This window comes from Anomalospiza imberbis, chromosome 8 (assembly GCF_031753505.1).
Source record: "Anomalospiza imberbis isolate Cuckoo-Finch-1a 21T00152 chromosome 8, ASM3175350v1, whole genome shotgun sequence".
NCBI classification, from domain to species: Eukaryota; Metazoa; Chordata; class Aves; order Passeriformes; family Viduidae; genus Anomalospiza; species Anomalospiza imberbis.
The window spans coordinates 18,687,560-18,807,328 of NC_089688.1; the positions used below are offsets into that span (position 1 = coordinate 18,687,560).

The 119,769-nt window shown below is 40.8% G+C and overlaps 5 protein-coding genes and 1 long non-coding RNA gene across 15 annotated transcripts; 2 read left to right on the forward strand and 4 right to left on the reverse strand.

Moving 5' to 3' along the window:
- Positions 1-7,326: 7,326 nt before the first annotated feature.
- On the reverse strand, positions 7,327-8,769 carry CH25H (cholesterol 25-hydroxylase). Its single transcript, XM_068197607.1, has one exon. It carries the CDS (start codon positions 8,714-8,716, stop codon positions 7,892-7,894), a length of 825 nt encoding a protein of 274 aa, XP_068053708.1. The 5' UTR covers positions 8,717-8,769; the 3' UTR covers positions 7,327-7,891.
- Positions 8,770-12,135: 3,366 nt separating this feature from the next.
- Positions 12,136-16,424, forward strand: LOC137478075 (uncharacterized). Its single transcript, XR_011001383.1, has 2 exons — positions 12,136-12,283; positions 13,388-16,424. It is a non-coding gene; the product is annotated as an uncharacterized lncRNA (long non-coding RNA).
- On the reverse strand, positions 15,147-26,600 carry LOC137478074 (putative lysosomal acid lipase/cholesteryl ester hydrolase). The gene is made up of 9 exons (XM_068197608.1): positions 26,439-26,600; positions 24,863-24,983; positions 21,702-21,900; positions 21,306-21,415; positions 20,536-20,672; positions 18,950-19,096; positions 18,575-18,646; positions 17,469-17,540; positions 15,147-16,710 (listed from the first exon to the last, which is right to left on the reverse strand). Exons 1-9 carry the CDS (start codon positions 26,541-26,543, stop codon positions 16,471-16,473), a joined length of 1,203 nt encoding a protein of 400 aa, XP_068053709.1. The 5' UTR covers positions 26,544-26,600; the 3' UTR covers positions 15,147-16,470.
- A 3,583-nt stretch (positions 26,601-30,183) lies between these two features.
- On the forward strand, positions 30,184-34,440 carry LOC137478076 (interferon-induced protein with tetratricopeptide repeats 5-like). Its single transcript, XM_068197610.1, is given in 3 exon segments — positions 30,184-30,272; positions 30,274-30,309; positions 32,409-34,440. Coding segments are annotated over 3 exon segments (1,533 nt in total). The 5' UTR covers positions 30,184-30,210; the 3' UTR covers positions 33,844-34,440.
- A 3,989-nt stretch (positions 34,441-38,429) lies between these two features.
- Positions 38,430-67,256, reverse strand: SLC16A12 (solute carrier family 16 member 12). 3 transcript variants are annotated; one of them, XM_068197611.1, is made up of 7 exons: positions 67,054-67,254; positions 49,158-49,364; positions 47,312-47,415; positions 45,907-46,050; positions 42,915-43,506; positions 41,531-41,790; positions 38,430-40,369 (listed from the first exon to the last, which is right to left on the reverse strand). In XM_068197611.1, the coding sequence occupies exons 2-7, from the start codon at positions 49,265-49,267 to the stop codon at positions 40,107-40,109; spliced, it is 1,473 nt and encodes a 490-aa protein (XP_068053712.1). In that variant the 5' UTR covers positions 49,268-49,364; positions 67,054-67,254; the 3' UTR covers positions 38,430-40,106. The 3 variants fall into 3 exon arrangements, with proteins under 3 accessions (XP_068053712.1, XP_068053713.1, XP_068053714.1); XM_068197612.1 differs by lacking the exon at positions 67,054-67,254 and adding an exon at positions 58,431-58,625; XM_068197613.1 differs by lacking the exon at positions 45,907-46,050 and having other exon boundaries at positions 67,054-67,256.
- Positions 67,257-78,459: 11,203 nt separating this feature from the next.
- On the reverse strand, positions 78,460-118,881 carry PANK1 (pantothenate kinase 1). 8 transcript variants are annotated; one of them, XM_068197626.1, is made up of 10 exons: positions 118,626-118,881; positions 112,562-112,648; positions 111,271-111,341; positions 107,430-107,542; positions 94,700-95,052; positions 85,857-86,110; positions 84,123-84,299; positions 83,595-83,718; positions 79,865-79,990; positions 78,460-79,247 (listed from the first exon to the last, which is right to left on the reverse strand). In XM_068197626.1, the coding sequence occupies exons 1-10, from the start codon at positions 118,716-118,718 to the stop codon at positions 79,188-79,190; spliced, it is 1,458 nt and encodes a 485-aa protein (XP_068053727.1). In that variant the 5' UTR covers positions 118,719-118,881; the 3' UTR covers positions 78,460-79,187. The 8 variants fall into 8 exon arrangements, with proteins under 8 accessions (XP_068053727.1, XP_068053723.1, XP_068053721.1 ...); XM_068197622.1 differs by lacking the exons at positions 112,562-112,648; positions 118,626-118,881 and having other exon boundaries at positions 111,271-111,763; XM_068197620.1 differs by lacking the exons at positions 107,430-107,542; positions 111,271-111,341; positions 112,562-112,648; positions 118,626-118,881 and adding an exon at positions 102,520-102,965.
- Between the last annotated feature and the right edge of the window lie 888 nt (positions 118,882-119,769).

A 119,769-nucleotide genomic window follows, 5' to 3' on the forward strand; every position in this document is an offset into this window, starting at 1 on the left:
GTGCTACAGCTACATTAAATAATCAAGATTTGTAATAACAGCACTAGGAAATTTAAAAAAAAAATTAAAAGCTCCATTGTTTTGTCTAAGTATTAGTGCTTTGTAGATAACAGACACACATCAGCTTTTCAGGTATCTGAAAGGATCAGTTACTGCCAAGTCAAACTTAAATGTCTGTAATGATAAAGTTTTTTATTAAATTCTTCTAGCAAAGAAGTAAATACAGCTTCCACAAAATTGTAGATTTTGTGGAAGCTGTATTTACTTCTTTGCTAGAAGAATTTCTTCAGTCTTGGTTTAGAACTTCACTCTAGCTACCAGGACTAAGTAACTTCTAAATGCAGAAGGCCAACACTATGACTTTAGCCTCTTGGGAGTGTTTTTTTCCTCTATTTATATAGCTCCTGGCACCTAGATTTTGGTCACAGTTTCAAAATAATATTATAAATAAATAACAGTAGTTGAATTAGTACTAACTGCAAATTAGAATCTAGTAGGATGGGTAACTTGTAGAAACAGGACTGATGCTAGTACATCAGCACTAATTTATCCCACTACCCTATGATTAAGAAGTCTAAAAGAAAAGCAGCCAAGCAGTAAGCTGAAGTTCAATAGACAAAGGAAATAAAACAGAGAATCAGCTTGTTGTGCTGCTATGGCTGAGTGCATGTGCCTTTCCACATTTTACATGCTCTGCTCTTTTGTTATCTGTCCATAGCTTTCAGAGTTTAACAGTGCTCTTCTGCAAGCTGTGCCAAGTGCAGAGGGAAATGACATTCCTTCTTCTGAAAAATGGTTCAGTTACTCAAGATACAAATCTGAGTCACAAAAAGAGGGAAAAAAAAAAAAAAAAGAAGAAAAGCATACAGCATATTGGCTAAACCATGCAATTAATCTCCAGAGAGAAAAGGATGCAGAGCAGCAGGCATGGAGCCCAGGTTTAACAGGGTGGGAAGAGGGGCTTAGGAGCACAGCATCAGGATTTGCAAGAAAGCAAATAAAATATTAAACTCTCAGTCATGGTACTTCCAAAACAGTGCTGCTACATAGACTTGTTACCCACCAGCCAGTTGCAAGGTCCAAGGTAGTGATTTTGCTTCAGCTTGCTGGTCTAAGAAAGAGGCTTGCCACATGATAGGAAGTGGAGATGTCATGAGCTGGAAAAACAGTTCTCCACAGGTGAGTCACAAGAAACATCAGACAAGCTCAATCAATGACAAGCCATGGCTATGGGAACAGAGAAAGGACACTGGAAACTATCAAACCCACAGAACAAGTAACTACATAACCATTTGCTTTGCTCACCACAGAAGTACCAAAGCTAATAAGTCATTATTCACTTCCCTGAGGCTCCAACTGTGGGTTACACCTGATCACACTGGAATTGTCGCGGACAAGAAAACCTAACACCCTCAAAGGCTCCATCCTGCAGCTCTAGGTCAGCATAGCCCTGCTGACCCAGCCATCCCAGCCCCTCCAGAGCCCCCTGCCCTCCCCCAGCCCCCGTGCCTGCTCAGCTTCCTCACCAAAGCACCTGGTCCTCCACTCACACCCAGCCACCAGCCCACGGGAGCGTTGGAGCTTCCCCAGCACCACGGTCCACATGAGCACAGGTCCCTTCAGTGAGCACAGGGAACCAAACCAAGACCTCCCTGGACTAGAGGACAGAAAAATCTTCTCCCCTACTCCTCTGAGCTGGGCTCAAATAGGCCCTAGAGGTGAGGAGGTAAGAGAGACCCCTCCTGCCCCCATGGGGAAAGACTTTGAGAGTGAACACCTGAAATGGAAGCCAGCCTGCCTGGAGCTGAAAAGAAGAAGAAAAGAGTCAGACCAAGAGCTTGGCCTCTCAGACATAGTTTTCAAGACAGGTTGTGAAGGATAAGGCTGCATCTGCAGCAGGACTTGTGCATGCAATGTGTTATGGATTCTCAAGGGATGCAGGCGCCTGGGAGTGATGACCTGACTGCCCAAGGGATAAAATATGGCAAACCTGGCAAAGCAACTGGCAGGACTCAGCCAGTTTCCTTAGAGGACAAGGGGAGGTTGTCAGCAGCTGCTCAGGAGAAGTATTTTGGCTTTACCAGGAAGGGAGAACACCTGTGGAGATTGCTAGGATAAAAACAGAGAGGAAGGCAGCTGGTGGGCATTTGCTTTTTCTGTAAGCTCAACTGAGAAGGACACTTCTGATCCTACAGGTTTTGTAAGTTGCAACTGTCAGGGGAGCTGCTTGTACAGTTTTAAATCATTCCATTTCCCAAGTTCATTTGTCTAGAGAGCTTGACAAATTCCCCTGTCTCAGCTATTTAGATTAGTTCTGGAAGTTTTGTAAATAAATCCCTTAAAGGACCTGTGAAATTACACATGTGTATTGTTTGTTAGGGGTGTAATTTTTCACAGCTGCTGTGAATGGCTAAAAAGGTGTGTAAACAGACACCAAAAAAATTATAGCACTGCTTTTTCATATCTTTTGATAAAGAGGGTGCATCTTGTTCACCTTAAAAACAGTTTTTACTGTAGCTCATCCTAGATTTTGGACTACTTAATCCCCTGAATCGTTTGCTGCATAGTTCTGAGGACAAAAAAAATATATGCCATCTAAATTCTCCCTGGAAGTACAGGTAGCCCATCCTTTCCCATCCCTTTAAATCACATACCTGCAGAATTGAAGCCTCTCTCAATAGATTGAAACCAAAGCAGTCATGTTTCTCCCTGCCTGGCCTACTAACCATCCCCTTTGGACTGTTGCCTTTTTTATTTTCCACAAGTAAAACCTGCTATCTCGAATCTGAGCATGGAAGAGGTACTCCAGTCCATGTGTCTGTAGACCTTTTTAACTTAGTCTTATGCTTGGTGACACAAAACCATATTTGCATTTATGCTGACTAAAGGTGGAGTTCCCTGTTGCAGGTCACTGTGTTTTGCTGCTGTGGGAATTTCCAGAAAGAAAGAGATAACAATAAGGAAAGGCTGAGTGTGGATGTGGAGTCTGAACCATTCCAGCAGCAAGAACCTGAGGGCTGAAACCATCTGTGCTCTGGTGGGAAGGATATATCAGTGCAACACTCCATCCACACCTGAGAGCACTGCACCTGCACCAAGGGACAGAAGCAAAAGCACTTCCCCACCCTCCTTTCTCTTCTCCCTCTGTGCACACCAATAGCCTTGATCACAGCAACCATTCCAGACTGGGAGACAAGGTGATTAGTAAGCTTTTAAAATCTTCTTTGAGAAGCAAACAGTTTGAAAAGAAGGATTAAAAACTCAGCATCGTTTTCCACAGCTGAAGGGCCCACTGCATTGGTTCCGTTCCCTTTAAAGCCTGGAATGCTTCTGCTGGTTAGTTTGGGGAAAGCATGGGACTTTATTCAGTAAACAACTTCAAATTTCCCTAAATTAGAAACACATTTAAGTTTTGGAAAACAATTGTTTGGCAGTTGCTTTTACAAGGGGACCATGCTGCAAACACAGCTCCAGACTGTGCTACAAAGACCTTTCAGGTTGGATTGCACTGAGCAATTCAGGAGCAGCATTGCTCAATATTTGAGCATGCAAATCCAGGACTTTGGCATGATTTACATGTAAATGTGATGCTCGGTTCACACTCCAGTCAGTCTCTCCCCCAAGGAAATCTGTGAATAATTCCAGTGGGGATTTGTACTTTCAGAGAGTCCAAGATAGATGATTTTTTCAGATACAGATCCATTACTAGTTCAGAAAGGGTTGCATGGATTTGGGCAGGTAATAGAGGAAGCTTAATACTTGTGCATGGAAGCAAGAATAAGTGAAACTGAAGTGACTGCTGAGGCCACTAAGATAAAGCCACATCAGAGTGATTCATTCCTTCCAATGATATTGAGAGGCAACAGATGACAATTAAGTGTTCTGTCATCACAAATAGCTTCAAAATTAATTTAGAGATATCATTACCCAAAGAGATGCTAGTTTTTCATTTAATCCAGGTAACACACTAGATTAACCAAGTCACTAAATCCATTCTTGATACAGATTATTTCTCATAATAATAAATCACAAAAAATCATAAGAAATCATAGTTATAGACCAGAACTGTGTAGGTTTTCTCCCGTGAAGTGCTTGCACTTGACCAACATGAGGGAGGATGAAGCCTTTTCCAGCACTGAACATTGACTTGGCAGGCTCTAAGCATCATATGCTCACTCCAAAGCACATGAGGAGCCCACTCTACAGCAGCACTGGAAACACACCCACCAAGTACAAGCCTGTCCCTTTGCAGTGTTGTACTCTTATCTCAAAATTGCCAAACTGGGTATCATTTGAAAGACTCAGACTAAATTTCAAGAGAAGTATAGGACTAAATTGCCAGTGAGAATTTGGGAACTCCTGCAATTCACAAGAACAGTAAAGAGTTCAGCATTTAATGTGTGCCTAAGACTTAAGACAGAGAAATGCATAAAATCTTCTTTCTCTGAGCTTTATTAAATTTTGAAGATATAAAGTGGACAATAGCAGCACCAAAACCATTCATTGTATAACTTCAAAGGTCTCTGCAATCATGTTCTTTACTCACAAATGACCACAGTTCAGCTTCCAGCAGATTAGATAGGAAGTCTGTGTGTAACACCATGTCACATTATAAAGAGGAAGGAAGCTAGGAGAATTTTGGAACAGAAGAGAGAAAGTTGGGTTTGGTTTTCTTACATAAGCCCTTACAAGTGAGTGTCATGCCCTTCCTTTTGTCTGGTAAAGATTTGTGGTAAAGACCATGGGGAAATGCAAATATAGGAAGTAACATCTATAAAATCCTGTTTTCAAATCTCACCACTATCAATACACAGAATTTACTGTTCTCTCACGCTCAGTGGCACAGTATATGCTGAGCTTTCAATGAAAACAGGAAAAAAAACAACCCTTATTTGCTTTATGTCCAGTACATGTTTTCATTGAATTGCAAAGGCCTGAAGTTATGTGTTTGTTTGGGTCTCCTTCTCATGAATTTTTCTCTAATGCACAACTAAACTTAAGACTAAAGTAAACTGCTACAGAAAGCACTTCCAAGTACACACAACACACAAATGGATTCAATCCCTCAGAGTTTAGAACCTAATTTACCTTCTAAAGCACTGGAGAAATAGGGAACATATATGCTAGGATTATTTCATCATGAGGATGAAATACAGATATTTCTAGTATGGGATTCAAAAAAGCCATTCCAGACATGTATTATTCAAATATTCATTTAACAACCTTTTTTTTTTTTTTTTTTTGTTTTGAGCATTCCAAGTTCTTGCAATAATGAGTCTTTAAACTGAGGTTCCAGGTCTGATTGGCTATAGATTAGGTACAGATACAATCTGGGGGAAATTCCACAGTTGAGGAAACACATTCTTGGTGTGTGTCAGAAGTGATGCAAATGTTGAGGATTGTCTCCTTCCTTTGCCAGTCTGATCGTCCTCAGTAGCTGTCAGGCTACATTGTCAGTGCCAAATCAGACAATCATCTCACTTGACTTAACAGCAAGCACAGTTTTGCCTGCAGCTGACTAGAATTCTCCAGTTCTAGTACTATATAAAGTACTATATCTACTCTTAAGCTTCATATGAAAAGCAGAATAATCCCCATGAGTTTACTTACAAACTTTCTTGTGGCTTTTGCTCACAGGTTTCCTACAGCAATATATGCAAGTACCAGTTAGCCTTACCCTTGCTTACTCAGAGAGCCAATAGTACATGACTGTTAAAGTGTACAGTTACAAAATATAGTGTAAGGTAAAACTCATTGAAACTACAAATTATCCTTGCCAGATGCTCAGAATTTGCCAAGCTGAATTAAGTGGGATTTCTAGAACAGAAAAGATAACTTTGGGACATCTCAAAATGGCTAAACAGCTCAAAGAAATCAGAAAATGTTTTTTTCCTCCTGCATTCAGCAGAAAAGAAGGAACACTTCCCTCTCTTTCTAGAACACACCAAAATACCTAAGATTACAACCATCAGAAAGACTGGGGACTCTTCCTCACAGTTAAATAGATGAATGACAGATTCCAGTATTATTTTAAGCCTCAATTTTTTGCTCTCAGTGTGCTTTGTGTTCTTAACAAGGAAGAGAAGGGTTGTTCTTCTGTGATATCCAGAGAGCAGAGAGAGTATTTGAGTACTCTCAGATTGCAGCATTTTGTATTGTTTATGAAGATGTTTATGAACATTTTATCAAAAAGATGCAGTGTCTCAAAGTGCTGCTCCCTTTATAAATTCACATTGCTGGAAATACTAAGGGTTCTCTTTTCTACTAGACAAACAGCCTCTGTAAGGTCACACAAGCCTCTAGACAACATCAGGACAAAGACATTTTTGGATGATGATGTTTAAGTGTTCTTTCCACACTTTCTACATTATTTGTGCTTTCTCTCTTTCCATCATCATCCTGGGAAGTTTATTAGTAATACAGGATGGGATGATAACAAGCATTAAAATGTTTTGTAGGAGACATTAGACACCCGTGCGGATCTCTGCTGAGTGAGACATCAAAGACTTGCTTATCTCTTCATGCCTAGTTTTTTCAGTGTGACTTCTATGAGATACATTTTGATCTTCTGTATATAGCTGTTCTAGCAAGGCATAGCCATTCTGTTCTGTCTCAGGATCCTGAAAGGTTCAATTCTATTCCCCTGAAATCTGCTTGAAAGAACTATTTACTTTGTAGAAACCCTGTTTATATTCCTTGACAGGATTTTGCATGCAAGTAAGAATTAATTGATATGATTCTGAAGGACCAATGCTCCCATTTAAAGGGCTGCTTAGTAAAATTTACTCAAGTGTCTCAGAAATATTATAATAAAATTTCACTTACTTTTTAAACTGCATTCTTTAATATCATGTTTCTACAAAATTGAAAACGCTTTTAAAATAACATATGACTCTGGAGTAAAAGTAAACTACTCACTTTTGAAATAATATTACAAAACTCTGCAACACTGAAATTAAAATGAATGTCAGTCTCTTTTCCCAGTTAACAAGTGAAAAGACAAGAGAAAATGGCCTCAAGTTGGGGCAGGGCAGGTTTAGATTGGATATTAAGAAAAAGTTCTTCACTGGGGGTTGTCAAGCACAGGATAAGGGAAGTGGCTGACTCACCATCCCTGGAGGTATTTAAAAGATGTGTAAATGTGGCACTCAGGGACAGGGTTTAGTGGTGGACTTGGCAGTGTTAGGGTAATGGTTGGACTCTTTCTTAGAGGTCTTTTCCAACCTAAACAGTCATATGATTTTATAATTCAAATAAATGACACCCATGCGCAAGGAACCATACCTGTTCCTATTATGAACAGAGGAATTAATAAAATGAAACATATTATGATTTTAAAAGAAAGAACATATTTATTCTCTATTAAAAAGAGACAGTACATTAAGGTAAAAAATATAAATATCAAAAATCATTTAACAGTTAGCCAACCACCCTGACTTGGCAGCAATATTTTGCAAAATCATTGCGCAACAATTTTTTCTGGCAGATTAAACTCCACAAAATCCATGATGTGTACCTTTTCTGTTTACATCATAAATCATCCTACAACAGTAAGATAATGTTCTGGCGTATGTCTAAAACATCATACAGTAACATGATACATGCTTTATGAAAGCTTGAAAGAAGGAAAGGAGAGAGAATGTCTCTTAATGCTTCCCTTAAACCTCAGACTCAAATTTAAGCAACAGATATTCACTTTTCCATTTGCAGTCACTTAACACAGGCAGTTCCAAGTACACACACAAATACACAAATATATTAAGAGGATTTGTTATAAATAGCTATTGCTTTTGTAGGCAGCTTCAAATATACAATCTTCTGTAGGTCTTTAAAAAAATAATGTTCCAGTTTAGTCTATAAAAAATAAGAGTTCATCTACAGGTAAATATTCTTAATTAGAATGTGACTCCGTGAATGTCCCAAAGAGTTTGTCCCAGTGTGTGAAGTAAGGAGCATAGTTTGATTTGAATTTCAGATGGTGGAGATCATGATGTGGTGCTCCTCCGTACAATCCAAAAGGCACAAGTCGGTGAGTTGACCATGGGAGGTCATATCCAGAATGGTCCTCCACTGACAAACCAATGTTTACAAGGAAGAAAATCATTTCTGTCAAAGGATGGCACCCCAGGAGCAGTGGGTTTATAGCAGCAAAAAATCCCAGTGAGAGCAACTCCCATATGCTGGAATACTGTGTAGTAAGGGCGAACGTCGACACGTGCTTGTGATGCACCTTGTGGAAGGTCTTGTAGAGCCAAGGCACCTTGTGATGAAGCAAATGCCACAGGAAGTACTCAAAATCAAATAGCAGCAGACAAACTGCTACTTGCAGAAGGACTTCAGGCAGCTCTGGAGCCATCACTGGTAGATGCATGGGTCTCCAGTACCAGTGTAGAAATGTCACCGGGAAGATGAAAACAACATGGTGATATACACTTTGAATAATGCAAGGCACCATCATTCCAAGACTTGGATAGTTCTGTGGCTGGATTTTGTATTTTCTCAAGTCTGGCAGTCTAATGCTTAAAAAGTCCAGTGCAATATATGGAAGACAGAAAGCCATGTATGCTGTAAAAGAAAACAGCACTGGAAAAAACGGTGACTTGATCAACGGCTCCTTTGCGGTGACGAAGTCCCAAAGAGACTGCAGGCACAACCTGTCCTGCTGTCCCTCCATCGGAGAGCTGAGCAGCACTCGGTGTGGCAGGCTGCAGTTCATGCTGATTGCAGTCTGACGCAGCTGGAAATCCTGCACGCTTTTATGCAGCCTGCTCAAGCAGTGACTCCACCCCCAGAAATTCATACATAGCAATATCGTTAAAGGGGAACTTCCCTTTCCTGTCATACAGAATGTGATATAATGCATTACAATCTCAGAACAGAATTAGCTGGCCAAGGTTATCAGCAGAGCTCTACAAGAGACTTGCACAGTAGGAAAAACAAGCAGAAGTGCAGAACTCTAATGCTGGAATTCAGAGAAAGAGCTGGAACATCTTCCACTACACTTAGTGCAGACACGTCAAAAGTTACTGTTTCTTTGTGTCATCCTCTGTTATCCTTTTGCCTTTACAGATAAGGCAATAAAAATTACCATTGGTTTTTTTTTTTTTTTTTTATGTGACTGCTACCTAAACTCCAGGTCTGACCTGTGGATATCTGGTGGGTAATGGCTGTGTGCAAACACACATTTCCTTAATGATCCCTTGGTTATAAAATAGCCTTAGTTAAAACCTTAAGGAGACCTACATACACTTCTAGTCTGGATGTGGTGGCTGTGACTTATTGCCCTCTAACATGACATTTGAGGTCATGTTCTCCTTTATGTACCTGTATCTACTTGACATGGAAAAATTCACCTGACATGACTAAATGCAAAATTGAGCCAACCACTTTTGAAGAACATAAGATCCCCCAGCTGCAGAGAAGAATACAAGGTTAAATCTCATTATGCTTCCAGACAGATGCTTAGTGACCAGTATTACCACATTATTACAATATTTACTCCATATCTCAACAGCTCTACTAGCAAGTTGATATGAGAATCCTCCTTTGCCCATGTATCAAATGAACATACGCACTTAAAAGATCCACGCATTAGTCCTATGTCCTTTAAAGGATCTTCCTCTGACCACAGGAAAGCACACAACAAGCAGAAGCCAGCAGGCTTGACTCCAACATTACTAATTTGCTAAAAACGTTTAGAGGTAAATGATGGAAGTTTTGATTTAACCACTAAGACATCACTTCTTTTGTGCTTTTAGAAAAATAAAGCTTTGAACATTTAGGGAAACAAAGCTTGCCATAAGCTTCCTATGAACTCACCTCTTTTGTCAGTAAAGCATTTATTCTAATATTGGAAATGAGGTCAATTTCCTGGATGACTTTATTAGCTTGTTCAGATGATTTTACTTCTTTGCTAATCAGAAAATAATTCTGATGGGGCAAATGTGAGACTGTATTTCCTTTCTTCTGAATAACTAAGAATGATTAATTAGCAGTGACCTTTTCTGAATATGCATGAATTTGTAACACTTAAGTTTGCTTTCAGTTTCAACTGTTTTCAATAGATTTTGTTCTCTCCTTAGGCTTCAAGAATTTTACTTAAGTGGTAACATTATCTGTGCTATTATTCAGGCAATCAGTAGGTCCTTGCTGGAGACCGGTTTTTACCTGTTCCACATATACTTTGGAATTCAGGTTCCTTACTGTTACAAGACTGTTTTGTTGAATTAATTTATTTAAATCATTTAAACTGTTGTGAATTAAAACCCAGCGCAAGACACTAATGTAACAGGTGAGGATTTATATCCAAGAGCTTTGTTTCAATCTTCTGATTCAATTTAACAATAAGGCATTTATAACGTGATCACCACCTGGGGCCAAGAATATTCATATGATTTCTGTTGATTTATACAGTCACAATCAGGAATTAAGTCTCCCAGATGGGATAAGCAATCCTCTCTTTTATTAGAATTATACAGGGAATTAATTTATTTTACAATGTATTCCAAATCTCACTAAAGGGAGATTGACAAAAATTGCTCAGCTGCCTTAAAGACACTCCTCTGACTAATCCCTACAGATACATGAAGTCTCAATAAGTTTTAGAGCCATTGCTGCCCACAAGCTATATTTTAAAGAATAGGCATTGAGTGCCTGCAGATTAGGTCATAGAAAAATATTCTTAAGTCCCTTAAGGAAAAATAACGGAATTCTGCAGTGCTATTTCTAGGATATCCTGCAACACAAAGCCCAAGCAAGGCGCAAGCGAGCAGCACTTACCTGGGAGGCTGGCGCCGCCCCGAGCCCGGCCCGGCGCCGCGGGAAGGGCTCCGCCGGCGGCACGGCTTCCCCACGGGAGCCCGCCGCGGGAGAATCAGTCCTCACGCATCACAGAGGACAGACCCCCATCCTCCAGCATCCGAGTCCAGGCTGTCTGGCTGAGCCACCAAATAGCATTTATCACGTACCTCTGCTCTGCTAACTTCAGTTTCCTTGACACAAAAAAGACAGAGTACACATAAACCCCTTCTGTACCTTACTCAGCAACGCAACCCTAGCTTTTTTCACTTAACTTACAATGCTGCCAAACATTCCCATGTGTTGCAAGAATCTCTCAAAAACTCACTCCGGCTACAGAGTTTAGGTTGAAGGGCACATAGTTTGGAATGAGGCCCCACAAAGGGTTTTAAATAGATTCCACATGAGCACAAGATGCAAGCACCTACCCCAGGCTGCACTGTTAGGTACGAGCTAGAACGTAAACAGCACAGTACTACAGTGGGGAGGAGGAAAACGAGGGAAAGTCAGCGGGAGAGAAAACTAGAATCAACATACTGAAACTAATGCAGCATTAGAGGAAAAAATTCTTTTTCCATCCTCCTCTTCTCCCCCTCTCTATGGGAGTATTATTGTTGCACCAGAGATAAAGCAACATCCCAGAACACGCTGAGCCCTCTGCCGGGAAAAGCGGGCTGGGGAAGAGGGCTGGACACTTGCTCAGGACCAGCACCAGGGAAGCAGGACAGGCACCAGGAGCAGCGGAAAGCACTGGCACTACCTGCTCTCCTTTTCAAGGAAGCTGTTACCATGCCGGCACAACGCGGTGCTCACGCCCGGACTCACCTGCCCGTCGAGCCGGTGCGGGGCCGCCCGCAGCCCCGCCCGGTCCCGCCCGCAGCCCCGCCCGGTCCCGCCCGCAGCCCCGCCCGCAGCCCCGCCCGGTCCCGCCCGCAGCCCCGCCCGGTCCCGCCCGCAGCCCCGCCCGGTCCCGCCCGGTCCCGCCCGCAGCCCCGCCCGGTCCCGCCCGGTCCCGCCCGCAGCCCCGCCCGGTCCCGCCCGCAGCCCCGCCCGGTCCCGCCCGGTCCCGCCCGCAGCCCCGCCCGGTCCCGCCCGGTCCCGCCCGCAGCCCCGCCCGGTCCCGCCCGCAGCCCCGCCCGGTCCCGCCCGGTCCCGCCCGCAGCCCCGCCCGGTCCCGCCCGCAGCCCCGCCCGGTCCCGCCCGCAGCCCCGCCCGGTCCCGCCCGGTCCCGCCCGCAGTCCCGCCCGCAGCCCCGCCCGGTCCCGCCCGGTCCCGCCCGCAGCCCCGCCCGGTCCCGCCCGCAGCCCCGCCCGGTCCCGCCGAACAGCCGCGGCCCCGCGCGGTCTCCCCGCGAGCGGCAGCGCCGCCCGGCGCCCACCTGCGGGCCCGCCGCCAGCTGGAGGATAACGGCACCGGGAAACGCTCCTCGGCTCAAAGCTGCAGGGATAACCAACTACACACTGCTTTGCAGCAGCACGGAAAGTTGGTAGGTACGGGTCTGTCACAGGCTTTATAGGTGTAATGGGTTTGGAGGGAAGGAGGGCGCTTGGACTCCATCTTAGATGTCTTTTCCAACCCTAAATGATTCTACGAATCTAACCTCCAGTCCCCTTCTGTTAATCTGCATATTCAAATGCAGGATCTGGATAAAAATAAGCGAGATAAAACTATCCTCCTCGCATCCCTGGTAAGCACCTTGAACCCTGAGGCCACAGGGATGCTGAGAATTTCAGGATGAAGAACACACATTCCTCTTCAGTTTTGATGAAAAACTTTAGCCTAAATGCAAAATACTTTTTTTCATAACAGAACCAACACATTTTCTTTATCAAATTTTTACTCTCCACCTCCCCAACCAAGCTTCATTGAAAACCTCTCCAGACAGTATCAGGCATAATCAAACGTCACTTTAATTAATTTCCAACAATAGCTTATGATGGAAAACTGCCAGTGAAGTAAATTGCTAATTCTCAAGCTTTACCTTAACACCATCAGTTTTCAAAACCACCAGGAAAATATCCTAAAATCCTTTCATTCAGAATTCATAACTCAGGAATGACAAATTGATTTGCATTCTCAGCAGCTTACAGGCATTATTTCTGGAAGAGTCAGAATGCAATGCAGACACTTCCACTCAGAAAATAAGAATTAGGCAATCATGTTACAGGTGTGGCTAGTGTCCATCCAACCTTCATAATTTTTTATTTCATTGACGATTTCAATTATTTTGGTCATATAAAGTTTATGAAAATAGGCTGACAGGAAGAAAGGCAAGCTCCTGATGAGCAGTGCTGCAGCATGAGTTTGTATTTTATAACACAGTAGAAGGAGAAGACATTATAAATGCTTTCATTACCAGAAAATCTTCCCCCAGGAGCCATTTTATTAGATATCCAAAAACCTATCCAGTCATCAAGGTTTCTCTCTCACATCTTACAGAGTAAAGCCATTTGTAACTTTTAATGATATTAAGGAACCTCCGTTTCATTTGGAGGGGCTTTGGGGGTTTTGTTTGTTTGTATGGCACATTCACTAGAAATAATTTCTAGAAAAATTTGTTCCCAAGCTGACAAAACTGTTTCTCTTGCAGGGCCCAAGTAGGAGGTCTGTTTTACCACCTCTTCCTATGCTGAGGCACTTCTATGCTGCTTGAGTTGATGTATAAACTTTTATCAGTGCAATCACTAGCCATGGAATCACTAACCAGTGTAAAAATGCTCTGTGTGGAGCTAGTGCATCATTCGGTACACTCCGCTAACAAACACCATCCTTAGGCCTTCTGCATGAAATGAACACTGTAAATATACTTGCAAATGACTGCAACAAAATCCTTGTCAAGTTCCAAGCACAACATGAGGACAAAAACAGGTCTTTGTGTTATCCCTGAAATACCCGATTGTTGTACATCTCTGTCAAAGCCCTGGACCATGCATTGTCTTCAGCTGCACACAGGTCTGTGAGTCTGATGATCCATCAGCTGAACAGGGACTACTTTCTTCTGCCTTTCTAGCAGTCACTAAATGCTGAGACCAAGCCAGTAGAAAGTGTCCCATGCCCTCTGTTAAGCCAGGGCACTTTTATACTGTCCAAAGCTGATGTTCAGCCAACCTAAAACAGCACATACATACATACCTGTAACACAGAGGTCCATAGTACAGGCACTCAGTATTTAAGATCTGCTTAGAAAAATGTACTACTCATCACTGAACTCTTAATTCCTCACAGGTGATTCTAAATAGACCAAGCTTCTCACTCATGTCCTCTATGTTTGGCGTGTCTTATTTTGCACAGTTCTTTCCACTGACACCTCTTCAAGTTTCTGTCACACAGGGCCTGCAACTCCAGTGAGACAGGGAGAACTGAAGTAGCTCACAATTTCCATAAATATCCTTATTTCAGTGAAGCAGAGAAGCTCCATAATGGCTTTTGTGTAAAGCTTCCAGTATTCTGGCTTTATTTCCAGGCACACAGGGTGTTCATCAGCTGACAAAGGTGGCAACACATAAGATTTAATACACTCTACTGCACAACTACAGTATTCAGAATGTACAGAAAGGTACAGCCTGAGCACATTTATTACTGAAGGTGACAAAGGTCAAAAGCTGGTTCATGTGTACTGTGGCAAAGACTAGCTCCCTGCCTTACTATGTGATTAAATGCCATTTATGAGATTACCAGAGTCTGTTAAGCAATCCAATTACCCAAGGATTAAGAACATGATACAAGAAGATTTCCACGTCAGTGGTTTAAAAGAAGCCTCACCTGAAGGCTTAGAAAATTACTCCATCTTGTGAGTAATTATTTACAATTATTACCTTACTTAAAAGTCTCAGAGAAGTCCACCTAAATAAGAATGGCCTTTTATGCTTGGGAAAAGCTTCTTTCAGAGAAAAAGTAAAATGGAAGTTCACTTAGCTATTTTACTTTTTTTCTGTACTTGTTCTATGGATTAGTAGTTGTGAAAAATAGACTTGGCTTTCTGAATTCTGTCACAAAGATTCCCATGCATTCATGAAACTGGAAGTGAAACACCATACCACTCCAAACTCTAAGCAAGTCTCATGTTTATTGAAATAGCTCAAGCTTAACAAACATGATGCACATGGCTCTTGCCATACCACATACCCTCACAACTGTTAAATTAGCCACCCTGGATTCCTACAGAAGCTTCCCTTCAGCACAGCAAAGTAAAGCACATCTGGCTGTGCTTTACAAAAGCCAAAAGTCTCAAGAACCAATGAACCACTTCATCCCTAAACACCACCCGAGAATTCCCTGAGTCTGAATTAGGAATTAAAAAAAATACCCAAAGAAACAAGTCCTAATGTACAACCTGTGTCTATTTCTGCAATTTTTTTTTAATAAAATAAGTTTGCCTCAATTTAAAATGCATTATTTCCTATGATGCCTAGAAAGGCTCTTTATCCTGTTGGGATTACTGAAGAAATCTGAGTTGAATCCAACTATGGCACAGAAATTATCATCTGGACTGAGGCAACTGACTCTGAAGATTGTTCATTTGGCACAGAACTTTGATGCACCTCAGAGAAACCAAAGTCCTCTGCACAGTCAATGGAAAGAGCTCCAAAGTCAGCCCCCTGAGGCAGATATGAATCCTCTTCCCCATTAAATGGGGTCTTAGCCCCAGTTTGAAGTAGACAAATTGAGCTGCTGTAATACTGTCAGGCTTCTCCAGGCTGTTATTTAGATCCTGAAAACAGTGGTGGGGAGCACCCTGTAAGTGGTTAAGAAGTAAACAGATCTTCAATGCAGCAGACGATTAAGGGGAAAAGTCCACAGAATTTAAATCACTCAAGCTGTAGAATTAATGCTTTGGCTCTTCTCTCACCAGCAGTAGACTGGGGGATCTTGTTTTCTAGTTAGTGGTCAGTGCAAAACAGAAGCATGTTACATCACTCTCCTTGAAAGCCACAACCTATTGACAAAGTTAACTGAAAATGGTTTTGTTTGAACATTACTCTTGTTCCAGGAATATGCCAGGGCGAATTCGAATTGCAACCTCTATCCACAGCTGGTATGTGAAACACTAAAGGTTTCAGGGATACCGTCAAAGCAAGAAAATTCAGCAATGAATCAGTCCCAAAATTGGAGATTTTAACTGACAGTGGTTTCTCTGGCTTCACTGCAGTTCTTCTGGGCAATATTGAAAAGGAAGTAATCTGATTTTATGTGATTGGCTAAAATAATACCACAGCAAAAAGTCACTAAGTGCTTCGTAAAGTGCCAGCACCAAAAAGGTCACTGCAGTACTAGAAGTACTTCTCAAAGGTACTTAGAAATGGCCACATACTGAGAAATGGCTGTGTTTTATGCACAGTGAAACACTTGCTCTAAGTGTCAAGCACCTGAGGTGCTGAATGGAATAACTTGTCTTATTTGTCTTTCAGACAGGTGACTAAATTTATGTGCACATGACATACTCTTTTTGTGCTAGATCCTACTGCTGTGTTTTGAGTACCATGCCACTGTGTGCAAAATAAGCAAAATACTGTGAAGAGAGAGAAAATACTGAGAAAAAACAACTAAATATTAATCCAATTTAGTAGTCATTGCTGGCATTTTAAAAATGCATCAGCCTAAGCAATGTAGCATTATTGCCAGAAAAGTGTATTTTCCAAAAATTGACAAATTCCTGGTGAACCAATACCCATGTCAGTTTAGAGATAACTTCCTAATCATGTTAATTATTTCATTATACATGCGGTAAGGTGCATCAAGGCCCCAGATGAAATCCAAATGTTCCCACTCTGGAATGTTTTTGTGGTAAACCAAATTGGTGATCTGAGTGAGCAGCATAGCAACATCCTTTGGGTCTGCCAGCCAGTCCTGTCCACCAGTCCACACCGCAGTTGGTACAGTCATCTCTTTTATTTTGTAGAAAGGGGGAGTAGACTGAGGAGAGGGAAAGTGAAAACAAAGCATTAGAAAAAAAAATCTTTAGTATGATCCTACAAAGCCAGTGTAACATACTAGCAACTGCAAGAATGTGTCAGATATTCATTCTCTCTCTTGGACAGCTAGAGATGGAGTCCTGGCTCAACCAAAAATTTAACTGCAAGAGTCCTGCAATATTATAGCACGTGAAGCAGTAAAGATGTAGTTTGAGGAGTTTACAAAGACAGCAGAGTAGCAGGACCTCAGAGAATGCATCTCATTCAAGGTATTTCAACTCTAATCTAAGGCCAGAAGTGACTGCTACTCTGAAAGTATGATACTGCAGTATTCTGCAGTCACTAAGAGGCAAGGGACAAAATATTTTTGGCATTGTATACAGCAATTTAGAAACAAAAATGCATGGAGACTAAACAGACTAAAGATAAACAGTAGACATGAACTGACAGCCTGTGCCTTATGATGAGAAGTGCAGGGGGATCTCATGATCTAGACTGGCAGGACTTCCCCTCAAGAAAGTGTGTGCCACTACAGCTTCATATCCAAATGTGAGCCCCACACTGACTTAGGACTACCTCTTGAGCTCTACAGTCCCAGCTGGTTTCTATTTTTGTTGTTTTGGAAAAAGCAGATCTCCAGTCTGGTTATTGGATAACACCAACAACTCTTTAGCATGCAGCATAAATACACCACCCAGAGAAGTGCCCAAGGACTATTTTCTGTGACACTCTAGAATTATAGATGTAAAAGATGTCTACCTGGTTATAGTGAGCCATATTTGCAGCTTTGCTTCCCCAGTCATAAGCTTTGAGTTCCCCAGACCTCACAGCCTAGAAATAAAAAACACACATACAAAGAACTGCAACACTACCAGAAGAACTAAAAAGTGTAGTCATCTGGAGAACTGGCAACCTAAACAAGAAACAGTTGAATGCCAAATATTAACAAGGACAAGCGTGACTGCTTTGCCCAGTGTCACAGGAATGGAAAACATTAACATTTAATACCTTTTGTCCCTTAAGATTTCAGACTTTCTCATAGCAATGGTAAAAAGATTATGGAAAACAGCTTAGTGTATCCAAAGCTAGGATGTGGAAGCTCCATGTTTACTTCTGAAATATTTACCTTGATATCTAAATTTGTATGAATAAAGCAGGGAGCTTTCTTAGCAAGCCTATTCTGCATAATTTACCATCTACTATTTTTTCAGAAACAGAAGTTTATGTAACAGGGATCTGGGAAAAAAAAATCTTCACACATTTGTTTCTGAGCCAACCCTTGAACAGCTGTGTACAGTAGAACACATTGCCTCTGATTAGGTTACCAAATCCAGCTACGAGATCACAAGTAGCACTGAACACTGATTCCATGGGAAATGTCTCACTTGTCAGCCTCCTGACCAAGCTTCAGGCACAACAGCATCACAGGCATGAAACTGCATTGAGACAAACATCAAAATACACTAACAAAATATAAAATGAAGCCAAACAGAATAGAACAGAAAATCTGCTGCTTTTCACAGGCTAAAAATACAACCTGTAATCAAAACAGAGTTTGCTGAAAGGGAAACAAATACTCCTTACAGCATCTCTCTGAGGGAAGGTATTCTGCCATATTTTTTGTTGGTTATGGTACTTCCAGTTACAATATTTTCAAATAAATAGTGAAGAGGGGTGAACCACCATAAATCCTTATCATGAAAGCAGCTGCAGTAAACAGCTGCCATTCTAACTTTTGGCAGTTCCAATTCACTTGGGCTAGGCTGTACATATATTTTGGCATTTTATTTCACTTAAATATCAGACACATCAATATTCTACAAACAAACCAGAGTCATGGGCTCTTTAGATTCTGGAAACCCTACCTGGCTCCAGTGGATCATGTTTTGTACAGATGTTCCTGCAGGGCAGTGTGTTGAATACACATCCACTCGGCTCTGCAACAAGATCATTAACATGGTTTACTCCTCCTCACAGGGTATCAGTTCTACCCATTGTTGCTTCCTGAACAACTAACAAACTATTCCATTCCACTTAAAACTGTTATAAACAAAAGTTAACTGAGTCATACATACAGATGAGATAAGAAGTTTGGGGGATTAATTGCATTGAACAACAGAACTCTCAAGCTGAATTTTAAACCTAATAATGGTATCCCTTAAGCATTTTTTATATATTCAGTCAATGCTGTGTTAGAGTTCGCAATAACTTAGCTATTAAAGAAAGTCACTAGAACACACCATATTCAAGTTTCTCTCATTAAAACCGCATAGAAGAAAGAATAGGTTGCCACAAAGGTCATCAAGTATTCTGTGGGTGCAAACATGGGTAGCAAGCCACTTCAGCAAGAAATTCTGAGGAAGGAATTGTTTCTTTCCAAACATGTCCTACAAAATAACAAACACAAAAGACAAGCATGTAATTGCATAGAATGACCTGTTTTCAGTTTTTATACTACAACACTCTTGAGGTAATTATTTGCATTTGCACTGGTGATGGTGTGTCATATGAAAATCATTGATCTCCTTATCAGCATTGTCATGGTTAGTGCTTGTGCTACAAATGGTGCAGTACATTAACCCCACAGAGTACATGGGAGCTAGGAAAATCTTGCAAGAATTTCAAACCTAACCTCAAAATCAAATAAATTTTAAATTCAATAATTTATAGTTATACTGTACAGCTTTTTGTCACCAGATTGTTTAAGGCTAAAGTATGTTAAACTTTGCCTGCTAATTTTAAATGGCTTTGTACTTGCAACTTCCTCTCTTCAAACCATGAGAGAAAAACAAGTGCATGAGATGTGGTGACCTCTTCCTCTTGACGGGTATTTTTAAATTGTTCAAGGATTTTAAAGTGTCCCACTAAAAACTTCCTTAAAATTGACACAGTTCTTTAAAGATATGACTGACCCATGGGTTTGTCACTGTCAGATTCTCCTTGCACTGCAGTTTTTTGCAAGTCACCATGAGAATCAAGTTCCTCAGCACATGAACATCTGCACAAGGCACTGATCACCTGCTAGTCTCATTAGACAAAGTCCATTATGCAAGGAATAGGAGATCACAATGATTAGTGTTGCTTTTATGTTAGCTGCCTTTAGAGCAAGGAACTAGTACTACAGACAGACTTTAAATCAGTACAAGCTAGATCAGAAGGGGGTTTATGTCACAGAACAAACAACTCTGTGTGGGAATCACCATGGGTGGTGGAAAGAAAAGTGACAGTTAAAAATGACACACAGCAGGGTGTTCACAATGTCTGACTTCAGGCACTTACTGCAGCCTGCCTCTTTCCCCTTGATGTTAATGGGGAAGAGGTAACTCCTCCAGAGGATGATTCACAGCATCTAAAAAAAGCTGTTGCCCTTAATCACCCTCTAAAGGATCCTCTTCCAATACTAAATGGTTGCTTGTGAAACAGATCTGTTAAAGTTCATGGACAATTCATGGACGGTATTCTGTATAAAGATAGTATACAACTCTTCTAAAACATAGTGGCTAGTTAATCATATGATTTTCCTAGCTTAAATTATAGAAACCTGTAAATGGAAAAACAATTTTATTCCACCTATTAAGCTGTAATTGTAAAATACTACTTTAAACTGATGCAAATTGTCTCAAAAGATGATAATAAAGCTACAGAAGACACTGTTGACTTCAAAAGCATCATTATTGAATAACTGACCCAGAATCCTTATCATATGTTACTCTCTAATCCACAGCTATTAACATTCCTTCCTATGCTATTTTCATAAGCATTTCCTATGCTATTTTCAAAGGGGTATACCTCATTTGGCTTGAAACATTTACACTCAAATACAAACCTTGAGCAGCATGTCAGGAAACAATCCCAATTTTACCAGAGGGCTAGTGGCAAACTTGACCGTAGCTACTGGTGCCAAGGCAAAGAACATTTTGATTTTCTTAGCCAGCTGTGGCAAAGTTGAAAAAGCAATAAAAGCTGTGAATAATATAAGAACAATTAACAAACCTCAGTGACACAAGTTAGAGAAGAATTCTATATGGTAGAAATTCTACAAAAATCTATGAGAAAGTGTGTAAAAGTATTTTTAGATTAATAGTTTAACTATATTGCAGTATCTAGGATCAGGTTAAATAATTTACATTAACCCAGTTAATACAAAGCCCAAATTAAACACAGTAATTCAGAGGACTTGCTTTCTTCCTGAAAGCAATTTGATGCTTACTAACCCAACATGCCTATCTCTTTCTAAAAGAAGGTCTAAAGCACATAAGGTAGGCCTTACATGCAAAATATTCTGGAAATGGGAATCTTTATTCTCTGTGTCTGATGAGTCTAATTTTATCATGTATAATTCATCAAATTTTTGATAGAATCTGTACTGCCAGCTACCTGTGACTTTGACTTATCAGTCCAACAGCTTTCTACTTTTAAATATACACTGAAAGATCATGTCTTTTCATTTTCATTCTGACTAATATTGCATAAAGCCACTAAAAACCAAAAGCAGTAGTTTTCAAGTGCCCTAGTTTTTAATCACTAAAACACCTATGTGGAACTTGATACTATTACAAACACAATATGTCCTAATATATGCATCTCTCCACATACCCATTGTGGTGCCCTGTGAATGGCCAATGTAAAATACTTGTTCCTGGCCAGTTTTCTTCAAAATAAAGTCCACTGAGGCTGGAATGTCATACTTAGCCATTTCATCAAAGCTACAAAGCAAAGACAGAAAGTCAGTTGTGTAAGAAATCAGTGAGGAACAGCTGACAGAGCTTTCCTGCACAAATCTGTTGTGTGGACATAAAGAAAAGCTTCTTTTGGATGAAACAGAACTCTGATGATTGAGTTTTCAGTTTTCTACTGACTACCTATGAGTTTCAGCACACCAAACCGACCTCAAAACTCCCCTTCACTGTCCCTACATGTGTGACAACACATGTAACCAGAAAAAATTATCCTGCCAGTTCACAATGTGACTGGATAGCAAAACAAGGATACCTGAAAACCCAGAATTCTTCCTGCTTCACTGTGAAGTGTGTGTTTTTCCTGGACCAGGTGTTCCCTCTGCTGTTTCCCAGCCACACATCATAGCCAGCATCTGCCAGCATAAAGCCAAGGCTGTTGTAATCCAAGTTTGTGATCCAGTTGCTGGCATCTGCAAGCAAACCATGCTGCAGAAACACTGCAGGTCTTGGACCTGAAAAAGAAAGTGTTTATGATATATTCCTGTTCGTTAGGCATTGCATACCTAAGAATAATTCAAGTGAACTATTGAAAGTCTGGTTTAGATTTGCACTTGAGTATTTAATCTACTTACTTTATCTACTAAGAACAGCAATTTGTATAATGGTCATAGTGCCATGAAATCACATGCTTTTTCACCAAAAGCTACTTTTTATCATTAAGAGTTTTAAACTAGCAACTTCTTAGCTTCATAACTTGAAGCTTAAAACAGACAAGTGTGTAATATATAAACATGAAAAAAACAGGAGCCACAAGAAAAATACAGGTAGCCCTTACAACTGTTTCAAGCTCACAGACTCAGAAAAGTGGCCCAAACACAGTGGCAGTTTTAATACTTATGAACTTTCCCCTGCTTCCACACGTGGGGAAGGCATTCCCACGTATGTGCTACTGAGGTCTTTGTTTTCCAGTCAAAGCAATGCCAAACTACTGTGCTGAGCTGTGGAAATCTCTGCAACTAGTATTGATATTATCTCTGTGCAACACCCTTCCATCATGAAAGCACGACCTGAAGAGCACTTCAGTAGCCAGTAAAGGAATTTGTGTTTCAGAGGACTTTCTCCCTTTAATTAACTAGTTGTAAGAACCACAGTTAAGATCCAGGGAGAATTTAAGAAGACTCTCTTGACTCCCCCATCCTGAAAAAGGAAATGGCATCTTTATGTGGGATACAGATTTAAAAATTGAAGGTTCCTGCTTCTACACAAAGAAAATCAATAAACATCTAATCCCTTAGGAGAAAAAAGGCCTTCAAAAACCACAAAGACCTATCTCTGGTTCTTAGTAGCACAGGTGTTTTGGCTTTTACTTCTGCTCTGAAAACTGAAAACAGGTAACATGACAACCAGCTCAGTGCCAGAGCTTACTCAGGAATTTACCTCCTCCAGTGACATATTACTCTGCCATGATACAGACTCACACAGTACTTCCTCCATTGATAACTCAGACTTGGATCTTTCAGCAGAAGCAGATAAATCATAACTTCCAGTCACCTCTATCGTCCATCAGAGGTCATGTCCATAAATGTTTGCTGCAAGTTTCATATTCCAAATTAACAATACTCCCCTTTTTTGGATATCTTTATACTTGTGGCAAGGAACCTCTTGACTGCCTTCTTTTCCCACTCTGTTAAAAAACCCACATGGCATACAGTCCAGGCAAGCAGAGCAAGTGTGCCCAACTGGCACTGGTGACAGTACAGTTCAACATAACTGTTTACTCTGCTGCACTAGTAATTTATTATCTTAGAAACAGGATTGTCAAGCCTTACATTGAATTTGTTTTCAGTAATATTCCACTTCCCATTGACATCTTCTTCTCTTTTACTAAACTCAGATCAACCAACTTCTGAAGTTTTGAAGAACAGGCTCTTTCAAGCTGCTATTGCTTGTTTCGTAACATTGCAAGGGGAAAACTGCTTAACTGCCTTAATGCTTTAATTTTGTTCTCATACTAACCTCCAATATCTGCCAGTTCCTTTTTCACTTTACCAAGCAGTCACCAGATCTCCATGTGAACTGCACAATCATATGACAAACTGACTTGGATAATAATGACTTTCTATCACCTATGATCATAAAACCCCAGAGGGGAAATAAGAAAGGTGAGTCCTTAAACTACCCTCTCTGCATAGAACATTTTGTTCTCTTTGCTACAGACCCAAGAAGCTGAAGACAGATTTCCTTCCACACCCTTCCTACCCATGCTATGCAGTTGTTTTAAGTTTTTTTACTAAAACAAAAAATCCTCGATGTTTTGCTTTCAGGTTCTCTGTACATTTCTCTTTTTTTTTTCCCCTGAAGAATGGTGGGGTTTGTTCCAAAACATCACATGGTACATAATTCCAAGGAATTCTATTCACATTATGCAGGTATTGCAAAAGAAAAATATGGCATATATATGCTAAGTCAGCAGTAACACATCATTGGTATCTGTCTGAGAAAAGATACCAAGTCTATAAAAACTTAAGATCAACATGAACTTTGAAATCTTCATTCTCCCAGAAGCTCATTCTTCCACAAATGTGCTCAGTAATCCTTGTTTTCTCAAATTAAATCACTCTGCAAAACATGAACTTGGGGTCGAGGGCGTGTCAAGGGGGTATGTGGAGAATTTCCAGAAGTCAGGAAACTTCTGTTTACTTATGTCATCAGTGAAGGATTCAACAAAATCAGCATGCACAAAGGCAGCCTTTTTCCTGTGGGCTTCTCTGAAATTAAATACAAAGACACCTGCCAGTTTTGATGGGGCTTGTCCATGCACTGATCTTTACACACTCCTTGTGAAAGACAACAGACAGTGCAAACATCCTAAGTCATACAAAACCAACAGATAAGCTCAGGAAGGCTGTTGGCCTTTGACAGGGGAGAGGGTTTTTCCACAGGTCTCGTTCACACCCAAGGCTATAGGACAATCATAAATTTCTTTTGGGAGCTTCATGTTTTTACTTGTAATCCTAGGATTTTTCCAGTCCAAAGTATTCTGAGGCATTCCTTAGAACAGGTAACTTCTATGCAAATGAGCTGCTGTTATAGGAATGTCTGTAGAACTTCTATAAGGGATGGTGGCAAGGCTGACAACAAATTCAGCCACTGCACTGACACTGTTAATTCCATAGGCAGTTTGTGAGGATAGCAAGTCAAAAGGTATGTGTCTCTCTTCTTCACATCTGTCTCATTTTTAAAGCATTCTATCATTCAGTCCTCACAAAAGCCTTTGCCCATATTGCTCCCTTGTAATTTTGAGCTTACATTATCACTATTCTCTCTGTCCCCCACCTCCTCACCTGCATCTCCTCCATGGTCTTAAACCACAGTAGTCCTTTATCTTCTTTTGGATTATTACAGGAACAGAAGTTATATAATGCAAAGACAGCATTTTCATTTTTTCTTTTTCCAAACAGACATAAATCTTACCTTCACTTCCTTCATGGCCTTTTCTTCCATAAGGTATTCTGTTAATGGAAAGAATATATCCATCTTCTGTTGTCACTTCATATTCCTCACTAGGGTATCCTCTGAAGGTAATAATTTCACTCTGAGGAGAGAAAATAAACCATCTTGGAACCAGACTGCCAGGCTCCTCAGTCCACTAACACATGCAAAGTACCCTGGGTTTCTTCTAAAGACTGGAATGTGGAATTAAAGGGTATGGTAGTAATATGCCATCTGCCTATCAGGCAAATTTTCTTAATAAGACATCCCAGAACAGACTCAGGAACGAGCCAGACTGAATCCTAGGAATCTGCAAGGATTCCCTAGACTGTCCCAGCCACATGGTGCTTACAGCGAGAAAGAAGATGAAGTGTTGAAAAGGAGATTATGGTAATAGGGCAAAACACCAAGAGCCAGATTTGTCAGACAAAAATTGAAACGGTCTGCTCTCAAGAAAACAAGTAACATACAAGTGAAGCCAGAAGAGAGTCACTGGCATCACTGCAGGAGAGAAGGATGTGCCATTTCTTACCTTTCTCCTCAAACCAGTGCAGAGCTTTTAAGTGACTTTACTGTCAAAGCAAACAGGAAAATAATAATAAAAAAACCTCACACCTGTTAAATGCTATGATTTCATTACTAGGTTTAATTTCTCATCTCTTATGTCTTGGGCTTTATGTTATTTTATTTGATGCAGCTCCACTAGGGCAGTGAACTTGCTATGTCATTGGTTTTATGCCACCAACCATGCCTTGAGAAAATATAAGAAATGCAAGACATGGTCAGAGTTCCTTCTCTTAGAATGCTGGGCAAGGAAGAGGAGAAGAATTTAATTAAGCATGCTATTTTTTTTAAATGTGTCAATATGTCTTTAATTATTCACAGTGACATTAACATTCCAAAATGATTTTAAGGCTAAGTGTTATTCCAATGCTATTAGCCTTAGACTAAATTATTATTTTCAGTCCTTTAAAATGTATTTACATGATCCAAGCACTTCTACTCTTATACACCTTAAGCATTTCTATCTTGAAGCATCTTCTCACACACATGTGAAAGACTGGCACAGTTTTGATAGGGCAGAGGAAAGAGCAACTCATACCAACAGGAAATATTTTAGCTACTGCAGCAGAAGGAGAACAAAGTTAAGAGAGTAAATCCAAATGGGGAGAAAAGCAGTCGTGGGTAAGAACATAGGAGCATGGTGCTCGGAACTTCACCGCGCTTCACGAACATTCGCTTTTATAGCGGCTCCGAAAGACCACGGCAAAGAGCCGCTAACAAAAATCCACGGGTCTGCGTCAGAAAGAATGTGAGAGAAAGAACAAATACAGGCAACAGCGGACCAAGAGGACCTGGAAGGAGAAGCAGACAAGGCGGACGTGTAAGCCTCGGGTGTGAGCGGCTGCAGCAGCGGGCTGGCCGCTGGCAGGTGGCTGAAGCCGCCGGGGCTCTCGGCGCGGCTGCCCAGCTCGCCCAGCCTCCCCTGCCCGGCTGCAGCCCGCGGCCGCGCCGCACACAAGGCTCGGGCACTCCTCCCCGCGGCCGCAGCACTCACGATGTTCATGTTCGTTTCGGGGTCCACATTCCTCCTCCCTGCGGCGAACGCGCCCGAGGCGGCGATGCTCTGCAGCAGGAAAGCAGCGAGCACCAGGCCCCGCATCCTCGCCCTAGGAGAAGGAGCCGGGACAGGGCGGCCAAGCAGAACCCGGCGCTACAAGGGCTGCGAGTCGAGGCTTTTGTGCCACCCCTGGTGACAGGGGCGGGAGCAGCGCGGGGCGGGGCCGGGCCGGGCCGGGCCGGGCCGGGCCGGGCGTGCCCCGCGGGCCGCAGCGCGGAGGGAGCGGCGGGGGCGGCGCTGCGGGGCCGGGCTCGGCCCACACGGCGCGGCCCTATCGGCGGTGCCGCCGCGGCGCGGCCTTGGACGCCGGGCTGGCGTGATTCAGCGTTTCCGCAGCAATACTGGGTGAACCCTCCCGCCCCCCGGGCTCCATTTCCAGAAGCCTTGCAGCCCACAGAACCGCGCCCGCGAATGTGCTTCCCTGCCCTCCTCGTATTCTGCATCTGCTCCGCCTCCGGAGCCCGCGCAGCGCCGCCCTGCCACGGGCCGCGTTGTGTTCCGCAGCGGGCTCCGTGCAGAAAGCGGCAGCGGCAGCAGCGAGGAGGGCGGCGGTGCCGCCTCGCCCGCCCGGCGCTCCCCGTGGCCGGAGCGAGCATCCCCGGCTGCCTCCGGTGCCGGACACCTGCGCCCCGGCACCGCCCGTCCTTCCAAAGCGCCCTACAGCGCCGACAGCAGCCGCTGCTGCTCTCACACACATCATCCATCCGTCGTCTCCGAGCACTGCCTAAACATATCCCACCGTATACAAGCAGGCTTCAGTTGCACGCAGGGTTACCATCACAGCTTCCTGCAAACCTGTGTCATTTTCACGCTCTGCGGTGACTGATTTGCAGGCACTGCATTGCACAGCTGAAATCTAGAGAAGCCTGTCTGTGGTCAGAGAATGTGTGACCGGGCTTGCAAAAACTTGGACCAAATTCGATCCTTTAAATAAATATTCTGTTACTCTGCCTATTACTATGGAGTAATATCCATAGAATAATACGGAAAACTGATACTAAATACGCAGTGCTAGAGCAAGAGGGTGTCAAGAACAGAAATGTTTCTGTTTATTTAGAAAGCATTAAGACTTTAATTGAAAAATCATAGAAGTTTTCATAGCATCCCCGTGTTTTGATATATGGATATGTCACTAGATACAGAGATACAATATGTTCCTTTGCATTCCTGGATGCTATTTCTTAAAACTGTTTGATTTTAAATAATTTGGGTGGGAGAATTATTGCTCAGTGATTCAGTTGAGATTTTTGTCAAATTAATTACAGGTTACTCTTCCCTGCCAAGGGAAGACCCAAATTATAAAATGCCACAATTGCTGCTGTCAAACATAGTAATTATATGTAATTAAATGGGAACCAGTATAAAATAGGCTATGTAAAGGGACCCTGTAATTTACTATGGTATAGTTAATTTACATTATTTTTAAAAAGGAAAACTGCATTTCAGGCAATTGTTTGGCTGACCTAATACTTCCAGGGGGAATTCTTTGTCAGCATGTATCCATTTCAGCTCCAAGGAGATATCCAGATTTGAATTTTCTCTCATAAAATGTGTAGATATGTTTGAAGACATTTCTTTTTCTTCTGGGTGTACATATCACTCCAGTAACCAAAGACTTTTTATTAAATATGAATGCATTTGTTGTTCCCAGCCCATTTCCGGACATGTTTTCCAAAGAGGTTCTGCATTTGCTGCTATGCAGTGCAGCTCTCCCTGAGAGCAGTCAGCCCAGCTACAGCTTGCTCTGAAGTGAAAGCAGCAGAGCTGTAGAAAGATTTCTGAATTTTCCTGTGCAGTGCCCAGCAAGTTACAGAGATGGCTGCAGAAAGGCTTTGCATAACTGTTCTCTTACTTGTTCTAATTTAAGCACTTTCCTGCATGTACTTTATTTAATAGGCATTTGTGTCAAACCATAGCATATAGATGCAATTAAATTAGTAAAAAATAAGGAAACTAGGGCAAATTTCTGCATTTCAGAAGGAAGATGCCTGCATTTTCCCACATGTACCAAGCAGTGTACATTTCAAGGAAATTGAAATTTAGAGGAAATTTACAGGAAAACATGCCTGGGACAGAAGCAGAGATAAGAAATGCATAGGTATTTAGTAGCATAGTAAATAATTTGTCTCCACATTTGGTTTTGGCACTGCAGTAACCTTTCAAACACTTTTTTTTTTCCTGTAACTACCTACAACCTTTATTTTCCATAAAATACAGCATTTGTGCATATTTGTGTAGCTACCCCAATCCTTTTCCTTCTCAATCCACTGCATCTTTTCATCACCTATCAAATATCTGGTTGCTAGAATCTTGAATGTTACTCAGAGTAGTAGCTGTACTAACCTTTATCTTGAGCTCTGAAACATCAGCTTCAACAGTCCTTAGACACACACACACACACACACACACAGACACACACACACACACAAGCAGACACTTAAATAAGACACAAGGGGGGGTGTTTGTGTCTTCCTGAGGCTCTCCAAATTCTTGTAGAAACCAGAAGTTCTAATATGTAAGACTGGTTTGTTGTTTCCTGTTTTTAAAGGAGGAAAAGGGTGGAAGAAGGAAAGGAGGGAAAAGAAGGGAAGAGGAAAAGAAGGGAAAAGAACAGTTACCAGGTACTTACATCTTTGCCATCATACTGAGGCTTGTGGTGTCTCCTTCCTCTCACCAGATCTAGTTTGAGTCATTTTTATAAGTTTGGTAAGACACTTATGTGTAGACCTTTCTTTTTCTTCCCTGGTCTGCAGCTTCAGGTTACATCTGAATTTCCTATATATAGTGCCATTTATTTATGTTACGATCTATTTCTTGGTTCTCTTTGTTACTCCCAAAGTCAAGTTTACAGAGCCAGGTCTGCATTTTTAATTTTTTTAAACTAAGCATCAATGAGTTGTGCACAGATGCTCCAGTCCCCAGGCCAATACCATCTCTGTTGCCATGTGTGTAGCCTGTAGCAGGCATTGCTCTTGCCAGCATCAGGCTGTAAGCTTTGCACTGGCTTTGCATGGCCTGGGGACTAAGGCTTGCCAGGTCTGCTCAGTTTGACCTTGTGCCAACATGTCTTCAGCTTTGTTTTGCTTGGCACACCTGTGACAGCAGTTTCTCAAACTGACTGCCTCTAATGTGATTTGTGAAAGGATAGTCATGGGTTTATGTAGAGAGCAGCAGCAAAATTTCCTGTAGATGGGATACTTAGTACTCTTAGACAATGGTGTAGGACAGAAAAACACAGGCCTGGTACAGCAGCAGAGACCTCCTGGTGTGGAGGCACAGGATGAAGGAGTGCAGAGAGGGGAGGTAAGGGTTGTTTGTGTGTGTGTGTTATGTGGGTGACACAACACCAGTAAAACGGGAGCCTACAGCATGGCACAGAATCGTGCAAAGATGCATCAGCAGAGGCACGAGGGGCAAATGACGCTTCCCTAGGCTGTGCATGATAACCAGGACAGACCCCACTAGCCTGAAATACTCTATTTATCATGGATGTCTCTGCCTTTGAATATAGTAAACGCTGGGAGCATTAGGAGCTGTTGCCACATTCTCCGCAACACAAAGTAATACATGGCACAGAGCCAGGCTGAAACAGAACAGCTTAGTGACTCAGTTTCAATTCCTCAGCTGCAGCCTGACTATTCTGCTTTGGCAAACCCAGAGAAAAGCGAAGTTTTAGTTTCTTTTTCTAAGTGATTACATCACAGGTCACATGAGGGCGGGACCAAATAAAATGAAAGCCATAACAGCAGTGGGCAGCACTGCTTTGGGGCTACCTGAAGACAAGTGAGCAGAGCAGGAAAACCATGAGGTAAGAAAGCAATCCGGTCTCTGAAAGATGTTTTTTTTTTCCTCTATGCCACAGGAAAAGAATGCTTACTATTTACATAAATGTAAGCAGTGAGGGACTCTGAGCATCTAAACAACAGAAAATATTTTACAGAATATTTAGAGAAGAATCAAAATAAAATAAGGATGCTCTTGAATGTTGTTGCCTCTCTAATGAGGTTCAGTCTCTGTGAGTAGGGCAGAAAGTCAGAAAAATTTTGTGCATACAGTGTGGGGATGAAATCCAGGCTGCAGCAGGTGTAGCCAAAGAGGTATAATCTGTCTCTCAGACCTGTGTTTGTGATTCCTCCTTGATTTGCTTCCTCATCATTTTGCAGTCTTTCCACTCAGTCCTTTTTTTACCCAAAAGATTTGATTGTGCACTTGAGCAGCATCACATGCTGTGTGCTACAGGCTGTTAGACCTGTTAGGAGTTACAGGAGGGACAGCAATGAAGTGTTTCTCAGAAAAGAAGATTTGACTGAGAAGCCTCAGTAATAGAATTGTGTGTCAATCCTTCGTTAATTAAGGGAAAGCACAGTGTGGACTAAAATGTAATCTCTGTGTTGTAAAAGTGTCCCCTTGATTGTGTGATAAAGGCCAATCTGTGCACCCACACAGGTGCAGCAGGTGAAACCCAAATAACACCCTGCCCTGGTGGCTCCCAGGCCCCATCTGGGAACAAAAAGCTGTTGAATGATGGAGAGGGATTGTCCTGATTTCATCTGTTATGGAGTTAATTTCTTCTCTGTAGCTGGTACAGTGTTTTGGTTTCCTTATGCCAATTATGTGTATAACACACTCACAATTTGTTTGTAGTTGTGTTTATCCTACTCAAGGACTTTTTTTTGTCTCATGCTTTGCCAGTGAGGAGGTGCAAAAAAAGCTGGAGGGGGCACACCTTGGGCAGGTGATCTGAACTGGCCAAAGGGATATTCCACACCAGAGAACATCATGCCCAGTATATAAAGTGAGGGAGTCACCTGGAAGGGGGCTGATTGGGGTGCAGGGACAGAGTCTGGCATCAGGCAACAGGTAGTGAGCAATTGTACTGTGCACCACTTGTTTTTCTTTGAGTTTTATTTTTTCCTTTTATCATAATTATTAATATTTACTATTACTATATTTTATTTTGTTTCAGTTATTAAAAATTATTAAATTCTGATCTTAACCTATAGTTTTTACTTTTGATTCTCCTCCCTGTTCCACCAGTGGGGGACAAGAGGAGATGAGTGAGCAGCAGCATCATGCTTAGCTGCGAGCTGGGCTTAAACCACACCAGGGTACAGGAGTATTAAGGACCAGTAGAATGTCACCAGGGTCTGGTTAATAAGGGTGTGTGAGTGTGTGTGTGTCTGGGGATGAGGCACTTGGGGAGAGAGAGAAGCTCCCTAATCAGCCACTAGACATCCAGAGCCAGCATCTGAGGAGCCACAGGGTTAGTGAGTGAGTGTGTGCTTTGCACCAGCAAGTGGAATGGGGTTGCATACTCATGGGCTGCACATCCAAGTGCCAGCAACTGGAGAGGCTGGTGAGATCTGGGACCCAATTCCTGCATATATTAACCATATCATCAGTATAACCATTGCATAAGAATGGTGCTATGATCGTACAAGGATTTTAAAATGCAGGAAATTCAAAATTAAATTCATAATACAAACCATAACATGTACAAAGGTTTAGGAAATGGACTAAATCACATTATTTATAGTTTAAGGGAATCTTATGTGATTACATCTTTTGGGTAGGCTTCAGCAATTGTTCCCAGCACAGGAAATATATTCCTGAGGCCCAAGGGTGTGCCACCTTTACTACAGAGACCAGCCTTCCATTTTAACATCCACAGCAACATCTGTTTCTGTGTAAGAGGTGCCATCATACACTGGCAAGAAGAATTACTAAAATCACTATTCAGCACTTTGGACCTAGGGCTCCCTACAGCTTTGGCTTGTTTGAAGTATTGTGGACTAAGGGCACCAAGTGAAGTATTGCCTGCCTTTAAAGTACATCGTGCATGGTTTAAAAACAAGATTAGCAAAAAGTAAATGGGGTATAAACAACTTTTTCTCTGATTTCTTCTAGTACCATTTCCAAGGATTCCTTGAAGATTTCCCTGTTGCAGTTAGAATGTCATTTTACATGGGCTTTGCTGAAGAAGCATGTAAGTCTTGAGGCTCTAGAGGAAACCATACTTGATCATATCAAGTTTTTGGTAGAATATGAGATTAGAGATTATAATATGCTTTCCTATGTAAATCACCTAAAGAATTCAAATGAGGAAGCCCTGGAAAACCTCAAAAAAGCTGAAGAAGCTATTAAAAAACGTCATCCAGATGAAATTGCCAGGAGAAGTCTTGTTACCTGGGGGAACTATGCCTGGATCTATTACCACATGCAGAGATATGAAGAAGCTCAAACTTACGTAAGCAAAGTGGAAAACAGCTGCAAAAAGCTTTCAACTACTGCTCATGGGAAGATTCAGCTTCCAGAGATCTACGCTGAGCAAGGATGGGCATTATTGCGTTTTGGGGGGAATTACTTCGAGAGGGCGAAGAATTGCTTTGAGAAAGCTATGGAGAGTAAGCCTGATAACCCAGATTTTAATGCTGGCTATGCTACAGCAATGTATCGCTTGGAAGGTAACGATCAGAAGTATGGTAGAGAGGTAAGGCCATGCCTCGAGGCCCTGAAGCGGGCAGTGGAACTGAATCCAAAGGACACTACTATAGCAGCATTATTTGCGTTAGAACTTCAGCGATTACATCGAGGTGATGAAGGGGAGAGGTACATTGAAGAAGGACTGCAGAAAACCCCTGACTTTCCTGTTTTCCTGCGACATGCTGCTAATTTTTACAGAAAGAAAGGAGAAGTGAACAAGGCAGTGGAGATTTTGAAGAAGGCCCTAGCACTGACACCAAAGTCTGTCGTTCTGCATCACCAACTAGGACTCTGCTACAAATTCAAGGCACTTCAATTGAAAAGGGAAAGACACTCACCTCAAGAGGAAATGGCAAATCTTACGCAGCTTGCCATTTTTCATTTTAAAACAGCGATTGACAAAAAGCCAGTATTTTTTTATGCCTATAGTGACCTAGCAAGCACATATGCAATAGGCAAGAGGTATGAAGAAGCAGAAGAGATATTTCAGAAAGTGCTTCAGAGAAATGATGTAGCCTGTCATGAAAAACAAGAAATCTACTTCAGTTATGCCCATTTTCAGCAGTTTCACATGAAGTCAGAATCAAAAGCCATTAAATATTACATAGAATGTCTGAAAATTGAAATAAATTCCTATGCAAGAGAAAGGTGCAGTGAAGCTGTGGAGACATTATTGAAACAGAAAATTGAGAGCGGTTTAGGAGATGCCACTGATATTGGTACACTTGGTCTCGTTCATAACCTAAATGGTAAGAAACAAGAAGCAATTGAATGCTATGAGAAAGCCATTGCTTTGGATCCCAACAATGAAGAATATCTGAATGCATTAGCTGAGCTACAACTTTCCATCTCAAGCTAAAGCTCACAAAAATCCTGTGTACCAAAAAATTGTCTACCCCAAACCAAGGAGGTTTTAACACTCTCAAAACTTTTTTTGTTGTTTGTTTTTCTTTTGAAGGTAGACATTATGACAAAACAGAATACAGATGGCATCATTTTCTACTTACAATATAGAAACTGCAGACAACGATTGTTGATTTGTTCATTCACTAACAGAGAGCATGCTTGGATACCTATATAATATATATTTATAACCAATCTAACTTAGTCTTCAGTGCTAACATGGGTATAAATGCTGTATTTAAGTGATGGTCTGTAGAACTTCTATGCTGAAATCAGATATTACCTTCTGCTTAGAAAAAGATAAGGTTATCATGTTGTTGTATTTTGTCTGTATACTTGAAGTGCATATTTATACACAAATAGAATTTTTTAAGCTTTTTTAAGTATTTCAAAAATATCTTTTGTAGAAGAAACTTCTGTTGAAGGCTTGTTCAGTTTACTATTTTGTATGTTGTTTAATTATGAAAAATAAACTCTGTTTAGCTAGTCCACTGGAAAGCTTACAAAATGTGTATTATTGTTGTGAGCTTTTAAAGTCTGTTGAATCTATAAACTGTTGCTTCTGGGTATCTCTCTGATGACCAGCCTTCATGTTAGTAGAATGGACAACAGCAAACATCTGGAGAGGAAGGAAGGACACTCTTTGAGATGCCCAAGAGATGGTTGTGGCCACGCTAGTCAAAAAAGCCAGGGACAGCAAACACACACAAGAAATGCCCTGAAATGGACATGGTGGGGAGAGCACAACCAGAGCACAGTTGGGTGAGCGCCACAGAGCAGGGCAGGGGAACATAAGGGGTGTGTGGAAAAAGGAGTGGGTGCCTGAAGCAGCACTTCAACAAGTCCCAGAAAGCAACCTGTGCTTTTGAGGACTGGAGCACACTTGCAAAAAAGCTAATGAAGAAAGGCAAATGATGGGTCTTTGTTTGGAGATCCAAAGGCTGTTTTTGGCTCCCAAGAAGGTCCACGGACAAAGACAGAACGGGGTGGAGGGCACAGGGTTAAATATGGGAAAAAAGGGGTGGATCTGAGGGCCAAGGACCAATGGGAACAGGGAAAAGTGGTGCAGGGGAGGGGCAGCAAACTCGGGGAACAGGGGCAGAACACTGCAGCAAACCAAGGCCTATAGGGATTGAGAAAGGGGAGAAGATTCTAGGGGATGTACATAAATGGTGAACAGGGGCTGAATGGGGGTGGAACTGGGAGAACCAGTGAAACTCAGAACATTAACATGTGCCTGCAGAGGCCCATGGGAGGGAGGCTTTTCTCACCCTAACCCTAGAGGGGTGTTTCTCCTACTTGTTTCTGCTCTTCCTAGGTTCACATACTATTGCTTTCGTGGTAGGATTTTGGGCCTCCACAGGTGCCCATAGGGTCTACGTGGTTGGAAGAAAGTGCTGAAATGCCAAAAGTCTGCAGCTGTCCAATTAAATTTCAATATTTTTTTGTAGTATTCTGTTCTAAATAGCAACAGCAAACTGGCGACAGAGCCCATCAAGAAGGATGTGCACTTTAGTTTCTAGCCATCCTGGAGCATTCCTGCACCCACAACAGCACCCCCATACAGACAGGATGACAAGCCATGGAGTGCAAAACACCAATGCCAGATCAAAGAAATAACAATAAACCTATTTCTTAGCTCTCCTTCAGAGAATCTTTCATAACACGAGCAAAAGCAATCAAGTGTACATAATTGCAAACAACCTCTTCCTAAGAACTAGCTGGAGTAAAATCCACCCTAGTTTCCCAGCCACCTGCCAGCTTCTCTCTTAGATACAAAGGCAACCCTACCTAGGAAAGGAGCGGTGGGGAGGGAGAACAGGAAGGACTGGGAACAGTTCTGACAGACCACTACTGAAAGCTGGTTGGAACAACAGTGGGGGCAAAGTCAGGAACTGGTGACACAACGCTGGTGTGCCCAGCTATGGGGACAAAATGTCTGTTAGATGACCTCACTGCCTTTGTAAATCTTGAGGGCTTCTAAGCTCAGCATCAGTGCTATCTAAACTCCACTAAGCACACAGAGGGTGGAGGGCAGGGAAGAATTTGAGGAAGAGGTGGTGCAAGCCACCTCTTGGTGGTGACACATCCATTCTCCCCTCTACACTGCCACCAGGACATCTCCTGAAAAAAGAACCTTGAAGAAATAAGGATAAGCTACAAATTATTTTGGAAAAAAAAATGTGAGCCTGAATTTTTATGAAGAGTCATAGCAGCTCGATATGCACAGTGAAGAAACTGTGAGGCACAGTAATGCAAAATGTGTATTTGTTGTGCCTCACCTTCTTTGCACTCTGCAGGACTGCTCTGGACCACAGGTGCCTGGGGATGCTCCCAGATATCCATCCTTCTGGATTTTGCATGTCTTATAAATGAGGAAAAACGTTATTTCCCACAGGGTGGTGCTGCTGCATTGCCTGCATGCTAACATGGGGAGCAGGTTGAGTTGGAACTTTGGGAGGTAGAGAAAATAAAACACACATTTTGGAGAAATATGTGGGTTTTTTGGGCAAAACTAGAACTACACAGAGGATGAACATACCTGTTAATTAATTCACACCCAAATATGAATACATCACTGAAGCTGATGCTAGCAGTGCAGGGAAAAAATGAGTGAAAACAACCCTTCAGGAAGTATTAATCTATGACTCACAAGCACCTTCCAAAGTATATGGAAAATTTTACTGAAATATACCAAAATAATCACTAAGAAGGTATTATTTATTGAGGCAAACTAAGCACTTTGCTATGCTGGCCATGAAGTTGTTAAACAAGCTCTTCCTTCTGACATAAATTTGTAACAAATTACAAAGCAATAATGTGTGGCAATGTAAAATACATTCACCATATAGTAACACAGCCTTTATCTTTCAGGAGATAAATTATTATCCAAGCTGACAGGAATGTTTCAGGAATACTTTCTCTGAAAAAAGAGTTATTTTTCAGCAGAAGGTACTTGACTTTTCCAATGCTGTTTTCACACAACTTTCCAAGGTACAATTTATTAAATTTTCCAGATTATCACTAGAATATAAATAATTTCAAAATAATTATTATTTCCCCATTTCAAACTTCATGGAATGGAGACACATGGGATAACTTCAGCAGCTATAAGCAATTTCACTTACTTACACTGAACTTCTATCCACTGCACAGAACACAGCATAATCCCAGGTAGGATCCATCTGAGGTAGAATCTGTGTTGGACAGATGTTACCCCAAGCCAAGTCCCACCACGCTGTCCTGGGAAGCTGGACAGGCTCAGCAGTGCAGTGCTCCAGCTGAGAGCCGAGCTCATATCCATCAATGTTTGTGTCCATCAGGGCTGGTGGGAACATAGAATTACAGGATCATTAAGGGTGGAAAAGACCCCTAAATCCTCAAACATGCAGTGTCCATCTGGCAAATGGTTCACAGCTAGCTCAGGTATCTTGATTTATTCTCATACTAGGCCATGCCAGGAAATGTCCTTTATGGAGGACAGCCTGAATATTATGATCTCTGAAAAAAAATATTGCCGATACCATAAATCATTCTTTAAAACTACTGTGAGCCAGAGAGTTCTATAACATGTTGCCTGAAATATTTCACGTGGCAGGATGAAGGTGATCTGTTTAGCCTGGGTTCTGTGGAGCAGGAGCTAGAAGTTTGGCCTGAGGCTTCACCAGCCTGGATTGTATTCCCATTTCTTCCACTTGCAGGTCATCTCCTGCTATGGTTCTTTCCTTCTGTTTCTTAGTGGGAGCATTCATTACAGGGCTGATATTTCACAGTGTGCTCTATACACAGAAGTCTTTATTGCAGTATATAAGCTTTTCTCCATGGACTTAAGGCAGAGCAGAAACAGTATTGGAAAGCCCTGAAAGAATTTTACCATTTTCTACAAAAGGTCTGTGGATAAAACCAGTTGAATGTTTGCTGCTAAATAAGATATTTAAAACAATAAGTACTGCTTAAAAACCATAAAGGGAAAAAGCCTATGAAAAAAAAGTTGAAATAATAAAAAAATGCTAATCATGTATTACACAGTATAATTTACTATGATAAAAATGCATATAGCATTATTCCAACAGGGTTTTACAATATGCAGTTCTGACATGAACAACAGGTAACATGTTGTGATGTGGTAAAAAAAGTAATTAAATTTTTGTAAATTTATTTACAGTGGTAATTTATAACTTGTTAAAAAATTATATTTTTGGTTGACCACACTATTCTCTACTTTTAAAAATATTATTGTATTAATATCTAAACCATTGTCTTCATCAGTACTAATTAATAAAACTAATTAAATTTTTTTCCAAATATGCATATCTTTCCTAACTCATTAAGAAACACCCATGGATAATTTTTGGCTTTTTTTCGAATATATGTTCAAAACTAAACTGGGGACGAAGACTCAATTTTCATGCATAGCTGGAGAAAAGTTGTGTCATTGGTTTTAAGAAGATTTTGCACTGCTCTTGCTTTTTCTATGGTCTGTGCACATAGATTATGCTACTGGCTCTGACTACATTCCTGAAGCAGGACAGCAAGAAAGGCTTCATTTAAACACAAACAATTTTAATATGTTATATTTGAAATACACTTGGAAAATAAAACTACTTGATACACATGCTATTCATATATATATGTGTGTGTGTATATATAAATACATTATACTCCTATGGCTGTACTCTTGGTCTAAATCAAACTGATGAACATCAGTCTATGTTGCTTTCACTTCCAAGGCACAGGGTGGAAAAGGACACCATGAGCAGCCACTGAACACACTGCAGACTAACGAAACTACTAGTTCAATGTAAGTGAAAATTGCTTGGACTCTGATCAATTTGTAAATGAACAGAATACAGCTTGATACAGTATTAAAACACTGAAACTATTTGTATTGTGGAATGTGAAGTTTTCCATTGCTGACAATGTTTTAACTCTGGAAATATAGAAAATCACAGTATTTATTAGACCATCACATCAGTAAGTTACTCCAAGAGCTACATTCACTCCCTAGCGCCTTTGAAGCAGCCAACTGGAACATATTCCTCACACAAGCAGTAGGAAGCTGTTAGCAAGTCACAGCTCTTGTGCTCTGGCCATCAAGGAAAAGTGACCTGACAGCTCTTCAGATGGTACAAGTGAGCAATTGGCACCACCTGAAGACGCAGCTTCTGGGTCTGAAAAGAGACGGACTTGCCACTGCAATACACAGAAACAATTCTGCCAACATCCTCTCCACAATCAGCCTGTGGGATGGGCAGTTTCTCAGCCATCTGGTTGCACAAACTCTAAAGTTCTCTAATAGGTGCTGATTTTACAGGAGGAAGAGGCTCTGTGTTTGAAAACACAGGCGCCTCACTGGTCTCTTGGGCTGCCTTTGGGCTTCTTCCAATGCATGCAGTTAAAGCACATTTGTCTATCAGCATGCCTGGTCCCATGGTACAAATTTACTCCTCTTCAGATATGTAGAGCCACCACAGCACATTTTCCACCCTCCAAGACAAGGATCAGCTGAAAGATCATACCCAGAATGTCAGTGTTTAGAAGTTCAAGTTTTAAAGGTATCCAGAAGAAAAAAGAAAAAAAGTAAAATTTGATATAGAGTGTGTGGGAAAGCAGATGTAAAACCATATTTGAAATGAAATTGCAATGTATGTACAAAGTTCAGGCACATTGTAAAAATTAAAGCTGCTCCAGAGATACTTTCAGCATAAATCAGTTTCCTGCCAGATTTTCTAAGGAAAAAAAAAAAAAAAAAAGCAAAATAAAACAAAAGCAAAAGAAACAGATGACTTTGGGATCTGAAACACTCATTTGCAAAGAGTTTCATGCAGACTGATAAATGCAGAGATTTTTTTCATGGTGTGTGTAATTAGTCCATTGAAACACACTAGACCACAAAATGAAAAAGCTTGTGTCATTAGCATTTTTAAATGTAAATCTTATTGTTCAGTTTTGGTGACTGATCCCTGTGAAGTCAGCATTGCATTTCAAATAAATCTGTGAACTCTTGTATCTACAAACTCTATTTTCAGTCTAGCTTTCTTCTACTACTGCATTAACTTGGCATTACTGTTGCTGTATGTAGATTTAAGCCAACTAAAACACAACAGAACAATCTAATTGAGAGAGGTCTTGTTTCACAGGGGAAGTATCTCCAACAGTGTAACACCACTGAGCCACGTCTGTCTCAGGCTGTGCCCTACTGAATCTCAACAGCCCCTGTCACCTGTTGCTGAAGCTGTTTGTATCCACAGCCAAAAATTCAACATCCCTTTGGTCTAATTCTGCTGTGACAGAATAAGCTATTGCTCCGTTTGTCCAGATGTGCTGTTTCAAGGCTGTGTTACCAGTGAGGGATGGCAAATGTGTTCTTTTGATTTTCTTTGCTAGTCTTGCAAAGCACAATAGTGCTGAACTAAATATCATAGAAAATCCACACAGGAGAAATGATGCAGTATAGCTGCCAGTTGTGTCCACAAGCCAACCTGTAGGGGAAAAAAATTTTTTTAGAGGTCCACCAGTATTCTCATGGATAATTTACAAATCCTGTTACCCAGTTATAAACTTCTGGAGTTATCACATATAAATACAATCAAAAAATACGGATTTACATCACCATCACGATACTTTTACATCCTGGGGCAGAGAGGGATTTATTCTCAGCAGGCAAATAATATCTTTATAGCCTTTTGTTTGGAGGTCAAATCCACAAGAAAAGGCAGAGCAGTCATCACCACACTACTAAATAAACATCATCCAACTGCCTGGATTTAACTGGCAGTCTTTAGAAGGCTTAGAGAGCTCTAAGATCTAATGCAGAAACATTTATTAAGCTATGGCCAAGTTCATGCTTCACTCAAAACAATTATATTTGTCAATAATTTTTGCTATGGAAAATTAAATTAAAAGCTTAATGAGCAGTGATTAATTGGGAATTGATGTAAACATCAGACAAAATATGCAAGATATATATACTTGGTTTTTGAAAAAGATCTCAGACCTTCCACAGTACTAAAAATTGTGTCAAGTGCTTTCTAAAGAATAATAAGGGTACAGCTCTCATCCTTACTTCACTATGAAGGTACGGATGGGAAAAATAATGGTTAGATATTACAGGGATGAGTTTATGACCAAACAGGAGTGGAGCTGACTCACCCACCTGTTCAAAGAAATGTAGAGACTAAACAAAAAAAGAACAAAAAAGATCAACAACAAAAAAAAACCCACCAAAAAAAACCCCAAAAAACCAACAAAAAAAAAACCAACCAAAAAGCCCAACTTGGAATTAAACTCTCTTTAGAGAGATTCAGATTTTACAAAATCATGTAATTTCACAGTGAAATCTTTTACTCCTTCTACTTGCACAGTTTCTAAACTACGTGAAGTGGTGATGTAGCAGCTCTTAGAAACCCATTTCATACCGGTTTGTTTTTTAAATTTCATCTCACTCTATATGTAGAAATTTTCCCACCAAGACCAGGATGGGAGATCTAGACTTATGAATGTCCAGGTGTGTTATTCCTTTACCCAGAGGCTGGCTTCACATTCACTGTGCATTTGCTATCCTTCCTCCCCTTTTACATCACAGAAATAGCTAAGTTTGAAGTACTGATAAGGTTGTAGGAAAGTCATTTGGCAAAACTGACCTGCCACAGGTGGGCTTACTAGATATGGTATGGCATGAAGAAAATACACAACACCCAGTGCTGATGATAACAAAGGAGTTCCCACTACATCTGCTGTCACAACAGGGATCAGCGTTACATAGGCTCCATCGAAGTAGCCAAAGGTAAATGAGAAAGGCACAAGCAAGGGGAAGCTTTGGAGAACTGGCAGGAAAAGACACGAGAGGCCATCCATTCCCACAGCAAAGAGGTAGCAAAAGTACCGATGTTTCTTCAGGCACCTGCAAATTCCAAAACAGAGAAGAAAAATATTATCATTGAAACCAGCATTTCATCTTCTAGGCCCTGGCATGCAGTGCTTCAGACTCTCTCTCTTTTCTATAGCTCAAATTTAAGTCAATTGCCATACACAAGCCTTCACTCGGCAGATGAGCCCAGGTCAGGAAAGTTGCCCACCTAGAGCTGCAGAAACATCAGGCCAGCAGCAACTGTGCTGCCTGCAGTGTTCTTCAGGATGTTCCTAGTGACAGAACGCTGCTGCCAGGATTTTGCAGTCCCCTGAAGTTTCAATGTTCAAAGCAGTATTTCATTGGGCTTTACATCCCAGCTCAGCAAGGTGCTCCCAGTATTATGCATAAAATATTGCAGTATACCTCTCTTACCTGTCACCTTTCCTGTCAGCCCTTAAATGTGAGTTAATGTCAGCTGAGATGGCAATTCCCTTCCTTCCTGCTCCACAAAAACAGTAATTGATTTTTCCCACAAACTAAATAAGTGCAAAGAATGCATCCAAATTAGAATGCATCCAAAGAATGCATCCAAATTAGAATGCAAAGAATGCATCCAAATTAGAATCCAAATCCTTGCTAATTTGGCCAGTATCTACTGATGCTACAGATTCTGTACACTGACATTTGGCGTGAGCTGAGTTCACAAAGCATGGTGAGTTCTTATATACTGGAAAATGTATAACAATTTTCAGTTAGTCCTTCCTAGCATTTGCCTAACAATATTGGGCCAGACCCTGGACCCTCTTTCATAACTTCTGTGCCTCCCCAGCAGCACAAAAGAGATGGAAAGGCAGAGGAAACAGGCTGAAATCCCCTCGGAAATAGATACGGAGAATCACGCTAAGGCAAGGGGCTACATTTCTGCAATCAAACATACAAACACCTCATTTTTTTCAGGAAAAAAGATATTAAACCAGCAGAATTGAACAAACTCAGAAGAGACAAAAAGATTAAACAGCAAGCATTCTTGAAAGTTAGAGTGTGTTGTTGGGGGGTTTTAAGTTACACATGCTACGGAAAGAATACATAATGTTGACTTTTATATGTGTTATACCTTGCTTGTATCCAGCCTCCCACCAGCTAAAGTTTACACTTGATCAGCCAGAAGCCCTTACCTTCTGTCTGTGAGCCATCCAAAGGTGATATTACCAATGATGTCTATGACACCAAGTATGGACATGAGGAAGGCAGCCTGGTGATGACTCACTCCAACACTCAAAGCATAAGGCACTAGGTAGACAAAAAGAGGGCTGCAGCCATATGCCATAAATAAAATTGACACCGCCAGCACCATGAAGCCTGGCATCAGCAAGAAGTCATATTCCTTCCATGAACAGTAGCACAAACATTCATGAGGCCATAATTTGATTAAAGGTGAACAGATGGACATTCGCTTTAAGTCTTGTTTCTCTGTTTCAGGGACATAATTCTGTTCAGGCAACTCAGAAGCAGTTTTACAATCCTCCTTAAGAGAAATAGGCCGCATCAAGGCACCACAGACACAGAGGTTTAAAACAAAACCTCCCAGGATGAGCAAAGCTCCTCGCCAGGAAAACTGCTCAATTAAGAGCTGGACCACAGGGGCCAGGATGAAGGTACCAATTCCACTTCCTGACATGGCTATTCCATACGCCAGTGCTTTCCTTTTGTTGAAGTATTTGCCCACCATCGCAATGGCTGGAGAATAACAAAGTGCAAATCCAAGTCCTAGAAGAGAAAGCAAAGTGCAGATGGCTTAACACTAAGCATGACATATGGAACACATTAAAGCAAACCACATAATGTATTTTCATTAGTACAAATGAATAGAAAGCTTTTTCTGATTCTGTATCACGCAGCCCAGTCTGAGTGTGATGAGAAACTAGGATGATGTATTTCTTCCACTAGCAGGGTCACTGACTTGACAAACCTTATGACCACTAATCCACAATAATAAGACTCAGACAGAAGTGATGGGGTTCACTTCATAACAAGAACAATGATGATCACTAAACATGACAGAACTGGTGTGCCAGCCTCTCTTGCATACAAGATGAGGTCTTCCCCTAGGGTCTGCACCAATGCTGGCACTGGACACCCTGTCCTGATGAGGCACCACTTTGTGTTTGGGTCTGTTGCAAACCTGAACATTAATTTTCAGGTCTCTGAAACACAGTACAAAGAGCTTGTCTCTGTTACTAATATTCTACAAAAAACCTCTCTTGGTCCACTAAACAAACTCCTTGCAACAGCTGCTTGGAGTCCTGACCATTTTAAATCCCTGTCTACAAGTAAAGAGGGGAGGAAAGCCTCACAAAGCCAGATCCGGTTGAGTAAACAAATAAGATTCATCTCTTGGATGGAGAAAAATATTGTGGTCTCTGCTGCAGAACCAGAGAGCAGGTTTTAATCATCAAGTGGTTGCCCTAACACTAAAATATGTATTTCTGAATCAGTAATAGAAATTAGTTCCTGACTAGGGTTTTGGAGCATGTCCCACATTGAGGGTAAAATAGTCCCCAGTGCCTTTGGCAGAACTTGCTGGTAGAGGATAAAACAGTCCCCAGTGCCGTAACCGGCTTGCCACATCCTCCTCAAAGGCCACACTGTGTGGGTCAGGCACTAAACCTGCCAGGATGGAATAAGAGGATTAGAGGGGCTCTGGGCAGCGGGTGCCCAGTCTGGCAGCTGTCAGGAGGCGAGGGGACAAGCAGGGCACAGAGCTGGGGTTGGACCTGTACAGGCAGCAGAGCCAGCAGAGCAGCCCTGAGCTAGACATCATCACTCAAGAGCTATGAAAATCATGCTTTATTAGGCATACACACCATTTATTTTTCAGTGAGTAGGCAAGGGGAAATAGGTCTCAAAAAAGCCAACAAATGTCCTGTGAAAAGTGGAAAGTTTAGGGCTGAAAACATTTTCATGCCTCTTAGAAGGAACTCTGCTACTTATTGACACTCCCCAATCTCACCTCTGCTTCACTCTTTGGTTTCAAGTCCTGCTGCTTCTATGGATTTAGACATTCACTTGTTGTGGTCCCATTTGAGTTGGGGGCACCACATCTAGCCTTTACCAACAGTTCACCTCTCTGTTAATCAGTCCCCACAGGCTAAAAGTTCACTGCTTGTAATGAACTTGGCTCTTTACTACTCCATGTACAAGTTATAACTGCCTTTCCACCTTGGTATTCACAGCAGCTCCCACTAAGGTAGCCTCAGAGGTGTTAGCATGGTTTGTAGCACAGACCCTCGAGTTACAAGAAGCCTTTTTATTTGTTATGAACACATTTTGTCAAAGATTAACATTGCAATACAGGAGCAGCATGCGCTAAAATAAGGATTTTTTTTTTTCTTAACAAATAAGCTGTTGGCAGCATGTGAACTGCAGTAATTCCACCAACTCGTTACTAAACTCCAGGGGACCAAGTACAAGGTCTTATATCACCGTGGCTACCAGGTCAGTATTAATGAGGAAGGAATGTCAGTGTGATCACGGGCCTCTCTCAAGTTCCTCTGTGCACAACAAACACAGGCAGATAGGACAGAGCAAAGATTTGTTTTCACCGTACCTGAGCAAAAATGGAGGAGCTGCTACAGCAAGACTACCAACCAGCATTTTTTTTGCTGTTCAACTGGAATGTAATGCAGACAAAAGTAAGGCATACAGCTGAGGTGCCTGGTATTCACCAAGAGCTCCTCTATCTCTTGCTTTCATTTATGTTTTGGTTTAAACTTTTTTCCCAAATATGCAAATATATTAGGGAAATTTAGAACTTCTGCCATAACAAACTCCTCCCAAATCCCAGACAAAACAGGGAAACCTTTTCATGTATACCAACTGCAACAGCAGTCCTTCCTGACCTCCCATAATTTCAGAACTTTATCGACAGTCCTCTCTCTAACAGAAGGTAAGAGTTGCTTTTGCAGGGTGCTGCTTTTGTGTGATACAAGATCAGTCAGTGCTGGAGCTCTCGCTGGCACAGAATCTTGTCTACAATCATGGGAACAGGTCTGAGTATCTCTATTTGATGAGTGCAGTGTCAATATGACAGGGAGGAGAGATCACCCATCATTTTTAGTGTTCCTGTCTTGTGTTCTGGCAGCAACAAAGGGGCTGAATGCATCCTACCTGTGAGGACTCCTAATGATAAGTAGAGATGTTCCAGACTGGTGGCGAATGAGCTCAAAATTAGTCCAGTAGATGCAAGCAGCCCTCCTAGCATGATACCAACTTGGCAGGATACACGATTACTGATTAAACTCCCAAGCGGGGCTTCGAAGAAACAAATAAAGCTGGTAGTTAATGGCAGGTCCTTACACACAGTTCACTGCAACAGTTATAAAAGAAAAGGAAGCAGGAGGAAGAAGGAGAAAATGGTATGTGCAGCTAAAGGGTGGTCTTCCAACATAACCCTGTCACAATGGCATGAGCACCAAATATAAAGAAAAAAACTTCTAAAAGTAATTCTCCTGAAAGTCAGCATAAACCTGACATTTACAGTAGCTTTCTCAGCAGCCATTTCTGTAGCTCAGAGTCATTATGGAACACAACTAATCTGCATTGTCAAGGGGTCAAGACAGGCCACAGGAACAGCCCACACTGTTCATTACTCCATGCTTACAACACTCAGACTTCTCCCCACCTGGAATTTGTACTTCAGCCCTCAGTAACTTTAGGTGTCCTTCCTCACAACTCCCTGGCCTTGTGGGCTCTGGGTTAGACCCAAACAGGAGAGGTCTCACATCTTTTGGACAATCTCTAGGGCTGCTGCCCTTCTCCTGCACTTCTCCCAACACTGATGTCTTCCAGATCACCCTGCTTCTACCATGGGATGTCATCACCAACCCCCTCCCCTTCTACTACCTTCAATGCCAGGGCAAGGTTACCCTTATTTCTCTCTTTTCCCCAAGATATAACTGGGCTGTCACAGGTGAGTTGTTGCATCTCATTCTAGCTGTGCCCCTCTGTCTTTCTAGCAATTCTTAAGGATTAACCTCTTCTACAGGACTAGGGCATGGATTTTCACCAAGCTGTACAGCTTTAAAGCAAACCCATGAGAAATTCACTACAACTGCTATGTTGATGCACATGATTTTTAATAATAGCAAATTTTCTTTTAAGAGAGAAGCCTATTTGTAAATATACACTTTTGATAAAAGGAGGATGGTTGTGACTTGATCTGGAGGCAAGATGTACATCCTGTGCTACATCTCAAATACAACTCCAATCAAAAGGCAAAAGAAACAATTGCTCAGTTAAACGCTCTCAAACATGAGGTGTCCCAATAGACCTCAACAAAAGTACATTTCTGAAAAATTAGATCACTTCACAAAACAAAGTTCTGCTTCTTTTCTTTAGTATGAAGACACTCCCTTGCACAACTGTGTTGGGGGAAGCAGCTTGGATATACCATACCCCAGAGATCCCACAGTATCACTCTTTCCCAGCGGACTCCACCAACTTGTAAGCATGCTAGAAACAGATGGAGCTGATGCAAAAGTAGCCACATTACTCTTAAAAGGGTAATACACACCACAAAGCATTGTAGCACAGTCAACAATGGAGTGGATCCAAGCCGTTCTGGCATAATCCTGCCTGAAGTATGCCTGAAACTCCACAAAAAAAATGGAGATGCACCTAGGACAGAAAACATAAACACCAGTCTGTTAAACATGGAATATTTGCCTCACTATTTGCCTCACGGAAAACACTGTTCTCACTCTTCAGGTATAAAAAGTATCCACTTGAAGGTCCTCTCCAGCTCCCGGGTAAATCAAAATTGTGGTCGTGAACATTATAATATCACATGTTTCTTGCTGGGATATCTGCTGCTAGAGTTTTTATGACTCACAGTATTTTGAACTAAAAGGAAATTTAAATGCTAATTCTCCCCAGCAACTTATAGTCAATATGATGATGTTGCTTCCCTGGCACACAAAGCCCTGGCTTCACAGTTCTTCACTGACCTTGTTGCTCACTATCCCACACCCACACAAACTGTGAGGGTAGGGTCAATATAATACCTACAGAGCAAACCCCACCTGCAGCTATGTGTTCATGAACGGACAAGTGCAAAGGAACTCCTCTCAAACAGAGAATCAAAACACAGCAGGAGCCTGTGGACCTTCCAGCAGTTTAATAAAGTGCTTCCAGGAGAGGTTACTTTGCTCAACTTGACAAGTGTTACTGTTCCCTGCAGAGGAACAGATTAAAAGGCTGCATAACTTATTTCTCTTTTCTGGATCAACCAGAGATGCGTTTCCCCCCTCTCTTTCCCAAATGAGTGAATGACCACTTTCTTCAGCTTTTTTTCTTGCACATACTTCACTCTTCTAAATAGTCTGATGTGTGCCAGCCATTAGATGATTTTCTGGATGTAACACATTGCACACACAAACAAGGAATTAAATCCACTAGGAAATATCTGCTATTCTTATGGAATTGGTACATTTGTATGTATTAACTAACACTGTATAAGTGTTTCTATCCCCTTCTGTGCTGTTGACTCCAAGACCTTAGATCCCTAAAGATCCCTAAATATCCCTAAATCTGGGAGCTTTATTTTAAAAGAAATAAGAACTTTAGGTAGGAAACACTGTATTTACATTATACTGACTATCCAACAAGACACTCAGTTTTCCTCACTTACCAGGGTGCATATCTCTCTGCTTAATATAGCTAAATTGTCCATGTTCACACATACCAGGCTCATCTTTCTCCAGTCGACATCAAAGTCACTGTGAAAGCAACCTCATCCCAGATTGCTTTATGTTTATATGAGGCAGCAGTCTAGTCCTGTTCTATTTTGAGAAAATATTTTCTGCATATTTTGGATACCAGAAGGGTGCAGAGAGGGGTCTCTTCTCTAGGGCTTGGACCTTCTCAGGCAGGACAGTACCTGAAATGCTTGCAGTAGGAGAAGGGGGTATTTACATGATTTTCATATTGACTCAGGAGTCACGCAAATTCACTGGGACTGACAAAAATGAGCATGGCTGTGGGGTCAGAGGGACACAGTGAACCCAAAGCGACCCTACGTGATTCCTCCCTCCCCAGCGAAACCACTACAGCCTGAAATAGCTCTACCTGCCGCAGGCCTTGGTTCTGTTAGAAATCAGGGAGCGGGTGCTGAAAGCTAGAGCAGCTGTCAGAGGAGGCGAGACTAAAGCCAGAGGGCTCGTAATCCCTTGGTTGCCCCCACAGCTTTAGGGGTTTCAGGAAGCCTTGGAAAATGTAGCAGGATAGAGTCTGTACCTAACCAGAACAGCCCTGTCAGCTGCAGGACATCAGGGGAGATAACAAACCTTCTTCCTAAGGCGGGGGGAAAAAAAAAGCTAATGCCACAAAGAGGCCAGCAAGAGAAGCAGCAGTGCTTTTACCTTGTCACGGCCCTGGTGCAGATAGTGACGAGGAAGCAGCCAGCAACAATCATCCATCCCCAGCCTCCGTCGGGAGGGCCGGCGCGCCGGGCCCGGCGGCATGAGGCCATGGCGATCGCTCCGCTCCTCGCCTCAGCGGCAGCGCCTGGCTCCGGCCCTCATGCCCGGCGCGGCCTGGGGCTGCTTGGCACATGGGGCTGCGGCCATCTGCGGAGAGAAACAGCCACAGTGAGGACACACCGCACACGCTGTAACCTGAACGGCTGGGCACGACGTCCTGCCTCAGCTCTCCCTACCACAGGAAAGGCAGCGCTTTCTTTCGCATGCAGTTCATGAAAATTTGTTGGAACCAAGAGGGCCATCAGAATTTGAGCCAGTGTCTGGTATCATGCTTTTCATGATAATTTGGGTGATTTGTCCAGCAGTTGCATCCTAGCACACAATAATCTCTTCCCCGCTGCGTGTCACTGCATACATGTGCACGTCACTTTACTGCTGCCCGTCACTCATTCACCTCCAGCAGGCTCCCCCACTCATGCCATCCCTGGCCTGAACTGTATTTTCAATTGCAATCTCTACTCAAACTAGCTACTCTTCCTTGTACACAATTTAGTGCAAAAGTTTTGTTTGAGAGAATACAGTTTTCACCTTTGTACAAGAAGGGAATGTTTACTCAACAACCAGAGCAGATCTGATGATAAAATGACCTCTGTATTCTCACAAGCTAAACCCCAGATGAAAGCTGTAATCAGCAGGACACAGCAACTTAATTTTGTGAGCGTGGATAGTTCACAGAAGGTCAGAGCTAGCCTGTCCCTGTCTCCTAACCACTTAAATCAAAACTGTGTCTGCATCCAGGCCATAAAATGGTCTCTAAACGCACACTGGGTGGTGCAGGATGCTGCAGGAGACCCGGTGACAGCCACTGGATGGACCCTAGGTGAATAACTGAGTCATGTGCTTTGCTAAGGGGACCGACAGCCCTCAGTCCTTTTGCATCAGTGACTGAATGGCAGGGCTCGACCGAGGGATGAGTGCCCCGATTTTCTCAGTGTAGGAACACGCTGTGCTGGCTGTCAGTGCTCAATTTCAGTCCATGCTTCTGCCATCACCAGCAAGCCCTTAGCCTCTGGATGGATCAGAGGCTTATAAGACATAGACAGAATATCTGGGATGTCTTTCAGTTTTGCTTGAAGAGAAAGCTCAAATACCTTCTATCTCACCTAGCTACAACAGATGCTAAGTATGCAAGATTCCCACTGACAAGAACCACAGGCTTTCCAGGAAGCCTGTTATGACAGGTCAGAGGGCTACAGAGCCACTAAAAATGGTAATTCAAAAAAGCAGCTCCATGGTTAATAGTGTGCATCCTTGGTCCTTGAAGCTGCTCAGACAGGTGATGCTCAAGGCTTGACTCTACAAAGCCCAGAGCTTCCTGACCCAAAACAGCAAGACACTGTAGAACTAGCCCTAAACACCACCACATCTGAACCTTTGAGAAGTGTTCATCAGTGACCTCCTTGAGATATCGAGAGTTGCAGCTCAAAACCAGAATTATTTTAAGAAAACATATACACACTGCCAAACTCAAAGGTGAGCAAAGCAGGAGAAAACAGGTAAGACAAACAAAAAACACAATACGATGAAAGCTTAGTTGAATTCCTACTAGACTGTAAATAATATCCTGTAACAACACTGTACAAGAGGATCAAAAGACTCTTTCAGAAAACAAAATCTTTGGTAGTGTTGGCACAAATAGATTATATCCTGATTTGTCAATGAAATCTACCATCAAATTATCCTGCCAAATTCACTTGAACAAGCAGAGCCAGTACCACTACTTTGCACCATGTGGCCACCACATTTTGCATCTAACACTAAGGGCCTTGGGGTAGATATACTGCATTACTGCAAGTTCAGTAAGTTATGTTCAAATACCTGGAAGATTGAATAGCCCATAAGAACCCATGACTTAACAGGGCACTTACAAAGTTCAAGGCATTTAGCTCAAAAGTTTCCTGGCAATCACAAGTAATATAGTTAGGTGGAGTTTGTATAAGCACATGATCCATCACAGAGGGATACTGAGCACTTCTGCAGAGTCTTGGCAAGGAGAAGGTTATTTTGGGTCTGAGCAGTATCTTTCATTGCCCATTCTACAGGAATGAAGGGGGGTTGTTTTGGTTCTGTGTTTTTTTGGGGGGATTTGTTTGTTTGTTTGTTTTTGGTGGGTTTTTGTTTGTTTGGTTGGTTGGTTTGTTCATTGGTTTGGTTTTCTTTTTCAAGTTTTGATTATTTAGGGTGGAGGAGGAACTTCCAGGAATGCCAGAATGGATAACAATAACCCTTCGATAAGCAGAAATATATACAAAAATTTTCAGAGGAGTCAATCTCCACATACAGAGCCCTAATTAAGTTTAATGCATTGACAGTGGTAGCTGGGTGGCATGGCCTCAGCCTAGATCTCTGGCCCAACTTCCCAGGCAAGCTTCAGCTCAGGGTTGAGTTCACATTTTTAGCTGTACATTAACGCACTTGGGAAAAATTTGACGACATATCAGGCTAAGTAAACATAGATTAGGTGTTTGGTTACATGGTTGCTTGCTGTTATTTTCCCAGAACCCTGCCAGCAAACATTTAATGAGGTTACAAGCAACTGAAAACAACCATATTATAAAAAATGCCTGGCCAACAGGAAAAGGCCACCCAGCCTCCCTATAGCAGATTAGTGCAAACCTCATCTCCTTGACTCCCCACTTGCTCCAAGGAGTGCTGTGCCTTTCACAGCCACTGAACTAATAGGCAAGTTAAATAATTACCTTTCTTGTTGCTGCACATGTCTAAAAGCACTTATTATGTCCACCTGACGATTTCATTCAGAGAGTAGGAAACTTCATTTACTTACACCCTGGTGCTGTTTTCTAATTATCTTTATGGTGGATATTACAGATTATAGACTCTGCAAATGAAGTTGAACAGCAAGAAAGCACACTTTATCTCAGCAATCATGTCCTCCCCCTTCCCAAACATCAGTTTGCTTTCATGTTGCATTTTTTCTCAACCTTTCTGGTATAGGATAAGACTATTTTTGAATATTTGATCCACTGTAAGGCCTGGCAGCATTGGCTGTTATTATAACATATCTCAGATGTACATGAAAGTTCCTGCTGCTTGAGACAGCTGAAGGAAAGCAGGGTTAAAATATAATCTCGCGAGACAGCTCTATACTTGGCTAGATAATTTTCACCCAAGCACTAAATAAATGTGCTTTGCTGTGAGTTCAAAGAAGATGCAAGTGAGGTGAAGATGGTACAAGTTCTGCTGATCCCTTGGAAAGCCTTAGTTACACAATATGCCCTGGCAGCTTACTAAACAGTGACTCTGTTCCCCCAAGTTAAAATATTAGGTTTAATTTGGCAGGATAAAAAACCTATCAGTTACTTCAGCAGCTGTTTTTAAGTAGCCTAGAAAGAAAGCAAGTGCTCCTGAGAGCACCTGCCTTACTCAGTCGCTCAGCAAGCAGAAAGGAGGGGGTGAGGTTACTAAAAAGGCACTACCATAACCTTGCACCTCATCACCAGGTCCCTTTTGCCAGGAAAAGGAGCACAAAAATCCACAGCAGCTTAGCAACCAGCCAGCAAAACAACAGGAGCCACTGACCTTTTAAACAGCTCACGGCCAGCTAAGTGCTCACTGCTCCCTCTGCTCACCTCTCCTGCCACCCTAAAGGTTTCCTTCTTTGAAGTAATTCGTTCAATAATGATATCACAACAATATGAAGATGCAAAGTATTCGTATGACAAAGGACAGAGGAGCAGCAGGTACAGTCACTGTGGCCTGCCTGGGGACCAGGGGTGGTGTTTTTCCTACCTTGCTCACCTGCTCCATTTACAGTGCTGGCAACTCCCCTGTCTCAAGAAATACCCCCTCCAATGCCTGACAGTTTGGATGCTTTTTGAAAATGCTCCATTTGCAGAGGGATACACCTTCAGCCAGAGGAACAGGCATAGGGTGATGTTTGTATCACAGCTGGTCCACAGCAGGAACACACAGACCATAGTGGGCATCCCACTTTACTACTTTCTTATTCTTCACCCTATCCTGATAACACAAAATCAAAATGGCTCTGTGTGTTTAAATGTCTTTGCAATTTATTTCAGAACTGCATGGAAGGATTCTGTGCAGTTTATCCCAACAGAGCTGGCCCGAATATCTATTACCAGCATAAATAAGCACAGAATCCAACACTTTTACCTGTTCCATAATGCAGAGAGGTACATGTCAGAAAAATGAGAGACTCATCTAGAATTTTCTTTGTGGACATACAGTTTATCTGTTTGGATGTGAGATACATCCGAATAGATAAACTGTATGTACCACTCGCTGCCTTTACCATGAAAATGGGGTGGGAGAGGCCTGAGAAACCTGTGATAGTCTCTGTGCCCAGAATGCCAGGACACGCTTCCAGAACAGGTTCATGCACACCAATGAATTTAAACTGTACTTCTCTGGTGAACAACAACACACACAGCTTTCAAAGTCACTTTAAGAACAATTGTGCAGATGAATTTTATGAACAACAAGTATAGAGCAGTTTAAGCACAGCTGGAGAAGATTCATTAATGCGTGAATGGTAACAGAATTGCATATATTTACTACATTTAACTTATGCACCTAGCTCTAGGGCAGTTTAATATCTTCTTGTATTTACCCTATTCACATAGCTCTAGGACAGATCTTTCTTGTTCTTCAGATTGTACCAAATACTATTTCTAGGCACTTGCTACATTCATGTTGACCTCTTGTTTTAATATTCTCTTGCTTTCTTTTCCCTTTGACTGCTGCATCTTCAATGAAATGAAAAATTAACAAACTAAAGAGCTATAAATAAAAGAAAAAAACAAAAAGGGTGTGGTGTGACTATCAAAGATAGAAGAGAGAAGAAGGAAAAAGCGAGCTAACAAAAATAGGTATGTTCTGTGGGACAGTGGAGCATAAGATTAAATATTTTACAGGTTTTGAAAGAGTTCATTTCTTTTACGTATCTTGAAGGATCAAGGATGACCACATCTGACCACAGACCAGAGTCCTTTCCAGAAGCTGGCTAGCTACCTTAATTTATACAGTAGAGCACATTTAAATGGGACATGGTATTTGATATGAGCACAGAAGATGCAGACAGCTGCAAACCTTCTATCGACTGGCCTAGTTAGGAGAAAAGGAGGTACTCTTTTTTGGGTTTTTTCCTGTTTGGAAGAAACAAGACACTTTTTCAGCCTCTTTTGCTTCTCCATATTTCCCCACTAGCAATTGCATATCATAGTAGGCACTACAGCCAGCATTCTGGCAGGCAGCTAAATTCTAAATTGTTCTTAAATACATGGAAGATACTTAAATTCTGTGCAGCTCTTGAGATGCAAACTCTATTTCTAATCTAATCTATTTTCTCCAGTCAACAGCTGTCCTATTCTGCACCCCGAGTTAGCTATTTAACTCAAAAAGAACAGCTTGTTTTGATTTCAGCAGTCTGTTTATCAAGAATTATATGATTATGACTTTGACTTGTTTAAAAACAACCCAAGAGGTTTTCTGCAACCCTATGTTCCTAAATAAAAATAACTCTATTGAGCATCTTAAGGCTGTTACTTTATATTGTCAGCTTTTTTCTGTTTAAATATGTGTCTGTCCAGTCTCTAGACAAAAACAAAGTTTATGTTTTTCTGAAAAGAATGGCTGATGAATCCATGGAAATATTCCTTGTGTGAGCAAGTAATCTTGCAGATTATGCACGTCTTTGTGAACAGGGTACACATTCTGCTTCTGTGACCTCCATAAAATCTATATCTCTCCAGCATTGTTAAAAATGGTTAAAAAAAGAACTGCTTACCCAAAATTTCATTTAGGGAATTGTACCAGATTCAAAGTAAACAAACGAATATCTAAAAAATTCCCAAAACAAAACCAAAATCCAACCTGACTTTTAATTGTTGCCATAATACTAAGACAAGAGGCACATTAAGACAGATTGTAGTAAGTGCTTCATACTTTTTCCAGTTTTTTATCCATATTATTCCTGAATAAATCCGGATGTTTTATTTTGATAATGTGTAACCACTTTTATACTTTTAAGGAGGGATTTCTCTATGATACCAAATAAAAGCATCATTAATAATCTATTTTTTTTTTTGCAGTAGTACTTTGGGGCTTCTAATCATAAATCAGTGTCACAGGGCTGGGCATCATAAAAACATCTGATAAGAGTTTAGAAGACTCTAATTTATCCAAAGAGTCAAAATACTAAGAGCTGAAACATGAAAAAATATGGGAAAAGGAAGGGCTGTAGAGTAGCACAGTGTTCGTTAGCTGCTCCTGTGCCAAGCAGTCACTGGGAAAGGAAGGGCCATGCTTGCCTCCCATAACAATCACTTTGCCACACTGGCTCCTTAATTTGTCAAAGCTGCCAGAAATTTCTAAATCAAATGGTGCAGCCGGAGCCACAGCAGGAGTAGTTACTGTCAGTAATGAGAAATGCAAGGTGAACATCCCTTGTCTCTTAAAACCTTTGTGTGGGGCTTACAGAAAACCAGCAGCCTGACAGAAGGGATCTACAGAAAAAGGTTAAGCAAATGATAATGGAACCCTCTTGACTCTTCTACATAGCTCCTGGCTAGGTTAGTCCTTAAATCATGCAGTTTAACTACAGAGGGTAAAAACCGCAAAGGAATATTTTTGTGGGAAAACATCTTTGCAGAGAAAGCTTGACTTTAACTTAACTCCACCTGAAAATGTGCATTTTTGATTGATACTCTTCAGGGTTTTTAAACAGGCACGGTTCTCACCATTTCATTTCTCACTGTGATGAAAAGAATAGAGAGCCAGACAATTTTCTTTGAGCACATGTCTGTTACTGAAATCTAAGCTGAGACTGTCAGTGAGCACACCCTTAGCAAGGCTGTGGTCACACATGTTCCATCTTATGATGTCAACATACATATGTGTCAGAAATCTCTGATGTTTGCTATTTTTCTAATATCTCTCAATTTTTCAATATTCCTACATTTTCGTAATGTAGAAACAGATGGTGGGTAGACAACAGTTTTTGGAAAGGTTTTTTATTTTTATTTTATTTATTTATTTATTTATAATTACATTACATTTATCTGTTAATTTTGAGTTTGATAATATATCATTAATGGTGATTAAACATGTCTTCAAACACTTATTTACTGTTAGGCTTAAATATGTGATAGTACAATAATTTTTCTGAGTAATTCCTATCTGTTCAAGGATCTGTGCACTTCTCTGGATCAGGAACTTATTAGTGTTTTCTTATACCCTTAAAAAATGTCAACATCTGACCATGATTGTTTGGAAATTCTGAAAAAGCTTCTTAATCAAAGTGGTCTTCAAGTGACAGTTTTCCCACATCTGGTATAGAAATTTTTCCATCTTAAGGACAATCTTGCCCTGAGAAAGAATGCCATTGCAAAGCTGCAATGGAACATGAGCGAATAGCACATATTTTTTCAGACCATTACATAGTCGGTCTGTGGAAATCACTACTCCCCCCTTTCTTCACTGATTCTGCACCCCAGATTCTACTTTGGTGATAAGGATCCAAAAATTAACCTCTCTTAGGTTAGCTGGAGATGACCTGGTGAATCATATAACAAGCAAATGCTGTTCCAATCCCTCCAGAGAAAATTAGGGTGCTCTCAGAAATGCCAGGAGTGCTCAGGCACCAACAGTGCAGCTGTGCCTGGGTAAAACTGAGGGGCTGACAACATGGAGACACATCTCCCTGAACATACCTGGAAGTGCCAAAGGCTACCCAAAAGCTGTGGTTGCTGCCAGCTTTTGTGTCTCATCTCTGAAAAGAAATGAGTGCTGACAAACACCAGCTCCAGCAAATATCCTCGGTAGGGAGTCCCAGCCTGGAGAAGCACTGACAACCCTTCTGCCGTGTCCTGGGAGAGGTGACACCCAGTCCAAGCTCCTGCTCAGCAGAGGAGATCCAGGAAAGCAGGAGGCAAGGCCAGGGGACACTTGTAAGCCCTCACCTAGAAGTCTCAGTGATATGCTTAGAGAACTTGTACCTGTACTTGGAGCTCTTTCACAGTTATCACCTTTTCAGCCTTTCTGTTTATGGAAAAACCTTGTTCAAGCCATGCAAAACTAATTTGGTTTATAATGTCCTTGATGTGCCTGGCTGGGTTTTAGTAAGATTCACTGAAACAAAGACATATTTCCCCCATATTCTTGAAGAGTTCAGAGCTGAAGTGGCACTGCTGGGTTTTTAACAATTCACACAGAAAAAATACTTTTCACAGTTAATTTTCAAGATGTGAATCCTACACAAGTGCTTTCTAAAAGGAAAGGAGATGATTGTTTTAGAAAACAAATTCTGTACCTACAAAACAAGTTATCCAGAAGGTTGTCTCTATTTCTCTGATGGTTTAGGGCTGCTGATAGCATCAATTCATAATCATCTTCATTGTGCAATATTTGCCAAAGCTAATCAGGCATGGAAAGGCAAGGCTGGTTATTTCCTTTTGTTCACACAAGCTTATGTTCTGAAACAAAGCTATTAGGATCCTTGATGCCATGCCTGCTCTTCTAATGGACAATATGTACCATATGATAGCAAACTGTCACTGTGACTATTATTTGTCTTAGGGGGTTTTCAGCTGAAATCTTAAACTCTGTAAAAAAGTCAGATAGCCCTACTATCATGTCAGAGCCACAAATTATTTTTCCTTTAATAATGCTATTGTCTATTCAATAGACAATGTCATTGTCTATTGTAATTGCGCATTAAGATAATCCCCAGCAGGAATGGTGGAAAAATCTCCAAATACTGGACAGACAACTGTTCAAGACAAAAAAACAGGATGTCTGTAATTTCCTGAAACAGACTTTCAAAAGCAACTACTGATGAATGTGGCTTTACAGGGTTAGGTACTTCTGAGAAGTCATTGCACAAATCACATTTACCTTATTAAAAAGGATAATATATTATAATAGATCCATAGGTACATTCCAATGAACACATCTCTGCACAACTAGGCTCACGTGTGTCCCTGCACAAACCCTTCAGAAAGCAACAAAAGGGAAGCTACTAAGTTGGGAAGGAAACATTAAACACTAAAATGAAAGACAAAAAAACAGACTGAAGTCAAGAGGAAAAACTCTTAGTAGGCCACACAAAATACACCTCTGACCAGGAAGAATGCATTTGACAGCATGCACACAGTGAAATATGCATCTACTCACAAGTAACTGTTTTGGTGAAATCACATGCTGGATGTTAACAAACAACTGAAGTGTCTTGGGCAGATCAACACATTCTTCATGCTCAGTCTTCCATTCAGCCTCACTGAGCCATCCATGTTTCAACTAGATCCTTGTTTAATACTGTATTTTAGTTTTCAGGAAAACTTTAAAGCCTTGAGAGAAGTGCCCCAGGTTCCCTTTGCTGAGTGAATACTGGTGCAGCTGCTCGATTACATCATTTTCAGAAATGATCAGCAGGAACTTTCCATGATACTTAAGGGTGTGCTCCTGCTAGTCAGCATTGCAGCCCAGAAATACAGTTTCCCAATGTTATGTTAAAGAACATTTCTCTTCATATAATGTTTTTGCTTTGATAAGTGAAACACAGAAAAAAAATCACCCTGTTATACCTTAAGTATGTTTTACCATTGCTCTCCAGATTTCTATTTTATTTTCTTTAAAAGTTAGTTTCTATTTTCATTTTCTTGGATGTTCCCATACATATCCTTAGCTTGTATCCTCTCAGCTCCACAGACACACAGAACTGTCAGCAAGCAGAATGTTACAGTAAGTGTTCAAACAAGCCTGGGATGGAGATGTGATTGGAAAGAATATTTAGAAAAATATCTGACCACAAGAAGCACGGGATTATCTTAACTCATAAAAAGCATGAGACCAAGGGATTTGCACCAAGGGACCCAAGGGTGCCTCTGGCAGGAAAACAAACCTGTAAGTAGTGAGGGCAGAAATTTTACAGAAGAGAAGTTTGAGTTACTCTAACAGTAAATGAGACACTATGTAGAAAAACAGGAAGCCACTTTCCCCAGACTGTATCACATTTGCCTTTTCTCTTCACCATCTACACTGTAAAGCCAGATAGCTATAAAAGAAGGAGGAAAAGAGCCCATCTGGAGGAGCAAGACATCAGGGAGTCATCTTGTTAAATGTTAGAATGCAATGATAAGACAGCCCATAAAAGGTGAAATTTTAAAGTACTTGAAAAGGGAAAGAAAGAAAGAGGCTGATGCTATCTAAGAAAAATAACCTAGAAATTTATGTAAGAACTGGTTATAAAAACATTGGTAAAAATCCTCTGCTTCTTCTTCCAATTAAACCCAGTCCTAATTACAGCAGCTGAATATTTACAACCCCAGAATGATCACAGCCTGTCAAATCTCCCATAAAACACCCAAAGGCTATGAGCAAACTCTCAAAGTGAAACACTTCAGAATCAAACTACACAGCCTCTGCTTTTTCATCTGATCCTACAGGCCAACTTGCTGGCCATTTATCATAGCTCTTGAACCACTGAATTGTAAAGTTTAGAAAAACAAAAACCTGGATAAAAAAATTAAATAATAGATTGTAGAACTAAATATAGGCTTTCAACCTGGTACCATGCTCCAGGATGTACTCCATACAAGTGATAAGAAAGTTAAAAAAAAAAAAAAAAAAAAAGCAGTCCTGGCTTTTTGCTCTCAGCTTCATCATTCACATTACTGTAAAGGAGCCATGGTGAAGAAATGCATTTGCTGCCTGTTTTCCAGTTTAGACTGGACAGACATATGAGGATCATTCGGTCAAAGTCTCACCACATGTCAGCTTGGGAACAAAAGAACAAGATTTAAAAGGACAACCCCACAGTTATCCTCTTATCCTGTTATTCCAGCCAACCTTGTAAATGTCTCTTACCTAGATCTCGTTATCAATAATCCTTTTAGTGGGATCAGTTTCACTTTAAACAGCTTATTACATGGATGAAAAAAGGAGCAAAAATAACTCAAGAATTATCAGAAAGCAAAAACCATTTCTAAAACCAATGTTCGTATATTGATACACAGAGGATGATAGTCCTTAAAATCTTCTCACTGTGAATTTTTTTCTCTAAAAATGAACACGTCCTAGTGATTTTTTTCAATAACATCTTCTATTTACAATGGAAATTCACCCCTTATAGGGAATAAACTGTAACTATCAAGAAGGTATTATTTGAATTGCATCTTCTGAATTACCTCAAAGAGTAATTTGGAGCATCCCAAAGAAGAGTTGTTGCAGGGAATTGTTGGTTTACCCATAAATTCATTGGCACCATAAGAACAAAGGGATAATCTTGACCTCACACTAAAACTGATAAACAAAAACAAGGGTCCAATTAAATTATTATCTTGCTTTTTAGCAACAAGATCTCTCACTGAGTTAAGTTTCCATTTCCAATTTACTACCACTGGTGTATCTTGGTACCCTGAAAAATATTGGAAAGATATTGGCAGCAACACCTGCCTATGAACCTACCTAAAAAAAGCTCTGTTGCACTCTCCAAATCCTTCATCATTAGATAATTTTTCTTCTTGAGTGGGCATTTCATCTTAGGGCAGGATGCATTTAATAACATTTAAATTGCAACAAAGTTCTAAATTCACCTGAAGCAAAAATAGAATCCCAACAAACTTTCAATGAGTCCACAAGCATCAGCAGATTTCCTTTTCCACCTCTACTGCCACCCTAAAACACCCTCCACTGGTTTCACACACTGTCCTGTCTGTCACCACCTTCACATCCTCTGTTTTTTTCCCCAGACAGATTTTAGTTGGTGCATTGGTGCCTTTCCTATCGGGAGGCACTGATACACTGACAACAGCATTTACAAGCTTGTTATGTTCTCTAGAAGCACTAAAACTAGGGGATTTATTTATTTTCTAGGAGTTGCTTAGTGTACCAAGTTTTCACAACTGTCACCCAAGATGTACTTTCTCATTTAGGTAAAAGTAAAAATTGCCTCCTAAAAGAGTACTCTGCAAAGTACCTCTGCCAATACACCCAAGGTGCCCATGCAAGACCTCTCATCTGAAATAATTTGTTAACCCACACTTTCTGGCAAACAAAGCTTGCAAACTGACAAGTGTCATTTTACCGTCAGTCACATGTGGGCTGATTTTATGTAGCTTGCACCACAAACCAAATGCAGAATTACATCATATGAGTTGCAATCCCTCAGAGATTACCCTCCACTCCATTAACTTCATTAGAAATAGACCAGACGTGTGGGATAATTCTATTTATTCTTTCCAACTTGCTATTCCATCAGGCTAAATTAAATGGGCACTGATAGAAAGAACTCTGACCACAAAGAAGTGATGAAACACTGGCTTCATGGAGAGCAGAGGATGGTGGAGCAGGCAGGGAATGAGTCACAGCTCATCCTAGATTTCCCATTCTCACTTGCACTGCTTTGCTCTACTGCCCTGCCTACTCTACATCTGGATCCCTAAGCTAACCAGAAGGGGAACTGTTCACAGTTTTGGATCTGTGCTGTGCCCCACAGAGCTAAACAGGGTACAGAAATAAGAGTGATTGCTTCTACAGGAAGCTGGCTCTGGCTGGGAATCACAGGGATGTCTCTGCTAACAAAGCGATTTTGCCTTGCCAATTTGCATCACGGCCACGTGCCAACCTTCAAAAATGAAAATTAAATTATACCAATTTAATTGTTCTCCAACTGCATCCTGTTTTGACTGCTTAGATTTTCACGTATTTAGGGTGGAAGCCAGGTCTTTCAATACATAATGACAGAAACTGCATATTTTTGCTGAGAGTTTCAGGGTCCTTGGTGATCAGCTGTGATGCCACAATCAACACATTGTTCATCCAATACTAATTTTTCTGCTGTCATCAAATTGTATTTTATGGCAGCTGCATTTCCCAAATTAAATATTTGGGCCACTTTCAAGGCAAAATACCAGATGCACAGAGAAATAGTCTGAACTGATTTAGATGAGGAAACAAAAAAATTGTTAATTCTATACTTAACACTGAAAACAGCTTTCATACAAAAAACTCCAGCTGCTATTGGAGCACAGTATTGATATTGGTCAAGTGGAGAAACTACCTGGTCTTTGTAGCCACTCAGTCCTTTCAAGAGGGAAAGTGCTGCTCCTGTCAGCTGCCTTTTCTTGCTCAGCTGATTTTCATTCCAGTATTCTCTCTGCCCACAGGAGAGAATTTTCTTCAGTCTCTTTAAAAATGCACTTTGGATTTCTGCTGGTGTTATCACACTATAGCTGCCCCAAGGACCATTCAGACTAAATAAAGAAAGAAAAATTACTACAAAAGTTTAGAAAGAGAGCAAAAGGGAGTCAACAGGCAGAGGACACCTTCCCAAATGGTCTTTAGTCAAAAAAAGTAGTGTTGGCTTGTTAGATGAGGCAGGTCAGATAGTGTATCTTTCAAGCTTTTATGTAAGAAAGTGTAATTTAAGGAGATGTTTGCATGGAAGCAGGGTTGCTGAGAGACAGTCAACAGAGAGAGAACTCTCCAGGAACGTATGGCAGCAAGGACATGATCATGGTCAACACTGATAAGCAGTGGTTTGTTATCCAAACTGACAGGATTGCATCTGGAAAGCTGCAATGTTTAAAAACAAACAAACAAACAAACAAACAAACAAAAAAGCTAACTACCAGAAATGTTTGTTTCTTTAAAAAACGGAAAAATAGCTGCCTATGAGAAGTGTAACAACATCTACATATTCAAATGGCAATAGCACATCAATTCTTCAAGGGCCAACTCAGAGCAGTTAGCCCATATGATGAAACGGGAAACCTTTATTCCCATCGAGTTCGGGGCAGTAACTAATTTTAAAACCAGCTGGGGATTTTTATTGAACACTGACACCGAGGCACACTGAGTGTGATGTCCCTGGCCCAGCAAATTTCAAGCTCAATAGCTGAGAGACTGGATTCAGCATTTCAGTGACAGAAAGCCCTTGAATGTGGAACCATTTTGGGTTTAACTCTCCTTATTTCAGGCCTTTCTTTTAGTGTTCTCTTAATGGCTTTTATGGGAAATAAAGGTGATGAGCTTGAAGGGCTGATAACAGCGGCTTCTGGAGAAGGGGGAATAAACACAAAGTCAAGAAATTACCAATCCAAATACTCTGGTACTTTTGGGAATGCATAGGAGTAAGATGAACATGGAACCCATACTCCCATTACAGTATCAGATAAAGAAGACAGAGCAGAGAAGAGCTGGGACAGTGACCCCAGAGTAGCAGCACAGCCCTGCACTGCTCCCTTCTCAACTGTGCCCCCACCACCACTGAAACAGCCCCCAAGACACTGTGGCCAGCAGGAAAACCATTTGAATCAGGAGAGATGTTAACTAGGTAATCCAACAGCACCACAGACTACAAGAAACCCCTAGAGAGGCAAGGGATAGATCCCACTTCCTACACTTGCATTTCACATCTGGGAAATGTGAATCATTACATCAACATTTAGAAAAATCCAGAAATAGCAGAAAGGAAGGAAGCTTTCCTTTAAAAAAAAAAAGTGAAAGACAGGAGACTGTTTTCATCTTGAACAAATGGAGAGAAAAATGTCAGCACTGTCCTGCTGAGGATAAGGAGCTGAATTCTCAACTCCAAAAATACTTCCAGGTCCTATTCAGAAAGGGGGATGCATGAATTTGGTGGTTGCTAGCTAAAACATCTCTGTTTTGATACTCAAAATCTACCTCTAGGAACTTCTGCAATAGCTGGGAAACAGCTTTCATGTTTTTAAATATCCAAAGAAAATGTTTTCTTCTTCTATTTGTTTTCTATCAGGCACTTTGCTTCTGACATTGCAATTGAGAACTGAAATTTCTTTTACCATATTTTCATCTGCACTTTCATCCAATGCTTTAAATGGATTTGAGAAAAGATTTCAATCATTAGGTATACAGTTACCCCAGAAGAAATGGAGTGTAAGTGGTGCATGTAGGCAAGTACACTGGCAGTATGTGACAAAAGTTGAGGAATCCCTGAAGTTTGATCACATTTCTTGGCAAGATATGGCAATAATTTTTATGGTATTCCAGTCACTCACAGATTGCACAAGAAACTTGGAGAGCTGGAAAGAAAAGGATGGCAAATGGGTTCTCTATAATTTACCTACAAGTAGGTTAAAAAAGCAAATATGTACATTATAAATAAATATCCACATATGGTCTAGGGCTTCCCATGATCATTATTTCTGGACAATTATGACAACCCTCTGGTAGCAACTAATGTATTTACCATTCAAAAAGCATTCAAGGACAGTATTACCCAGAAACTGAATAGATGCTACTGACAATGAGAACAGTTAAAGAAAATAATGTTTAATAGTAAAAGAATATTTCCCATGTCTTGTTTTTACATCAGTTTTTAATCCTATCCACTTAAATAGCATTACCCAACTTGCAAGTTGATGTAGAATGTAAGCCTGATTCCTGGTGCATATAGGCGTGGATGTACAGCCCTTACACAGACTAGACATAAAACACACATTTAAAAAATACAGTTGCTTCATTTTTCTCTTATTTGCATGATGCTCTGAGGCAGCATTCACACCAAAGCCCAGAAAATCATGTTACAATAAAATACCAAAAAAGGAAAAAGACCAACAGTTTTTCAGTGCAAACTGGTAATGTTGTTTAAAAGTAAACACTAAAGACTCTTCATTTACTGCTTTCTTGCTTCATTATCTCATCAAACAAAACAAGCAAAACCTAATAAATATGACACATAAACCAAATAAGAATAAAAAATTCTTTTACTTTTTTTTTTTTTTAAGTCAAATAAAAGCAGCAAGAATATCTTGGTTTGTGGATAACCTGTAGATGTCCAACAGTGAACTGCAGTTGAGAAACAACTATGCAGTAGCATTTGTATTGTGTGCAAAGTAACCGACAGAGTTTTACTAACTAATACCAAATTCATCCCAACTCACAAAATACATTGTTGCATGCCCTCAAGCCAGTTCTACAATTGCCAGCTGCTGCAGGCTCTGGGGAAGAAATCTGCCACAAATTGCTGGCTAATCTTACCAATGAAGAGCTCATCTTGCTGCTGAAGAGATTACCTGCTGACTCAGGGGCCTGCACAATTTAAACTGCTGCAGAGACAAAAGTGATGGATTTTGATCTTACAGTGTAAGGAAAGATAAGTGCCTCCTGGCTATACCTGTGTTGTGTGGGCTCCTCTCTACTGCCACAGTGTGCCAGACAAGTGTCATCTGAGCAGCACCCACTCTCCGGTGCTGAAAAATGCTTCTTCCAAAAACAGGAGGATAAGAGACCTGAACACCAAAGATTTCATACTTAGAAGATCCCAGCTTTCCCTGCATGCAGTTTTATCCAGCATCCTACAAGCTGCAGAGAGACAAGGAGCCAGTCCAGGAAAAGAGAGTCTCCACCTGGGCGTCTTCACCCAGAGCACCTGACCCACTGCCCCACTGCAACAGCTCTCCCACTTCCCAGCAAGTGCAGAACGCTTCTGCAGAGGAAAACAAAACTACCAGTTCAATAAGCTCCATAGGAAGCACCTTCATTTCCAGTGAAGAAAAACAGAGTGATTAGCTTGGACAGCTTCAGTTTTGGTTTTTAAAAATTTCACCTTTCCAAATGTCTCCATCCCACAGGATGGGAGCTGCAGGCAAGCTTAGCTTGCAGTTCTACTGCTCACAGTCACATCAATGTGTGCCAGTTACCGCAGGCAACAATATAGCTCATAAAATAGGTCTTTTGCTCTTGTAAGGCTGCTGTAAAGAAAACCCTCTTAGGAAAAAATATTAAAATTAAGATTTTTATTTCTTTTAATCTGCTTTTTTAAATCTACGTGAGACTCTACAAAGATAATCCAAACTGCAGCTGTAGTGGCCCACCACAGGATAGAAAAGGTAAGATATTTTTCATCAATGCCATGAAGTTTCTTGTTTCAGGTTAGAAAGAAAAGGTTATTTTTCTCTGTTGAATAAAGACACTAACAGCATGGAATTTCTTCCTCAAGTTCCACGAACAGGAACGTGTACCATCATCCTCTAAATATGCACTCCTGCTAAATGGACAATGTGCTGTGTTTTCTTACTGGTTACAACAGGATTATGACAGAGAAACAACGTATCTAAAGTAGGAATGAAAACAGGTCCTAAAACAATGCACAAAAGCATCAGTGCTTTCCAGACTAAAATAAATGGTAGCAGATTATGGAAAGTTTACATTAAACTGACTTCTTAGTCTCACCATATCAATTAAAACAGTGCTATTTGTCTAATTGCTTCTGACATTCATCATTTAACAACAGGTCTACACTACATTCAGAAGTATATTTAACAATTTATGTAAATGTAAAACAGAGTAAAGTGCATGCATGTAACAATTATGAACTCTAGGATTAGAGGCACCCTCTTAAGGGTGGTTTAATCTTCCCTTTCAGAATTTTAGGCATTCACCTATTCCAGCTAAATATAATCTGATTAATAAAATTCATACCCCTATCATACCCAGATCTATTTTCCAGAAAAGGGAGAATATACTCCAAGAGAGAATAGTATAGGGAACATATCCTTTAGTTGTACACATGGCTATAAATCATGAAAGTGAAATCATTAGATGAAAACTCAGAGTTACAACAGAAACAGAGAATCATATCTTTGTGTATACTGCTAACTAACAGCACGTGCACACAACTGCATTAAGATATCTGAGCGTTCAGCTACATTTTTCAGTCAACTGCCATAACCACATGTCATCATCCCCTCTGACCACAGCTTGATAAGCAATTACTTCTGTCAGCAGCAGTGATGCCGGCAGAAACAGCCCTTACCTCCTGCTCCCTGCCACGTGTTCCTTCCTTTCAGGCCACCTTCTCAGCCCTTAACAGCAGCCACACAGTCAGATAGATCAGGGTAAAAAGTTATGAGTAAAAAGGAAGAAAAGGTGCTTTTGAACCCAGTGCAGGCCCCCGATGCAGTTCCACAAGAGCCCCACAAATGGTTGTGCTAGTCCAGCTCAGAGGGTGGCAGGGGGCTGCTTACGCAAGCACGGTTCTCTCAGGAAACACACGCCAAATCTCTCCCTCAGGAAGCAATTGTGTTTGCACCAAAGCATCTGAAAAATCTTCCCCCCCTGTGCCCAGGCTGTTGGACCTTGGCCTGGGAATATGGATCCGGAAGGGATCCCTGGGGGTGTCCTCGTCCCTTCCTCACAGCTGCAGACAAGAACCAGCTCAGCAAATCCGATCAGTCCCGAGCCTGTGCTGCAGCAAGGCAGCTGTCAGGTGAACGGTGCACAGCTTGAAGCTGAAGTGAATGTGCAAGCTGGGGCAAAAAGAAAGTTCCTGAGGTTTCCCCTGTTTACATATCAGCTGAATCAATTCTGATAAAGCTTTGTAAAATCAAATTACACATTGGGCTATATTGTTTTTCATCATCACTTTCCACCTTCAGGTGAAGGTAAAAGTTAATGATTGAATTTTAAAGTCATTAATGTGGAAAGCCCTTAGGGAAGCCCAGAGAAACCTTCCATTAAAATACAGCTTCTGTTACACTGCTGCAAAAAATGGGAAAATAAACATTCAATACAATGCAACTGAAAAAAATATTAAACAAGAACAAATTATGAGCTATGTAGGACTAAAAATAAACAAAACCAAAAAGACAGTAACAGCTAATGATTTGAGGCGAGCAATAACATGGCCCTAAATGAGGCATAACAGAATCACTCTGAGGAAAATGCAATCCTGTTTCACTTCATTAAGTTTCATGTTATCCTCCAACTTCCCAGTACTAACAGAAACGTTTCCTCACTGCCATTGTAGGAGTGGACTTACAACAGACTCAGCTGTCCCAACCAGCTTGTTAACTTAATGAAATCAATTCAGAATGCTATCACAAAACCCCAAATTCATCCCAAATACCTAATTAACAACTTACCTGTAGACATATTAAACAGAACGGGTCGATACATGAGCGGCAAATTATCAGAGAGTTCAAAATAAGGATAATACTCACTGTATCTTTTGGCTTCTTTTTTTCCTTGAATAGATTCCCTGAATTTAGTCAGCTTGTGTGAACACACAATTTCCTACAAGACACGTACCACTTAGCCCGAGTCTATTACTGCACACATGGAAATACCCTGTGTTAATACCCCAGAAGAGAGACCCAGGCTGTTCAGGATCCGGATCGCTGTGATTAGCTGCTTCCACAGGTAACTGTCCCTGCGGAAGGCCAGAGGGCGGCTCTGCAGCCCGTCATGGAGCAGCCTGTGCCTCGGCTTTCGGGGCCCTTCGGGGAGCCGCTCACACACAAACACGCGAACACCAACACACAAAAACACACACACACATACACACAAACACATAAACACAAACAAACACACGAACACAAACACACAGAGCCGTGCGCGGGCATCCCGGTGACAGCCGCGGGTCCGCACGCACGGGGACGGCGACAAGGCGCAGCACTGCCTGTCACACCTGCCTCGGAACAGGTATGCTTGTTCTGCTTATGCAACAGAAAGAAAAGATACCTGAGCTTCCTCATTCCATCCAGCAGCTTGAACCGCTGTTTATCCTTAAACGCTGTTTACCTGACTAGCATCTTACCTAACCTACACCTTTATATATATATACACATATATATATGTGCACGTATATACAGTTCTGTCATTAAATACTGGCGTTTACATTCATTTTTATTGATTTTTCAATGTTTCCGCGGTTCTAAGGCTCCACGACACAGGCAGGGCAGGAAAGTGGCTCGGCTGCAGCCGCACCGCCGGGGAGCCGCGCTGCCCGCCCCGCCCCGCGCCCGGCCGCGCTGCCCGCGGGCCACCTCTCTGTCCCCCGCTCTGTCCCTCTCGCTGCTGCCGGGCCCCGCAGCCCCCACACCCTAGCTGCAGGCTGCAGCCCCCACCTGCAGGCTGCGGCCCGGGAGGAGCCCCCGGCCGCCCGTGCGCGCTGCCCCGCGGGGGCGGTGGCCGGTGCGCCCGCCCCGCCAGCGCGGCCGTGACCGCGGTCCCCGCACGGGAGGCAGGGAAGCGGCTCGGTTCCGGCTCAGCCCCCTCCCCCCCGGCGTTTGCCCGGCCGCCCTGGTCGCCCACCTGGCCGACTGGTTGCCCCTCCCCGCAGCGGGGCCCGGTGGGCTCGGCCGAGCGCTGCCCCTCGCCCGGCTCCGTTAAGCTCTTTTCGGAGGCAGCCGGAGTCCCTCCTTCGAGCTACCTTCACCAAGACGAAAAAGTGCGTCTCAGCAGTGCCACAGGAGCTTTCATCGCATTAAGAGGGATTTTTTTTTTCTTCCCATCGAGGCAAAGTCAGTACTGGGATTTGTGGATCAGTGCTTTCAGGCTTTTTGTAAGTTATTTTAAACGGTTCCAAAGTCAGGCAACATTCAAAAGTGGAAATAACACCAGAACTTGTGCATAAGGATGGTCCTCTGTCACACACACCAGCTCTTCCTGCCCATTAGGAGTCATGTTGCTGTTTGGCAGTTTTCAAATTTTCAAACGCAGTTCAAAACCCCAGACCAGGGGAAGGACTCACGCCGATTTGGACCCTAGACTCTTGGAACAAGTTTCAAATTCCAGCAGCCTTCTGTTTATCCAAGAAAGATAAACTAAGTGGCCTGCTGAATACTGCATGTGTTTTTGGGCAAGATCTGGAAAGCAGCAGGTCTTTGCTCAGAAAGGACACTAAACATCCTGTGACACTTTCCATGAGATAAAATGGGATTTTTCCTTACCCTTCTTGTTGCCAGACAATAGCTGCTTGGTCCTTGTCTTTCCCCAGGACCTTGCTGCCTTTCTGTGCTGCTATGAAGAGCAAGTGCAAAGCTGCCAGGAGTGTACAAGCAGAGCCCTTGGAGGGTGGCAGGGAGCTGTTTGCTCTGCTGGTCTTCAGGATAAGTTCAAGCATACATGATTTGGGTAAGCATGTCAGCTTCAGGGCAGATTATTAATTGGAAAAGACTTTGTCTTTTTTTTTTACTTTACACTCTTTTTTTTTTTACAACTTTTTTTACTTTACACTCTTTCACACATTGCAAACCACAAAAATAAAGTGCAATACTATAGAATTCAACAGGTAAAAGAAATGTTTTTGCAGTTTGGAGAATGGTTAGGTGCTATGAAACAGTGGATGAATGGCCTTCCTACACAAAGAATGTTCTTAATTTAAGCCTTTATATACAAATACCTGTTAGACACTGAAAACTGTACTACCCTCCTTCCACTGCCCTCCACTCCCATCTCCCTGGGAGATCAGCCCTGCACTTGCAGCCAGCCAACTCTACAGGACAGGCTGCAATGGCGTGCTCAGAGGAACATTTCCAGATCTGGTCACTAACATTTGGATCTACAACCTTTGGTATTCTATAGCCAAAGGAACCCAGCTTCCCTGGCATCTCTAAAAAATTAAGCCAAAGACTAGGGAAACTACAAGTCCCCGTGGTTCCTTCAGCCCCCTCTCTGTGTCTGTAGTCCAAATTTTGCCAACTCCAAGGCAAGAAGGTAAAGTACCCACCACTTGAGAGCTGAGGCTCCTTTCTGGAGGTGAAAGCAAGCTCTGTTTCTTACTGACACACAAGATTTTAGCAAGATATCAAAAGACACTGATGCATTCCTAAAAATATGTGGCTGTGTAATTCATATATGTAGTCTGGGATAGAAAAATGAGGGTATGTAATGTTCTCCTCACTTTTTCATGGACAATTCCTGGAACATAAGACCATCATTCGGCATCAGACCAAAAGATGCATTTAAAACCAGGCAGTTTTTAATGACAATCTAAACTAGATGAGGGTATGCCTTGCTACCTACAGTATGTATCATCTTCAGAATATTGAGAAATTTTGGCAGAAGCATCTTCTCTTTCTCAATATGAAATAAGTATAGGCAGATCAATACTTAATATTAGTTGAACAAGAGGATGATTCATCTCCTTTTACTGATTACAAACTTCCACATTTCAAATCTTTAATCCACGTCACAGAAGTCCTTGATCCAAGCACACACTGTAAGATTTCTGGACACATTTATATGCACGTATTTTAAAAGATCTGCATTCCAGCTAGCAAGTGCAATAATTTTTCACTGGAAAACACAGATTCATCACTAAAATGTCCTATGGAAACATAATTTAACAAAATTTGGCTCTAGAAATGCAGAAGCTTTAAAAAAAACTTGTATTTCAAATGACTTGCTTTTGGCAGCCTGCTAGGTTTCCTTGCTAGCAGGCTTTATTTTGGTGGAAAAAGTGAAATGAAATGAAATGTAGACATTTTGAAATTTCCCATCAGAAGAAAAACTTAATTAGACATTGGAATTTTTCACAGCATGGGAATAATAAATTTGAATTAGTTTTACTTGGAAGCAAGCCTTTGCACAGCTATTCCAGTTTTTCTTCCATACTCACCAGAAGCTTGGGCTATTTCAATCCATACAGGAATCTGACACCAAATACAGGCTGTAATGTCTCTCCAGTCTGAGGAGACCTAACCATTGTCATCGTTCTACCACTTTTCAGTGCATCATGTTTTTGTTCTTCTGGGTGACAAGTATGGCTTGCTGTGCTCTCAGAAGAAATGGTGTTGGCAGCTTGTCCTGCTCATCATCAACAGCCTTGCCTGTAGCAGCTCTCAGGGAAATGCACAAGCTAAAGAAGGGTGAAGTGGGGATCAAGGCCTGAAGGCAGTGCAGGTGGTCTTTATCCTGTTCACCAAATCAGCACACAAAACCAAGTAAAAGAAGATGGTGCACCACCAGCAATTCTTCACACCTCCACAGCACAGAAAACAAGTCCTTTGGCAAGAATTTTCTGCACCTCAGACAAAACTCTGGCTGGTAGTTGCTGCTGCTGGGGCTTTCAGAGAGAGTTCCTACCCAGCCTGGGATATACTGTGCCCCTGGACAGGTTTTTGCCCTAGCTCACCTGTAAAATACACGGCTTAACAACTAGGACTACTTTCAATTCAGTTCCTACTACCTAATTGTTGTATTTGTTGTGTTCACAGGCTGGGGGAGAAGCTTCTTTGGTTTAAACTTTAATTGATTACTTTGGATAAAATATTCCCATTGATTGTATCTACAGCAAACATTTACAGAGTTAACAAACACAGAAACTATTGTCATTCCACACAGAAAGTTACAAGCATCAAAGATTTCCGTTTTATTTGGAGAGGTACCAGATTAGTTCCAGAGGCACTTATGCAACACAGAATCCTACAGATAATTTTTTTCCACCTGTGCTTGGTACAACAATTTTTTCCCCCATTCATTTGCTTTTTTTCTCCGTGAGTTATGCATGTACAGACACAGGCCTAAACCAGAGCTAACTAAAAGAAACTATCTGCTCCGAGTAGCCCAATATTTTGGTAAATATTTCAACATTGATTACCCATGGCCTTGCATTTCAGTATCAGCCACGTGGCTGCAAGGCCGCTGCCATCCCGGCAGTGCCAGGGCTCGGCTCCCTCTCCCCGCAGGGCAGCAGCATTCCACACCTCAGTGCTCTCCAGCCAGCGCTGCTGACTTTGTAACTGGTGACACAAACTTCATCGACAGATTTCTGATTCAAGCCTGAATCATGTTTTAGTACAGTGTTTTCTTGTTTGTGTTTTAAAAAAGTTCTCTGCTGTTCTGCCTTTTTGGTGTGTGTCCCAAATTTCCCTTTACTGAGTTGCCAGTCATACACCACTGCTTTCTAGCACAGCAGGGGAAGTGGAATGGTCAGGGGCTGAAAGGGAACTGACTCTAAATTACCTTCTCTCCTCCAGTGGGTCTGTAAGGCAGTAGGCTAGAAAAGGAAGAGCCAGTTCTTACACTTTTGTGAATAAAGGTATTTTAATGGCATAACAATCTCCACACAGGACAGACTTCTGCGGTGTCTCACGCCTATAGTCAATGGACTCCAGAGGGGTGTCAGGAACAGCTCTTTTGCTCCTAGCCTGATCAAGGGGCTTATCATGCCAGACTTGGTGTCTTAGAACTTTATAGTAATGTACACAAAACAAAACAAAACTTTAAGCAAATTCCCATAATGCTGTGAACCAGATGTTCACAAAAACCTCACAAAGGCACTTTTATAATTGCCTTTCAGGTAGGAGAGGTGGAATAGAGAGAGATATGTTGCATGGCACCTTAAAAAAAAAATCAAGCTCCAAACTGAGGAGGAAAAGATTAGAAATTGAAAAAAGAAGTCTTCTTGACTAAAGTAAGCTGACCTCCACGGTTCGTCCAATGAATAAAAGGTGAATTTGTCTGCAGGGTTTGGTGCCTTTTCTGCTTACATTTTTTTTTTTATACAATTTCTTATATGATGAGAGCAAGGAGTGGAGAGGAAATATAGTTCCTGATTGTTTTCTGCCCTAGCTGTAAAAGAGCAGGTGTGAAATGTGTTACAGGTCAGCCTGCAGCCACCGTGAGGAAGAAGCTTTAGCTTTCCTTGCACTGCTTTTCTCTCTTCTAAGAGGCAAACCAATGATGCTTGGGGGCCACTACACTGCACAGGCAAACCTGCTGGAGAGAAGTCTACAAACCTTCTATAACTGAAGAGAAGAGAAAACTTAATTTCTAAGCTAAAACAGAAGTGACAAACACTGGGAATTTGGGAGTGTTTTTGGTTTATCTTGTAAATACTTCTGGATTTTTTGTGCACAGCATTTTGTAGCCAAGTGCAATATGCTGAAAGCTAGCTGGGTAACAGCATGCTCCATGCTTAGGACATAGGAACAGCATGTTTTTGTTTACTTATTCAAATAGCAGTAGGGGTGAGGTGCTCAAAAAACAAAACAATTCTACTAAAAGGAACTAAATTTTTTTAAAGTACACTCAGCATTTTGTGATTCATTTAGCCAGCCACCTGTGAAAATGCTAAATTCATTTGTTTAGAGGTTTTTCAATTAATATGCATTATTTCACAGGTAATTTTTAAAATATAAAAAAGAGCAATTTTCAAAAGAAGAGTGTGTTCTCACTGTTCAAATCAATACCAATAGTAAGGTTTTATCTCCAGGTGAAGCCTATCCAGTTTTTTCAGAGCAGCCTCTCATAGCTTCAGTTGCTTTGTCCACATTACACTACTGCATTTCACAAAACAGATGTTCACAGACCACCTTGGCTGGGCTGACTCCACTGCCTCCTGCTGACAGTCAGCATGTCAGTGGGGTAGTGCCAGTGGGCGGACAGAGGGGGCAGATGTAGGTAACACCACTATCCCAACTCAGTATTACAGCTACAGCTTGGTAATGGTTTACTGTCTTACATGAGAATATTTCCATTGCAGTCTCCTAACTGATGCAGCTGTTCTAAAAGCTTGTAGGAAAGCATTATGGTCAGCATCTTTCCTATGGGCTTGAGATACTGATCTCTTCATCCTTACTGAAACACAGGTATTTCCACTTTCACCCAACCTAGCATCTGCATTAGAAACGCCTACAAGCTGAAACCAGCTGTTTTGGTTTTGTGCAATTTGTTAACATATTAATGCAAAACAAATCCCCTGACCAAGTCACAGCACACCAGTGGCCACACACCTTGTTGCTTGAAGCACTGACCTCTGTTGTAACAAAATGCGTTATCAAACCAGTGCCTGCCCACGATGAGACTTGCTCTAAGCATTGTTCCCTGATGCTTTCGAGGCTGCAACAGAAAATCTGTACTCCCTTGCAAGGAAAAGTTCATCTCACAAAAGATTTTAAACCCAAAAAAGCATGCCATCTTGGAAAAAAAAATCCTAACATATTGTATGAGAAAGTGGTAACATGGTTAGCTGAGACCACATCTTCACAGATGGGTATAAATGGAAATCTCGGTAACAGGTAAACTCTACTCTGTATGTGCACTGCCAAGGCTGCTTTGGTACCTCAGCATTTGCTACAAGGCAAATTCTGCTTTGTATTAAATGCCCAGATTCGCACAAACTTTTAAGTTTGACAAGAAATGAATGGATCACCCACTCAAAAACCTGGAAAACTACAAAGTTGTCAACTTGGAAAGATGCTTCTGAAGGTGGAAGTGCCCTGATCATCACAACAAAATAAGCAAAACCACTTAAGAAAAGGGAATGACACATTGTTTTAAGTAAAACATGATGTCATTTCATGCTGTTTACCCACCTTCATTCCAGGTACCAAGACACAAAAGAGACCATGGTCTTTTTCACAGCCTGTGTTTAATTTAATTCCAAATTCAAAGATACCTTGTACTTTAAAAACAGAACCCAGTAGAACTCCTCATCCGACTGGAAACAATCATGTATGTTTATTTTGTCATCAGTTCAACCCCATATGGTTCTCCCATCTCTAAAGTTCTGCTGTGTCCTGCCAAAAATCACTTGCAAGTATCTTGTGACAGTCTAATGGGAACAGAAGTGCTGATAACAGTGAAACACCAGGACAGCTTTGCTGAGGTTGGAATGAACTGCAAGCACCCTACTTGTCCTAGAAGTCAGATTCTTGTACTGCCCCCATGCTAGCCTTCTCTATCAAATCTGATAAAGTAAATACTCTTAGTTGTTTCTCACTCTTCATCCAGCACTAGGGATTTTCCCCCAGTACTTTAGTCCAAAAATCTTACTTTAGAACACAGACCCTTTCTTCCTAGGGGATGTAATTAGACTTTTTGTCAAAACCATTTTAAACTGGGCTGTCTTGCTGGTGGTGGGGAGGGAATGAAGAGGATAGTATGTGATTCAAGAACAAATATTCAAGTGCAAAAGAAAAATAGGCCATGACAATTGAGAGTGATGATTCTGACTCATTCTGCTCCAACTTACCGGAATAATTACCATATTTCAGAAAGAGAAGCTAGATTAACAAAGCTTGGTCTCTTTAATTTATACCAGTATTTTCAACACATACTAAATCTGCAGACTCACTAATCTCCCTTAGGGAAATCTGCTTCTTCAACTTCACCGTTTCCAAAACAAGAAAAAATCCAACAAGAAAATCCAAGAATCTGGATATTTCTAGCTTCTCAGTAATACTCTTGGATAGTGCTGGAGTTGAACCTTGCTTGCACAATCTTCCAGTTTGTACCAGTTAGAGGTTTATCTGTGTAGTTGAGCAAGAATGTTTTCAGACTCTTTAGATACCTCTGGATGAAGTGGGGCACCATGGGGAACCCCTTCCAACAGGTGACTGCAGACAGCAACTGGATACCAAACACAAGCAGAAAAATTCAAGACAACACCAATGCTCTCAGAAATGCCCCAAAGTACTCCCCCTAAGGCAAAAATACTGTAACAGTGCCAGAAATCAACCACACTGTCATTTATCCAATACCTTAATTACAGAAGGGGGACATGAAGGAGGAAACCAAGAGCTGGGATTAGTGGAGGCAGGCAAAGTCTGAAGGTAAAGAAGCAAGTTACAGAACTAGCAAATTCATATGATGGTACTGATGGGGAAACAAGAAAAAGTAGTCAACTGTAGATTTCAAGGCAACAAAGAAATTAGGCTTTTCTCCCTCAGGAAGGGAAGAATTGAACATACACTGTTATTTTCCTTTATTTTTTCCTACTTTGTGACTTTCCACGGTTCTCTATCCTAGTTAAGGTCTGCTAATATTTTTCCCAATCAGGTGTACTCATTTATGTACAATTCAGAGTACTTTTTCTCATTCTTGAACTACAGAAATTCACCTATTAAACCCTTTAAATTTCAAATCAGCATTTTAAGGTAAATTTCTATTTTGTGTTTCTCTTAGAACCGTGATCAACTTACCTGACAGTCCCTGGAATCTCAGGGCTAACTTCAGGGCTACCACGATTGTGCTTTTCTTCTTCAACCACACAGCCTCAATTTGTGCATTTAAAGCCCTTATATAATTTTCTGAATGGCTTGCTAGGATTTTTTCAATGTGTGTGGATTTTTTTTTTTTTTTGAGAAGGAGAGGACTTTAATCTTAAAAGAACAGCAGGTTTTTCATATTTGTTTACTTATCATTATAGTCTTCCTTCCCAATTCCAAATGTGAAGAATGCAAGAACACCTAAGTGACAGACATTCCCAAGTCAAATTCCCTTCAGAAACAGACAATGGAGAGAAAGACAGGATTTTTCTCTGAAACACGTGGCTGAAGTCGTGCTTCCCTCTACTGGTTATCATAAGAAGCACAGCTACCTCTTAATAATCTGAAATTTTCCTTAAAAAACCAAAACAGTGTACAAATGAATCTTTATTCACAGGCAAAACTTAGCCAATAACCTTACTCAAAATTTTCTTTTCTTTATTAAAAAAAAAAAATAGAGGCACTGAGGAGAACCATCTGCACTTATCTCAAACTCAATATTACAAAAAATATCAACTTCAATGTGCTAATATTATCTCCTATTTTTGTTTACAGCCCTTTAAAGTCAACTTCAAGCAGGCAAAAGGCTTCAAAGAATAAAACTTTGTTATGAAGAGTAAAAACATGTCAAGAACCAAACCATTGTCATAGAAATAAACAGCCATGAATGTCACAAAAAAGTGCTATGTATGTCACAAAAAAAGTGCTACGTATGTCACATCATTACTTTCAAGAAATGAATTCCACAGATACATTAAAACTGTCAAAACAGTAGTGGTCTTTATTTCCATCACACAAGTTAACACTTCAGTTAATATTACCATCTTTCAACATTTGGGAGATCTGCAAGTTAATGACTTAAAAAAGTGAAATACACCCCCTTCCAAAAATATACTGAATTTTATACTGTCCCTCTGATGAGTCATTTACATTATATTGCAAGACAAAATAATTTATGAATTGTTTTTCAGCCTCTCATTTGTAAGCCCTCAAGGTGTCTGAGGAGACCAAGTTTATACATGCTCTGCAGCAACCCAAGTACATGAATTTCAAAGGGATCTCAATTCAACTTGGGAAAACAAACCTAGAGAGATTCACAAATCCTAAAAGGTAGGAAATACTGTCTTGGAATAAACACTCAAATTTTAGTGTCCTGGAGAGGAAGTTAACACTAGTTTAAAAGCAGAAAATACTTTAGCCAGTATTTTTCTAATTTTAGCAATTAGGCTTTTAATAATGCTGTTATCAGTTGTTTTCAATTAAGAACAAGTTAAAACTTGCAGACTACAGAAAAATAACTGAAGATAATCTCCCTTTCCCATCTAAAACCAAGTGTGAATAACATCTTTACTACAGAACTCTTCATGTTGATCAGAGGTTTTAATCAGAAACATATTTTCATTTTAGTTTCAAATGAATAATTAAAAATTTAGTTCACAGCTTCTTTAAAATTTTTTATTATTAAGAAGAATCAGCCCTGCAGAACCAGTAGGCAGTCTCTTCCTGTTGTAATTCATAACCACTGAAAAGTTAGAATCTTAAACCCCCTGCGATTATGAAGCTTCCTCACAGTCCTTTGATGAAATGCATTTAGCCACAGAATGATTTGCAAATTTTTTTTTTTTTTGGTGGGGGGTGTTCAGGCAGAGAGATGTTAAAGTATCTCATCTAATGAGGAAAGGAAAGGCAAGAAAATCAATGACTAGTTTTCACAGTAAAATGCATCAGCTTTGTAGTTTCATTTGAAACCAAGAACAAATCATGAAACGTCATGAAAATAAGATTAAAAAAATCTCCTAGAGTGATTACTAAATGAAGTTAAAATTACCACACGAATCAGTAAACCCCAGAAGAAAAGCAGATGCCTCATATCACAGGTCCTACATTAAACAGTATCCATTTTTTAAAATAAATCCATAAAATCTGTATGTTTGGCCACTTTGCACATTTTTCCCCTATAAAATACAGTGTACAGAAAAAAAATCTCGTAATTCCCAGTATGAATTCTGAAGTATAAGGTCAAAACCCAGAAATTAAAGATCAGCTAAAAGGATTTTAAATTATTTACAAATCCAGCAGGTAGAACTACCATAATGGCTTCATTTCCATCCTTGTAGTGGCTTTCACTCTTACCCAGCAGCATCTGCAGTAGGAATCTCTTCAGACAGTTTCATCATGGATCATCTGTCATTTTAAGCATTTCTAGAAGAGCCCCAACAGCTCCAAAATAACCCTTTGAACAAAGGCAAAAGAAAACCAAAACCAATTAAATTCCAAAATAAGACATAACACGAACACAAAGTTTTCAGTTCTGTTAAGGCAACTAAAAGAATGTCATCTCTGCCAAATATTTCCTCTATCTAAAAAATTATTTAGTAAAATCATCCTTCGGTAGAAGAAAGGACCTGATATTGGGAAAAGTCTTACATAGTTCTCCAAAATTATTAAAAAAAAAAAAAATTACAAAACCATAATACTGATGCTGTACTGAGGCAGGGCAATTTCCATTATGTCCATCTGGTAGTCACCTCAAAATTATGCTTAGAAAAATGAATTATACTTGAGGTTCTCTTATACCAGCCCACACAAATGAACACTGTTGCTATTAGGGTCAGAAAGCAAATACGAGAAATGGGCAATGTTTAACAACATGTATGACGAAATTAGTGATAAAACCAAGGAGTTAACAAGTAGTATTTTCAAATGAATTTGTAAACTAAATAACACTTATGCAGAACTTAACTTGTGCATTCAATTCAAAACAATGGCATTTCTCCCCTTTCAAGTTTACCAAAAAGAACTACAGGAATTTTGTACTTACAAATAGAAGTTCAACACATATTTCCTTACCTCATGTTCCAAAAACAGAGCTTTTAGCTGTCCCTTGGACCAATAATCCATAGCATATGCTAGCACCTTCATAGAAATCATATTAATTCTGAGAAAGTTGCCAACAAACACCACCTTATCGATATTCTGTAAAATTGAATTTGAAAAACATACCAGAAAAATTATATTCAGCTACATTATTTGCCTCATTTAGCATGTACCTCTGCCTCTACGGCAAAGTTAAATGGGAATTTTAGTTTACATTTAAATACTTTAAACTGAAAAGTAAAAAAATATTGCAGTTACGGACTGCTATGTAAAAGACATTGCAAGAGCAGGGTGGTGCAGAGTTTTATTTCAGAGAAAGTGAGTGGCTATTATCATAGATGATCAATATTTGTTTAATATATTGAATAAATGTCACAACCTGCCCAACATGACTCAGATTAGGAGCCTTCTGGTGGTGGTGTTTGGTATTTTTAATTGTATATGGCTGCACTGAAGACATCTTTCCACCCTTGCATGTTAAATGAAGCAACTTTCCAGAGATCACTATGATTATTAAATCCAGATGGAGAACCTCTGAAGGGTATCTGACAAGGATTACATTAGAGATGAGAAGGAGCATCTTTCATTATCCATTATCAGGACTGTGACTCCATTTTCAAAACACAAGTGAAATGAGGCTGACATAATAATACTTGATATGTATGGCATTCCTGTGTTTCAAAGCTCATTTGAACTCAGTTCTCACAGGAAATTAAGATTTTTTTGAACCATCAGCACTAGGCTGCCAATGAGAAAGCCACCACAGACCATCCTTACCTGTATGTACATCACTGCAGTAAGCAGTGGTTCTGTGTGGTGTCTAAACAATGCCCCTAACTATCTTACCAAGCCCAGTTCTGCCTGTTACGCACAAAATTGCACTTGCATTTTGCACTGGTGTACCAGATGATGTTCACCAGACACTAGAACTGGTCTAGAAGATTCAGTGGGAGGCCACATCCTGGAGGTAAAAGCTTTTACAGGAGTCCTGAAGAGCCCTAGTAATGTATCTTCAAGAGTCTTCTTGCAGACGTTTGCCAGAAAGGCTGCACAGGGGCTAGAATTAGCAAGGGTTATCCCTCTACTTTGAGCCAGCTCCATAAAGCCCATCACTTGGCTCTGCAGCAATTCCTGTGCTACGGCCACAGCCGTGCCGTGTCCAGGGCCGTGTCTGTGTCACAGCCCAGGGGACATCCTCGCTGGAGTAGCCAGTGCTGGAGAGAGCCCACCCCAGACACCAGAACTCATTCACCAGCCTGTGCTGACTGAGCGAGGGACAGCCCTGACTGCCCTCCAACAAACACAGCAACACAAACTTCACTGAAACCATTTCCCTTCAGCCAGCTATCTCCTCAGGCTCTGCACTCACATCAGCATGTGTTCATACTCAGGAATTTATGAATGAAAATAAGAACTTCTTAAATTTCAAAATGCTGCTATGGAACATGGCCAAGAGCACCCTGCATCCTTGGATAAGGCAGTTTTGTCTCTGAAGCAACTTCACACAAAGGAGGGACAAATATGCAACTAATTAATTTCCTGTAATGCCATAGCATAAAACTGTTTAGAATCTACATTTCAATTTCACATGCCTATGATTTTTTCTGAATATAAAAACAAAGCTACTGTTACCAGAATCAATACCTAACACAGAGTATAAAGATTACTGCAAATTTTGAATCTAAAAGTACTAGTCATATCTATTAGAATAACAATGTAGACCAGCATGCAAATTTCAATTTTGTTTCAAACATTCCTTGAGTTGACAAGGTGAAAAACTGTATTAATGGAAACTTTCCTAAACTTCGGATCTGAACTAAAAACAAGTTTAGCATTTTTCAGAAGCTGAAATGCTACTCTTAAGGGAGTCTTGTCAATTTACTTTTAAATTGTCCACTGCTGAAACTTTCAAAGCAGAAATCTTAAACTGCTGAAGAGATGGTGGTCACATACTTATTTAAGCTAATGAAATTACAGCATCCTGGAAAAGACATTCACTCTTTCACTCTGTGGGGTCTTGTTAAATTGTTCAACTACCCTGCAGCAGAAAGCTATAGTATAGCTTTAATATAGCATGTTCACAGTATTTACCAATATAATAGGGAAATCTATATCAATAACACAATAAAAAACCTGCACATATTTTTGCAAGGCAGCTTGTTCAGATGCAAACTTACATGTTCTGCAAGTAAGAAAAGTATAAACCAGGAGATCAGTCTCCTTTATGCAGTTCTGCTGGGCCTAGGACAGGCCATTTCAAAGGGTTTGTGGCCAAATGGTTCCAGACTATGGAGTTTTTCTACCCCACTGCCAACTTTATGCAAGCAAATTTGCTTTGAAGTTTTGCAGACAGAATATTTCATTTATTCCCCAGCCTCATTTTCCCCTACACATATGCAAGTGATTTTCAACACAATATTAAAGCTGCAATCATTGGGAAAGACTTATCAAAAGTCATGCTTTAGGGCATAAATTGATTCTGTCAACCTGAAAGTGAGCTTCACCATAACCCTAATCTAATACATACAAGCTCCACAAAAAAAATCCATATTCAATTATTTATTTAGCTCTTGAGGATTTGATTCATCAGGCTGGCTGTAAATCAGAGCAAAGGCAATTTAGGTGTCTAGATTGTTTAGCAGAGTGATAGCATTAGTTTGTTTTTTTTTTTTTCCCAAGAGCAAGCTATCTGAAGATTAGCTTACTTGAAATGACACCGCATGTTTTTCTTTTTAATACTATGTAAAGCAACTAAGTGAAGTTTTCATTCTCTAAAATTCCAAAATCATTTACTTCAGGTGTTGGAGAAATTCTGCTTTGACACTGTGAAATGAAGAATATTTAACACATCAATTCATATTCCTCCACCAAATTCTATGGATCACATCAGTTTTTAAGAGGCCTGCCCCCAGAACAAAGACGTTAAGAACTTTTTCAGAGTGACTCAGAAGCATTAGTTTGGTTAGCAGCCTGTCTCCTCCTCTGTGGTTCCCTGCTGCAACTCTCCATGCTTTGATAGCCCTGTACAATGCTGCTTGAACTCCATGCCACAAGGCAACACTGTAAAGAAGCTGAAAGCAAAGAGAACACTGAAAGAGAATCATCCTGACTGAAAGAGTCAAATTGCAAAAAAAAAAAAAAAAAGTCTGTAGCCACTTTTCACAATGAAGGAAGGTTGTTAGTGGCATTTGATAGGGAGGCATAGAGAGAGGAATCCTCTAGAGAGGAATATGGGCAAAAAACATAATAATGGCATACAAAGTCAAAAGAAAATAAAAAATGAACAGCATAGCAGTGCTGAAGAGACTTAGATCCCATGACTGAGGAAGAGATGGCAGATGAAGTTCAAATTTAAGAAGTGAAATGACACAACTGAAAGGGGGAAAGACAAAGACACTTGATTAGGCAGACACAATGATAGGCTCCAAATTAGCCACTTTTAAGATGATACCATGGAGGGACTGTTGATGATTTCTTAGAAATTAGTTCCATGTTCACAAAAATGAAATATTATGAACTGTTAGCAAAGGAGCTCTGAACACAAAACACATAACAAGCCACAAGAGCTATGACCCAGCATTAAATATATGAATATTTAACAAGGCCAGTGACACACCTACCATGCCAGCAATTTGCATTTTTGCATCCTGATAATCTCACTCTGTGGTTTCTAAGGGTTTTAAGCTCATGGTAAATAACTTACCTCATTCAATGCACACATGCGAGCAATAGAACCTATGTTGTTGGTGATGGTGACCAAAGTAGCTCTGGCCAAGTCCTCTTTACTGATGGAATCTCTCTTTTCTTTACTCATCATATGACCAAAGCTGCGTGAGGAAGATCATGTCTTTTAACATGAGATATTCAGGAGTGAGAAATGCCCTTAAAATTTCCTCATTTAGCAAGCTTTGCTTGGATTTGATAACCATTCATTTGTGACACATTTGAAATGTGAAAAGGGATCTCATTAGAAAGGCAGAACAAAAGGCAGAGTAGGGACACTTCCAAGATAACTGTAATTTAAATGGAAGCAAACTGTATCAGGCATTACTTACACCTGTTTAAAAAAAAAGGCAAGAAGTAGGTGAGAGATCTAAGGACAAACCCCATGACCCCATGGAGTGACATTTCCACATGGACACAGCGCATAGTCCAGGGATTATGCACTCAGTTTAGCATGCACAGGAAGTTTCTCAAGGGACTGCTTACAAACAGCTCAATTAACACGCACCTGGACGCTACAGCAGATCCTTGAAGGCCAAAGCGCTCGTAGTCTCCTCCATAAATATCCTTCACCAGCTTATCCACATTGGTGCTGTCTCCTTTCGCCGCCATTTCCAGCGCTTCTTCAAACGTCTCGCAGCCAGTGAGCAAACAGCACAGGCCCAGGAACGTTCCTCCTCCAAGGCTGCAAAAGCACAGTCCCTTCAGCCCAGCAGCTTGAACCAGCTTTTACCACAACCCTTCAGAGTGCCATTTACAACGTGCTCTACACAGGTGCCAACTGTATCTCCCACCTCCTCCCTCAGAGGAGCAAACACAGGCACTCTGCGCTGAGCTCCTATTTAACACAAGTGTGGTTTGAACCGAACTAGACTTGAGTCTTTAATCCCTGAATAGGAAAAATTATACTAAAGGGTAACCTAAGAATACGGTTCACTCCAACACTTCAGATACCACTTTGCTATTTGTAGCACTTGAACAAGTTTTCTGCACAAGAATAATTAACCAGCAGAGCATTCATATGAGTGAGGAAAGAATGAACAGTGAACAAAGGTAAATCTATAAGGGCTGGCAGCCAAGACATATCTTGTCCCCCCCAGCCAATGGCAGGAAGCAGTCTCGTTGGCTTCTTTACAAAGCAAGCCCAGCATCAGCCCTGAATGTTCTTTCCCTGCAAGAACTCTGAGCAAGGAGCACTCACTTGAATATTTTGTAAAGGCTCAAGTACAATATTTACCAACTACATAAATTTAGCAGGGAGTATTTAACTGTGCATAACATGTTGCTAACTCATTAAAGCTCTACTTTGAACTTTTCAGTCTTACAGACATGAACTTCAACTTACTAATCTCTACATCCTTCCTCATTCTTTCTTGGCCACTGACAAAGTTACCTTATTTGCAGTGACTGCAGTCACTGTGACTGGAGCCACTGAAAACAAGGGGCTCAGTGAGACACCACACTTGCACTTCCTGAAAAAAGCACAGGAGGTCACATAGGAACACTGTTTAGTCCATGTTCTTGGATTACTGGGTTTTTCAGAACACATCTCACAGAACTGTAGTATACTCAGTATTTGAACAGTAGAAAGCTCTGCATACCAGCCACAAGACAGTATTGATTTCATCACCTGTAACAAGTCAACAACACACTGCAGTCATGTTTTTCCTTCCATAGTGGAAAGGATTAGAAGCATGTCTACCAAAGATGCCAAAATCTCTGTGCTTGAAAAAGATCCACAACTGCAAGAAATCCAATGTCTCTCGCTGAACTTGTATCCATCTGTACTTCAGACAGAAAAATAGCTCATGGCTACCACTGTGGCAAAGGTATACCCTAAGTAAGGCAATAGAAGATACATAAGCACGTCATGTGCAGCATACAGGAAAAACTTTAATATGTATCATGCACCAAAAAACAGAATGCAGGGGAGAGGAGACTCATTTGCTGGGACAGTTTTAATTTGGTAATTCACAGCAAGAGATGGGAAATAGGTAAGAGACTATTATAATAAGACTAATAAGAAGAGACTAAGGCAGGTCTAAAGTTGAACAGATCAATGATTTCCCTGACATAGATTCTCTCTCTGAAGGTATCCTAGGATATTTTCAGCCTTGCTACTGGTAGGCTTTTAAAAGAAATGGGAATACATGCACAATTTGGAGCTGTAGCTACTGATCACATTCTCTATCTGTTCAGTTGTGAAGGAGAAAACAATTTAAAAAACCAAAAGTAAATTTACCTGGATCCTGTAACTCTTTTGTAATTGTCCTTAGAATACACAGCTAGTATGCTGACCCCTGAGCCTATGTTAACCAGCAGCATAGGATATGGATTATCAAGGCAGTAAGGCTTTTTCTGGCACTGTTCAGGATCTGTAGGATTTTCAAAATAATAGCACTCTGGTTGGCCATTGAAACCAACAGAATCAACATAAAGGAGGCCCTGGATCAAACAGTCCAATTCATCCAGTTTATAGAGCTGTAGATCAGCCATCTGTAAAAGAATAACAAGAAATTAAGACACACACATTTCCTAGCATAATACAACACTGAGAAGGACAAAAGGTTCCACTGAAGCACTTTGATCACTTTAATAGTAACACATCATGCTATTTAAGCAGTACAAAGATCTAAGCATGAAGTCTGAAATAAAAATTCACTATCTGCCTGACAACAGGTACCTCCCAAAACAATGATGTGCTGCTACACAGTAATGCCATCCAATTCCTTTGAGACATGCTGGGCTCTGCAAGCAGGAAGTATTTCTCCTCCTTTGTATTCTGAGGTAATAAACGTCTTCTCCCTCATTCCCAGCCCAAGAGGAGCTGTGTTCTGCAGCTTTTGAGCAGTATCAGACACATGCCTACACAGCAGCATTCCTCAGGATGCAAAGTACTTTAGCTCATCATCCAGCTACATTTCCCAGCAATTGAATGAAGTTTTCAATAGAAGAATTAAGATGTTCATGTTATGTAAATATGCATTAAATATACAGTGGGTTTTTTTGTACATATCATTAGTTATGCTGGTTAATTTTAAAATTACAATGAGCAGTTTAAAATGCCACATGAAAACGAGAGGCATAACCCCTATGTTTGGTGAAAAACCATATAAAAAATCCAAACAAAAAGATTGTCAGGCCCATGCCCCCAGCAGAATATAACTTCAAGAGAAGACAGATGACCAGTAACAAAAGCTGACAAAAGACATTTCCTCTGAGATCTCGCAGGTCACCATGACTGTATTTCAACAGACATGTCTACTTGCCATAGCATTCTATTCACTAGAATTAGAAATAACATCCCTTTCTCAACATAGGATACACTGACCAACTGTAGAAACTCTCCTTTCCATTGTTAGGTAGAGGGCAAAAAAAACCTGTGAAGTTGTCCATCCAAATCCTGAGGTCATTTTCATCCTCATGCATGTAAAGCAGGTCATGCCTAACTCTACTTTCCAGCAAAAAAAAAAAAAAAGCAAGAGTATATTGGAGTTATAGAGTTCACAGCTGGTTCTTCAGCATTTGCATACTGCAGGATGTTTTTATAATGGCTAACAGGGAATATATACATGGGTAACTATGTCCTATTTTTAATTCTGGAAGCTATATTAAGCCACTATAAAGAGGGAAGATATTTCTGTGGAACAGGCGTGGTCAATAGGTTACATTCTTTTAAGCTATTTAAATCTCTCCTGTTAAGACTTTGCTCTACTTGTACACAACTCTAGCTTGCCCTAAGTGAAAGCCATCCCACTCTTTGGGTCTGTCCTTTTGTTTTACTTGCCACTCCTCAAATCCTAACGAGGGAAAAGAAATGAGACCAAAAAGACCCCAAATCAGCATCTCAAAAGATCTCAATATAGATTCAGTTACTCATTGGACAAGCGAGAGAGATGGAAATCATTTCCTCTTGTTTCTGTCCTTCCTCCTGCAACTTCTGCAACCCCCTCTTTTTTTTTTTTTTTTTTTTGGTTACCACATTGCTACACTAATTAAAATTAGAGAAATGCAGCATAAAAGACTTGAACCATTTAGCTAGCAAATACAAAGAATCAGCATAATTTGTGAGAAAAAGTTTTTCAAGAAATATTAGAAAATACTTAAGGGTACTTTGCAAATATCTTGGATTTAATCAATTTCTAACTATTAGACCAAGAGGAAAAGCTCCAAGACAAGGTATGATACCAGATATCAACATAATAAACCCTTCATGCACTCTTTTATCATAATGAACATTGCATGGAGTCCCCTAAGTCATCACTCCTTACAGGATTTATTTAGTTCGACAAACATTGCACATACCTGGATGACACGAGGAAATATTCTGTAGTACCCATGATCTTTCCCTAGGTTGTGTGCTGTACAGTGTCAGTTTCCTCACCTTGGTATATAAATTGGATGTAGCATCCCCAAACATGATCTAACACATGCACAAATGTGCTGTGAACCAGGAGCTGTTGTACAGATGAGCCATTAGCAGGTTTATGGCCTCTACTGTCCAAACCTCTATTCTAATGTAACCCAAATACCAGCCCCAAGCTGCTCTTGTCTGATCCATGCTATACTTTTACACACAGGGAAGCACTAGCCAGAGACCTTGCAAGACACAAACAAGTAATACAAATCAGAGTAGAATACTTCTGACACCAGTACAAAACCACAGACAAAACTCATTGAGTCTACAAACTCTTCAGTCACCTCACCAACTCTGTAAGAACAGAACAAGAGAAACTAATCAGGTTCTTCCTCAAGCACTACACATAGAGGTTTTATTAGGTGCAGCCCTCCATGTATAAAAGACACACTAAAATTTGCTCTGCTTTTTATAGCTCTGTGCTATATTTAACAGTTGATACAGTGTAAGCAGAGAAGTCCTATTACTGCTTTCTTTTATGTATGACATTCATAGCAGACTCAAAAACTATTTTCCTGTGGCATTGCAACAGTCTGGTTTTGATTTTTGGAATAATCAATACAGGCATCAGTATTCTATGTCAAACCACCTTTCTTCAGAGAACCAAAAGCTCTGCAGCCACCAGACACCAGGCTCCAAGTAGCTTACTAAGCCACCAATGTTCTTATTTCTAAACAGAAATTAGGGCGAAGTTTCAAGGAATGTAGTAATCCAGTCTTGTACAAGAAGCCACAGTCATTCCCATTCCCATTCAGTCCCATTCCCTGCCTACACAACTGTGTATTTGCTCACAATGTCTCAAGGCATCAAAACTGCACTGCAGAATAGAGGCATCTGTAACCATTGTAACTAATTTACAAGTAGGCAAATATTTCTTCCTGCTGCCATAACCTGACCTACCACACTCTACTCACTCTCAACTTTCAGCTGTTCAAACCTCTTCTCTTTAGAGGTACCAAAGTTTATGTGCAAATATGCATAACAAAAATGGAAGCTGTGTCTAGAAGTACGTTTTAATTGGATGTTTTTCCTACAACGTTTACAAAATGCATTTGCAGGTATTTTCCAGCCCTTTACAATTCCTAACGTGAAGGCAGACAGCAAAATGGTCAACTTACCTACTCTGCACTCCTGTACCTATATTGAGCACAGTGCCTCTCTACAGGTTATGTCAGAAGGTTGTGCTATGAGAAGAACACCTGCAGAACAAAGTAGTATACAGGACCCTGCAGGAAACATTTGTGATGATTACAGAGAAACCAAATGTACATTTTTTTTTAAAGAATAATTTTTCTGCATTATAGCCAGACTGTAGCTATTCCTCCTTTTTTTAAGATTGCTTTTTAAATACCGGGAAAGGGAACAAAACACTTTAGACCTCAAGAAACTCTCCAGGACCATAAAAGGAGTGACTTAGGACTTCAACCATGCTTGCAAGCAGGTGCAACACACCAAGAGAAAATAGCCAAAATTTCCCCTTATGACCTTAGCACCAAACTCCTGAAACACAGCTGATTTCAAGGATACAAAAAGTCTGTTGCTACTGTGTACAGATGCTATTCCAAGAAAATGAAAGACCATCTCTGGTACTCTGGCAAGAAATGCTGGAAAATTATGTTACCTGCTAAAATTTAGATTTGGATTTCTTTGTTGTTTGCCTTGTTTGTTTTTTAAATAGTGTGCATAACATTTTTTAAAAATCTGTATTCAAGTACCAAGAGTATAAAAAGAAAAAACATGATACCAGCTTGTCTGTGCTTTCAAGTATGGAAGCAAGTAAGTCAAAGACTTGGGTCCCGTTTGTTTCTTATTAGGGGTGAGCAAATACATCCATTTCAGCAAGGTAAACACGAAACAGCCTCTACAAGTGAGGTGAGGGCAGCCATGACATACACGCTCTGGGGTTGAAGTCTAATGTAGCACCATTGGTGTGCAGACATATTTTCAATGAAGCTCCAGCTCATTAAACATTTCACCCACTTTTACTGTAGTCTGGTGAATACAGGAAAATCTGAACCTAGATGCAGTTGCAAGTTCATTTTTCGCTTAGACTTTCAATGAGAAATATGATTTTTCTTCTGTAAAAAAACCTGCTAGAAACATAACATCTTGTAAGTTTTTAATTATCAATTACAACAGCCTCATTTACTATACCACTCTGGCTTTTATGTCTGCTGGGCATTGCTCCAGTTTTTATTTCTTAGAATAGCTTACAATCTAGCTTTTCCTTCCATTTCCTCCACTTTCATAAAGACTTTGTTTTCTTTATATTTGATTATCTTCATTTCAAACCCCAACCATGCCACTATATGGAGCTGAAAATAAATACATTCAAACAAGACAAAGTCTAATACAAATAAACTGCAAGTTCAACATTCACTGAGGCAGAAGATTCACTCTCTATCAGCTTTGGGCAAAAAAAGCACTCATCAGGAATCCTGTGCAGAGCTCTGCCCCCTTGCACAGCAAGCCCTCAGGATCTCTCCTCTCTCTTGGCAGGGAAGAGATGCACATTGTTTCTCCACATACCCTCTGAAGAGGTTACTTTACCTATTCTCTGGATGCCTCTTTCAACTGCAGCCCAGCCCCTACAGCCTGAACAGCTGCCTCCAGCCTCCTCAGCAAGAAGATTTTTGAGTCTCTCACTAACTGCAAAAGAGTTACACAGCTTACTCATCCTACAACACAGGACAGTGAGTTTATTTGTTTTAAGATGAACACAGTCTACAAGTCATCCTCAGGCATTCAGCTCATACCACAAAGTCGAGCCTTAGAATTAGCTAATAACTGGCACAAGAAAATCACTATCCAACAGCCATGCTCACTTTCAAATCATTTTCCTTTACAGGAAGGTCAAGGCCTGATTTTGAGTCTGTGTTGGCAAGAGATTTCCTTCTTCCCCTGTCCCAAATGTTCTTGATTAAGTGATTGGGCGTTTTTAGCACAGATGCTGCTCCCACTGAAGACAGCAGTAAAATTTCTATTAAGATAAGTCAGGTTCTGCAGGTGTCTGTTCAGGAAAGGAATACAGAGATCCCACCTTTGAGCCACTGCAATCAACAGCAATTTTATAATAGAGCAGGTTTTAATCAAAAGTCTGAATAGTCCTTCCTTCCCTCATCCTGCCCATCCTTTACATTGAGTTGCTTTACAAAACCGAGTGGCAGCCTAAAAAATTTATTCCTCATTACACTAACAGCAAACTTCTGTCCAAGTAATGTGTCTGTGCAATCATGGAGGAGTCACAGAGCACAGAGAGATCCATCTCACAAGCAAGTAAGTCTAAGTACTCCTTGCTTTTACAGAAGCGGTTACTTAAGCATTTGCAGAATATGTGAAGTGGCAGTACGTAGCTGGGGAAAGGAGGAAGGATTACCAGAATTAGGCTACAGATTCATCCTTGCCTTAACACCACTGTTACCTGAAAATAAACACTGCCAGCTATAAAGACCATTCAGAGTCATTCAGAGAGGAAGTAAAAAACCCAAAAATGCAAGAAAAAAGCCCCTAGGCTGGAAACAGTACTTTTGGTGAATTACTTACTGATGCTCTCTTCAATGAACATTAAGTATAGCCATATGGTTGGTAAAATTATGTCTGTGGTCTAGTTTAATGAATAGAGTCAATTTTCCTACTTCTAGGGTAAGCACTCAGATCTTCAGAATGAGTCACATGATTTGCCAAGCTACTGACTGACAAAAGATCCAACATACTGCCAGCAATCAGCAAGCAAACCATGGAGACTTCTTCAGGTATCCACCTCTCCAACACTACAGATCATATGAGGGAGGTGAAATAGCTAAACCTAGGTAGCTTTGTAGATTTAGTTGCCTTTTTATAGAAAAATAAAGAATCCTAATGTAAACAGAATATGTCTCACCATTGTATGTTATTTTTTAATACACAAAAGCAAAAACTCATTTAGGGATTCAGAACCAGACAAAGGAACAGAGACAAGTAACAACATCTATTTTAAGGAGAATGCGTCTATAATCTTAGAAGGCTTTCTTCCTTGGGATTTGAAGGTTGTTTTGCAATGTATTGGTTCTTTTATCCTAAATCTACGCAATCTTACAGTCACATTGAGAAATACTGTGAAAAGACTTAAAAGCATATACAAAGGAAAATAAAGGGCCGGAATAAAAGCATGTTAGCTAGATCAAAAGAATTTACTACCATTTATCCAGATTTTTTAATGAAAATAACATTCACAAACGTACCTTCGTTTTTCCACACTGCTTCTAAGTAACAAACAGGAAGATTTAAAGACTCCTCCATATAAAGCATTTTACAAAATTAAATCCTGCAGTAGCAAGATTTAGACTTGGCACATATTCTCTACTTCTAGAGGTGAATTAGTGGCCAAATACTTGAAACAGATATTTCAGAGCTTTGACAGAGCAGTCCTGAAGCTGTTGTCCGGTGTCAGTTAATACACAGCAGAACACACTGATAGCCAGCTGCTACTACCATGGCTAATGAAGGGTGACAATTTAAGTGCCAGTACCCAGAACACGCTGCCCTTTGAGAGAGATTAAGCAAGCAAACTTCCATGTGTCGGATAATATTCTGCTTCTGTAATTCTCTGAGGATATTAAAGTTTGAGCCAAGAAACACTTGCTATAAAGGAAGCTATGGAACTGGATAGCTGTAAGAGGTGTCTAAAGCACTCACTTTAGTGGGAATGTACTTCACTGATAGCTTTATGCTAGAAAACTCCCCAGCCAGCCCTTATAGGGTTTGTCTTAAACTACCTACAAATGTTGTAGCACATAGGATGTTAACAACACTGCTGAGGTGTGGAATTTCATGCCTAAGTCAACCAGTCATTTGCTATGTGACCTCGTATTTGTGTTCAACAGCTGGCAAAACAGCCCCAACTCCTCCAGCCATGGCTTCCCCTGCTATATTGACTATATTGCAGCTGAGACAAGACTCATCCCTCACCATGGATTGCATATTTACAGCCTTTAAGGCCAAAGCCACAGAGAGAAATGTTCAGCATTGAGAGCCACCAGGTAACTTACAGTTCAGTTCTACTGCTGTGAGAGTGAGGGACATGAACTTCCTTACTAAGCAATGGTAGCTTTTACTAAATAATGCAGGAAGAATGAATTTGGAGAGACTGACCATTCCAAGGGGATAGTCAGCCTCTTCAGAAAGTCCTGAAGTGACCTCCCATTGTCAATAAAGAATATGGCCTGGATCATTCCCAGGACATAAGAAAAGATACTCAAAAACACCTCAACTGAAGCCACACTGACTAGAGCTAAAACTCACATCCTACTGTGGTGCCAACATCCTTTCACAATGCAAGGCAAACAAGTTTTTGAGGACTAAATCACCAGTAGACTCTAACTTGTAAGGGACTTGCAGTTAGCAAGTCAACACAAAATCTTGAACTAGTAGTGGACTACTACACCAGTTCAGAAACTTGATAGTCCTTCCTTGGACATGAAAACAGTCTAATATTCACTGAAAGTGACTGCCCAACAGCCTAACATTTGGAATTCATGTTGAGCTCTTACAGCATTATTTATCCCCCTTAGAATCCTGGTCATCTGGTATGTGAGGATATTGATGACAGAAGGATATTGACATAGAAAAAACCCTCTTGTACACCAGGAATGGATGCTTGGGAGTTAAAAATGAAGCACACAGAGCCAAGGACTGCAGTCAACAGCAGTCGGTGATTCAGTATGAGAGCTCCCTGGACTGAAGCAGAGACAGAAAAGCATCTGTAACCTGCCATACCCAGTAGCCATCCCTCTCCCTCAAGATCAGGTCAAAACTTAGGGACAGAAGTGCCAGACCCACCAGCCAAGTAAATAATTTACATTAGTCTTAGTGACACTGTTCTGGGACAATCAGATTAGTCTCTTTTTTCACAGAAAACAAATGAAGATATGTCCCAATGCAGATGGATACACAACAGACAACTACCTCCTGAATGCTTTTTCTTTTCAACACTGTTTGTACAACAGCTCTTCAATGCTTCTGCACCACAACCAATTTTTGAAGAGTACTTTAGTGCAAAACTTCACATTTACACCAGCTTCTGGAGTTCCCTGCAAAGGCTATTTTTACATCCTTTGGGATCTGAGACCTACTCATCTCATGAATTGCCTTTCTTTAAATGGCACGCTCACAGAATTGAAATCAAAAGCCCACTGATATTATGCTCCCACACACTGTCTCTCCCCCATGCTCCAAGACTCTTCCAGACTCTTCACGTCAGTCTGTTTGAAGGTTAATACAAAGGGAAGGGAACCTGAATGAAATCTCCAGCCTGTACGGTTTCATATCTGGTTTCCAACAGATAACCAGAGTACCTATAGTGTCGGACTTCTAGGTTGTCATAACATACCCTCAGTTGATTATGAAACATCTGATCATCGCAGCCATTGTCTAAAAAAATTTCCACGTTTACTGAAAACATCCTGCACAGCAATACTTCAATAGAATAGCTAAAAAGTAGAATACCTTTCCCTCCCTGCTCCATGTTCTCAGCAATGTCACCAATTAACAAATGTAAATTGATTCTGTTGCTCCTAATCAGTTAGGATGGACTAAAAGAAAGTTATTTTCCCAGCAAGTTTTAACAGACGGGCTCTCACGATGTTTTTCCGCAGTACCTCCCACTGAACCCATGTGAACTGTTCACGTACCGTTCTAAAGTCTTCCTCAAACTTGTAAGCTCCACCTCCCGTGGCACAGAGCGTAGTGTGCAAACTGGAGAAGTTCTTTTCACTACCCATCTGTATGAACCTGTGCATGGCACAGCTGGGAAAGCGGATGAAGTGCAGATTTCCTTTGCGTCCACACATAGTCAAATTTTTCAGTTCCAGGTGGACATCGCGAATGCCAGTTTTACCATAGGCTGTATTGGAGGTCAAGTATTTCCTAATGCTTTTCAGGTTTTCCACCTCCTCCTGCTCCTCCTCTGCAGTAATGTCCTTAGGTTCAAAGTAGACCAGTTTAACCAACGTTCCACCAATATCCATTCCAAACCATGGGAATGCTAAGAACAAGGGGTTTAGGGAGGAAAAAAGAGAATGTTACTATAAATACACAGGGTAGACAAATCACTTAAATCATTTGCTGAATGACAGTTCAGTGCAGTCACAGTACCAGTATCTATTCCTGAGAACTGCGGGTCACTTACGTCCAACTCATAGGCTTTAAACACATCTCTAAGTTAAGCCTTCATAAAGCCTCAGTGAAGAAAAAGCATAAGGAAAATTTCAAAATATTCTTGTCTGAAGAAGCAGGCTTTAATAAAATGAAAACACTTTTCCCCAGAAAGTAATTTTATTCTTCAGTCACCATATCTTGACAGAAATCATTTTACTCTTCAGTCACCACCTCTTGACAGAGCACATTTACTGCATTTCACCCAACTGGCACCAATGGATGAGAAACGAAATGAAATTGTATTTTACCCAATTGGCTCCAATTCTGCTAAGAATTAAGGGGACAAGGAGGAAGAAGAAACAACAAACAGAACAAGATTTCTCAAGTCATACTCCCACTGTGTAACATCTACAATTGCCTTTCCAAGCTCAGTCAGAATTTCCACCATCAGAAGGCTGTGTCTGAAGAGCAGCAATACAGAGCTCCATTATGCTGGAGGCCTCCAGACTCCAACCCACCAGAACCAGCAGCTCTGTTGGACTGCAACAGTTGTATATAGTAGCCAAAAGTGAGCTGGCTCATGTTCAGTGTTTACCACTGACAGACCTGTCCTTTGAGAGTAGACTCCCTTTGCTGGTACATGTGTTAGTCTATCACATAATTATATAAGAAATGCCACTATTTGCTTCTCAGCTTGCCACAGCTGGCCTCGGTCCTCCAAAATCTTTGTTTTGTTCATAGCAGGAGAAAATGACTATGGAGAACACCCAGCAGAAGACAGTAACTGAATCAAGCTGCTCTACCTGTTCCACTTATATATATAGATGCATACATTTTATATAGCAAGCCAGGTAACTTTATGAAACAGTAAGAACTGAGAATACAAAATCTATACACAGACACTGCAGATGGAGTGAGCTAGCAATGTTTCTTATAAAAATTAAATTAAAAATACTGAGTATATGATTAACATCTAAGACACACTTCTAAAATAGCAGTCACACAGTCACCTTCCTGCTTTTTAGGGAGAATCAGGCAGACTTGCTAGAAAAATGATTCTACCAACTAGGGCATGTCAGCTTAGTGTTGATACAAACTTGAATCCATAAATATCATATGCATAGCTGATTTTTCTGCCAGCGAACCTAAAAATAAACAACTTGGGGCAAACATTTTAATAAGCATAGGAGGTATTTATCACACTGTCCTTCCTCATGTGATCACAGATCACAATTAAGTTACTCATCTTCAGGCTGAAAGAGGCTTAGTCTTTTTTTCTTACCCTAAGTGTCTCAGCATCAGCTGGCTGAATAATTTGAAAGTCTAAATTCTCCAATTTTTAATATGCTTTCCCTGCCCAAACCAATCCTTAAATGTCAGACAGTTAAAACAGTTATTTCACTTCACTGCTGATGCCAAGTAATTGAATCATCAGTTTCTCCTCCCAGTTCCCCACGGACAAGGCAGGCATAATGCATAAACTCTAATGAAGTAGCTGTTATCTGCTGTATGGTCTAATTTTTTTCCCATGCTATGCAAGCTGCACAAAGACAGTGAAATTAAGTCTAATTTGAGGTTTGGAAAGATACACAAGAGTTCCCTGAAATGGGAAGAATTCAAAAGAACTGTGTTTAAAACAGGATTTATTTTAAAGAAGAAAAATATGTTACAGACTAACCTGCAACTCAAACACTTGGGAAGTACAAGGTATATATTTATGTGAAAGCTATCTCATCCACACTGCACAACATTGCAATGTAGTGGAGCTCAGGCTGCCAATCCCATTAGCGATTTACACAAATCTTTATTAAAGCTACTGAGAACTTTAATTACCTGTCCCGTTGGAACAGTAAGTCTCTTCCCCAGATGTATCTTAACTATGCAAGCAGGAAGCTTAATTTTAAAAGCAGCATGGTTGGACTATGCAATACAGAACCAGACTGTAGCTAAGTATAAGCCATTCTCCACTATTTTTCATTAAGGGCATAAAACCTCTTACACTCTACCTGCAGCAACATTTGTTTGAAAGCCATAGTGTAGATTTCATCTTTAAAAGAGGCAAGAAGCATTCCATCCTCCTATCAAACACAAACCCAGCAATAAAAGTGTTAAAGTAAGCACTAACAGCTGAGAGTTACTTATAAATGACTGCCAAGACATTTCATTTTACATCTTCACATTTTAAAAAGAGTTATAACCAAATAATTCACAAAGACTAAATACTGTAGAAAACAACCATGAAGTTTCTTCAACTCTGCATAATTCTTGGAATAGCTACACATAATGCTCGCATTTATAAAGTGAGCAGAAATACCAGGTCACTTTTTTTTTAGTTTATTCTCTCTGTGAATCTAAGTTCCTTTCATTTTGTTGTGAGCCAAATGGACTGCTGCAGAAAGAAAGGAACTTTGCTTTTAGAACACCAGCAGTTTTCTTCAGCACAAATAAAGAGCCCAAAATCAGAAAACAAAACCAGATATTTCAGTTATGCAGAAAAACAGCTTCGTTTTCTCCTCAAATTCTAACACCAGCTCTCTGTTGGAATTACTTGCAATAATTCAACAACCATCTTGACTGGTTGACCAATTAGGAAAAAAAATAAGTCTCAAAGTTTTTAACAAGTCACATTGAAATTCATATAACTTCTGCACAACTGGAGTGAGAGTAGAAACACTTCTGTATTCCAGTGATTATTTTAAAACACATCCATTGTATCTTTTGTTACTATCAGTATGTTCCAAATCAAAATGTACCACTGACTCACCATCAGTTCTTTTTTGTATCTATATATAATTCATCTCAGCTGGTACCTATACACTTCAGCCTTCCTGGTGCCACTGAATGTGGTGCTAATGGAAGTGTGCACACAGACTGAAGGTGCTCCTGGAGTTTGTTGTCTCTGCGAATACAGAGAGTAAGATGATTCAGAGGCCACCAAAATTAACAGTGGCTGCCCAGTACTACAACCAGGGGGTATGGAAGGAAAATGTTAGTGTAGATAAGTTTTCCACAGACTTGAGAGACAATGGGGAGAAAATTATGGAGGTTGTTCTTTTTTTGTTTGGTAGGATTTTTTTTGTTTGCAGGGGGAGTTTTGGTTGCAGGAGGAGTTTTGGTTGTTGGTTTTTGGGGTTTTTTGAGGTGGGGGGGAAGGAAGCAGTGTTTGAGGTTTTCTGTTGGTTTGCTTTAAACTGGAAGTTCAGCATTTCATTGATGCCCTGAAAAAGTGTCCCTGAATTACGAAAAGACAAGAAAACAAGGAGGGGAAAGTAAAATCCATCCCACCCATATCTCAGGCTGATCACAGTTAGTCAAAACTGTGTGATTTACTATGAGCAGTTAAGACACCAGATATGTTGCAAAAATGTTCTCACAATGTAAAATAAATGCTTCTTAATTAAAATGGTCTGATAAGGCTAATGAGATGATTTCTCTCTTTTCAGTAGGTATGCAACATACCTATTGGATCTGTTGAATCTATAACTGTGGCAAAACCAGAACTATTTGACTGCATTGCTACACAGAAATAAGTCAAAAATAACACTGTAAAATCTAGCTTTATGTCCCATAAAACCAATACAGAAAGCATCAAGACACATCACGTTCTTAAAAGTCTAACATAAATCAAAGACTCTACTTATCTATTTTAAAAATTATTTCTCTTTATGTTACTAAACTATGCCAACTACTTAGTGGTTTGTAATTGTGAGATAGAAATCTGTACTAATCCAAAATTTAGCTGCAGAAGCATGTGACAATGCAAACAGAAGGTACCTACAGCATTGCATAAGTAGGTAATCTGATGCACACCAACAGCTGTGTATCTGGGGCAAAGGTTCACTCACGAGAAATTCCATGATACATTTTACCTAGTTTCTGCATTAACTCTGGAGTATCAGGATATTCCTACAAGGCATTATTATATTCAGATTTCAACACCTTGTATTTTTAAAAATCTTCTGCTTAACACACAATATAACGAGGGCATGTGGAAAGTAAGTATCAAATCACAACATTCTTCTCACAGACAAGAGCTCAGGAGAAGTAAGAATGAGAGGGAACTCCTGGGTCGTCAAGTAACATTCACCCCCATTAAAAAAGATAACCAAGAGTAATCCATACATTTAAACATTTCCATACATTTAAACAACCACCACATAAGGTTAGCTGAATCTTTTTACTCCTCAACATTCAGAAAGAGATTGTGCTTGAATTCTGCTGGTTAGGACATTCTTCTCCCTGCCTGGGCCCCGGATTTACTCCTGACCAGTTTGCAGCAGTTTCTTCTTTTCCCAAAACTGTTTCAACTTACAAAACTCTTACAATACTTGTATTTCCTCAAAGACAGACACAGTACTTCAATTTTCTCATCAATATTTTGAATGGTGGTATCAATACTCTGATATCTTCGTCATAAGTATCTCAGATGAAATATCTCAGTTTCATCTGCTTTTCTTTCTGAACACACATATGTTGAAATCCCATTACCTCATTTACATTTCATTTGCATTGCTTGACACTTTGATTATCCAGGAACTTCCTGTGTTAATTGGGTCCAGAAGAGATGAGAGAGCCAAAAACAGTAACAGAGAAAAAAAATCAAAACAACACACATATAACATGGCATAGTATTCTTACAGCTTCTGAAAGTTGATTATTAATTAAAAAACCAAAGCTATAATAGCTTACACATATTTTTCAACTACTTCTTCCTAGACTATGTAGCTTAAAAAACGTATTATATCTGCTTAGTAATTAAAGTTTTCTCAAACCTTAAAAAGCTAGAGCTAAATCATGCACACATATCAGGTGAAGCCTTCCAGTTCATCTTCAGTAGCAGGGCCATATTGAATGTCTTCCTCCTCACCAGAAGAACAAACAGACAAAACCCAAAAGTTACAACCAACCCCACAAAGAGTTCAAACCCAAAAGCAGAGAGCTTTTTGTTAAAAAGGTGTGGCAATCCACACAAATGTTCTATTACCACAAACTGATTTGAAAAAGAAAACTGACACCAGCCTAATATCCCTGACAACCCATCTAGTTAAATAAAAGAAAAAAGGAAGCCAAGACAGGATTCCCAGCAGAGGCTGTACTGGGCCAGTCCTCTCTCACCGCAGGCTTATCAGCAAAGCACACTGATTTCATGGGGAACCTTCCCTTCTGAGAGGGGGGAAAGACTTGTGAACATAGAATTCTACCCCACTTTGTCAGAAAGTAAAAACAATCAAGAAAATAAGGATTTAAAGGAATAATTGCTGCAGAAAGATACGTTTCATTTGTTGAAATATTGGGAAATGCCAATTATCTCATTAACTTCACCACCACACAAAGCAAACCTTGCAATCAATACTGATCTCACGTGCAACTGCACTTCATTTTGCAATCTGTCCTTAAGAAAAGAACAAACATCTGCAATAGTCAGGATTAAAAGCACCAAACAAACCAGTAAAAATGGTACTGTGTAGTATTCACTAGAGGAGGATGCAGTGGAAAGGCATGCACTACCAGGACAATTTGAGTAATTACATAATGAATTTTTTAAGATGGTGACAATGTGCTATCATTACTTCCTGTATGACTAAAACTAAATTTCAAACTTTTTCTTGTACAAAATAAGCCATATATATTAAAAAGCATATCAGGAAGCATTCATGTATTTTAATCAGCAAATAAATTGCCCACAAAATAGTTCTACAAAGCACTTCCCTCAGCTGCTGTTTTCATTAAAGCCTCATTTCACTAAAACTCCACACCTGAAGATTCAGTTGTCATTCATCTTGGGCAATATAATCAGTCACCTATGCTTTTTACTTTGATGGGCTCTTTTTTCCCCTCAAGATGGGATGTAAATTCCAAAGTCCTCATTCTTTCTTAATCAAGTGATTTCATGAATCCCTAAAAGCTTTATTCTTTGCTTCAAAATAGTTTTTACTATTATGGAGAGTTTGATATGCAAGTGCTGACTCTTCTTAGTTGCGCCAAATCAAAATGTAAGCCAGTACAAGTTCTGCAGGTTTTGTTCATGAAGAAAACGTGAAGCAGGAGAAAGACTATAAAAACACTCTGACAAAGAACGACTTGGTCATTGATAGGTTAAATTTGATGGAGGACTAAACCAACTATCAAGAGGTACTGTAAGCTCTACATGATTAATCAGAGAACATTCTAAGGGAAAGTGGCATGAGTAGCTCACCAAAAGCATTGTAAAAGTCAAAAAAGGCACTGGCTAATACACAACCCTGTGAAAGGTGCAGCTCTTTAAGGCTGTTTCTGAATATTTTGTTCTGTTTAATCAGAAAGGTTTTTTAAAATATTCACTTCAAAACAAAGGAAAAAACCCAAAACCCAGAGTAGATGAAGGGACACTGCTTCCTACTGAGTAGAAACATCTTTAAATTTTGGCAGCAGGCAGCTGTGATCCTGACTATCGCTATTATCCTTTTGGAACATGCTGAACTTGCAACAAAGAACCAAACTTTTGTGGGTTTATGTGAAGGGCTAGCAAAGTAAGAGTGAAAAGAAACTTCTTCTCCTAGATTGCTTTACTTGGAGGGTTTACCATGGAATTATTCAATACCTCCAAGTAAACAAGACTACTAGTCAATAAACCACAGAGAATTAAGAAAATATAGAATTAACAAATAGGACGTTTGAATCTCAGCCTTAAAACCAAACCTGAAATAGATAACCAGTTCACGAACACTTCTTAAATGAGAAGCACCTTACAACTTTAAGCTGTTTAGAAATATTTTTCCCCGCCAGTCAGAATAACTTGCTCCGGGTTCCCAGGTTCACTTTTTCCTTCATTCTAACAACGTTTGGGAAAGGAGCACACACTAAGCCCGCGGAGCCTTCCCACGCTCCAGAGCGCCCCGGTGGTCCCCGGCAGCCCGGCGTTACTCACAGTGTTGCTTGGGCACTATGAGCTTCATGTGTGCGGCGGGGAGGCGGCGAGACGGGCAGGACCCTGGGCACCGCCCGACGCGCCGCTCGGCAAGGAGCGGCCGCCCGCCGCCCGCCCGCGTTTGTGCCGGGCCGCCGCTCCCCGCCCGCCGCCGCCCCATTGGCGCAGGGCGGGCCCGGCCCACGCGGGAGAGGGGCCGTGGCCGGGCGGCGCCGCCGCATTGGCCGGCACGGGGCCCTCGCTCCGCCCGCCGGCAGCCGGCGCTGGGGGGGCGGAACGCCCGCGGCGCGGAGCCGGGCGGCCGTCAGCCCGGGCCGGGCGGCGCTCCGCAGGGAGGGAGGAGGCGCGGGACCCGCGGCCGCCCGACACCCGGCCGGGCTGCGGCAGCGCCGCGCGGCGGGGGCCGGGCCGGCGCCGCTCCCCAGAGCCGCCGCGGTCATCACTTACGTGGCCTGTGCCGCCGGCCCGAGTCCACCCTCCGGCGCAGCCTGCATTTCTTGGCCGGGGAGCCGTGGCTGAGCGGCGGCAGCTCCGGGCGTAGCAGCAGCGGGTGCGGCGGCTCCCCGCAGCCGCCGTTGCTGAGCGGCGGGCCCGACGGGTGGAAGCCGTTCTGCAGCAGCCCGCCGAGCACCGAGCAGGAGGCGGCGGCGGGCGGCGGCGGCGGCCCCGCCGGGGCGGCGGGCTGGGCGCGGAGCTGCTCGCCCATGGCGGCAGCTTCTCCCCTTTGTCTCCCGGCTCAGGTCCGGCTGGGCGCGGCGAAGCCTCCGCTCATGCCGGCGCCCGCAGCTCCGAGCGCTGGGATGCGGCGCCCGCCCCCCCGCACGGCGCAGGCGTCCTGCCCGCAGCGCGCTGCAGAGGGGCGGCCGCCGCCCTCGCCGGGGACGCGGCGACCCCCCCGCCCGGGCAACGTGCGCGCTCCCGGCGTCGCGCCCCGCACCTGCGGGCCCCGCCAGCGGCCCCGGGAGCGCGCCGGGGCGGGCGGCGGGGCGCGGGCACCGCAAGCTGCCCCCGGTACAACTGCGGCGACCGCGACCCTGCTCGCTGGTGCACGCTGAGCAGGCTGCCCCTGGCACCGGCTGCGAGGTCATTTTCGCTTCGGCGTACCATGGCGCACACTCGTGTGACTCAGGTATCTGTGTCTCGGAGGCCTCGGTGCGTGTGCTCCCAGGTAACGCCTTGTACCTCACACAAAGTTACTTGTGCATCTGTAGGAGCGTTCAAGTTTTTTGTCTACGAACGTTCAACTTTTTGTCTACACTGTCACATGTCACTCAAAAGCTTAGAGGGACGAATGTGACCTTGAATGTGTTTGACCTCATGCTTTTTTAGTATCTTGGCTTGCCCTGCACAGCACTGATAATCTTGTGACTGTGATTTATTCTCTGACCGCTGAGATATCCAAGTGCAAAAATGCATTTTCTGAATGAAATATATCAACTATCAAGTGGAATGTGGGTGAATTGTGCTCTGGTGTCATGTGTAGGTTTGAAAAGAAGCACTAATTGAATTTTGCTCTGCACATGAAGGAAATTTCTTTATACAAACTGCCAGTCACGATATGTATGGCTGTCCTTAAAGTAAAAACACATCTCATAGTGGCTCCTTCTTACACCTAGAATTAGAACAGGATGTGGGGCCTCCATGGTAAAACATGTACCAAGAATTCAGAACTATTATAACTGCCTCCAGAAAGGAATATTGCATTAAGAAACGGCTTCATGAAAGGTAATCTGTATTCTCTCCACTTCTGGGCTGGGACCAGAACATTATGTTTAGGTAACTGGGAGCAAGCAACAGAAAAACATGCACACCAAGTTGGGAAAATGAAGAAAGAGTGTTTGAGAACGAAGTAAAATTTTCTTCCTAAAAGCTTCCAAGTAATATTCTGAAGATTATTTAAATACGTAGAGTTTTCTTAATATTCTTATGGTAATTACCAGCCCCAAAGCGATTGCCCTGAAAAGGGTAAGAAGGAAGACAAACTACAAACATTTACTACTACTTGGGGGCTTAGTGCTTCCAAAACTGTGGAATTCCTTGAGAAGTCCCTAAACTACCAGATTATGTTTAAACTACAAAGCAGAAGGCAGCTGCCTGGACTGGCCCAGGCCTTCATGTCATTTGACAGCAGATCTAGGCAGCTGGCTGGGTACACTTTATGAAATTGTCAAGCCTAACCCCTTAGGGCATGAGGAATCCTTGCTGCTACTGTCCCCAGCTGGTGACAGTTGTCCCTTCTCACAGAAACTGACTGCACATACAGCCAGCCTGAAATGGAACCGGAGATCAAACCTGTTTGCCTCTGCATATGCTGGGAGCAGATACACGAGCAGTTACTGTATCTCAGCTGAAAGGTGTTAACTTTTTAACTTACTCCAACAAAAGCAAGAGCACCTTTAATTGCACACTTAAATTTCCTTCTGCTAGCAGAATAGTCCTTCCACTGACTCACTGGAATACTGTACTCAAGTATTGTGTCCAGTTTTAGGCTTCTAAAAAACTTTTGGAATAACAAACAGAATGAAATGAAAACATCAAGTTTTAGTCTGTGAAATGAAAGATTTGAAGGGGTATACATTCTGGAACAGGTAGCAGCAAAGGAAATCGCAATTGTTGAGAAATAAGAAAATTCCCAAGTCGTAACTGCAGGAAGGGAAATTTACTTTACACTGGAGGCAGACATTTCCTAGCATGAACTTAGATAAGGATTAGACTGAACTGGAAGACTCGACTGTTCATTGGTGGCAAGTTTTTAGGGGAAGCTAAGTATCTGTGAACAAATGGTTTATGTAGAACCAATCCAGACTTGAAGCAAGGAGAAGGCACCTTTCTGAAGTTTCTTCCAATCCTTTATTTCTAATTATTTCCCTGACATTTTGCTGTTAATTTTGCACAATTATGCCACAGGTGGAAGTGGATTGGAACATATCTGTCAATGAAGTCATGGCATGTATTACAAGTGAAGTTTCTAACACCTTGGTGCAACTAAAGTTTTTCTCTTCCTTTTACCCTAGCTTTCTAAACAAACCCTGTTTGCCAGTTCAGTTTTCAGTTAAACTTGTAAGACAATCTAAATAGAATCTAGGTGCAATATTGACAAACAAAGTCAAGGATTATTTCAGTTCTTGCACAATTAACATTTACTCTGCATTTCTGTCTTTCTTCTTCAACTGAAGCAGGTGGAAGCTCCTAGTTTATATTTTAAAATGTTTTCTATATATCTCACTGTTAGCCAGCAATCTGGTGGGAAAAGGCCTACAAACACATTGTATGCTCAACAATCCAAGATACAAATGACCTTAGATCACTGAACAAGTTTGCTGTACTGATTCACTGCATATTATACATTTGCATGGCCAACACTTCATGGATTATTCCATACCTGCCTGTGCTTCAGCCACTCGGCTTTCTCTCACCTCTTTTTATTTGTTTATAAACACAGAGGGCAGGTGTGTAATTCTCTAACTCTGTCAGTTTCAGCAAACTACTGACTGCCTTGCAGTTAGGATACTTTGCCATGGATCAGAAGTGCTGTGCTCCAGGTGTTACAGTTTCAAAACCAATGGAACTGGAAAAAACAAAGAAACAAACAAACAAAACACACCACCCTTTTAGGCATATTATCTTCAGGCAACCTTGCTTGAAATTTTTAGGAACCTCTTGAGGGTTGTATCTCCCTCCTTCATTCCATGCAACTCCTATATCTGTGGCCTAAGGCTAAGCTAAAATAAGTATCAAACAAGTGCAGTCCACATGTAAATCTGTTATCCAGAAACAACAACAAAAAAAATCTTACAGAGCACCAGAGGTGTTATCCTAATTCAAAGCTAACCAGCTATAAAGGTTTGGTCATATTTTGGAGAGAAATGATAACAAGACACATGCACAAATCTTATCAAACTACACAGACTGTTTTATGCAATGCAAAGAATGTAAGGAAAGAGACTTCTGCTATAGCTGCCTGAGGATTTCTATTCAAGGAGCTGCTGGCACTCTGCCATTCCTGTTTATATTTCTATTCAAATTATTTCCATGTTTATCCTGTTTCTATACTGCAGGACAGTTATACTAGTTCTTACTCAATTTTTCCTCTTTGAAATAAAGCAAATGCAGTAAAGTAGAATAAATTAACTATTGAGAACATTCCACACACACAGAAAAAAAAAAGATACTGTTGATTTGTTTTAGGTGTATTCACATATTGCACATATCAAATAGAAAGTGCCAAGTCTAAAAGTCTAGTATTTCTTCTCAGTTTCTCTTCACCACTGGAAAAAAGCCCATACTGTTTTGGTGTATGCAGGATCTTTGGTAGACACGTGTTTTTTCAAGTTCTTTTTCTCATAAATTGCCGGGCTAGAAGACCAACAGTCTAACATAACTATATAATGACAAGTGATAGATGTGTAAATCAAATGGGACAAAACAACTCTAAAACTGTGTAAAATTCTTTTCTGGAAAGTACAATGTCAGAGTACTTAAAAATGGACGAAAGGACCTCTGGAATTATTGGTGTGACTCAGGAAAACTAAGGAGTCTTACTATCACAACAGCTAGCTCACATGAGAATTCTGCTTCCTCCAAACACTAATGCATCAGAGAGGGGAAACTAACTGCAAATGACAGAGGAAATGAATGACATAAATTTAGTCATATGCCTAAATCTTTGTCAGGTTGAGGCCAAGAAAGATGATATTGAGACCATCAGTTCCTTCCCTTTTCACCTGTTAGTACAGGCTTCTTTCAATTATGCCTTCTGTGGCACTTAAAGAAAACCTGTTGGTGTTATGAAGAAAAGCCCTGCACAGAGGGGAAGCTCATCTCCCCCTCACTTTCATCACAGGAGAGAAACACGGGAAAAGGCACTCTGCCTAAGCTGGAACGTTGCTTTGGCAGTCTGAACAGCCCTGAGGATCAATGTTCTTTCTCTTTGGTGATGACAAATAGGGCATAGATAGATCTCCTAGCCCAAGTGCCAAGCTCAGTGGCCAGTCAAGGCAGCATGAACACTGCCTGGAATCCTGTCTGGACTAGGACATAAAATTGTTTGGGGTGGAAGGGATCTTAGCTACCATGTAGTTCCACACCCCAGCCACATAGAGGGATACCACCCACCAGATCAGGTTGCTCAGGGCCCCATCCAATCTGGCTTGAACACTCCCAGGAATGGGGCACCCACAACTTTTCTGGACAACCTTTTCCAGTACCCCACTATCCTCTGAGTAGAGAATTTCTTCCTAACATCTAATGTAACTCTCTCCTCTATTCCCCCTTCTCCAATCACTATCTGCCTGTGTAACAGACATCTTACTAGGGAATAAGGGTCAGAAGAGTACATAGGTGTAGGCTGGTCTTACCATCTTGCCCATCCCTGTGGCCAGACTTTGCAGCAGTCCAAGTGGTTTCTATGGTTCTCCTCTGGCAGTTCTGAGATGAGATTGGGGATTGTGGTTGCTGTCTTTCATCCCAACTGAAAAAAAGCACGCTGCAGTCACAAAGAAGTGACAACCTTCTCTCTAAAGCCTTCCCTGCCAACGCCTCTATGTCCAACTGGACAATTGTAACTTAGTTCACACTTACTCTCTCCAGCATTAACTGATCCCTGGCAGTTAAAGAGCTGTTGGTGCTCTTCTTTTACAGGAAACAGAAATGTAAATGCCTTAGTTCAGACGTTTCAAATAAAATTCCCACATTAGCAGCATATAGGGTCCTTCATTATTTCTTATGAGTACCAGACAGTGAAGATAAAGCAGCTGTTGGAGGTGAATAATCTTTTTTTTCCCATGCCACAGTTTCTATTCTGCAGAGAACTTTTTTTAAAAAGAAAATAAACATGTAATGGACTCTTAGGTATGTAAAAATGCTAAAAAACTCATTTCCAATGCTCTCTCCTTTGCCCCATAAAATCTACCTTGTACCCAAGTATTTGGCTCAGTGTACTGCTGCTTATCTTAAACTATCAAACTTAAATATACAAAATGTGATTGGAAAACATGCAAGTTCACAACCCACTGATTGAGAAATAATGTTCATCATCATAAAAAATAAATTATTGCAACAAGTGGCAGAGCACTTAGTAGAGAAAACAATGGCCTTTGCTCCTGACTGCTCCCCCACAGACAATTACCGTCACGTATGTATACATACTGGTTTTGCTCAGCTGAATGTCTTCACTTTCTTTTCAACTCAGCATTTTCATGTGGTCCTTCACAATGCAATCAGGAGGTAAGTGATAGTTTCAAAATTATCACTTTGAAATAATGAATGGCTGCCAAGTACAAAAGACTACCTCATCCTTATTCAGCACTGCCACATCTAAAGAGGAAGAGAAACTGGTTCTCCTATCAACAGCTGCACAAGAGGCTTTTTACTTGCATTGGTCTGTACTCCCAGAGCTTAAATGCTGACATGAAATTTCCATGGATATTAATGAAAATGAATCAGGTAACAACAGGGAATCAGACTTCCCATGCCTGTGTTTGGAAGAGATAAAAAAGGCATCTCTTTAAACTATTCTAGCTGCACACACATACCTCCAATGCAGACAAAACTGGCTTACTCCTCTAACTCAGGAAGGAACACACAGTGTTCATCAGAGCCTAGAAACGACACAGAGGTTTAATTTTCCTTCTTCTAAACTAGCCCAGGGATGGGAATTAGTGTAAAATGGAAACACACCACACCTTTAGTATTTATCCAGTAGCAAGGAAGCGTTATGTCTGAAAGAACATTTAAGCATGGGGTTTTAATCCAAATAACACAACTCACCTGGACCTAAAAGTTTAGTAGAATATGTGCTTTCAGACAGATAAGCCAAAGATCTGTTTAGGCTAAAAAAACATTATTATGTCCTTGTGAGTTTAAGTTGAAATCAGAGACAATAATACACAAATGCTAATATTTTTAAAAATACCTTTGTAATCCAGTCTTGTGTAGGAAGGAGAGATTCTACAAATGACAAATTTGTCCTTATATGCTCCAACTACCTGGTAACAACACAGGGAAACAACCTTATGCTAGCATTGCATGGGTTTGCTATAGTTATATCTTCTGAATATTTCTGGAACTAGTGACTTTACCGTAAAGTAAGTATGTTCTGTGCTATGCATTTTATTATGTTCAAGAGGCCAATTTAGAGCTTTCAGGTTTTCACAAGGTCAATATAAACTATGTATACACTAAAAAAGAATACCAGAACTGTAATTATAGACTTCTGTTTATTCATTAGATATATTGTGAAAAAACCCCTACCACTGAAAGCAACTTTCAGGGGCTCTCCTGCATAGGAGGCAATTTGTATTTCTCTGCAGGGATCTTAGTGTCACCAAAATATTTGTTTTCTTGTAATAAAATATATCTAATACAAACGCATGCTTGGTCTAATGGAAATTTAAGACTCAAAGATACCATATGGGTGATCAAAACAAGTTCTTTGGCTCAATTATTAACATGGATGTGTCTAAGAAACATATGCCAAGTACCATGAAGCACAAAAGATTTTGTTTCTCATAACATACAGCATAACATCCTGGGATGTTACTTTGACAGTCACTCACATTTAAAGTTCTGATTATACAGATTTATTGCTCTTTTCAACCCAAAATGGTAAATCAGACTCCTTGATCTCATGAACACTGCTAACCATATTTATTGTATTTATCCTTAATTTTGACATGAATGTCAGATAAAGAAGCTACCATTTCTTTAGGTGCCAGTGATCTCAAACATGGAATGAGAAAACAAAAGCATTGTGTATCTCCTGTAAAACAGGAGACAAAGATATTTTTTTCTTCAGTTTATGAAACCTTTCTGTATCCACTGAAAACAGAACTGATACAGCAAAGACATCTAACTCTCATCCATTTTTCCTGACTGCTCTAAAAGTAGTAAGCACCAACTGATTTGCTTTCTCTTCATTTATAAAATTTAATTAATATACCAGAGGAGACATGTCTCTTATCTTCATTCCATTTCCTCTTAGAAGAAAAGGGGGAACCAAACCAAAAACCAAAACAAACCAAACAAAAACCCAAAACACACACACACACAAAAAAAAAAAAAAAAAAAAAAGAAAAAAGAAAGATTGAGAATAAGCAGAACACGCAGATCAGGAAGGAAGGTACACATACCACATCAGATAAAGGTATAAGAAAAATACTGATGCAGTGGTTATGAGGCATCAGTGGTCATGGACTGCACATAACATAATGCCCACAAATATTACATTAGTCTTCATTCACAGGCATAACTGCAATCTGATACAAGCTGAAATCAATACGTGTGACCTAAAATCCTAAACAAAAAATAAAGTTGTCTGATTTATGACCTCCTAATCACCAACAATTTTCAGACCTTAAATACTCCCAGAACAGATACCGACATACATAGACGAAGTCATTTTCAGAACAGATTCATTCCTATATTTTGAAGCAAATGCAAAGAGCATCACTGATGGACTCATCATGACTATTTTCATGGAATGGAATGGCAAAGACAAAAATTTAATGAAAACATTAAGGAAAAAAAACCCTTATCTTTCCTGCAGAGAGAAATCAGGCTGGAACCCTGATTTCAGTGAACTAGAAAGTCTGTGATTAAAACAAAAATCCCAAAAGTCACCAACCAAGTTTAGATTTGATTATAAGCAGATTGACTTCAGTTATAGCATAGACTGACATAAGAAAAAAAGGAAGAAGACAAAACATAGTTCTGAATTTACATAATTTTCACCTACATAGTGCTCTGTGCACACAGATCTTCAAACCCTTTACAAACTGTGAATTACTGCTCTTCTCACCTTCCATTTAAAGAAAAAAAAAGCAACAGTGCTGAAATAAAACATAGCAAGACAGCTGAGAAAAGACTTGCAGACAGGTCTCACTTCCAAAAGGAAAGCTATATTTGAATCAGTTTGGCCCAAACCAGAAACTTAAATGTCCATGCCCCTCAAGTGAAAAATTTAGTAGCAGAATTCCAGAGTCATTCTCAGATTTTTAACTCATTTGCCTAGGCAGGGTCACAGTGCTGAAATGGAAATCTGAAAGACTTCTATTTGAAAAACATCAGAATATCTTAATTTTCTAAAAAAAAAAAAAAAAAAAGAGGAAACAGCTTTGGTTCCACAGAAGCTGTATCCTCAGGAAAACTGGCTATTAATCTAGCGGTGCATTAGGCAGGCTGATTAGCAGTCAAACTTACATTTCATCAGGCAGAGAACAAGCTGTCTTCAATTTGGCATGGCAGTGCCCTGGAAATACTCCTCCTTCATGCTGCTTATTGGAAACAGGATCCATTTAAGTTTGAATACCAAACAAACAAACCCCCTTGCTTGCAGTTTCAGCAAATTAATTCATCAGTATTAGCTTCCTTTGTTGAAGTTCCTTGAGCATATTAGAAACACACGTTTTCACTTCACTGACATTTCTTGTTCTGCTCGAAAATTCAGTGAAAAGCTGCCTATTTATCTTTGCATGTACATCCACCCAAGTTATGTCATCTGGCCATCGCCAGCGTGATCAAAGTTCCAGGCACACAGGTAACTGACCTCAAAGCACAGTGTTTGAAGTCCCTGTTTGACATGATTTGTGTTATTCTCTGCGTCAATAATTATTTCATCTGTTGTCCGCTATACTTACAACCCAACAAAAGAAAGAGAACACAAACTACTATTCAGTGCAGCTGGCTTAAGACATTCTCCTGTCTCACCACAGGAATCATTTCAGCTATTCTAACAAATAGCCTACTTTCTGAGAATAAGGCTGTATAGCTATCTGCAATAATTATGGTTAATTTCTAATGTTACTATAAACTTAAATTCTCAATTTAAAAATCATAGTTGAGAAACATGAACTTTGCATTAAAATGTGCCTGACTTGCCTTGTCATTGCTTCAGCTGAAAATCATTCGGAACTATTAAAACAAAACTGGTTTCCATTTTTGTTGCAGGATGAGCTCCCACCATGGAGGTAGCATGTGACTTCTTTAGACTGTATGTACACCCAAATGAAACTGAGTTCCCAGGAAACAGTAACACTGAACTTCAGTATGAGTTAACAATACAGAGAAGAACAGAAACTAAGGGAACCGATGGCAGGGAAAGGGAAAGACAAGCAAAAGACTTGCCTATTAAGAGGCCAGAAATCCCAAGTTTATAGTCTGGGTTCTCTTCCCATCATAGGCAGGTATTGACATTAGTTGTGGTTTCATCAGATCAGACCTGCATTACACTAGTACTTTACAGACTGCAGCCAAGGAGGAGTGGGGAGGGCATGGAAAGAAAAAGAAACAAAACAGAGGATTACGGCAACAGCCTGGTACTAAATTCATCCCAAGCAAATATAGCATGAATCTTCCCATCACCTCCAGATCAGTATCCTCGATCAATAATATTGATGAAACAATGTATTAAGAATCTGAAGTGAAAAGTTTAATCAGAGAAATGCTCTTGTGATGAGGCCTTACCCATTCCTGGATAGAAAGAAATACATACCAGATTAGATTTTCCTTGTCCAAACACACTCCTGAGATTCTTGCTGTCCATGGCTGCTTCAGATACCCAGAAGGGAGCTACACCATCCTACCTCAAAAGGAAAAAACCACATCAGATTGAAGAAATCTGCATACGTAATATGCCCTCAACCAGCACTATGGCATAGATTGCAGGATATAGCTAAATTTTAATATACCCAAAATCTGCCTCATGTTTAGTTGTAACAGCAATATCCATAAAACTATAGCATCTATTTCTGAGTCACTTCTCTTGGATAATTAGTTTGCCAAGAGCATGAGTCACCAAGTTAGAAATAAGTTAAGAGTATGACTCATTTTTAATTTTATACTAATATTATACTGAAAAATAAAAAGGATTCCTCTCTTCCCCCTAGACTGTTATATGTTTTGGTTCTTTTTATAATGCCAAAATGTGCTTTATATAGAATATCTGGATCAAATGTTGACATAATTATCTCCTTTTTATAATGCCTTTCACACAGAAGGATCTCACAGTAATTTTTAAATGTATGTGTGTTATTCAGTGGTCCACATATACAATGAAGTGAGGCAGTATGACAGTACTTGGCAACACTGTACAAAGCACCTGACTGAAATTGAAGTCAGATCCTATAATTTGTTTAAACAAGACAGGAAAATTCAGATGCACAAAACTGAATTAGCAACAATGGAATTTCACCATTTACCTCTCAATTTTTGCAAAACAGGGTTTATTCTGACTACTGATGGTCAGATCAGCCAGTACTTAGTAGCACTCAACCTTTCAGTTTCTTCAGATTTCAGCTGTGAGCTAAGTTTCAGTAAGGAAGCCTGACCCATTTCAAAACTCTGCTTATCCTTGGCTGCAGCATGTTGTGACAACATCAGGCAGGGCAGCATTAAACTGAGAACAAGATGTTGAACTACCTTTGGAAATACTCTCTAACTCTGCAAGTCTGGATATGCTCAAAGGCTGCAATCCAGGCAGGCACCTGCATATTCGAGTCCTTGCTGAAGAATTGCCAAACAGGCAACTTGACAAACAGTTTAGCCTTTCCAAGACTGCCTAACACAAGAGAAGCAGCCCTGCCCTCCTGTCCTACCAGCATTTCTGCATGCTCTTCTGCTGCCCCAGCATCTGTTTGGCCACACAGATCTACTGGACGATTTGGCTAAAAATAATGTCAGAAGTGTCAAAAAAAAAGTTAACTGCTCATTAATACACCCTTTGAGAAGAACTGAGACTTCATGAGTTTTCATAGCCTTTCATCTGCTGGTCCACTTTGAGTGAAGAAGACTGTGTTTCTCTGCAAGGGCTGCAAGGAGCACTGCAGTCCAGTTGCATGGTACAAATGCAGGCTCTTCTATTCAGGACTGTGATTTTGTTCTATGCAGGGCAGATGTCTAGCATGTATTAAGCTCTCTGCCTTCTGTTTGTTTTTCCTCCAGGATGGCCAATGCCCAGCTGGTAATGCAGTAAAATGTAAGCCCTGGCCATTTGCTATTGTCAAAGAATCATTATTTTCCAGTCCTTTAAAGGTATGTCACTGGTTCAGAAATTGGTTTTCTCAACGTTCATTCCTTGCCCTTTTATCATGGTGTAGGATAACCAAAACTAGACAAAACTGTTACCCACAACTAGACATTAATTTTGATGTCTAAGCTAGGAGGCTAGGGAAGAAAGCAAGGCTTCTCCAAAGGGTAATTTGGGTTGCAATTACATAGCTTAGCTGTACCATGTAGTTTAAGTGCACTTCCAGAACAAGAATTTAACATAGGCCTGAATCCATTCTGAGTGTTTCTCAGGACAGGCTGTACAGGAAACCCAAGTTAAAACATCTGAAGGTCAGTGGTGTGACTTTCCCACTCCAATCACATCTTCACGTAAGTTAGAGCACAATCCTGAGTGCCCAAAGCCGGGGTGACATTCCAAGGAAAGGTATATAATGTCAGGGAATGGCACTAATTCCTGAGATCAAGACAGATGGTTGACATTTGGCAAGAATAAAAGAAACTCTGTCTTATGTGTCAGAGCCAGCAAGATGAGTAATACTACACTATAACATAGCCTGCTCCTTGGATTTAGCTCATGTTATTTGAGCAGTAAACGTCTTGCTCTTGATCCACTTCTTTTTGAGGCACCTTCTATCTCTGAGACACAGAACTGTTCAGTCCTCTGGATTCTAGAGAACTTACAGATGTTTGTATGCATTTCTTTACTGGAATTCTTTCAGCTTCTTTGCCTAAAAGCTATATATCTGATATATATTTAGTGGTATCTTGGCCAGTTTTCCTATTTCAGAATTGCATTACTCTACATAAGTATTGAATTCTTGTTCCAATTTATTTATCTTGTTAAGCTTTTAGTAAGATGATAGAGTAACAATCGAGATTGTAACTTTTAACAGAATGTCTTTGGTAAAATTTGCTGGGCTATTCTGGAAGTTCTGGGACCACTAGACAGCTATTTAGACCCTGCATTTTACACAGAAATACAAAAAAAAAAACCCCAAAAAAATACCTAGCAATATTCTTCAAAAAGTAATACTAAGGATTAAAGCTTGAATTTCTTACACCATGAAGAATTTCCACAGGCAGCTTGAAGTGAAGTAAAATTTCTGAAACCTCAATTGAAATAAAACTCAAACATATGTTTCATTTTAGGAAAAGCCAACCCTGAGATTTTACCTTCAAATTATAGTAACCCTTGTTGGTATTTATACAGCTCAGCAGATGACTGAAAAAGAATCAATAACACATGGAGAGAAATAAAGTTTTACTAATAAGATTTGGAATGCACCGCCAGCCCTTAACCTGGAGCTAGCACATCATTTGCAAATAAAATAATTAACATCATGTATACAAAAGAGTGGCAACATACCTGGACTCAGACCTGGAAGGTAAAAAGACATTATGCAAATCTTTGCAGAACTTAGGCACAGCTTTAGAAATAATAATAATAAAAAAAAAAAACCAAACAAAAAAGCAACCAAAAAAAACCAAAAAAATAAGGCATTTCAAGAAATCAAACAAAAGCTTGATGCAAATTTCAAATACCCTTCACGAAATATAAGGAACATACATTAAAAAAAACTTCTTGACGTAGCCAGTGTCCCTGGACTGTATCTTCTGTATCAACAATACAACTCAATTTTTATGACAAAAGGTTATAAGAACTTGAAATCCACAGGAAAACCAAGATGCAAGATCCAAGAGTATGGGACAACCAAGACTATGGGACAACAGTGCCAAAGCTCATCTTGATTTACTCTAAGTACAGTACTCAATTTATTATTCCACCTGAGCCATTTCTAAGAGTATGTCCTGAGGTATCAGTATAATGCTGACTAAGAGGAAAGAATATTAACCAGCTATTCAATACCAAACATCAGTCTTCCTGCTCGTGAATTCTCTGTCAAGATTTCCAATTATGTGATTACCAGGAACTCAAAAATGCCTCGTTTACAGGACTCAGCATGATCACAACCCAAAGGGTTGTGACCCACAACTGGTCTAGCTGGGCTGGTGCTCATTTTCTGGGGCACAACAAATGCCCCACTGACTATATTTAGCTATGGAAAAGCCATCTATGCCCACTTGCTCCTAAAAATCACACAGCACACAAAGAGCAGTCATCTTTTCTCATAAAAATACACAGAATAAAACTGTTGACTTTATATTTTATTAATTATATTCTTATTGATTATTCTATTACATATTATTATATTGACAATAGTTTTACTATTGAATACACACATCTTAAACCCCTAAAAACTAACTACACCATTTTACCATATGACTATTAGCCAGAAAAAACAACTGATGCATTTACAGGACAAATACCTGTGTCACAATGTGTAAACAGTTCTTACCATTTGTGACAGGTAGAAATGGTTTGATTTCAAAATGCAAGATCTGACATTCAAAGCAGTGATTATATGTAATAAAGCACTATAGAGAATAACTGAAAATTTTTGACTTAATTACAAGATTTAGAAGTTGGTTACGGCTGAAATGATGTCTTTAGTTCATCAGAGAATTATGCAGTAATTCAAAGAGGAATGGAAGGAATTCCAGAATGTGGGGGGAGAAACAGGAAGACACAGCAATAGCCTTTCTTGTCTCAGCTGCACTCTTTCCAAAGTCTTTAATTATGCAAAGTGAAAGAAATACCTCTCAGAAAATATATTTCAAATCTCCTCCTGTCTAAGACAACATAGCTCTTGCTGAAGGAGTAATACTCTGTTTGCCATGCACAGATTTTTATGTGAAGCTTTCAAGATTTAAAAATGGTATGTTGAGCACATGTAGCACATTTTCATTACATAAAACACCCGCATGGGACCAGGTGGCCTCACTGCATCTGTGAGAAGCACAAGCATGGCAGTATCCACAGGACAAGCATTAAGGCCTAAGTCCAGCCCCAGGTGTCAGAGGTGCCTCCAGCTGTCCATCAGTGATCCTTCCTTCCTTTCCAGGCTCCTGACTGGCTCTCTCATGTTTGAATATGCCCCTGAAGGCCCCTTTTTGCAGTGAGCCTATGATTCATTTTCCGAGCAGTAATTTATATTCCTAGGGCACCTCAAAGGAATAGCCTCATAACCATCTCTGAGTTCTTTCCAGAAGGTTTCCTCCTACCCCACCTAAAACCCCACAATTACTCAGTTAACAACACTGGCTATAAAACAGCAGCAGTATTTGCAGACTGAGGACAGAAAACTCCTGCCTGCCCCAGAGAGGGGGGGCCTGATGCCTCAGACAGCTGCTCTTCATAGTCCAGCACCAGAGATGTCCCTGCCCCAAAGCCACCTGTCCCCTGGGGCAAAGCCTTCCACGAGACTAAGAAGCAGCTCATTGCTTGAAATAGATGAGAAAGGGAAACATACCTACATTGCTAAAGAAAACAATGTGAATTAACAGCCTGCAATGTCAGGAGTTCTTAAAATCAGCTCTATGTGCATTAGAAGCCTGAAGGCAACTGATGAGAGTGGGGCAATGAAGGCACAGGATCAAATTAAAGGAAGTGTGAAATGCATCCACCAGACTGTGCAAGTAACAGGATAAATTACATGTACTGCTCTGAAAGATAGGAATTCAAAAGGGCTGGCAGACTACCAGGAGGGTTACACAATGCACCACTTTCCTCCAAGGTATCTCTGTGACAAGGAACAGGAGTGGTCTTGCAAGTCAGCTCCAAACGACCCCTTCAGAAGGACTTGGCCTGCACCCAGGATGAAAGGCAGCACTGTCAGGGCATGGGGAAGCACAGCAGTACCAAGAGTGATGAGAGAAAACTCAGTTGGTTAATTCCCCGGGGAAGGTGAGCGAAGTACAAAGAAACTGAAGCCACCTCTGGTTTGGCTGCTACTCAGATGTGGTGAAGGGTGCTGGGGAGTGCTGACTGTGTCTCTAATTACTTCTGACAGCAATGTAAAAGCAAGCTGAGATGAGCTGTCTCATAGGACATCATCTCACTGTCATGAGTAGACTATTCACAGCTTTTGAATCTTGTCTCAAATATAAGGAACCTAAGTTTCTAAGAAGACCTTTATAAAAATCTTTTCCTCTTGTGAGTGCCAAACATGCTACACAAGTTGTAAAGAATTTGAAAAGAAACACAATCAAATTTCAGGGGTGAATGAGTTACTGAATGCTGTTTTAGCAGCAGGTATTTTCATTGCAACTGGTGTCCTTGCTCAAACCATTTTAAGAAGAATATTTTGGTAGAAAGCCATAAAGCTTATTTACATAGATGGAGTTTCACCATCTCCCACTCCAAAGCAGGCTGGATTGGTTATGCTGACCTAATGTTTTCTTTACAGTGGTTTGCGTGAGGCTGGGAACACGTCAGGTTGTGGTTTAGTTTGCCCTTTCAGTATCCTGATGTGAGTCCTTTGAGATTCTAGTTTAACTTATAACAGCACGTGCAGTATCATAAAAACAGTTTCAGAAATCCAAAATTAAAACAAAATCAAAGTACTGCCTGTACAAGGAGCTTTGTGATGCCCCGACTAAGCAAGAATAATGTTCTGCAGGTCATAGACCCAACATTTTTAGGAATATACCTTGCAAAATATTCCCAGATCCTCAGTTTTCCTTTCCAACAAGTAAAATACAGCAACTTTCATGTTTTCTCCCAGGAGCGAATTTTTTTCCATATTTTCAGAGGCATTCTTAGTCCTCTCTTGGTATGAAAAAGGTGTTTTGGCATTTGGTAAGTTCAGCAGTTTGTATTCTATGTAAGACAGAAACCAACATAATTTTTAAAACATTCACTGGAGTTTTACAGTATGATTTCAAGAACTTTTCAGTTTTGCTAGCAAACGATTTCAAATTCAACATTGCATCATTTTCTGCTGTTAAAACAGACCAACACTTACCATGTGGCCTACAACCAACCCGAAATCCTTTAGTATACCTCTTTTACTGATATGACACAGCCTCTGTTTAAAGAAAGATAGGATTTAATGTTAAAGACAACCTCATGAAAGCAGCTGATACAAAATCTGTGTAGAATTATTCCTTTGCAGAATTACTTGCTTCTGCTGGCAGTCTTTTCTTCAAATGAAAAACAAACATTTAATTTTGGCAGATAGTGACTACTTTCAAGTTACTTGTCCTTTTATTTCAATTCAAAACTGGCAGACATTTCTTATTAAGGTTGAAAGAATTTCTGTCTGATTCTAAAGAGAAACTCATGCTGATTTTTGTTACTAAATTCTGTATATTTCCATACTCTGACATTCCAGAAACGGATGATCTCATCTGCATTACAACATTGTTTTGAAAATAAAGCCAAAGAATTTATCTCCTTGCTGATTAAGAAATTAAATGCCCATCATGCAAACCTGGCACCCAGCAACAATGTCCGCCTGGGGAAGCTTTTAAACAAAGGTACCACACTAAGCGTCTTCCAGAGCTGTCCTTCGTCAGGACTGGAACCCAGGGCAGGGCACAAGCACATGCTGATCTTAAAACGGGACTTTCCCAATTCAGCTGATCCCTGCTCTGGTACGAGGCATCGAGCAGGTCACCGGCCTCTTCCCTGTCGCCACCTGCAAACAATGATTGTCCTGTTTATAAACAGACAGCAGAAGGCCGCGATGACCCACAGCTCCGGCAAGCTCCAACTTACACTCGTCCTTCTGCCGCACCTGAGAGAGGCGAGGTCCGGGCGCCGCAGGCAGGTCAGGGCAGGCCTGGCGGGGC

What these genes read in the sequence shown, in the direction of transcription:
- SLC16A12 (XM_068197611.1), bottom strand. Translation starts at nt 49,267, where the DNA reads ATGGCCTCATGCCGCCGGGCCCGGCGCGCCGGCCCTCCCGACGGAGGC. An exon ending in TGCACCAGGGCCGTGACAAG is followed by an intron (nt 47,416 to 49,157) that starts GTAAAAGCACTG and finishes TTTCTGTCCTAG; the next exon opens with GTGCATCTCCATTTTTTTTG. An exon ending in AGTAAGCCCACCTGTGGCAG is followed by an intron (nt 40,370 to 41,530) that starts GTCAGTTTTGCC and finishes TTTCCCCTACAG; the next exon opens with GTTGGCTTGTGGACACAACT.
- LOC137478074 (XM_068197608.1), bottom strand. Translation starts at nt 26,543, where the DNA reads ATGCGGGGCCTGGTGCTCGCTGCTTTCCTGCTGCAGAGCATCGCCGCC. An exon ending in TTCACAGGGCACCACAATGG is followed by an intron (nt 20,673 to 21,305) that starts GTATGTGGAGAG and finishes TATTATTCACAG; the next exon opens with CTTTTATTGCTTTTTCAACT. An exon ending in ATGAGAGAAACTTGAATATG is followed by an intron (nt 18,647 to 18,949) that starts GTGTGTTCTAGT and finishes ATCTTGTTGCAG; the next exon opens with AGCCGAGTGGATGTGTATTC.
- CH25H (XM_068197607.1), bottom strand. Translation starts at nt 8,716, where the DNA reads ATGAACTGCAGCCTGCCACACCGAGTGCTGCTCAGCTCTCCGATGGAG.
- PANK1 (XM_068197626.1), bottom strand. Translation starts at nt 118,718, where the DNA reads ATGGAAAAAAATTCGCTCCTGGGAGAAAACATGAAAGTTGCTGTATTT. An exon ending in AAAAGAGTTACAGGATCCAG is followed by an intron (nt 84,300 to 85,856) that starts GTAAATTTACTT and finishes GTGCTTTTGCAG; the next exon opens with CCTTGGAGGAGGAACGTTCC. An exon ending in GCATGTGTGCATTGAATGAG is followed by an intron (nt 79,991 to 83,594) that starts GTAAGTTATTTA and finishes TCAATTTTACAG; the next exon opens with AATATCGATAAGGTGGTGTT.